This window comes from Archocentrus centrarchus, chromosome 24 (assembly GCF_007364275.1).
Source record: "Archocentrus centrarchus isolate MPI-CPG fArcCen1 chromosome 24, fArcCen1, whole genome shotgun sequence".
In the NCBI taxonomy this organism is placed as follows: Eukaryota; Metazoa; Chordata; class Actinopteri; order Cichliformes; family Cichlidae; genus Archocentrus; species Archocentrus centrarchus.
Genome location: NC_044369.1, coordinates 16,020,048 through 16,164,226, shown reverse-complemented (window position 1 = coordinate 16,164,226; position 144,179 = coordinate 16,020,048). Strand labels below are relative to the sequence as shown.

Below are 144,179 nucleotides of genomic sequence, written 5' to 3'. Positions count from 1 at the left end.
TGGAAAGCCAATAAAGATTCCAAAATGCTCTATCTTCAATTTAAAAAAAAAAAATCTTGGTAGAAGCAAAATAAAGGCACATTTTTATGTGCATTATAAGCATATAAATTATAATACTAATTGTTTTGATGTTTTGATTTCATGATTGCTTCCCTCTTTAGTCCTTGAAAACCTGTCATAAAACATGTGACGTATTAAGCCTCGACACTTTTTTTTTTTTTCCTACAGGTCAGCCTGCCAGACAAAAAGAGTCACTGACACTTGGCTTCTGATAGAACCATGTTATTTTTAAAGTCCTGTTTGTTGCACTATTAATATTCTCACTCTGTAGTCCACGGCAGGGTTCAAAGGCGCACGCCACAGCGTAGGAGATGACAAGTCTGCTGTGATGCTGAGCGAGCCAAAAAAGTGACAGCAATGTGGCCACTCTCTCTTGTTAACGAAATAAATAAATGTGCTCTGAAAAGCCAATAAGCGGCGGGCGGGATGCGGAGCCAAGGATCGCTGCGTCAAAAACAACTGCTCCAGCCATTAATCTCTCTAACTCTCTTAGCTCCCCTTCTCACTTTCTCTCTCTCTCGCGCCCTCCTCAGAGAGAATTACTGCCATAGATGTATAATTCACGGTGGTTTGGCTTTAGAAGGCAGCGGTTCTGTTGGAAAACACGGTGACAGCCAAGTTAGCGCACCCTCTCATTCAACTCAGCCACCTGTTCACTGGGGAGGGGGCAGAGAGGGACGCTTGATTTATATTTCATCTTTCCTCCCAGTCTAATGACTTTGTTGCACACTCCGCACTGGAAATTGTCTCATGCATTAAAGATGACAACTTAAAGGAATCTGAAAGCCCTGACATGATTGAGCACTTAGGCAGACACTTTTGGTTGTAGTTTAGATTGCTTATGTCAAGTTTAACTTGTCAGCTTTTTATTCCCAAGACCAGCTCATCATTTCAAGTCCAATCACTGTCACTAAGTTTAAAAGAAAGGCAAACCTTTGTGCATTTAAGTGTACTTAACTCTCTCTAGGTCTCGCTCCTAACAGCAGTTTTTATTCAAACATTATTTCCCTCTCAGTCAAGAAAACGTACATGTCTGTATATATTGTGCATTTGTGCACAGTGCGTGTATACAGTACTTGTGTCATTACAGTTCTACACATGCACGCCCATGTCAGCACCATTTATTAGCATGGCTTCATTTTTGGAGGTGAGGAGGAATAACAAGTTAGAGCTTTGGCAGCCGTTTGCTCTCGCCCATCTGCGCGGCCCCTGCATCAGTCTCAGGGTTTCCTCGCCGATGATGAGGGCTGTCAGGGGCTTTTTAACCTCCTAACTGCTGCTCCCCACCGGCCCTAATCACACATTAATGACATCAGGAGGACCCCGGGGCTGGCCACGTTGCTGCCTGCGCAGACAGAGTACTGATGAAGAGGGCAATTACTGACTAGCAAATAGCATAACCTCCACTGATCTGTACAGAGGTTATGGGCTATTAGCACACAGGTTACGCTCACATGATACAGCAGAGGCTTAAGGAAGGATCTGGGATCTGAGAGTAATTGGGAGATGAATGTGTGTCTGAATGCACGTGTGATAGAGAGAACAGGTTCTAATGTATTGAAAAGGAAGCTTCATACGTTTGAGTAAAAGTCTTCACCTGGAAATGTCTCCAAAGTCTTACTTTTGCCAGACAAGTGAGTGCTGATTCATTATTATGCACAAGAAGCCTATCTGTGAAGCACCTCTGAGTGGGAAAACTATCCATATTTCATTAAAAAGTCTTTGATTTCTCCCAGACACGCACATACTTGCCCCTTCTCTCTCTCTCCCCCTCTCCCTGCCACGCACACAAACACACACTTGTGCTGCGCTCTCAGTCCTGTCCGTTTCCTCGCTCGGAGATGAGTGAGAGTGTTTGTATGAAATATTAACAGGCCATTTGCTCCTCTGCTCCTCTGTTTGAGAGCTGGATGTTGGCCCTGCGTCTCTAGTTCCTCTTTGAGGCCATCTGCTGGGTACGGGCACCAGGGAGATTTCCAGGAGGGGGCCCTGTCACCCAGGCAGGCCAGCCCAGAAAACAGCACCGCCCTGGGGATTGATACACCCGACCTGCTGGGTGACAGAGCATCAAAGCTCTCCAACCTGCCAGATCAACGTACATGCCACAAGGGCCGCTGATATGTAAACGCTGCTACTTACCATCAGGCCCTCGGGGAGCCACCACAGTCTTTGTGGCACTTCTAAGAGCCTGTTTTCAGTGTAGTTTATGTGCTATTTATGTTAGCCTTTGTAGAGCGGCAGTTTGGTCACAGAGCCCTTGACAAAATGCCCAGGATCCCTTTGGAGAGGTTTTCTTTTTCCTTTAAAGGCTGCTTCACTTATTTAAAATTTTTATTCTTTACTAATTAAATTAAATTAATAAGTGAAAATTAAGAACTTATTTGAGAGTTGCAGTGGAGTTTTGGCAAGATTATGTAAGTAGTCACATAAAAGTATGCACAATTTATAATTCCATACAACAACCAGTTTTCCATTGACTACAAAACTAATCACAAAGGTGTGCCTGTGTGCTTTCCTCTTCTTTTGTGACCTCAGTTAAATACACTTTGGAGCCTGTATATACAATCTGTGCATGTAAGTGTGTGTTTGCTGAAATCTGATGTCCTTGTTTTGTGTAATGGATTTGTCAGTAGCAGAGAGAGAGGGGCTGGGCCAGAGTCGGTCTTATGAGGCCCATGGGTTAAGGAGGCTGCATTAGCCCACTGCTAACTGATTACCGATCAGACAGCTGGTACGCGCACGCACCCACATTCACACACATGCCAACATGCCTTCATATGTGCACACATTCACATGCACTTAAAACTGCAAGTAATTAAATGCCCCAGAAATTAAAAAGCACTAATGTAAATGCTCAGAAATAAACAGCTGATTTTACGAGGCTTTAAGAAGCACCCGTGTTTTTTTCTTGACACGTGGTGATGAAATAGATGTTCTGCTTGTAATGATTATGTACTTTATTTTAACAGGCATTAAGTGCAAATACGTCATGTATGAAACACCTTTGAGAAAATATGACAAAGTGTAAAAATTGTTTCTTAGTTTACAGAGATGGATTAGCATTAGCATAGGGTGTCATGATTATACTTATCTGCATTCCAGACCAACACTGGTTATCTCTCTGGCAAAAGAGTCTCACAAACACACACACACACACACATGCACCACCAGGACCTGTTTTAGCCATGTAGCGTGCACACACATCTAAACACTCACTCTGTCAGGCACACGCACACCATATTTTGGCCCCTCTCCGGTAGTGTGTGTGTATGTGTGTTCCAGGACACCGGTGCCATGAGTGTCCATGTGTGACGCTGGCAGCACCTGGGGCCTCACAATAAAAATACAGCCATCACCAGAAGTCTTATTCACAGACCAGCACCCCGTTACCTCTCAAACACAGAAGCGACCAGTATGATCCGCTGGCCCCGGTCTCTGAATTCACACAGCATTTAATTTCACTCATGAAACCTGCTCTGATTGCTTTTATATCAGGAAATATAACATGAAAAACTGACTCGTTTAAACATTTCATACATTTCTGATGCTGAGGCTTATATTTTCCCAACATTTGAACTGATGCAGTTTGTGAATAAATAGCAAAAATTTCAAATATTCTGTATCCAATGAAGATGACTTCCTTGTACTATGGACAGGAAGCTGCATTAAAAAGGCTGCAATGCCACAATAATAAAGCTACAAATGGCTCTGGGAAGTGTGACACAACAGAGAAGAATAGATGCGATAGTGTGTTAATGGATGATTTTAGTGTTGGATTACGCCCCGTGGGAGCAGCCATACTACATGCTCACAATAAGGCTCAAAGGCACTCACTCGCACACGCGCACACACAAATATTTTGTTGCTGACAAATTGTAGTTTAATATAGTTTAATATTTCATACCTGGACTGGATTTACTTTCAAAAGAGATTTAATTTCAAAAGCAACGAACAAATACAAAAACTGTGTGTGACAGTGTGTGTGTGTGTGTGTGTGTGTGTGTGTGTGTCAACAAGAGAGAACCTGCATGTAATGGTTAAATAAGGCAGATTGAGGTGTTAACATCATTATTGCACATTTCCTCCCATGAAATAAAGCATTGTTTCCTCAGTTGCCATCACGATGGGAATACCATAATCCCAGATTAAAAAGGATGGGTTAGCAGACACACTGTTACACACAATGAGCCTTTTGTGTTTGTGGTTGTGTGTATCTATCTGTGTAAAGCGTTTTTTTGTTTACTGTACAGCTTAAACACCTGCGAGAGCGAGAGAAATCTTCTCATGCATTCACTTTTGCAATGTGCAGCCCTCTATTCAGTGCCAAGGGCATCCTCAGGTGTGCATACATGTTGACAAAAACAGCAACAAAATTGTTATATGGCATTTTTATAAAATGATTCACAACAATAAAGACCTGCAAGTTTTCACATGTCCAGTTTGTGTGAACCAGCCTTCAACTCTACTGACAAATATGCAGAGACAGAGACTGAGCGTTCAGTATCGTCTGTTTGCTTCGTATTATTTAACCTATCTAGATCCATACGGGGTCTCCCAGGCCATGCTCAGGGGCTAAGGGCCCCTCTACAAACTCTCATAGTTCTTGATCAGTCATGCAAGAGAATCTGTGGGTCACACGGCAGGCTGGAAAAAAGCAGCTCACAAGTTGTTCACAGTGACAGATGTCCTCTGGAAGATTTCTCCATCTTTTTCTCCCACTCTATCCACCTCCATCACCCGTCCCTCCCACTCGAGACAGAGCAGTGAGAGGTGATCCCGGCATGCTTAACCTACTTCCCAAGACCTGGCTCTTGAAATGGGTGTGAGTTCATCAGTGTTTATGCATTAGGATAACCTCTGAATACTTGTATACTTTGACATCATGAGTTCTTTTGCTGTAACAGTATGAAGTATCGTGTATGTAATGAAAATTACTTGCAGCTTTACCCCTTACTGATCTCTGGGTTATAAAAAGCATTAATTATTCATGTTTTGATTTTTGTGTGTGTGTGTATGTGTGCTTCTCTTTATTTGAAGAAAGTAGGCTTAATAATGCACTACAGCAGGGCTTATCAATCTGAAATTTATAACTCAACAATAAATTTCACATTTCTTAGACTGAGAAATTAATCAATTAATATAAAAAAAATATTGGCAAATCAATCAGCAATTAAAATAATCATTGGTTGAGGCTCTAATTATGTTTGTCAATTCGACTACAGTTTTCCTGGCTGCATATGCACTATCTTTGAAATTACAGGCTTTTATAATTGTGACAAAACTGACCACAAAACCTTACATCAGACAGGCAAAACATGATATAGCACTTGCAAAAGGAATCAATTCTTTCAGCTCCTGTATGGTTAAAAAAAAAAAAGGCCTCAGCAACATGTTTCCTCAGCCTGTCATAACACTCATTAAACAACAAAAGCACAGACAAACAGAAAGAAAGACAATAACACTCAGGCTTAATTTGATCTTCTTTGCCGATCAGGCCATAAAACGTCATCCACATGGTATGGGATGTTGTCTTAAACTAGCCAGCATGGAACAGCTCATCTGCTGTGTTTCACATTGACAATCTCTATTACAAAAATCAGTGTTACTGTGTGTATTTTGACACTGAATTCCTTTGAACTGTTTTTTTAAAAAAAATCCCAGTAATGGAAATTAATTATTATTTTAATCATTTGTTGGTGGCATTAATGCCTTAAATGTTTTTGTGTTGGTGCAGTATTTACTACCAATTTAAAGTGGAGTGAGTGAACTGTAAATTGCATTTCGCTGCTGCAACACATGGTAAAATACAAAGATACAAAAGAACAGAAATGGCTCATTAATTTAAGGGAAGTGTCAGGAGTTAAAGTAGTGAGGTATAACCTTTTAAGGTTCAGAGTATAAACCTAAAATTGGCCCATATCCTCACAGACATGGTGTCCTGGCTCTCCTAAAGGTTGGACCTTGCAGTGACTAACTCTTCTGTGTCATTTGCACTGAGACAAAGATCAATCAGTCAGATGAAGGCAGGGAGTCTTCACATAAAGAGAAATTAAACAGTGGGAGGCAGCAGCGAAGGGAGGAGGGAGTCTCTTAAATATAGAGAAATTAAACAGATGAAGGGGATGGTGTCTTTAAATACCGCTCAGCCACTGTACGGCCTCCCTCATCCTTTAATGTAATGAGAAGAGGCGGAATAAAAGGCTTGGCCCTAGGATAAAAAGGTGATGCCGTTTTTATTCTTCTTTTTTTTTTTTTTCCCTGAGTGGTGAAAGCCTTATACTAATGTAGATTAGATGTTAAATCTGACACACAGAAGGGTGAAGCTTTGGTTAGAGTTTGTTCACCTCATTTCACTTGGCCCGGCCAAAGTTAGCAGAAGATTGTGTGATGTTCTGATCATGTGAAAGGATATCATGTAAAAGAAAAGTGATTTAAGTTTGAAGAGTCTATAAAAAGAACTAATGTGTCATAACCTAAGACTTAGCAAAAACAGGAATATGGAAAAATGGCAAATACAGACACACGCACACACACACACACACACACACACACACACACACACAGCCGCGCATAGTTCACTATTTATCACAATGTCTGCCTCCCCTGCACTGATATTGAAGATAAATACCATTTGTTGGTCAAGCAGGTCATTAGTGAGTGACAGAGAAGAAAAAAATCTGAAATCTCTGTGTGTGTTTCTCTGTGTCTGTGTGTAATTGTGTGTGTGTGTGTGTGTGTGTGTGTGTGTGTGTGTGTGTGTGTGTGTGTGTGTGTGTGTGTGTGTGTGTGTGTGTGTGTGTGTGTGTGCATTTTCTCTGTAATATTAATCCCTATGAAATCCAGATTTCTCAATCCAGAAGCTCAAGCTGACACTTTAAATAAAATCATTCTAATCCCACATGGTAAGAGAAATGAAAATGAGGAGATTAACATGGGGTGTGTGTTTGTGTGTGTGGAGAGGTGGTGGTGGTGGGGTGGAGGGCAGTAATATGGCATCCTCTTCCTCTGTTCTCACACTCACCTCTCATTCTCTCTTTTTCTCCCTCCCTTTTTCTCTGCCTCTCATCCTTGAACCCCTGTTGCTGCCTCAAATGAGAGTGTCGTCTCTCTCGTCATGTTCAGGGAGGGGAAGCTACAGAGGGCCTGTATGGCAGGTTTGAAACACTCAGACTTCAGTTCACCCATTGTGTATGTTTGCATGTGTGCTCAGATATCTGTATGCACACCCTGTCTGCTGGGGCAATACAATAATTCGACACTAGAAAGACCACTGATCTGATGAAATAGTAGCGAATGAGCTCAGTCACTGACTTAACTTCATGACTTAACTTCATTGAGTTATAAAGTATTAAAGAAAACAAGTAAATGAACAAGAAAACACAGTGAACACAGTGGTTATTCTGCCAAAAAGGTATAGACAAAAATTCTTGTGAGAATTCATGTGAAACAACGGCCCTCATTTATTCGTCTGTGAGTTGAAACGTTCTTACCTTTTCCTTTTCTTTACCTTTTCTCTATATAAGCAAACGTGTTTATCTCCAAGTGAAGTGGAGAAAGTGATAACCATTTTGCAATAGAGAAGCCTGTACCTCTAAGGCAAGAAAGTAGGAGAACGTCAGACTGAAGAAACTGAGACAATTGTGTCCAAAGAGGAAGCCAATAAAGGCCCAACTTTCCAAAGTGTTTCCACCTGAATTGCAAAGGTTTAAAAAAGAAACTCACTGTGGCTCAAGTAAGAAAAGAGAGGTTTGGACATCATAGTTGATATGAAAAAAGAATAACAGAAAAAGAAGAAAACAGGTGGAGGACAAGGAGCATGTTATCTGTCAACCTGAGCTGAGAAACTCATTGTAATACAAAAAAATTTATATTATCCAGCATCTGTGGGATAGTGCGAAGAAATCAGAAATTATAATTAGTAAGTGAAGACATCCAGCAGTGACAGAAATAGTTTTTAATGAAAGCTACAATACTTGAAGATATGATAATTTATTTATTAAACTGTAAATCTGACCATTTATGGTGTTTTGGAATGCTGTAAATAACAACCAAAAGACAATGATAATTATAATTCTTATTATTATCAGTTGTACTAATAATAATAATTACTTCTACTAATTAATAGACCAGGGCATGTTGCTAAACTGCTTTGACGGACGCTGGCAGCAGGGTGTCCTTGGTGCTTTGTGGTAGAAGAACCTCAAGGTCAATGGCAGAAGAACCTCAAGGTCAATGGCACACCACCAGATGGCATCTGGAGGAACCAGAGATGGTCATTGAATGGCACCACCAGGCAAGACAGCTGACATTGTGGGGCAACCTCCATTTCAGCCAAGTCTGTGGCACATCTGTGTACCACTTGGAATATGGCTTGGAGGTCCAGAGGGGCAGAATGATGGGGACACAGCACCGCCTGTCTTACCTATTGTGCAAAGTGTTATGTATGGAGAGGAAAGAAGCCCTGTGGTGACAGGATGAATGTGATGGCAGTAGGCCTAAGACACTGGAGGCTGCTAGCAAGATTCCTGCATACAGGTGGCTCAGATTTGAAGGCCGCAGCTCAAGTGTAGATACTGGCGACAGTAAGCTGAAGCAGTAGTGTGAGCATCCAGGCTGCACTATTTAGGGATAGCACAGCCTTCCCTGGAAAGAGAAGCCCCTAGAGGAAAAGAAAGCTTTCCTGGAACAACCTGGCAGGTTTACCACGACCAGCAGGTCTTCACTGTAGCGATAAGAAGAGCAAGATTAAACTAACTGTGACTACCTGGAATGTCCGAAATATGTTTGACAGCGACATATGTTCTGAGAGATCCACAGCCCTTATTGTGAAGGAACTGGATAGCTACCTCATCAACATCGCTGCTCTGTAAGAAACCAGGCTTCAAGGAAAGGGACAACTTCAAGTGGAAAACAACACTTTCTTCTGGAGTGGCAGAACAGATAAGAGGAAAGAAGCTGGAGTGGCCTTTGTTATCTCTAACAAGACCTGCATGCCAGAAGTCCTGTCAACAAAGGCCATGAGGGGTGCAGAATGCTCAACCGACCACTACATGGTGTACTCATGCCTCAGACTCAAGCTGGTTTTTCTAAGACAAAAGAAACCAGCAAAAACACCGGCCAAGAAACTGGATGTGAACAAGCTCAAGAACCAAGAAACACAGGACAGGCTTTCCTCAGCCATCACAGCCGTCCTGGATGAAAACAGTCAACAGCAACAACACTGAAAAACTCTGGAAGAGGCTGAAAGAAACCTACAACCTACTCTACAACTTAAGAAATTCTTGGTCACACAAGAAGAAAAAACCAAACTGTTTCAAGATAATGATGATGATGGTTATTCAGCCTGTACTTGTGGAGAAGCAGGAAGCATACAACAAATATATCCAAGCGAACTCGGCATCCACAGAAACAGCCTTCAGGAGAATCAAGGCCAAAGTGCAGTGAGAAATTAGAGAGACAAAGGAGAAGTAAGAGTAAGAAAGCAGTAAGAAAGCAGAAGAACTGCAAGAGATAGCTGACAAGAATGGCTCGCATAGACTATTCTATGGACTGAAGGCCATCTGTTGTCCAAGAAGCAATGCTGTGGCACCAGTGAAGAGTGCAGATGAAAGTCAGCTCCTTACCAACATGGAGAGCATTAAAGCAAGTAGGAATGAGAACTTCTACACTCTCCTCAACCAACAAGGTTCAGCTGACCCTAAGGTTTGCAACTTGATTCAGCCAGGAGAAACCAGAAAAGAATTCTCAGCACCAATCACAGAACTAGAACTGGAGAAGACACTGAGACTACAAGACATGGTAAAGCCCCTGGACAAGATGGCATCCCAGCAGACCTGTGGAAGAGGGGAGTTCAAAATCTGAAAAGAGAGCTACTCAGGCTGTGTGTCCCACAAAACTTCAAAGATGCGGTCATAGGAACCATCTACAAGAAGAAGGGCCTGAGAAGTGAGTGTGGTAACCACTGTGGTATCTCCCTGCTCTCAATAGCTGGAACAAATCTTGGCCAAAATCATCCTGAACCACATCCAGACAATCTCAGAAGACTGCTATTAGAGAGCCAATGCAGTTTCAGAGCAGGCCAATCAACCGCAGACATGATCCTCACTCTCCAACAGCTTCAAGAAAAGGCCAGTGAACAACACCAGCCTCTATATGTTGTATTTGTAGACTTCTCAAAGGCCTTTGACACTGTGGACAGGGAGACACTCTGGAAGGTTTTGGAGCTGTATGATATCCCAGAGAAAGTAGTGCAGATCATTAAGCACTTTCATGAAGGCATGTCAAGCAAGGTCTTGAGTGGTGGAGATACAATACCAATCAAACATTTGGACACAATCACCCATGGTAACTGTGTCCTTATTTTTGACAGGTACTGTATCAGCAAAGTTTTTTGCATCAAACATGGTGATGCTAACACAAGCAAGGTTGTGTGTTAGCTCTGACCCTCTTTATACTATACTTGGCAGCAGTGTCAAACTATGGGACCCAACTTCAGCAAAGGAGTGTATGTACATGAAGACAGAATCAGATGGCAAGCTGTTATGAAAATTATCAAAGTCCAGGAAACACACAGCACTCAGAACAAAGAATAATGAAGGTTTTATTATTTGCTAGGGAGCCTTTACATTTCAGGTAGACATGGTGCAAAAGGCTCGCTGGGGCGGTGTCTTGAGTCATTTTTTAATAGGTGCATTTCAAGCAAAAACAAGATAAGGAAGAGGTGCCTCTGCAGTTCTCACAGTGCTAACACTGCCTCCCTTATTTCACTTCCCAGCATCTAAGAGTGTTCAAGGTTAAGGTACATTCCTTCGGTGAGACTTATTGCCACACACTAATTAACTGTATAATGTTTAAGAGAAGCAAGGAGAATAAGACAGAGAGTTACACATTCTTTCAGACACAGCACATGACAAAGAGTTTCTACTTATAGTTAAACATGACAAAAGCATAATGATTATAAACATATACTTATTCAAACACAAGCTCTTCAGCCTTGCAAGACTTAGCAACTCCACAAGGACAAGGGAAAACGGTGTGAGGGAACTCCTTCATGCTGATGACTCTGCTCTGGTAGCAACAGATGCCCATGACATCCAAGAAATCACAGTTTCTTCACACAGTTTATAGACCAAATTTCTTATTCAGTCTTGATCTGGCGCACTCTCTTTTGTTCTTATTTTCAAAGTTACTTTACAAACTGAGAGTAAGTGAATGGGATGATGGCATAGTACAGGATTTCCAGAAGCAAGTTTGAAATGATTTTATCTTTGCGACATGGTTCAGTATCATTGCTGGAAGCAGCCATCAGAAGACAAATACACTGTGGTTATAAAGGGATTTAGTTCACAAACAGCTGAACAGGTGCACCAAATGAAGTGGCGAGCTCATTATTCTTGTTTTAGTACTACAGCTTTATTGTCATGTTCAATGTATTTTCTAAAGGCTATTTTTAAATCCATGCAGGCAAGTTTCTTTTTTTTTGTTTGTTTTGGTTTGGTTTTTTGGTCACCAAAGGAGCTCCAACAAACACTGTAAGCTATGGATTTAGCACCAGATGACAAGTTAGTAGTTAGTGGACATACAAAGATCATTTAGTCATAATACAATGTTTTTGGATCTTGGCATTGATGTGGATTTTACATCAACACAAACCACCCACCAAAACATTGTTCCAGAGCAACATGGGAATGGCGCTCCCAGATAGCAGTGCATTCCCTGAGCAAGGCAAAGAGCCCCCCCAAAATGCTCAGGAACAACTCAAGGATCAAGGCAAAGAGCCCAATGCATCAATCTGACATCCAAACTTCTGAGACCCCAATCCAGTCAAGTATCAGGAGGATGCACTGGAGGCTTCATCCTGAAACCCCAAGTGCTAAAAAGCTTCACCACCAGACACCACACAGAGCTCCCATGACTGTGCTTGATCAGACGTGTTTAGCAGGAGGCAATGAACCTACACACTACCGGGAATATTTAATGGTTGATTGATTTAGCAGTCAGATATTTTCATCAGGAAGTCACTGTCTGTTAATGTGACTGAGTTTACATGATTACAATATTTGATGTCAATCTTGTGCACACAACTAAAGAAAAAGTCAGTAAATATCAGATTGTTTATAACCGGTCTTCCCCTATTTCCATACATATTACTATAATCGGCAGAAATGGTTTGAAAAACTATGGAAATGCCAACAATAAAATAAAAAGTTCTTTTCCTTCATGTGACAAATGTGCAACACCTCCAACTGACCACAAACAGACATGAAAATCTAATGAAGACTACATAAAAATGCAATCACAAACATTCCCTCTCTGAGTAAATCGAATCTAGCATTGACAGGTAAGTTGGTATATGCACCCTGTAACCCAAAAAAGCCTTTCTAACTGTGCTCAGTTTGGGTGGTGAACTCTTCACAGTCACTGTTTTTATGGCTTAATCCGGCTCTCGTCCTGCTTCCCCATTACTTTATCTCTCCATCTCTGCCTCTCTCCGTCAACCTTCCTCCGCTCTCTCTCGCTCAGTCGCATCACCTCCATCTCAGCTTTTCATTTAAACATTTCCCTCTATGCTGTGTTTCTCTTCTCGCTTTTTTGTTAACCCTCTCCCACACACACTTTATCTCCATATGATTCATTTGCCCTCTCTCTATATCTCTGAACGTCCTCCCAATCTCTCCCTCCATCCACCCCCTCTATATCTATCTCTTAAGCACATCCTTTTTTCTCCTTTTCTCCTCCATCTCCACCACCATCCCTTCCTTTTAAAGGATAATCTTGATCTAAGTGGACAGCACTTCGCTCACTCTCGTTCCCTCTTGAGTGACCATCCGTTAATCTCAGGATTCTCGGTTGAATGCTGGTGTAAGAGGGAGGGGGAGAACAGATCAACTAGCCCAGAATGAAGGCCCTAAACTGGGTCAAGACAAGGCCAGTGCCTAACTCCTGTGGGGCTGATGGGACCATAGTGGGATGGAGAAAAGGCTCATGCCAGTCAAAGCTGGAGAGAGATCATGAGACCAGATGGACATCATCTTTTTATCCTTCTATCCATCTATTTTGTTCTCTCTCTTCAAGCTGCGTGGCCTCAACTTTCAGATGAAAAGACAGACAAATGTTAGTTTTTTTTCAAAAAAGAATTGGACTGTTTCTTTAGAGCACAGATAAAATGGTATCACTTGGCAAAACCAAAGATTTGTCTGGACACACAAAAGAGCCTCAAAAGGGGGGAGGGAAGTCAGTTAAAGGACACGACACTGGATGCTTACACACATAACACACACATGTGCAGAGGTTGTGCTGATTGTAGAAGATTCACTTGTCTCCTTTCTAGAGAGAAAAGAAACCCTTAGTCAGGTTACACGCCCATGAGCAGACACACACTTAGCTGTTTTTTCCCCTTTATCCTTTTTACAGGTCAGCGGGTGAATAAAGCCGTTGTCACTTTCCTCTGGGAAACGTCAGCGACAGGCGGATTGGCCACAATAAACTTCCGTACAGGAAGAGGAGATTCCTGCAAGGAAAAGGCCAGAAGGAACAGGAATGGCCCCAGGCATCACTTGTCCTCTGGCTTAGCTAAAGACACAGAAAACAGCAGTGTGGGCACTGGTGTGAATGTGTAATAAAACAAACCTTTGTAGCATTCATTCTTTCAAGCTGATCTCATCACAATGCATGCCACAACAAAAACTCAAACTAAAAGTGAATAAAAGACTACGGCTCCTCGTGCTGAAGTTTAGCAGGTGTAACACTTTCTGTTTTTACATATAGGTTTACTAATATCCTAACAATAGTTTAGATATTTCAAGTGTCTACTATGAACTGAGAAGTTGTATGCTTTTAAAAAAGTCACAGTTTGATAAGGATAAGGAATGACAAAAGCATCAAAGACTGAAAAAATGTGCTATAGCACATTTACAACTGTATGCTTGATAATACCAATCCCACAGGTTTTTTCTTTGCTGTGTAAGTTGAAAGTTGCACCTCAAGACCGACACGGTCCATCTCAGAACAATTATAGGTCAGGGGAGGAGAACTTATTCCTAGAGCTATTCATACCAACAGAACAAAAGAGATTGTGTCCTATTATGGGACTTTCCTCTGTCCTAACACTGGATCTGCACGGGCACAGGTGCCACTGCAACTCATTTATAGTCAGGTTAGGCCATGGTAAAGGCATGGAGCTGTGGTGTGTTATTTGTACACACGTGCACAGACGCAGTGCATGCAGACGAGTTAAAGAAGCTGCTTATGGGTGTATAAAAAAGAGATTACATTACTGTCTCTTCTAAGAACTGCCCAGAGCATCTGTAAGTCTGTTGGCTATAGTCTGCACAGTGTGGGGTCATGTGTGTGTGACTGTGAGATTGAGAGATTAAGAAACTTTCTGTACATGCACGGGTGGATGTTTGACTTTTTCTGGTTGCAACCCATGGTCCTGACAAGCGTGGATCAGTAAATATTCCCCCTTTGCTGTAGGTTACAGTAATGAACATAGTGCATGACTGCTCAAGCATGTGCATGTGTGCGTGTGTGCAATTGTGTGTGAGCGTAACAGTGAGATCTTTTATCTCTCTCACAATGATGCCACAAATAGGCACATGCCTCACTATTCTTGTCCTCTCAGGGCTCCTCTGGCGTTCTGGTGGATGTACCCAAGCATACAAGGGGTTAGGGAGAGCTTAGGACCTATGTGTGAACATGTGCACGTTTACATGCATGCAATACAAACCAGTTTCCAAAAAAGTCAGGCTGCTGTGCAAAATATAAATAAAACAGACAATGAGTTGAAAATCATTTAAGCCCCATATTCAACTAGAAGTAGTAGAGACACAAAAATTAAACATATCAAATGCTAAAAGTGAGAAATTTTCTTTGACAGATAAATAATTGTAGACAGAGGTTTACATGTACTCATCATGGGCATGAATGCCATGGATATTTGTGGATTTTAATGATTTCTTTGAACTGTTCTTTTTCCAGGGAGGAATGATTGTATATCTTTAATGATGGTTGTTTATTTTGGATTTTCTTTAAGCCACACTCGGTCAAAAGTATACAGACATCCACTTAAACCTTTAATAAGTGGTGCTCAAGGTTCCACAGTGTGACCAAGGCCTGTTAATGTCTCACTAGTGAATTATGGTTGACCACAACTGGTAGTTTCTCTTTGCCAGTATAAAAGCAATTTGTTTGACAGCACTCATTAGATTGACCAATACTGAGAACAATGGGAAAGTCCAAGGAACTCAGTGAAGATGTGAGAAGGATTTTTGTAGATTTACATAAGTTGGGAAGGTCTCTTGGAGTCATTTCTAAACAAGTGCAGATTCCAAGATCATCCGTTCAAACAATTGTATGTAAGTAGAAGTTACTCAGATGTGTCACCACTTTGCCAGGGTATGGAAGAAGGCCCAAACTGTCACCCTCAGAACAACCAAGGCTCAAGCCTGCCATGAACTGGAAACTGCCGGAACACGAGCGTCACTGTCTACAATGAAATGAGTTTCACATCGCCATGGACCAAGAAGTCTCTACTCCAAAAACAACACCTTCAAGCTCGACTGAAATTTGCAGCTTTCCACATGGACGAGCCAAACGCCTTCTGGTGAAAAGTTTGATGGTCAGACAAGACAAAGATTGAGCTATTTGGCCAGAATGACAAGAGGAATATTTGGAGTAGTGAAGGTGAGGCTTTCAAACCTAAGAACACTGTATAAACTGTCAAGCATGGTGGTGGCAGCATCATGCTCTGGGGCTGTTTTGCTGCCAGTTTCATTGCATGAAGTGGTTAGAATAATGAAGATGGAGGACTACCTCCAAATTCTTTAACTTCACCTCAAATCAACAGCTAAATTGTTGAAACCTTGACCCATTCTTGCTTCGCATAGGATTTCAACCATTCAGAGGTTCAGGAAACTTTTTGTCATATATTTTTATTCATAATGCAACCATACTGTTGGAAAAGATGCAAAATATGGTTTAGGATTATCATACTGAAACAAGCAAGGACATCTCTGCCAGCAGTGTTGCCTTACAGCAAAAAAGTTCTGAATTCAAACCCACCAGCCAGTTGGGGAAGTATTATGTGTTCTCCCAATGCTTGTGTGACTTCTCTCTGGGTAATCCAGCTACCCACAGCCCAAAGACATGCATGGGTTATCACCTATGGTGATTCTAAATTGAACGGCTGTTTGTCTCCTTGTGTTAACACCTTGATAGACTGGTGGCCTGTCCAGGGTGTACCCTGTGACAGCTGGGATTGGCTTCAGGCTCCTGCAACACTAAATTGGATGGATGGATGGATGGATGGATGGGTGGATGGATGGAAAATGTATTGTCTATATAGTAACATATATTTCTCTAAAACCTGTATACACTGTTTACGATTTACATTGACTTTATAGATGTGCAAGCTACCCAATGTCACATACACTAAAGCACCCCAATACCATCATAAATGCTGTTTTTGTTTTTTTAAATAAATTTTATGGTGTTTACAAACTGGATGGTTCCTCTTCTTTCTTAACCTGGAGGGTGTGTCATCCATGATTTACAAAAAGCAAATCAAAATAAAAAATTAACTGTAAGACTACAGGTCAGTTTCCCATTTAGTCCAAAAGGCCTCAAATCCACAGAGTCTGCATTTCTGACCTCCTCCCCATCTTTCCTTCTAAAAGATTATTTTTATACCCAGTTACTTTGCTGACCTGTTGCCAAGTTAGAAAGTAGTTGTTTGATCAGGTGTTATATTTAACATTACACAAGTTTTCCAGTCTTTTCTTGTCCCGGTTGCAACTTTTTTAAACATGCAGTGGCATCAAATTCAAAATGAGAACATATTCTTTGAATACAACATTTAATATGTTGCCATATGATGATTTAGTGTTTAAATCGTTCAAAAAATGCTGCACTTTTTAATTTAAAAAAAAAAAGTGCTGTACTTATGTTTTCCTGAACCTATTGTAATTGTGTTTTGTACTTCACTAAACTAAAAAAAAAAAAAATAGAAACACCTAAAACACCTTTCTCTCAGAAAATGGCATTTCAGATTAAAACACACTCTTGCATATCATTGGATTTATTGGCAACTCTGAGAATTTTCAGAAATTGAATTTTAGAGGAAGTAATCAGTGGGGTGGATTCATGCCAAGCAACACACAGCAGAGATTTTCTTTTCCAATGTGGGTTTTGTCTACAATAAGACCTTCAACTTGGATGCCAAGAATCAACCGCTGCATGGATTGTTTGCTTAGCTTCTCCCTCTGCAGCAGTAAAAATCAAGGGAACTATAATCAGTAGATAACTCAACACTTCATGCAGTCTTTGTTCACTTTTATGTGTCTGTTTGATATCTGCTCTATTATAAGCCTGTACACTTGGCTCCCCTGACCGGTCTGCAAAAATCCTCTCCTTCTTTCCAGAAACATTATACTTCCTCCAGAGAGGGTCATGAAAGGAAGGTGCACCTTCTCAGCCAAATTCGGCACACCCTGAGGTAAATGGAACAGAGGGAGCTGATTGGCCAAGAACACCTGTGCCAAGTAGGCACACGACAGGATGAGGGTGTTGGCATCCCCCGGTAAATGCTCACTTCCTGCTGTTTTGCTGTTCTGTCTTTCGCCTTCTCTCCTGCCCCCCCAAACTAATTCCACTCTTAAAGCAGGAAGTCATTGGAATGAAAAAAGGTGTTAAATGAAGATGAGGAGGGGGGTTGTGTATTTTTTCCAAGTAAACAGAGCCCTGCCCAAAAGTCCACAGCAACAGCTAAAATTCCTAAAGATAGACAAGTTGGACTGAAAAAGAGGGGGAACAATGACAGGGATGGAGTGAGGAGGACGAGGGCAGATGAGGGCATCAGGAGGGGTGGGGTTGGGGTGTGTGTGTGTGGGGGGGTGTCTTCTCTGGGGTCATGCTCAGAGGGCGTCGGGCAGCACGAGAGGCAGGATGTTATGGTTTATTCAGCCCAGGAGTGGGGGCGATGTGGACAAGGTGCGCCTTGCCCTCAGAACCAGCCTCAATGTGATTTATAGCAGCGCTGGCAGACGCCTCTGTCCACAGGGAAGTCTTTGAAAATGCCGTGTGCGTGTGTACACGTTTGCATTAACATGACTCTGTGTATATTCTTTACGCTGGTGTTACGCCTCTTATATTGTGTGTGTGTGTGTGTGTGTGTGTGTGTGTGTGTGTGTGTGTGTGTGTGTGTGTGTGTGTGTGTGTGTGTGTGTGTGTGTGTGTGTGTGTGTGTGTGAACTACTTGTAAATGAGCAGTTTTAGGCTGCTGGATTTTAACCTGTGGTTGGAGCATGTTCATGCATGGCCAATGGAGGATAGATGGTGAAGCTCCTCTGATTAATTACAAGCTACATGCATACATTAACACTTGGTCCTATAGGTAATGTACAGCAGTGTAGCTAATATAAAAACAAGGAGAGACAGTAATGTCATGATGAAATCCACACTAGTGGAAGAAGTAATGGGACACACACTTGATTTCAAAATATAGAAATGACTCCTATATTGTGCACTACAACTCAATATTATTACACCTTTTTACAACATTTTAATGCTGCAGCTAGTAAATGTGGATCTAATTGTAATATATTTATGCACAATGTCATATAAATAAGAATGGGGTGTCATACTCCATAAACTAGGTGAATTTAATTTGAAGTCAAATCTTAATTTGCAAAGTAACTACAGTGATCAGACACATAGACGGACACACAAATAACAATGTTTCCCTATTTGAGTTGTGTTTATTATGATTGACTGGCAACAAGTAAGCAGAAATCAGCACTCTTCTCAGAGGTGTGTGTGTGTGTGTGTGTGTGTGTGTGTGTGTGTGTGTGTGTGTGTGTGTGTGTGTGTGTGCGCGCACGCGCGTGTGTGTGTTTACAGGCCAATTATAACTCTTACCCTCCTGCTGACCTCTGCTAAGGCAGACTGATCTCTTCTGGTGTGAAAGGTCAGTGAGAGGTCACCAGCGAAAGGCCACTCTGCTGTGGAGGTCCTGCTGGGTAAAGCAGGCCAGACATCCACACTGGAGGTCAGAGGTTACACAGATACATAAAGCAGACAAGAGGGTGCCAACAGGTAGGAGGAGAAGTGTGAATGTCCACTGCTGTAACAGGAGAGCAGACTGTTGCAGAGAGCTAAACTTATAACCAGAGACTAATGTGTGGTGAGAGAGGCACTTTAAAGCTACTTAAGCCTGTCACTATGTACCATATAGATGCTTCTCTTCAAAGTATTTGGGGAAGTGCAGATAGACTGAAGCACAGGTAGCCTAAATGATCACTAATTTCTCTTAAATGCCTCAGTCAGGTGGCGAACGCTTAGTGTGTGTGTGTGTGTGTGTGTGTGTCAGGGTAGGTGTATGTGTGCCTGTTAACCAACCATATAGTCATAGAAGCTATTAAAACCTCATTAACCTGCGTTTTATTTGAAGCCCCCTGCCCTTGTCCTTCATAGCCCTAATGTATTTTCCGTGACTTTTTTCCCTTCAGATTTAATTTAGCTCCTCTTTGATTTTATGACTCGCCTCTGTTATTGTAGGATATCTTCTCCTTTCCTTGTAATTTTGTTTTATGACATGGAGTGAGTCGAGTACAATACGCCCCCCGGGGAGGACCACTTGCCTCCACGCCAACAAATATAATTACCGCTGATCAGAGGAGTGAAAACAGACCGCCGCTTATCTGCTATACCTCTTGCCTCTCTCTCTCACTCGCTCTCTCTCTCTCTTTTTAACAGCATATTCAAAGCATTGTGGCTGTGGAAATATAAAAAAAAAAGAAAAAAAACCCGCAAAGAACTGCGGACCTAGAGATGGTGTAGAGCTTGATGCCACACTACAGTGAAAAGCACAAAATGATGCTGCTTTATTTGTGGTCACAGAATCACAATGCTTTTAAAGAAAACACCCTCATGAGCATAATTAATTCGTGAAGAGTTGTTTTTAAATTCCCTGAAATGCCAAAAATAACAACAAACAAAAGTTTAAGGCAAATATAACTTATATGTATGTCCCTCCTAAAAATGTTGCGAGCATCTCCAGTCACATCTAAACGTTTACCAGAACGCGTCACTTGAATCCAGTCAATCAACTTGGACGCATGCCGGGTGCTGCCTACCAGTGGACGGCACAGACGCGCAGCCAGTGAAAATAAAAGAAGTCACTTAAAATGCGGCTCTGCATTCCAATTGTCACATTATTGAACGGAGATCGGTGTGGATTTAACCTCGCCTTGAAACGCACTGGCAGTAATAATAACTAGCTGTGACCGTGGCCTTGCAGTGGGATAAATCAGGCTAAGTCACCGCCAGAAGTAAACAGCTAAAGTCCTTTCATGTTTACCAAGTAAAGTCCTCTGCTCCATGTTGACAGGTGAGAGTTCATAGGAGCAAAGTTGGTCCCCTCCCGATGGAGCTGCTAGCCTGAGCGTGTAACCCCCAAGAAATGGTGAGTGTGCGTGCGTGTGTGTCTGTGAGAGAGAGTCTGTGTGTGTCAGACAGAGGGAGAGATAAACAGGGTGAGTTGCTGAAGGCGCTCTTTGACTTTGAGCGCATAAGCCCTTATTTCATGGTGCCATTGTTTGTTTTAAGGACGTCAGGCTTAATACAGTTCCAGGCGATTTCCCAGCATGTCTGTTCGCCCAAGCACCTCCAAGGCGCTGTGTGTGTGTGTGTGTGTGTGTGTGTGTGTGTGTGTGTGTGTGTGTGTGTGTGTGTGTGTGTGTGTGTGTGTGTGTGTGTGTGTGTGTGTGCGTGCGTGCGTGTGGAGCGCACCCTTCGTTCCTGTTGACTTTAGCCCAACTGCTGTCATAGCCGGTGATTTAAAAAGAAATGATACTCCCCAAGACTGAATTTACTAAGACTTAGTAAATTCTGTGCGTCGCTTTCTCCCAAATATATTACAAATATGAAAATAAATTCAATTTTTAGGCGGCCAACACAGATTACAATCTTTCGGGTTATACAGTATCTGTGGTTTTAATGAGTCTGACTGCAGCCATATTCACATCAACCTCACTGAGCAGGATTATTTTAATTGGCTATTATTTCCAGGCAGGCCTGACAAGGAGATTCGTGAAATGTTTGAGCAAACAAGTTTATATCTAACTGTTAAAAACTGTGTTCATATCCAGAAAGGTGTTGCAGTAGTGTGTTTTACCACCCAGACTGTATATCCGAGAGTCAGAGGATGTGTTTGTATACAAATGTAAATACTTTTACATATGAAATGCTCGTGTCCATGGCTTTTTATGTAATTGTTTATCATTGCTCAGTGTTTGGTTTAGGCATGCATCTCGTGTTTCCCTGTTAGTTTGTCTTTATGTAGTGTCATACATTTGCTTCTGCAGCAATGGCCAATACCCATTCATGCAAATAAAGCATATTTGAATTTGAGATGCATGGTGTGTGTGTGTGTGTGTGTGTGTGTGCGCGCGCGCGCGCGCGCTCATTCAGTGGACTGCCATAAAACAGGCCACAGAGTATGACCCCCTCATTCCGCCACCCCTTGCACGCACGCACGCGCACAAACACACGCCTCCATAATCGCCACTACTTGTAGCCTAGAAAGAGGGATGTGGGTCATGGAGGGGGGGCACACTGTGCCAGTTATCACAACCCGGTAGCAAAGAAGTGATTTCATTAATAAACATATGTAAATTGTTGTTATTTTACAACAGCGCTCAGCCCTTACGTACCTTTCTTATATTTCATATTCCTTTTTACCTTGACCACAAAAACAAGTGCACATTTTCCTCCTGCATCCTCATCTCCGCCATGAAAGCTGAATACATTAAGTCCTGGACAAGAGGCCTAACAAGGACTTCAGACTCCTACTCACTTATTGCACTCAAATCCTGAATCCTCCTCTCCTCTCCTCTGTCCTATCTCCTAAACCTTTTTATTCAGGGACCCGGAGACCTCTCCGGAACAAAACAGCTTTTAGCGCTACCATCTCGCTCTGCTTATGATTTCGCAAATCTCTCTCTCTCTCTCTCTCTCTCTCTCTCTCTCTCTCTCTCTCTCTCTCTCTCTCTCTCTCTCTCTCTCTCTCATTTCTCCAAAAACTGTCTCTCTGAAAAGAAATGAGCTGTTGTAGGAGCTCATCAAGTCATTATCTGATTAAGGTCATTTTATAACTGCTGCTGCTCAAGAGATTGCTTCTTCTGCCAAATAATATCCATTCTCTCAATAATTCATGCAACTTAAATTCAGGAAATCTCCACTGGCGTATGTCTGTTCACATTCCGCAGGCTATATAATAATAATAATAATAATAATAATAATAATAATAATAATAATAATAATAATAATAATAATAATAATAGACAATTGACCCGACGCTGATCTAAATTCATACTAAGGGAAAAATCCATTGCTTCTTCCCCGCTTCGACATACCATGCGCCCAGTGCGCGCAATTATTACCACTCAGAATGAGATAAAAATGTGGCTTTATAACACCTCTGGGAGAAATACTGTTTTTGCTGCCTCCCTCCTTCTGCATTTGGGCACAGCTCTAATAAATATGTCAGTAAATTCGGCCATCAGTGCGCAATGTCAGAGCGTATTATCAGTCTTGGGCATCGAGGTGTGTCGCACTCGATCCAAAAGAGGAGGGGGGCAGAGTGAGTTTGAAACAAATCCACGGGTTGATCCACCTGGAATGGGCCGCGATAAGAGCAGCCAGTGTTAAACCACACGTTTCCTCTACACCTCATCCGAGTCTTCCTTTTCCAAACACGCTTTCTTTAATGTCCCGGCCTGTTTTTCCAGCCTGTGTGCGCACCGACGGCACCCAGGGGAGCCGAGGCCAAATCAGCCACAGGCCAGCTAGGGAGCAAGGGGGGCCGGGACACCTGCTTTGGAAAAGCCACTCCAGACACCAAACTTTGCTGACTTCGTTGCAATTCGTTCGTCCTAAAAAACACTTGCTTGCGACATGGAAAAGAGACTCGCCTTTTCCTTTTTGGCGCCTGACAGAGGGGCATATGGAAAATAAGATTTCTCGTTAAGTACTTTAGGATCCTGTTTGTGTAGTGGAATAAAAAAAAAAAAGAAAGAAAGAAAAAAGAAAAACGTGCAACAAAATGAATCTAAAGTGCGAAGCTTGGAATATACGGCAATAGCTGATCTCATGAGCCAGTGTGCAAGAACTTTTTAGAACTGCGTTAAACACATGTGCTAAATATGATCTGGGTAAAATAGAGAAAAACTAAGTTTTTCTGTAGCTATAATAATAATAATAATAATAATAATAATAATAATAATAATAATAATAAATTTCTTCTGGCACGTAAGCTGAGCAGTATAGATGGGTGTGATCTGTACCCCCAAAAAGAATCGAATAAAAATAATTCCCCAATTTAAATATTAAATCCAGGAGCAATAAAATATTTTTTTAATACTAAGGAAAAAATGTGAATATCACCTGTTGTAACTGTTGAGGGTTAAAACATTTGTTTTGCCGCGCGCAAATAAAAAGTATCCAGTTTGTAAGAAAGCAGGAGGACTGAGAGAGAGCAGCAGTCCTCGTTTCATAAATAAGAAGCGTCGTGGAACGGATCAGGCGTCACTATCTGCAGGGTTGTGTTACAGGTGGGGAAAAAATAATGATATACTGAAAAACATTTGGTTTGTGAACATACAGGTAGATTCTTTTTCTGCTTCTGCTTCTTCTTCATTTTACCATCAGATCAGAATTTATCTTTATGCTACGCACGGGGATATTTTAGCTGTGGATCCGACAGACATTTCATGATGATATCTTAATTGAACATTTTACAAATTTATGTTTAGTTCGCTTTAGATATTGGCTTCTCTGGATAATCTGAATTCAAAAGCAGAGTTTTAAGCATGGTGTGCTGCTGTGCTCGTTCATTAATCAGACTTGGGTGCAACCAATGAGAAAACCGTGCGCGTAAAATATCTCTACATGCCATTTTTAACCTCCAATACTCAAGTGACCCACAACTGTTTGTCCCCTTGAGAATATACGGTCTAAACGTGTAGCGGTTTTTTGCAGAAAAAAAGTATATACCCATGACTGAACCAAAAATACGCCCAGCATCGTTCATTTGACACTTAAGGATCACATTACAAAGTCAATATTATTATATTATTATCATTTAAGATGGCTGAGCTTGAAAGAATGCGAAATCGAACATGATCGAAACTTGAAACAAGACAAGCGTTAAAAAAAACTAGATTGCAAAAGAGACTTTTAGTTTGAAATTTATTGCAAAAGGGAAGGGAGAAAGCTGTCTGGAGACATTTGCGTAAAAACGGTACAAAATTTACTCACTTTACAATGACTTTAATTTTTTTTTCTTAAATTGGTTGGCAGTCAATTTATTTTATTCATATTCTCAACATTTATTATTATAAAAGTATTCTTATTCCAGTTCTTCCCTGAAGCTGCTGACACTTTATTCGACATTTCCTGGGATTAAGAAGCACTTAAACGTTACCGTTTATTATAGAAACTTTCTGTTTTAAAGATTAATCATAGCAATAAATAAGATAACCATATATATAGTGTGTTTTTTCTCGCTGCTTAAGGAGTGTAATGTCAAAGTGTGTAACGATTCTTACTCGCGTAGTCGGTGATTTGTGAAGAAACATTAGTAAGAGTGGTATTTCCTCTTTTTTTCCCCCCTCTCTCTCTTTGGTTGCATGCTCAAGTCCCATTCTCTGGTCAAGTTCAGTGAGTTGTTCTCCGGACCCGACGGACGCTTCTTATTGGTAGGTTGCGACAGTTACATCACGCCGCTCATGACGCGCACGTCTTCCTGTTTCCTTCAGCCGCGTCTTAAAGTGAATCTTAGTGGCGGAGGAGCGCTCCAGCATCCAGTCCTCTGCATCCAGTGCGCCTCGGAGACACACATACACGCGGTCTCGCTCTCTCTCTCTAGCACTCTCTCTATGTCTCTCACTCTTTCACACAGCAGAGGATAGAGGGAGAGACCGACGCGCAAGAGCTCTTTTCATCTTCTATATTTTTTCCTATTTTGTTCCTTTCGCTCGTGTCGCTGACTTTATTCCAGCTCTTCCTTCTCTGAGAAATTGTTATATTCCAGCATACAGCAATCCGCGGTGCCCTGCGCGTGTTCTCTCTTTTTTTTTCCGTAGGAGTTCAGATTGTCCCCCTCTTCATCAAAAGGGTAAGTAACCTTGTCCTCGGATACCTCCCTCTCTTGTTCTTGTTCTGCCTCGCCTGCGCACGGTGGGCGGAAAAAATAAACAAATCAAACATCGTTAACGGGGAAATTTATGATGGTAATCAACTACTAATCATTTCGATACGACATTATTTGCTCTGTTTCGTACCCTCATCTTGATCTGTGGTGAGAGTTGCGCGAGCAGCCCGTGTTTGTCTCGAGGATGATTTGCGAACGGTAGCCCAGCCTTCCTCATCAAAGCACAGAGATCAAGTTGATTTCCAACTTTTAAAAAGTAAGTTTGGGAAGCGAGTTTTTTTGTTTGTTTGCTTGGTTTTTTTTTGTTTTGTTTTTTGTGACAGGAATCATGAATTATAGCATGGGCTGATTTTTAGGCTACTTGTTTGGCTCTCCTCCGCGCTTATTGTAAACTGTGAATTTACTATGACTTCATTTTCTCTTTGTCCCATTGGCTAAGTCTTATTTCAGCGCCTCATTCGGGCTTTTTTTTATTATTATTATTGATAATTCATAAAAAATAAAGAGAAAAAAGTCCCTTACAATCAGTTTTTGAGCTTGTCATTCCTTCTGGTTTCTAAGTGTAGTTTCTGTCTTGCGCGGTAGGTTTTTAGGACAGATGTGATAACGCGTTGTGTTTCAGTTGTGTGCGCAACTCTTTTGATATCTTAGTCTGTTCGTTGGCAACTAAACAGGCACGCAAACCACCAGATTCCAGTCTTACTTGAAGAAATGCTGCTTGACTTTTAGTTCAGCTCCTGAATGTTGACTTTGAAACTTTAACTGTATCCCTTGCTTCTTTTTTATTTTTTGAATTATGATTCTTACCATCTGAGAGGTTTAAATTGTCGATTTATGCGTGTATTGTTTATGAGTCTTTCAATGAGCTGTACCTTAAAGTTTGAGTGAATTTCTACATGTGAATGACAGATGCTTGAAGGTTTTTTTTTTCTTATAAAAGAATGAGAGTGCGCATGGGCAATAAGGGACAGGTGCGTGTTCTGCAAAGACAGGTGTTGGTGACTATTTCAAGCAAGTTTCCTGAGGCAGTCAAGTGCAGTGTTTTTACCCGTGTGGATGTATCAGGACTTGTCTGTATGTCTGGATATCATGAGCCCAAACCATTTATCAGATGTTTTATTTTAGAATGCTGGCCTTACAGTTTAACCCAATGTGGGTCCTTTTACAGTTTTATCATGCTGCAAATGTAATTTACGCCCACCCCCCAAGAAAAAAATCAGCAAATACCATGTGCAACATGTGCACCACACTGCACAGTTTGTAACAATGCCAACTGCATTGTTGTGTGTGCATGTGAGAGAGAGAGAAAGTGTGTGTGTGTGTGTGTGTGTGTGTGTGAGTGTGTGTGTGTGTGTGTGTGTGTGTGTGTGTGTGTGTGTGTGTGTGCGTGTGAATGTGTGAGACTCAGTGGCAAGACAGAAGTCTTTTTAAAAGTCTTTTCACGCTCACTGATAATGTAAAGATGATGAATTTCTTTTATTCCGAGCTGAATGGGGGGTATTCCTGAATCTCCCCAGCGAAATTTTCCCCACTGTTTGCTGCCACTTGCACTTTGAAATAAATGTCTTTGAATGACTTTTGTCTTGAATCCTAAACATAGGTCTGAATCCACCCGTGTGACACATCCACATTTACATTACATGCAACCTAAATCAGCATTTGAGTGTGTTTGCACACTGCAAAATTTAAGTTGCCTTATATTCATTGTGTCCCATCATTTTTGACTGAGCCATTGTCAGTCCTGAGAAAGACCGTGGTTTATCTCAGGAGAGTAACATTTAAAAAAAAAAAAAAAAATGTACCTCGACACTTTTATCCTAAGAAAACACTAAAACAATTCATAAATTACTAACCTTAAAATATTAAATTCTTTACACAGAGGCATAATCATTAAATTGTTTCTGATAATAACATTTGACATTGGATGCATCTGATATGGGTCTGACTGAGGCACTGCCACTGCTGCTTACATAGCATTATTGATGCAGCCCTGTACTGACAAAACGCTTTGCTTTCAGAAGGGCATTAGGGTTTTTGTAAGAGCGCTTTAAGTTGCTCCTTGCCAGAGTTGACCCGTGTGACCTATTCATTTGAGCAGAATTAACTGCCCTTGCCAGATGAAAAGACAAACAAAAAACACAGAAGTGAGCTCACGCTGGCACCAAAATCAATAGGCCTATTTTGTGTTTCTTTTTTGTGTCACTTTTCCCATTCAGTACGATATGATGGCCATATTGATTAGTGTGAATGCACGACTTTTATAATTGCGCAAAGAGTAAACATGGTTTTAAATATTTTGAAATTTGTTGCTGCATTTACTGAGAGCACTTAGGATTTAGTAAACTGTGTGCAATGATATGTAGAATGCGTACTGCCTCCTTCGGCGTGCCTTTTTAAAAAAAAAAATCTTTTCATTTAGATTATCTTAACCCTCTTTCTTTTTATTTGATTTTGTGAGCTCCTATGTTGGCTCTCACTGCACAATCATGGAAATGAGGACAAGTACTTAAGTAATTATCATAATTTTATGCAGCTTTGTGTTCCGTGGGAATTGGTTCAGTGTCGCGCAGCGTGTAACATGGGACAGGATAAAATGTAGGACTTTGCCCTGGAATGTCGAGCCAAGCCCTAATTCTGACTCCCTTCAGCCCTGTGTCCTTACTACCTAAATGTACTCATGAATGTTCCTGTATTTGAAGAAACTTAAGATGAGGTACCGCCTGCTGGCTTGAGATAAATATCTTCAATTTAGGCCCATAATATCGCCTAATTCAGTCCTCTAGAGGTTAACGGATTTTGATTGCTTCAGTATATGAAAAATGTTTAAGCTTCTTCTATTTGATCCAGCTTTGAGTTTTGCTTGAGGACAGGCCAAAATAAGGGAGTTAGATTCTGAAAATATTTTTCACTTTGTTGAGTCATGCATCTGTGATTTTTTTTTCCCCCCAGGTACTCAGAGGCTTTGATCCTAGAGGACTGGGTGTGTGGGATATGGCCCAATAGCAGCAGCCCGTGATGCCGGACCATGACAGCGACTCCCTCCTGAACAGACAGACCAAGCGAAGACGTGTGGACATTGGTGTTAAGCGGACCGTGGGCAGCACATCCTCCTCCACAGCAACAGCCACCGCAGCCACCACTGATAACATTGCCCGCGCCAAAGCAGCCATTTTTAGTGCCATGAACTCTTTGAGCTCCCACTCTCACCACGGATCAGACACCGACTCAATGGAGTGCTCTGTTGTGCAGCCACATGGTGGGCCTGGCGTTGTATCAGCCAGTGACAGTGAGTCCAAGTCCAATGTACTCCGAAAGCTACTGAAGAGGGCCAACTCATACGAGGACACCATGATGCCCTTCCCTGGCACCACCATTATCTCTCAGCTTCTCAAGAATAACATGGCCAAAAATGGAGGAGGGCCCGAGAGGGGAGAAAGAGGGGACAGGGGTGATAGAGGGGATTCTGGCTTCCCTGGATCAGGGCTCTCTAATGCAAGTTCTGATGCTCCCCAAGAGGATGCCTGCAGTAACTCTTCCCAGGACAGCACCCCTCAAGAGTGCTTGTCACCATTTGGCCGTCCTCCTGGCCTGGCCACCTTTGACATAGAACGTCTCAATGATGAACACCTGCGTGCCAAACGAGCCCGCGTAGAGAACATTATACGTGGCATGAGCCATTCCCCCAGTGTGGTAGTACCTGCTGCTACCCGTCATGAGCGTGACCATGAGATGGATGGAGAGCGGGAGCTAGAGCTAGACTGCCCACCTCCTCAGTCTCAACAGCAAGCCCCCAGTAGCCCACGGGGAGGCGAGGTGTGCAGCAGTAGTAGTCGAGAGAACAAGCGTAAACAGCGTTTGCCTCAGCAGCAACAGCAGAGCTTCACCCAGCTGGTGTGCCAGAGAAAGGAACAGAAACAGGAAGAGCGACGGCAGCTCAAACTGCAGCTCGAGGACATGCAGAAGCAACTACGGCAGCTGCAGGAGAAGTTCTTTCAGATATACGACTCAACTGATGACTCAGAACACAACGACCTCCACAATGACATAGGAAACATGTCAGAGGACAGCCCAGCCAGGTCTGATACCGGAGGTGACGACCGGGGTGGAGATGATTTGCGCTCTGACAATGAGATGTCTGACCTGGATCCAGGCCATTTCATAGACAGGGCGAGGGCATTGCTTCAGGAGCAAGCCCTGCTGGCTGACAGAGAGAAGCCAAGAAGAGAAGGGCTTAGTCGAAGCAAAGGACATGGAGGCCCAGGCTCATCCATGCATGCTGAAGGTAAACAGCTGGCAGAAACGCTGAAGCAGGAACTCAATTCCGCCATGACCCAGGTGGTGGACACAGTGGTTAAGGTGTTTGCAAAACCTCCACGCCCTACACCTCAGCAGGCCTTTCCTCCACTTTCCATACCTCCTGAAAGATTTCCTGCTGCTGTCAATGGAGACAACCCCAACTTTCACACCGCCAACCAGAGGCTGCAGTGCTTTGGCGATGTCATCATTCCCAATCCACTCGACTCCTTTACCAGCATGCCCGGGATCCCCGGTGCAACCAATGACCAAACTGAGGCACTGCCCTTAGTAGTGAGGAAAACACCCAGTGAGCACCACCACCAGGCCTCAGCTGTGGGTGCCCATGGTGGAAACCACCACCCTGCCCTTCACCCCTCCTCACTCTCTGCCTCCATGGGCTTCAGCCCCCCATCCTTTAGACACCCCTTTCCACTGCCTCTCATGGGCTACCCTTTCCAGAGTCCTCTAGGCGCACCCCCAGGTGGTTACACAGGCAAGGACCGTTCTTCACCAGACTCCATGGACCTGTCCAGGGAAAGCACTGGCTTGAGGACCAAGATGTCATCAGGTCATCACCTGGGGCACCACCATCGCTCTTGTTCACCAGCACACCCTGGCAGCACAGCTGAGGGGCTCTCCCTGTCCCTCATCAAGTCTGAGTGCAGTGACCTCCAGGACATGGCTGACATCTCACCCTACTCAGGCAGCAATGTATCCTTTAACAAATCAAGGTGGTGTGCGTGTGAGTGTGTGCGTGTTCTCGGTCTCAGCTGTGTTTGAAGCTTGAAAGGCAAAATAAATAAATGCTTTAACATTGTGTGGTCCTGACTTACAGAGGCATCAGACTAGCTCATCCCTCTGTAAGTCAGGGGAAAAAAGAAATCTGACTTCTGGTGGTAATTCCCCATAGATACAGGTTCGAAACGTTGCATCTGAGCCACAAAGAGTTAAAAATCAAATCTTTTTGAGTCTGTTTGAAACTAGCCTAAGAAACTGAGAAATTGTTGATGAATCACTTTTCCTCCCACTGCTGTTCTCCTCTCCATTGTACTGCATTGTTGTATTTATTTTTACACTCATACCTCTTCCTTCTCACAGCGCCCTACAGCTTTTTCTTCCATCTTCAAACCTAAGTGCTTTAAAAGCCTTCTTGTCACATATCGCTTACTCGCAAAGATTAGGCCCCCATGACATTAACCACCCCAATTCTCTTCATAAAAATGGCTTGAAAGAACAAGTGGGGGAATAGCTTCCTGGAACTTGGCACACAATGGTGTTATATAGCCTGCCTTATAGTTTAACCCGTGTGTGCCCCAATCATGCCCTGTGGATAAAGAGGCTATCCCCTATGGGAGGCTCAAATTGAATCCCCTGGGGACACGGGACTAATAGCTTAAACATTCAGAGCCTTCTCCGTTTCCTCTGTACCTTCTTAGTCCCTAAGTATTCAACACCCCTCAACTCTCATGAAAGTTTGATTTGTGTCACAGTAGCTGTTTTGTCTTCATATCATTAACATTCATTACGTGCTTAACTAATTAATCCTACAGCTCTTTACCTGTTGTGGATATTATTAGCGAGTGAATGTGTACACTTAACACTTTGGATCCCTTGTTTGTGCACACCTGAGTGCTGAGCCGTGTGTGTGTGTGTGTGTTTGTGTGTGTGTCTGTGTGTGTGTGTGTGTGTGTGTGTGTGTGTGTGTGCGTGCGTGTGTGTGTGTGTGCATGCGTGTCACAAAAGGTTTGCCTGAGGATTCAGGAAAGATGTATATTTATGATTGCTTGTGTTTTCTCTTGTGTTCCTCTTATCATCCATCGCTGTTGTAAAAAGCCCACAATCATTGTCGTTTCTTCTCCCTTTTTTTCATTTCATAAAGATCTGTCAACAGCCCGGGGGGCCCTTCGGCTGTTGCTTGGCAGCCAAATACTTCTTTTTTTGTTTTCCCTCCCTGCAACACCCCCCCCCATCTTTTCTTTGAAGCGGACGTTAACAGGTGTTTGCAGCGAGCTGTTTATCTTTCATTACCTCGCCTTGTCTTGTCTTCTGACCCAAGGGTGAACGCTTTCCAGAGATCCATAATCCTTTGCTTCTACGGGCTCCCGATGGAGGGATGAAAAGAGAGAGACATACAGAGACTGAGAGAAAGTGGAGAACAATCAAACCACATATGCCAGATGCTGTGGCTTTCATTGTAGCATTTATAAATTCAGGGCATTAACAGATGTACTCCTAAATGAAAAGAATAGACAGAACATGTCCACATGTGTTTGTTTGCTTCTTTCTTTTTTTTTTTTACCTTTTATTTCTCATTCCACAGTTTTCAAAAGTTTGCCATTTACGAGATATAGTTTTGCGCATTCTTTATTGTAATTAGTGCAACGTGTATGAATTTGTTTGTTTGAGTTTGCATCTGTTTTTTATAGCAGCTTCCATTAGTGTTGATTTTTTTTTTTTCCCTAAGCCTCAGAAGTCAGGGACAGCTTGTCAGACATTTTGCGAGGTGTGTTCAAGTTCACCAGGTCTCGGCAGTATTGTGGAGCAGATGGCTGCTATCAATTTCCTCATTTGTTCACAGTTCGACTCCAAATTTTCTTGTCCTTACACCTGGAATTAGGAAGTGGAGCAGCTATTTTCCTCTCATGACTTTGGGCTTTGGGGAAGTGTTGTGAGAATGATGATGTCTTGTCAGATGTGGCAGGCGAACAGTGAGCCAGCTGGTGTGAGTGCACCATCATGACAAAATAATAGCCTTGCACGCCACCCCTAAGTCCAATCACAATTACATTTGCAAGCTGTGAGCGAATTGGAAATAGAAATGTCTCATTAGGAAATATGAAGCTTCTTAATTGGTGGCTCAGTGGAGGTGATATGGTGATATAACCGGAGAGGTAAGACCTTAACATCTTTGTCTTAGAACAAATTTTAATTTCGACGATAAGGGGGGAAAGCGATGCTTATGCTAATTGAAAAAGCAAAAACAAATTAATCTAAGTGTAAGTGCACAGCTTCAAACAAATCCCACCTTGCCTTATTGCAAAAGAGCTCTCTTTTCCTTCTGTCTCTCCCTCTCCCTCGCTCTGTCTGAGGATCCCATTGTATCCCCTCCACTCGGAGCAGATGGTGTGGTGTGGAAAGTGAAGTACTGCTCTTTTGGCCGGGCCTGACAGAGTAACACCAGTCTGCCAGGGTTTCCCCCACAAGACCCTCGCTGCGTATACAACTAACTCTCCCTGCTCTCCCTCTCTCTTACTGAATCACACAAAGTAGACAGGGTCTTTAAGGAGCCAACCCAGCATGGTTCAGCATTTGCTGGCTTTGCTGTGTAACCCTGAGGCCAAGGGCAATCCAATCGAGCAGCTGATGCCTTCTTCCCGCTCTATAGTTACAGCTACATCTGGACACTTCACTGATTTTAATGACCACAGTCACCCCGGTACATCATAAATAATGTCAAGCAATGTATTTTGTCCACTCAAGTGTAAACAGTCTTCAGGAAAACTTAGAGCTGTATCTCCTGTGTGATTTAAATCCCTGCCTTGCTTGTGCTTGATGAAAACCCTTGCTGAAACAGCCCGGGGTTTTAACATGCTCCCCGCCCCCATCCCTGTTCCCTTTTCAATGTCTTATCCTCCAGATTGATATTATCAGTTGCATTATACGGCCGTTAATTCACCATGGAAATGGCTTGGGCCGTTCGGTGGCGCAGATGTGTTTCATTCTCCCCATCACTGGCTGAGTCCAAAGCCTCAGAGCCCCTCTTCTCCTTCTCCTCCTCCTTCTTTTGCTCCTCCAAGGGTTTGGCAGCATCAGAGAAGCTGGGGGGCAGGGGTGGAGCAGGGGGTGGAGGAGGGGGATGTAATTGAAGGCTGGAACCATGCTATCCCTCAAGGTGCCCCCCACCAACCCATCTCCATCCGCTCGCTGCTGCTCAATCCAGGCGATCCATTAGGAAGACAAGGAATCTGATGTGTATTTGAATATAGTCTCTGTGAGCGTGAGAAGGGTTTTTGTGCTGCTCGGGCCACTGTTTGGGACTATCTCCTAGACCTTGTTTTGTCACTGATATGAAGCCAACATCAGACAGTCATATTCAGGCTTGGCATGTGCTGTCGCCAAGCCATTAGGCCTTCTTGCCCGTCACTGGCGTTAACTGCTGTCTTTGTCTGTGATATGCAAATGTCTCCTTTTTTCTTCTTCCTTTTTTTTTTTTGGGTGGAGGTTAGCACAGGGTGTAGGCAAAGGCGTTTGCTTGCTTTGACTATGAAATGAGGCTCCTTATGTAAAAGCAAGAGCTGTAGTGCTGGCCAGCGTTTTATTTACCGTGACGCTCTCACACCTGATACGCACGATGCTAATTGCAAGCAAATGGTCCTGCTTTGGTGCACTTTCTTCAGCCCCCCCACCCCCACCCCCAGCAGCTCTGCACTCATGCCTAAAAGGAAATTCCAAATGATTATTTCTTGCCAAAATGACTGCAAATTATTACCAAATTCAAGTTTGTGACAATGTCTATGTTTGCTTGATTGATGTAGCACAAGCCCCCCCCACCCCAACAAACAACTGTTATTTTCCTTAATGCCAGATGTTTTCAGATCCAAGAAGGTCTCTCCCCAAATCATCTGAAGAAGGCCAAGCTCATGTTTTTCTACACCCGCTACCCGAGCTCTAATATGCTCAAGATGTTTTTCTCTGATGTCAAGGTGAGTCCAAAACATGATCATGATCATCATTCTTTCTTTGCCTTTGCAAACTTTCAAATGTAGCCACATACCCTCCAGTAGTTCCCTTTTCATTTGGAAACATGTTGCTGTGACGCTGTCTGTTTTTGCTATTTTAAACTCACGCTTCATGTGTAACAAGTGAAAAGACAGACTCTTGCTCCTCTTTCGTTCTGTCTTTTGCTCGAGTTTCTTCTCTACATATTTTGTCCAACGCACCTGCTTTAAAAGGGGAAGTTTGATTTGTTAATTGTGATATGCCAGCTTCAGCTGCCGTGAACAATGTACACTTGTCTCCCTTAAAATAAGGTCCCTTCCCTCACTAAGTTATTGGTTTTATGCAAAAGATGAAAGAAGAGGAAGTTGAATGGGTTTACATGAGGGAGCTGGAGAGCGTATAAGTATTCTAAAGATAAAGACCGAGATGAGTAATGGAGGGGTGGAGAGGGCAGAGGATGGAGCCTAGAGACGGAGGAGTGGTTTTCTGAGCAGGTGTAGGGAGGATGGTTTGATGGAGGAAGGGGCGAAGTAAACGAGTTTGTTTAGGGAAGATGGAAAGGATGAGCCGAAGCGCCGCTGGGAGTTTAACGAAGAATTTGGAAAACAAAGCACAAAGTTGCACAAAAAAAAAAAAAGAACGGCAACACAATGGCCGTTGTATTTGGCATGCTTGGGTTTGCCTGTGCTGTTGTTTTCCATGTGTGTGTGTGTGTGTGTGTGGGTGCACGCCTCTTTTTGGACAACACAGAGGAGTAAACACTGTGACAGATCCAGGCTATCTTATTCAAATCAGAAGATAACGGTTCCCTTTTCCCTCCCCATTCTTGTGTGCCATCACCACCAACTGTGATTCGCGGTTCACTTGACTTTCACCGAAATATTCTTTGGATATTTTTTTAAAAAAATGTTCACTTTAATTTAAAAAAATAACCCCAATGTTACAGCATCACACAGATTCCATTTTTTGTTTTATTTTTAAAAATATCATTTAATAGTAAAGGCTTTCAACCACTTTGCTTCAGTGACTAATCATTCCCATGGAGGTGGCCTCCTCATGAATGGCCTCATCAGATACTTAAACAAGGTCAAGATAATTAAGGGGATTATGAGTCACACTGGTCTGTTTTTGTTTCCAGAGGAGGACAATAGACTCAAGCTGCAAGTTAGAAGACATGTATGGGAATGACACTATCTAATTAGATTCACCCTGCGCAGCCTCTTAGCGAGTGGTTGTCTTCAGACAAAAGTCTAGAAGGCTAATCGGGTATTGACTAATCAGGTCTGGACTGTCAAGAACCCCGTGAATGTGGGAACAGGGCTGCCCTAACAAGTGGTTGATTAAGCTTCTTTTATGACAGTTTTTTCTTTTTAACTTTGAGGTGTTTTTTGGAAATGTTTTGACAGATGCGTCATGATGTCAGTGTCAGTATGGCAGAATATCATCTCACTGGCTTGAGATGATTGTTGTCGGTATTGTTATGATGATGGGTGAATAATGAAAAGATTAGATGAAGATATCCAGTCAATTAATAAAGTCAGCTAAAGTTATTGCCTTGTTTGGCTTTATAGTCTGTGAATTATAGGCTGTTTGGACTGCATTTTTATCATTTTGCGTTCATTGTTAAGCAACCACAACCTGACTCATGCACACTTTTATGTTATTTATTTATTTTGGTCCATCTCCCTGTGACTTTTAGCAACAAGCCTCGACATTTGGGCCAGTCATGTGCTGTGGTGCAGCAGAGGCCGGGATGGTTTTCTCTTTTCTATATGTCATTCCTTCTCCTTTCTTTTTTTTCGCTGATGGTGTGGCATGGTATGTGCGCCTCGGCGGGGCCGGGGAGAAAGAAAAGCCAGCGGCTGGATTTTGAGTCACCGCAGTAACAAAAGCCCGCTTTCCAGGGCCGCTTTTTGTGTGCAGTCAGCCAATAGGCAGCCAGAGATTATCTCCCACAATTCACTCCTGCGAAAACAGGAAACGTTGGAAAGCCCTGATGACTGTGAAGGGGCTTACGAGAGAGAGAGAGGGAGAACGAGAGAGCGAGAAAGAGAGAGAGGGAGGCCCGCACAGGCTTCTCTGTCTTTCTGCTCTCCTCTCCGGTTGTTCTGGATGTAGCTTAGCGCTCTGAGGTCATCTGTGTGCTTTTCTGCTCCATTGTTGACGACTATATCAGAGAAAGTGTTGGCGAGAGAGACAGTTTGGCTTTTCGTCCAAATGCCTTTCAGCTGAACATCTGAATAAACCAACTATAAAACCAAATTCCCTCTATATAATAATATGTTTAATGATGTGTGTGTGTGTGTGTGTGTGTGTGTGTGTGTGTGTGTGTGTGTGTGTGTGTGTGTGTGTGTGTGTGTGTGTGTGTGTGTGTGTGTTTGGGACTGACAGTCAAAGCACTGGAATACTTTTGGCAGGCTACTAATATAGTTTAGATTAAGGATACTTCAGTGTTTTCCTTTTCTGGTCTTAAGTATGCGTCTGTGCATGAGCAGAACGTGTGTGTGAGTGTGCGTGCGGTGCTTTCTATCTTGTGCTCTTAACACTAAGCGCTGACCTTTCACAGGCTCTTGAGTGTGAGTGTGAGAAACACGCTTTCACTGTCTCTCTCTCATCTGCCTCTCAGCCAAGTGAATACATGCGCGCGCACACACACACACCTTTATACATACTTATATGCTGTGTGTGTGAGTGTGAGACTCGCACATGCACACACAGACGTTTTCCTCACCGCGTCTCATGTCTGTGTTGGCTGACCCCTGCCAGCTCTGATTAAGGAGCTGCGGTGATGTGCTCCTTTGAACCGATTCCCTCCTTTTACACTGAACACACTCGTCCTTAGCTGCTATCAGGGGGTGTCTGTCCCCCACCAGCAACTTAATGAACCAAGACTGCTGGAAGCTGTAGGGGGACTTGCCAAAATTGAATCCCTGAGTGAATAGAGTGCAGTTAATGCGGATATAATATAATTTAGTATATTTACCTGCACTCCAGTAAATATTGTATCTCTTTTGTATGCCCTGTGCTACTGCATTCGTACAAGCCCTAATACATCTTCTCCCAAGCTGTCGGTTTAATAAAGTAATCTTTGTCCAAAGTGACAAATGTGTCCGTCACTCAGCTGTAGTGACACCTAAGGTCTCCTTCATGAGCGATGGCAACTCTTTCACTGACTTCAATCTCAGTATGTAGCGCTCAGTCTTGCACGCGCTCAAACGCATGCACGCACACATGCTCTCGTGGATTCGCAACACCAATTCACTAATTTACACCCAACAGGGCACGAGAAATGCTTTATGCTACACTGACAACTTAAGTGAAACAGTGTGTTTGTGCACCGTCACACTTCAACGGCCTGCCGCATTATGTGTGTTTAAGAATAGCCCTACGCAGCCTAGGTATTTGTAAGTGTCAGTAGTTTGTTTGTTTGACACTCTGATGTCACGACCCCAGCTTGCTGACTGCTCACGTTCCTACCCTCTACCCCCCACGCCGCCACCACCAGCGAAACGCCATTGTCCGACAGCACTGACCTGCACCCATCCTCCTCCCCTACCCCCCCCCTACCCCCCCCATTTATGCTCACCCTGCACTTTAGGACAGCCACCATGCTACCCCTCCTCTCCACACACACCCTCCTAAACCCCTGCCAAACAATGTCAAGCGGACTTATTCTTTTCCACTCCGCCATTATGTCATCCACTGATCATTCCAGAAAGGCACGGCCCACTCCTTTAGCCCTGTTCCACCTTGGTGCGACTATTTCGCCTCTTCTGATTCACCAACTTTTCGGCCCATTCGGTTCTGTCACCTTACCCTCCCATTTTCATGCTTCTGTTTGACTGCCAGTCCAGATCAAGTGTGTGTGTGTGTGTGTGTGTGTGTGTGTTTGTGCGTCTGTGCGTCTGTGTTGTCGAACAATGGCCAGAGTCTAATCTCCATGTCAAAACCGCTCTGCCTCCCCAGCGAGCAGTCCGCTCAGCGTTTAGTAGCGTTTTGTCCTCCCATTCTTCAAGCACCACAGAAAGAGCAGAGGGGAGGGAGGAGTGAAGGCCTGTGTGTGTGTGTGTGTGTGTGTGTGTGTGTGTGTGTGTGTGTGTGTGTGTGTGTGTGTGTGTGGTGTGTGTGTGTGTGTGTGTGTGTGTATGTGTGTGTGTGTGTGTGTACAAGGATGTGGGCGATGGTTTAGGGGTACAAGCTTTCCAAAATTTTGAGTGCAAGCAATTTCAGGGAGCCTGAGGAGTGAAGCAAAAGTGTTGTGTGTGTGTTTCTAGGAATTAAATCAGAACTGTGAGTGCAACGTTTTATGGTTAGGCAACTATCCTGAACCCCTGATGTCCTTATCTAGTGGTATGGATGTTTAGACAGTGTGTTTTCACTGATGAGGCCAGCCGGAAAAAGAGCCGGGACCGGCCGAGCTTCTTAATAGGTTTACCTCGCCTTATTGAATCCAGCCGAGCGGCACAGATCAGATAACCACAGCGCTTATCTCTGTCTTTCTCTCTCTTTTCCTTCTTTCTTTGCTCTTTTTCTTCTTCTTTCTTCCTGTGCGGGAGGTGCGGAAAGGGGAGGAGGATCAGAGTGTAATTGGTGAATGGGGTTAAGTACATGTTGGAGCCCCCCGCGGGCCAGGGCGCTTCAGATGATGACTTAATCGTTTTTCTGGTCAATTATGTGTTTGCGGTCTCACCCCCTCTGTTCCACCTCTCCCTTCACTCTCAGGGTTATGATAGGGGGGAGGTCTGCTCCCAGTGGGGAAGATGAACCACAGCCACACACACACTCTCTTCCACTCCCTCTTTTCTCGCCTTACCCCCCTCATGGCTTGCTGTCTTACTTAATATCTCTATTATCTTCCCTCACTCCACAGCCCGGGTTTCTTGCCACCTCAGATCACACTTCAGCTCTCATATATGAAAAGACACTTTCATCCTTACACTTCTTCTCCCCTCATGCTCAAATCCATCAGCTTAATTAGGTCTAGACAAAACAGCCATGTTTGCATGAAACATATTTGCAGAACCAATTTACTTCCTTTGAAAATGTCTTAGGAGTTCAAGTGAAACAGACTTCCTAAAATGTGCTAACCCTCCCTCATCTCTGATTCCAGTTTAACCGCTGCATAACCTCCCAGCTGATCAAGTGGTTCAGCAACTTCCGGGAGTTTTACTACATTCAGATGGAGAAGTTTGCCCGGCAGGCCATCAATGACGGAGTCACTGGAGCCGAGGAGTTGAGCGTCAGCCGAGACTGCGAGCTCTTCCGAGCCCTCAACATGCACTATAACAAGGCCAACGACTTCGAGGTAAACACCAGCCATGTTTCAGCAGTTCTGTGCATGCTAAACTGTGAAAACAGTACATGCTCAAGAGGAGGAGCTGAGTGCAAATGTAGCCCTTATGAGCAAAAAAAAAAAACTGCTGAATTTCACCTGATACCCTGTGATGTAGGTGGGTACTGTGACACCATGTCCTCTCTGACACTACTGCAACTGTCCTCAATGCTGAGTTCAAGTCTCTTATACATCCTGAGACACTGTACTGCAATATACAATATAAGGTAGCCTTCGCACCATCACGTGAACCCAGTTTTTATATTCGGGACGGGGCATTTTCTCAGGGTTTCACCAAATTTGAAGATTCGTGTTTTTCACTCCAGTCGTAAAGATGTGAGGAACTCTCATCTGATGAGGAAGAAGCCTCACTGACGCCTTACTCGTTTTACATTTCTCACAGTTAACATCCTCTCAGGGATGCATCTACGTGTGTGTCTGTAGGTTTGTTTTTGAAAAACAACACTTTACTTCCCCGTATTCATTTACCTGTCACTGTGGTGTGATGTTTATGTGTGTATCTTTCAGCGCATTGTAATCATAAATTCTCAGCAGCAGGCAACTTCACCTTTAATATGTTTTATTCTCTCACTTCTCCTTTTGCCGCCTTCTTGTGTGTGTGCGTGTGTGTGTGTGTGGGCGTGTGTGCGTGTGATGTTTCAGGATCACCCGTGCTCTCTTTCAGTGTCAGCTGACAAAAGACCTTTTAAAAGCTTGTGTTAAGATGGACCTGAAGTGAGTTGGATTTGTGTGTGTTTGTGTGCATGCACGCGCTCACGTGTGCGTATTTGTTATAGAAAGACCGAGTCTGTGTATGTGAGGGTTTTGTTGTTGCTGCATTTCCCAGTGTCCTGTTCACCTCGAAGGGTACAGCCGTCCCTTGGACCGGCCTGGCATGCTGGCAAAGCACTTCTCCAGTGTGTGTGTGTGTGTGTATGTGTGTATGTGTGTGTGTGTGTGTGTGTGTCACTTTCAGGGGGGAAAAATCTCACTGTTATCAAGGTTAAGCGTCCTACTGTTTTAGTGAGAGGAAGGGGAGAGAAAGAGGGGGAGAGGGGGGTAAGGGGGAAGAGGGAGATGGATAGATAGGGGATAGAGGGTGAGAGCTTGGAGACAAAGGAGAAAGCGATGAAGGGAGGGAGGGAAAAAGGGAATTGGGGGGAATGGAAAGGGGAGAAAGAAGGGTAGAAGGAGAGATGGGGGAAAGAGAGATGACGTGCAGGAGCGAAGTGCCCTTGCGAGCAGTGGGAGTTTTGCAAGCGCTCACATTTAAAGTGCCTCACTCTCTTTCTCTGTGTTTCCGTCTATCTCTCTCTGTCATTATTTGTCCACTGGGGCTCTTCTGTGTCCACCCAAACACACACACACACGCGCGCACACACACACACACACACACACACTCACACACACACACACACACACACACACACACACACAGACGCACACACTCACATACAGTTCCCCGCATCCATCTTCAACCCTCTTAAGGGAGGCTTTGAAAGACTGTGGCAGGCACTTGTATATATATATGAGGTTTTAATATGGCAAAAGGCCATCAGAGCAAAACAGAAAAAAAATAGTCCTTCTATTCAACCGCTCGAGATCAGTGCAGTGGTCCTTTACCTACATCCTTGCTCCGACAATGTGTAAGGACAATACTGTTAAAGGATTTTATTTTATATGTTTTTTGTTTGTTCTGATCATTAATGGTTTCCCCTCCGAAATCTATGCTTTCCATAGGACTGTTTCAGCTTTCATATCAAATTATGCTCTTCTTATGAGCAATCACCTGACACCCCTGACAGGAAATGGAAGTCCCTTTTGGGAAATGAGCTACCAAAAAAACACCCCACTCCAGAAACTTGCTGTTTTTTGTGTTAAGACCTCTTCTAGACATCTTTTAAAACATGCCAAAAATGCTCTATGCAGAATTATTTATGTTAATTATACTTTTTTTTTTTTCAATCTTCTTGATCTCTAATTATATTCATGAGTTTTATTTTTAAAAGTTTAGCACAGTGACTCAATATGTCCATGTACCAAACTTTAGGCGCACATATGCTGATTGTCAATACATGTGCACTGGAGGCTGCACATTAATACTATTAATGGCTTAACTAGTAATTCTTGGCTGAAGAGAGACTTTAAATTCCATGTGGGTTTGACTTTTATTTAGGAACATTTTTAAAATGTCACTATGTGAAGCCAGTATTGCAGAACAAGTATAAACCAGGTTTACACACACAGTTTACACTACAAACTGCACTGCAATTCACTGTAAAACAGATGAAATGACATTCTTGGATAGGTTTGCGTGACTCACATCATCTCTATGATGAGAGTTTGCAAATCCTAAAAGGCTATGCACGCAACATCCAGTGAATATCCCGTACTTGCCCAAACAGCGCTCACATGCCCCTCTGACAAAACCCCTTGTTTCTGAAGCATAAATTAGATGAGGCACCTTTAGACAAGACTATCATTCTTCTCCTGGCACCAGGAAGTTACTGTTGAAACAGGCTTAAGGGGAACAGCCTATTTGCATACATAAATGTAAAAATTTGCAAGAAGACAGACAGAGAGGAAAAGAGTGAGCGAGGCCAGGTGAATAAGTCTTCTGTTGGCCGAGGAGCTGCAGCGGTGGAGGAGGGTGGGAAGGTGTTTTGCATATTAAGGTTTTTTTTTTGCTGGGCAGGTGTCTGAGAGATACAGGAGCTGATTAGAGTTTAACACAAGGAAAATTTGCCCAGCCATGCAAATTTTAACCCCCCTGACAAACCAACCGCCTTGGTGAGCATGAAGACTCTGCGTGCAAGAGTGTTAGTGTGTGGCTTTCGGTGCGCATGTGTGGGTGTTATTAATGTGTGTGTGTGTGTGTGTCTGTGTGTGTGTGTGTGTGTGCACATGTGTGTGTGCACGTGTGTGTGTGTGTGTGCGCGCGCGCATGTGTGTGTGTGTGTGTGTGTCTGAGTGCGGGTGCGTGGGTTGTGTGTTTTTTGCTTTTTGATGTTTGTGTGGGAATGATGTGTTTGTGTGTGTTACATATGTGCGCGGCCACATTTGTTATGTTTTTTTCCGTCTTATGTGCACGCATGTGTGAGTGTATGAGTCTAAGTGTGTGTGTGTGTGTGTGTGTGTGTGTGTGTGTGTGTGTGTGTGTGTGTGTGTGTGTGTGTGAGTCATAGAGGTAATGTGGAGATGGAAATGTACTGGATGTGTATCAGGATGCCCCCAAGGCCCTTTTCTGTGGATCTCTCCCCTTTCTCCTCCACCTCCTCCTCCTCTTCCTCCCCTACCTGCCTGCACCACCACTTGAAACAGGAGCCTACGCAGATTCAGCAAGCGCACACACACACACACACACACACACTGAATTTTCCCTTTGCCAGATTCTGCATCATCAAAGTTCCATCCACCTTGGTGGCGTCTTTGGAATGAATATGTCCTCTGTTTCAGTGATCGCACACACACATTAACACACACACACACACACACACACACACACACACACACACACACACACACACACACACACACACACACGTCTGTGGCCTTTCTTGTTTGATGCTAATCTGCTCTGTCACTGTGCTGGCCTAAAACGCTCCCCATCTCCCTCCCAGCTTCTCTTTTGTCGCGATTGTTTCCCCTTTTCCTTTCATATCCCTCCTCCCTCATTCCCTCTCGTCGTTCTCTCTTCCTTCTGTTCCCTCCCTCTTTTCATTCTTTCATCCTTCTTTTTTGCATGTCTTCCGTTATCTCCCCCACCCCCCCACCCCACTCGCTTTTTCCCCCCATTAGGAAGTTTTAATGGCATAATTGTCACATTCCTTCTGGCACAATGAACACCAGCAGTAATTAAAGAGCTTGCCGTTAATTACCTAGACCCCAGCTCTACTTTCCTCTTTTCTCAATGCCCCCCCCCCCCCCCCTCCCCTCTCTTCTTCTCTTTCTTCTCCGCTTCTCGTTCGCTCTGTCCATCGCCATCAAAGTCTTCCGAAACACGCCCGGCCTCCCAAAGCCTTGACTTTGAGCGAGCAGCGCTTTCATGTGAGGACTCAAGTGAAAATTCTCACTTAGTATCCTTTTCTTTTTACTCTGCAGCCCCTCTGCCCGTCTTTGAACCTCCAATGACAACACACATCATCTTTCATAAGACAGGAATGTGTGTGACCTGGTAATGGGTTAGAGACAGAGGGGGGAGAGAGAGTATGAGGGTCTCATAAAGAGGCAGTTTTATGATGGCTCTGGGAAACTCTCAGATTTCCATAAGGCAGACTAGGCCAAGTTTTCTCTGTCAGTGACCACTCCTCCCACAGAGGACGCACACACGCACATACACACACACACAAAAACATACATACACACACCTGGGTGTTTAAAGAGGAAGTCCCTATGATCTCTATGCGAGAGGGAGGTACCAGCAAAGGTGGTGAGAAGCCCTCGTCTGCATACACACACCCAGGTATCATGTGTCCTCCCTTATCAGCTGCTCTTTCTCCTATTGCAAAGATGTTTCACTCCTTTTGTCTCTCTTCCTCTTTTGTCTGTCTATCCGTCTGTCATCTCTCTATTTGAATTGATAACGTCCTTCCATGGAGATTGACCATATTTGTTTCTTCAAGCAAAGAGGCAGAAAACTTTCTATAGCCTGACTTTCTCACTAAGTCCTCTGCATATTCCCTTATTGCATCCTCTTCTTCCTTTTTCCAACTTCTCCTCCCACTGTCTTTCCATCTCCCTCTGTCCCGTGCTCTCAGTGTCTCTCAAACTCTCCATCCATTACCAGAGCCACAGAGAGCTGAGAGCAGATGCTGTCTGTCCAACCGCCGTGCCCCGTAGCATTGTGTGCTTCACCTCTCCTTCCCCCCTCTCTCCCTCATTCCTCCTCTTCACGTCCCTCTCGGGGCTCCATTTGTTCTCCACCCAGAGAGGCTAATGTCTGTTTTCTCCTCCTCCTGCTGCTGCTGCTGCTGCTTATCCCCTCCCTGTCTTGCACTCCTTCATTCCTGGCCCCCTTTTTTTTTTTTTTTTTTTTTTGTGGTTCCTTCACCACATACAGCCCGATGTGTTTGTGTGTGTGTCGGTGGGCCAGAGGTGTGGCATTGACCGGGTTTGACCTGAGGGAATTTGAGGTGAAAAGGTCAGAGCCATTGTACTGGATGCACAGTGATGCAAACAAGTATAACATACATAAGTACCAAAAAACACACACTTTCACACAGGTGTAGTGCTTCTACTGAAACGGCTCTAGGGTTCTCTTTGAAAACCGATTGAAGACAAAAAAGAGGTAGAAGATGGAACACGAGAGATGAGAAGCTGGCGGTATAGATTTAGGTTCAGACCTGCCAAAAATACAACCAGTGCAATTTGCCAGTGGGTTTATGTCAACAGCACAACAGCACCCTCTTCTCCCCCCAACCTTATCTACCGTATCTACTTTGGTTTTCTTTCCTGCCTATGAAAATCTCCCTTCTCCGCATGTACATTACATCTCCAGAGCAATGTGTCACGCACAGCAGCAGTAAGTAAAATAATCCGCTCTTCTTGCACAGACATATTCATGCATATGTTTGCCTTTTTGCTTTTCACAGAGATGAGGAAAAGCCTTAAAGTTAAGGCAGGGATTGTGAGCTGAGGGTGGGAAATGTCTTGTGCTGTGCAGCCATATTTATTGTAAACATGGACTGACTCACAGATGGATGGTAGATTCAGTCTGAGATATGGAGCTTAGCAAGATTGAAAGATGTTATACCTCCGTTTTCCAGATGTTTCCCTGAGAATTTGGGATATTACACTCTGGAACACCTGAAAGCGACACCTTTACTCTTCTGTTGGATAATCCAGTCTTTCAATCCCTCAATTTCATTCTGCTTTCTACTGAGGAAGCACCGCTTATAACAAGCTATTAAGATACCACCAAAAGGATGAGAAGAAATTTGTTGGGGTTTTTTTGGTGCTAATTTTTCAAAGTGATACTTGCTCACTGTACCCAGGTGGTATCTGCTGGCAGGAGCAAATGCATCTACAAAATGGATCTTATAGAGTGTCGCTTCAAACTTGTCTCATGACTTTTTAATTTTCTTACAGAGAAGATTTAGAGAAAGAAAAGAATAGAGTGTGTGATCATCTGCTTCTCACTGAATAGCTTGGGGCTATTAAGGACCCCCGTTTGACACACCCTGACAGGTCTTTTCTTCACTCTGAAGGCTGTGTGTGTGTGTGTGTGTGTGTGTGTGGTGTGTGTGTGTGTGTGTGTGTGTGTGTGTGTGTGCATATGTGTGATTTAGAGATTTATTCTGTGTTCTGATTAAATGACCAGAGCTGTGTGTAGAGCCTGGGGCAAAGGGGGTAGCAAGGAATCACTTAAAGAACTACATGATCCCCTTGCTCCTTTTTCACCTGCTCACTCACATTCAAACACACACACACACACACACACACACACACACACCATCTTGTTGTGCTAGCTTGCTTTTTCCAACAGTACACCCACCTCATCCTCCTCTTCCTCTCTTCTTCTCCCCTCTGCTCCCTCCTTCTTTCGCTCCTCCTTCTGTCCCTGGTCACCTTGTGAGGGGCAGCCTGCTCTGTGGCACAGCTGCTGATTATGTCATTATTTCTGGACCATTTTGGTCTCCCTCTGTGTGTGTGTGTGTGTGTGTGTGTGTGTGTGTGTGTGTGTGTGTGTGTGTGTGTGTGTGTGTACACGTGTGCATGTGTGAGAGAGAGAGACTAATGAAGCGTGGCAAAGGGACGCATGCCAAAATGACCAGGGCGTGCATCAGAGCTGCAGATGTGTCAAAGCACCCCCCAATATCTTACACACACACACACACACACACACACTCACTGATGCCAGACGCTCCCTCCTTCAATCCAATCTGCAGTTTATTATTTTTCTTTCGTCTCCTGCCATCTTGCTCCTTCACTTGCCCTTCCATTCCATCTACTTCTATCCATCCATCTTCTATCCTCCCTCCTTCGCTGCACCTCCTTGCTCTCCATCCTTTATTGTTTGCCCACCCACCCAACACCCTCCTTCCTCCTACCCTTCTATTCTTCCTCTCCCTCCCTCCCCCTCTTCCCCTCCTCTCCAGATGTCCTGTTCCTATCTTCCAGACTCCCTTGCTCCTTTCTTTCCCTTCTGCCTCCTGTGCTCTCAGTCTCTCAAAGCTGAGCTGACTTCCTGACCTCAGGAGGCCCTGTTACAGCACTCCATGACCCCCCCCCCCCCCCCCCCCCCCCCCCCCCCCCCCCCCTCATTTAGATTGGCTTCTCTCAGCCGTGCAAGCTGAGTCAATGAATTTTTAAGTCTCTAGACAAGGCACGAACTATGATTTCAGGGCTCCCCCGCTGTTAGCAGTTATCCTTTGTACACACTGTGTTGTGTCTGTTACAGCCTTCAAACAATTCACAATTTCTAGAAACTGAAGAGAGGGGGCAGCAAGAGGAGAGGAAAGAAATATTAGAAGAGACCCTGATATGTTATGAATTCTCAGCCTCCATCTATGGGTGGAAGCTTCAGTTAGGAAAAGGTGGAGATGGGATAGGAGAGCGACTTCGTCAGTGTCTTTGACCCTGTCCTTGACTCCCCAGCAGAGGTGCACCTTGCGAAGAGCCCTTGTGACGCTAATGCTCATGTTCACATAGACATAGACACACCAGACTGCAAGATATACACACACGTATATGTATACACGACAGCCCCTCAAGGCTCCCTGTTCTCAAGGCTATCAGTGGAGTGAGGGTGGCTGATGTTTGCTCAGCTTTGAGGCCCGTTTCCCGTCCCAGCAGTCTCCTACAAACACTGGCTCAAACCTCACAAATTTAGATGTCAAAAATTTTATTGAATTTTGGAATAGGTTGTGAAAATGAAGGAACTTCAGTGAGAAACATTTTAACTAAGGATCTTCTGTGACTTTGCCCTTTCTCTTCCTGTTCAGTTGGATTCTTCAGCCATGGCACAGTCTTATCAGAGGGAGAGGGGGCTGGGGGCAAGCGTGGAGAGGGGTAGGAAGAGAGGGGACATGGGTTGTGTTTGCCCAAAATGACAGTGTGGACCAAGGGCTTATCGAGGCCTTTGTAGATTATTGATTGGAGCAGATATGTGAGGCGCAGGGGCCTATGTGTGAGCGTATGTTCGAGTTTCACAAAACTCTGGCTTGACTCACTCAAATGTCACAAGCTCACTCAGTGTAAGTTTGAACTCTTGTTTTGAAATGCCTTACTGCAAACATTAGAATACTTAAAATACAGGCAACTCAAAAATATTTAGTACACATCAGAGTCAGATGACTCCATCTGTGGCATTTAGTGTGTTACTTTAAATCTATAAATTCCATGTCTAATAAACACAAACGCAGTGACCAAAAAAGCATGAGAAGTGTTGGTATTCCCAGGCTGAGTTGGGGTTAGGAATTAACCTGGCTTGCAGCGGGGGCTTATGTTGTGTCCCTGCATTTCATCCTTCAAGGCAAAAGCTTGCTAGGGCACACACTCACACTTACACACACACAGGCATGGAGCCTTATCTTCCAGGGTCTTGTCTTGTTTGGCTAACACTGTGCAAATAGAAGGTGCAATACATCTCCTGACAGTTCCCAAAAGCAAAGGGGAGAAACACGTTGGTCAAACAAACAGGCAACCCTGAGTCACCGAGAGAGAAGAGATTTCTCAGGCTTTACCGAAACACATGCAAAGACACAGACACACACACATGCGCGCGCACTTGCACACAGAGTGTGTAACAGTAGCCTTTATTTGAGGGCTTGGGCCTCTGGCTACCTTTTTAAACGTTTGTCTAAGCAGTCTTAAGACGAGGGCTGCTGCTGGAGTGAATAGCTCCCAGCAAGCCATCCACAGGCTCCTATTGTCCTCCGTCATATTTTATTATCTCATCAAAAAGCAGGAAATCCGATTCCCTCTCTCTGAAAAAGAGCTTATCCTCCTGTCTCAAAGCAACCTGTCACGAGAGAGAGAGATGGACAGAATGGGGAGAGAGTTGTGGGGGAGAGGGGGCAGCCAGTGAAAAAGACTGATTTACCGCCTTACTGCTATCAACCCTACTTTCCTTTTTCTTCCACCCTGCCTTTCTCCTTGATTAGAAGGCACCCAACACCAACCACTATGTAAATGTCACGGACTTGCAGCTTTATCATCTTTGCCGATTCTTTCCACCCCTTTTCCTACTCCGTCTTCCTCTTTTCATCTTGTGTTACACAGGGTGAGAGCAGGAGTAATATCCATTTTCATGAAAGGTTTTTTTTTATTGTTTGTTCTTTGAATCCCTTGCCACTGTCTGCCACACGGCTTTGTCAGCTGAAATTCAAAATGAGCAAGACCAGAAAGTTTTCCCGTCCTTGTTTTCCTTGTCCACACTAAAGGCAGCACGTTTAGGCTTTTTTGCACTTTGGAAAATGGACCAAAAGTCAAAGAAAAAAGGTGCATTTTCATATTTAGCCTGCTTAGCGTAGATGCACTCTCAGTCACCTTGTTTGCCTTTTCCAGACGTCACTCCTCACACACGCGTGCGACTCCACATCCCTCCCTCGCTACCATTTCGCCATTTCTCTCCATCCTTCCCTCTGGCCTCCCTCTCTCTTTGTACATCTGTCCCTTTAATTTTGGGCTCTGCTGAGAAGTTGTTAAAAAGCCCTATGAAATATGTATGAAGGATTGTGAGCCACACGATTGGCCCCATTTACCGGACAGCCGAGCGAATGAACGGCCACACTGGATAATCCCCCACAATGCCTCTGGAACAAAGGCCCAACAGCTGACCCTAGAGAGACAGAGAAAGATGAGGAGGGGGCAGCGAGGCGGGGTGGGTAGAATGGGACAAGGGAGGGGGGTGCAAACAGTTTAGGCTCACTGCTGGTCAGGAGGCAACTCACTCACATACACAACTCACATGCACTCGCAAAACAAAGGCTTGTGGGACAGGAATAACTCCCTTGTTCTGTTGCTCCGCTCTCTCTCCTTAGACTCTTCTCAGCCCCTCCTTCTCTCGCCATCTCTCCCTCCCTCCCATTCTCACTCTCTCTCAGTCAAGAGGATCTGAAATACCAATACCCTTTTCTCCTTGACATTGCTTTCTCCTTGCAGTCAGCATTTTGCTGTCCTTTTATAGTCAAAACGTCAGGAGAAATTCCATGCAGGAATATTCTTAGTAATGCGGCACTCCCTGCATCTAGCACCAGGGTGCTACGCTGCCCGTTAGCGAGGTCTTGCGGGAAAAGTGTGCGCATGCGGGCACACACACTTACTGTAGCTGGCCTCAGAGCGGGGTCATTGTGCCAGTATTCCGTGAACAACATTGAGCCCAAACAATGAATTATATCGACTTCTATCCCTCCAGACGGGAATTCAATATTTGGGGAATTGGGTTATCTTTCGTTTTTTTCTCTCTTCTCTCTGTCAAACACACAGACACATAGTACACAAGCGCCTTATTCACGACTCACCTTTTCACTCGAGCAGTGGACATACACACACCAGAAACACAGGTATCTTAGCCTCCATTCATCACCCCGAGGGGGGATTGGTGGCTGTCCCATGTGTGTTTAAGTGTGTCTGTATGTGTGGTTGAAGAGGCCTGTCGGTGTGTGTAGGTACTTGTCCATCAGTGTGTGTGTGTGTGTGTGTGTGTGTGTGTGTGTGTGTGTGTGTGTGTGTGTGTGTGTGTGTGTGTGTTCCAGTGGCCACTAACCTTGCTGTGTCCTGACACTCCTGATGAGTATCTGCAGGACACTGGAGGAGAGGAGCGGAGTGCGCACTGTCAGGCATTTGGGCAGGCTGCTGCTGTATGTGTGTGAGACAATATGTGTTTGTGTGTGAGAGCAACGAGGGAGGCGGGCAGGGAGACAGTCAGCATTATCCAAGCAGGTGACCCCTGAAGGCTGCGTCGCCCTGGAGCTTTGAGTCGAGGAAAGAGACTCAGCCAAATACACCAGGGTACCTAGTGTGTGCGTGTGTGTGTGTGTGTGTGTGTGTGTGTGTGTGTGTGTGTGTGTGTGTGCAGCGAGCATTATGTAGAGCTCTGTCACCGTACAGGATGTGTCATCTCCTTGGCACAAGGAGGTGTGTCCACTGGTGTGTGTGCTCACACCAGCATAAGCGTGTGTGTGTGTGTGTGTGTGTGTGTGTGTCTGTGTGTGACAGAGTGTTGGCTTGGGGGAAGGTGTCACAGATCTTTGCCAGACTAATCATCTCCATGGTGTCGGTGAGCGGTGCTGTCAGGGACACTAAAGAGGCAGCGTGTCTCCCCGTTCCCAAAGCATTTAGTACTTCCTCTTTCGCCAGCACCTCTCTGTCGCTCTTCAGTCAGCTCTACTCTCTTGTCTGGTCGCAGATTTACAGTGGGACTCATAAACATGTCACGCCCGCCATGTTGCTGGGAGGGAAGTGGGAGGTGTGAGAAACCTGAGAATTCACAAGAAGTGACTTTTCTCAGGCCAACACCTCGACTGGTGTTTAAGGAAGTAGTGACTCAAGAGGCAGGAGATTTACGGTTTTACATCCACTGTGAAAATATGAACACGTTGTACAACTGGGGAGAAAACAGTGGCTGTTTGGGAAAGTGGGTTTGGGTTTTGGCAGTCAGTCAAGTTTCGTTCCTATTTTCCACGGTATTCAGTGGCTGAAACACTTTTAGGTTTGCATTACAACTAAGTGCCATAAAATCAAACCGCTAAAATGGTGTGTTTATGTTCAGTAATATGAAGGATGCAATTAAGAGGAAGTTTTGCAGTGAGACTTAAAATACCTAAGGACATCCTTCACAACTGTGTTTCACATGCAAAACAAAGTGAAGGACGACACAACACTGCCTGTTTACTCATCACATCTGTCCACATAATTACCCATTCCTTCCTCTCTGTGTTCATGAAGGTCCCCGATCGTTTCCTGGAGGTGGCAGAGATCACACTGAGAGAGTTCTTCAATGCCATCGTGGCCGGCAAAGACGTGGACCCGTCCTGGAAGAAGGCCATCTACAAGGTCATCTGCAAACTGGACAGCGAGGTCCCGGAGATCTTTAAGTCCCCAAACTGTCTCCAAGAGCTTCTACATGAGTAAATTTCACCTCCTCCTCTTCCTCCTTGCTCACCGCTTTGCGCTTTCTTTGTTTTTCTGATTTCATAGAATTTCAAAATTATATTATCATTTGTTTTGTTTTGTTTTTCCTTTTCTCCAACTTTACTTTTGATTTCCTTTTTTTTAATTATTTTTTTGAATGTATGAAAGTTATGGAGTAGCATTCCCAATCTAAAGCCCCTGTGGCAGTTCCTAAATGACCTAGCTATTGTGTTGTTGTTCTTATATTATGCTGGTTATTACATGTTTTGTTTTTCTATGATTCTGAATTGAAGAGGCTCTGATCTTATTGGGTGTTTTTATTTTCTGGACCGTGTGAACACTCTGTTTGGCCTGTTCTGTGATCAACACTAACAGCGCCCCCCGTGTGTGGAAAGAGTTCCCATTTACACTGCTAAGAACATAGGCTGAGTTCCCTGAAGACTTGACTTGTGGCACCCACGGAGGCCCCTCCAGTCCTGGGGGGTATCCATGTGAACTGCCCCCCCTCCACCTCCCAAGTGCAAAGTGGGTGCCTAATAGACTGTGCTATTGAAGATGTTCCTCACAGGACAGTCACATGCACACATGCACACAAAAGCAAGGCCTAGTGAGGTTGTTGACTGGACTAAAACTGGACTTTTGGTACTGGTCTATGAGACTTGGACCGGTTTCAAATAGCTACTGAGCTCTACCATTTTTTTTTTTTTTTTTTTTTTTGAAGTGTGTTTTCCCTGCAAATGGGGGCATTGTGTTTATTGGGTGTACATTATTATTTTGATTATTATTCTTATTGCTGTTGTTTATGATTATTTGTCACTACTGCTTGCTGAAGATTGGCACTTCAAGATTTGTTTGTCCCTTGATGCCATTGCTGAAAGAAATAAATTATTGCTATTAATATTATTCCAAAAGATTTTAGATTCTGAAGTATCCCCTCCGCACCACTCCCACCCTCATTTCCCATCCTCCTCCTTTCCTCACTTCTTTTAGTTTGTTCATCACTGAAGTGGACTTTGGTTTTGTTTTGTTTGTTTTGCTGTTTGGTTACTGGGGCAGCTTTGTTGGATTTGGATTTTATTCCAGGGAGATTAGAGTGGGCTTCTCTATTCACCTGCAGTGTGTAGTGACAAGCTCATCCTGCACAAGACCGGTCCAGTAATGATGCTAAAAATAACCAACAAAGAAAGGCTAAAAAAAATATGAAGTAAATAAGAAGTATTTGGAAGAAGTGCGTTTTTTTTTTTGTTTGTTTTATTATAGCTGTTCTATAACAGGCTACATTTTTTTCATAGCCGTTCCACCTTTGACAACTAAACTGCTCCCCCTTAAAGAGCACTTGTTCATCTATTAACACAATATTTTTCTATGTCGACATTCACAATTAGTAAGCATACATAATAACTGCAAGGTTTTTTTTGTTTTGTTTTTTGGATTTTTATAGCACTAAACAGCTCATGTGAAAGAAGTTAACATATTTACACTGCTGGCTCTTATTGTGGTTAGCCCATATATGGTGTAAATGGCATTATGAAGTTACTTTAATAACAGTTGATACTTGAATATATCAAAACCTGAAGTACAGTTTTGCTGAAAACATAGGTAACCGAACAGACGTGAATAGAAACGTCACGCAGAGGGGAGAAAAAAAGAATCTATCATTAATTCTGCTTCAAGTAGAACTTACCCCGATAACAATAACATACACACACACACACACACACACACACACACACACACACACACACACACACTGGCAATGCTCCTTCCCTCTATGTTCACCTGCTGCTGAGTGATTTAGCTTCTTTCTCAGTGCAACAATATGAGGTTAGAGGTGAGCACTCTCCCCCAGGGGTAGACGGAGAAGCTCTCAGCACTACAAAGACCAGGGACAAAGGCGCAGAGCAAGGAGCAACATGCACCTGAAGCCCTCTGCTCTGCCCTGCCATCCCACACGGCAGCTTTTAAGACCCAAAGTGTGATTCTGTTCAAGCCACTGTGCCCAGTTCGTTAAACGGCATTCCTTTCACTTTTACCTGAGGTTCTAATCCCAAAATTTTTTCACTTGAGCTGAACTTGTATATGTACTGTTTTGTTTTTGTTTGTACTTTCACCCATCCTCTCAGGCTATTAAGATTTTACGAAGCAGTTAGTAAGTATTAGCTGCTCTTTTTGTCGAGGAGGTAAGTTTGAAGCATTGAGTGAACTTTCACATTTTGTTTGGTGCGTGCGAGCTAGCTGGTGATCTCACCTTGCGACATTAGCTTATAGCGTGTCTGTGTGTGTGGCACAAAAGATCAAAAGGGGCAGGTTGCTTAACCTGCTGACTTGTCTAAGCAAGACAAAAGGCCTGACAAAAGAAGGCAGAGAAAGACAGAGAGCTACTCCCTTCATTATGTCCCCCTTTTCCTCCCCGGACAGTGTTCTCCTTCTTAAGATCTGGAGCCCTGAGAGAGCGAGCGGGACACATTTCTCACTGAAGGATGGGCCAGGCCCTGCAAGTCTCAGAGTCTCAAAGCACCAGCCAAGGGCTCTAAAGCACCACAGACAAAGGATAAAGAAAGGAAAGGACACTTTTATCTGATGCAAAGATTATTATCGTACCACGCCCTCCCCCTTTCCTGCAACTCCACCCTAAACTTAAAGAGTTCCTGCATCTAAAAAGATTAATTCAGGATAATGAAGACTTATGTGCAAAAAAAAAAAAAAAAAAAAAAAAAAAGAAAGAAAAAAGGATTAGCAAGACCTTCATGCCGTGGTGAAAATATTTTTGTCAAGTTTTCGTTTTCTGGGGTTGTTTAATTTTTAGGATAACATTATTGAAATGCATATATAGCCTTTTTTTAATAATTGTAAAGTATAAATCTATGGGAAAAATATATAGTGGAAGTTCTTTGAAAGGCACTGTTAGAAACTGTTTCATAAAAGAAATCTTGAGGGTATTTTTAGTGACAGTTTTGTTGAAATCTGTATTCTGAATGAGTTGTTGGTAGATTAGGAGCAATAGTAGTAGGTTTTTTGCAGGTTTTGTGACCAGTTTTCCTTTTAGTTTCTTTACCTTTTTTTTGTATTGTGCTGAATGGCTGTCTTCTGGAGATCAAAAAAATAATAATAATAATAAACTTGGAATACCTTTTCAGAGTATGAGATATTGTTGTTGCTGCTGTAAATACTGTCAGGATGAAACAAAGAATAGCTGTACAGATTTTCTTTTTTTTCTATTATCACTCAGAGTGCTTGAGAGGGGTGAGTGGTTGAAAAAGGAAAAAAAAAAAAGAGAGACTTCACCCACTCTCCGACTGGACTCATAACCACTCTTCTGAAAATCCACAGAGGAGTGTTTTTGCTTTTTTGCTTATTTTCCCCCCCTCTGCCATGCCTTTAACGGGAAACAGTTTCCCATCGGCAGTGCCCTCGAAGTTGCACCAGCATTCATTTCTTTAATTTTTCCAAAAAAGAACAATGCATCAGACTAGCGGTGGGGTAATGGTGATGTCACAGCGCGGCCCGTTGGCAGCCTGTGGACTCCGTCTCACCCCCCCCCAAAAAAAAAACAAGGGCAGATTTCCGCCAATGTAGCTCTAGATTTGACCCAAGAGACAAACAGGAACTCATTGTCATCAGAAGACTAGTGCCATCCGTGGATGGGGAACATTGTACAGTCACAGTTTAAAGGAAAAAAAAGACTGCAGACAGAAAAAAAAAGCGATTTATACCCTTTTTTACTGGGTTTAAAAAGTGGGGAAAGTTTGGAATTTTGTGGAATTTCTGTATGCTTTGCAGTGTGTGTGTGTGTGTGTGTGTGTGTGTGTGTGTGTGTGTGTGTGTGTGTGCGCGTGCGTGCACACTGTATATGACTGTGTGTGTGTGTGTGTGTCTGCGTGAGAGAAAAGACCGATTATGAGAACCTGTGAACCAGTGTGTGACACAATTCTCAACACTGTGGCCCCTCCCCCACCCCTGGGAGTACCATCCTGACATGTAAATGACTCTCATTAAGCGTTGGCAACATGTGTTTGGTGTGTGCGCGTGCGCACGCGTGTGTGTGTGTGTGTGTGTTGCGATAATTTCCTCTGATCTGTTTTCTGACCTGTTTGAAAGAGGTTTTTGTTTCTCGATGCTTTCAGTAGTAATTCCTTTTTTATTACTATCACATTGCTCCTCTTTTATTGTAAATATCAACGACGTGGACTTACAGTGATAAATACTGCCTTTGTATAACTTAGCAATATGTTATGTAAATAATGTTTTGTTGATGCTTTTTTTTTTTGTATGACATCATTATTCAATTCTAGTGCAGTAATTCCAACTGGGACAGCCATGTTTCAAATACAGTCTGAATAGTTACACAGGTTGTAAAAAGAAAAACTCATGACATGGCTGCTTTTTTCTGTTATCGGTGTCTATTTGTCTTGCAGTTTTTGTGTAATTTATTGGTTTAATTTATCCTAATTTATTTGATGTTGTTTTATTTTGTTTTTCAAACAGGGAAGGCTGTACTGCATTTGAATAAGTAGAACCAACTTACAAGATTTATTCTTTATCGAATTTACAAAAAAAATTTTTTTTAAATTGACAGAATTGATGAATGGAGATCTTGGCAGCTATGTGAAACTGGATGGTTGAAAAAAAATTATTAAAAAAAAGATTTGACGGGGCAGAGGGTGGACTTGAAAGCTGAAACTAGTTTGAAGCAGTTTTGTATTTTCTCTTGAGATTTTTTCCCTTGTATTGCTTTGGCCCAGCCCAAAACAACCAGTAGTCAAATTGCCTTTCGTGCCTTCACCCTCTATGAACTGAATGTATGTGCAGTATATATGCAAGCTTGTGCAAAATGAATAAAAAATTGAAATAAAAATGAGAAACAGAGTGAAAAACGTGAGCGGCTTGTGGTTTGTTTTTAATCGCTGTACACAAAGCGCATGCACAGATCCAGTGTGTGTGTGTGTGTGTGTGTGTGTGTGTGTGTGTGTGTGTGTGTGTGTAAAGCGTCAATAAAATATCTGAACTTATCTGAAAAGATACACTATAACAAACTGAATTTTGTAAATTTTTTGTAAATACCATTGAATACTCTAACAGCTGATGCTTTTTTGTGGGAAAAAAGAGAAAGCCACTTTTTCTGTTTGGCAAACAGAAAAAGTTTCAGTTCAAACCATCAGTTACTTTGCATTTAGACTGACAGGTGTGTGAAGCGGTTTCCACAGTTTTTGTGCCCAGTCCTGTAAGAACTAATTATCCTCAGGGTGGCTTTTAAAATTTTCAATACAGCAAAATTCCTGTAATCACACAATACAAGAATTGGAAACTGGGAAAAAAAGAACATCATTATTTTACAATAAAAAACTATGTGTGTGTGTGTGTGTGTGTGTGTGTATATATATATATACACACTGCCTTCATATATATATGTCAGTACTGTAATTTAATAGTATCCACTTGAAATTTCCCATCTTAGTTACCAACTGTTTCAGTTACCAGTAGATCTCTGATGACAGTGTAATTTATTCTGTCCTGTTTGGGTGAATCAGAGCTGCCCTGCTCATTGAGTGATCATTAATTAGGAGTTTGGCTGCACAGCTCCGTCCTCCCATCATAGTTTCTCTACAGGCTCAAGAGACAACTGCAGGTGCTGCCTCATCAGGCTAAATGCAACAATCGAGCACGGGCGCATATACACACACAATGAAGTATTCTCCTCATTAGAAGTGATTAAAAGAAATCCTCCACAAGGGTTGTAGGAAATAATTACACGATTTCTGTGTAAAGGGGAAAAAAGGGATTATAAATGTTTAGGAATCAGTGTGAGGAGAGAGCAAAGAGACGAACCTATGAAAACCATTTTCATTATTACTCTGTGGTTATTTTCTCTGTTACATTTCTCCTGAGAAATGACTGTGACAGTTCCCAATAGTTGAAACAGATGTTTGTACCAACCGGCTTAAAATCCAAAAGAAATAAAGACGAGATGCATCGACACCTTCAGTTCGAGAAGGTAGAACCAGCAACATTTTGGTCTTTTTATATGAAAATGTGTCATAATTTATGTTGATGATCTGTCAGTGGGGTAATCAGCTGACCGTGTAATCTTTACAGTTTCCAAGTTTAACCAATAAATCATGTGTGAATGTGTGCCTGTGGGTGTGTGTGTGTGTATGTGTGCCTGTGGGTGTGTGTGTGTGTGCTACTGATCCAAAAATAATGCTAATCTAATTTCAATAAAACATTTCTTTAAAAAACAGCAATGATTGCCCACAAAAAAACAAAGACACTGACTAAAAATGATTTTTAAAGAAAATGCATGACCTATCCTCATATATTTTCCATTTTGTCTGTTTGTTTTTTTTTTATGTTTGCTGGTGAGTTTGGGAGTCATTTAAGAAGAACACAGGACTATTTTAAAAAGGCACGGTTCATTCTCTCTGCATCATTTTGCCGTTTTCTTATCATGACCTCTGTTGTACTCTCCACCACGCCTGCCCGTTGCTGTTCCTTTTCTTCCTTTGTTCTTGCCTGACTGCTTTTCACTCTTTTTGCTTTGATGCTCATTTTTGGAGTTGCTTCTTTTGTGTCTTTCTTGCTTGCTTGCTTTTATTCTTTTCTCTCTCTCTCCCTCTCGTGTTCTTTTTCCCTCTCGTCCTCCGCCTGCCTCCCCTCGCTCGCCTTAACCGGAGGCTACAGCTCCTTAGGTTGGGCTGAGACAGCATCTTTGTACAACACCGACCGTCTGCTCTGTAATCAAATACCATCTGTCGCTACATCTGAAGACTCACTCTCTCGCTTCCTCCACCGCGCACACACAAGCACGCACGCAGGCACATGCACACACGCCACATCTGTGCTTCCTACTCTTGAATACTGTGTGTGTGTGTGTGTGTGTGTGTGTGTGTGTGTGTGTGTGTGTGTGTGTGTGTGTGTGTGTGTGTGCGTGTGTGCGCGCAGTGTTTATGTACAATGACCCGTGTACTTACAATCATTCCACCTGATTCATTCTTGGCCTGCAGAGAGGAAGTCACTAGAGTCACTTTCCCTGCTTCCTGTTTTTTCCACCGACCCTGCTGAGGGTTCAAAGGTCATTGTCTTCAGGTATCCATGTTTGTTCTGTGTCAGCAAGACCTTGGCTGCCGTATCACACGGGAGATAGTGGACTTTAGCTCCTCAGTCTTAGATCAACGCCCCACTATCTCAAAGGCTGCCAGCCTTTCCCAATGTTTGTCCAATGTTTGTCCCTGCTCCGGCACACAAAACGTTGACACGGTCCCCAAGGTCCCTCACCGAGTCCCTCCTCCCTCTGTGGTCACTTGTTATCACACACTCAGGTTCAAGAACATTTTCCATTTAGTGTTAAGAGCGGGCTTTTTTTTTTAAGTTGGAAAGGCTTTCTTTAAGCTTTCATCACACATTTAGTCTAAAAGTGTATTTTACAGCTCGATGGCGGCGAGGGATTTGCAGCAACAACAAACAGAAAAACGTTTGGTAAATATTACCACACACAAGAGCTGACGTAATTCCCCACACCGGGGAACCTTTGTGACGAAGAAACACAAGGACTTAGGATCTCATTTCGATTTCTTCTCTGTGCAATCCTCCTACTAATGACCAAAATGAGCTGTCCACTCTTTGAAACGTTTTGACACCTACTCCTGCAAAATAACCGTGGGCTCAAAGCCTGAACCTTAGAATAATGGAGTTTTTATACAGACAATGGAAACCTGCTTGTGTGCACTCTCCTATATTTGCTCATCTGTGCTTTTATTTGATTACTGGATCTATAATTAAACAGAAAAATGATTCGGGTTTAATCTAAAACCATGAAAACAGATTTCCACAGTGCACAGATTGATGGATTCATTCTGCATGTGTTGGTGATTTAACACTGGATTCCAGCTATTGGGGATGGAGCAACACACCGGTCTGCTCCAGAGCCACTGGCAGAATCTGGGATTAACTCTGGGTTGCCCACATTTGGCACCAATGATGGGGACACCTAGTGGTTAGTATGTGCAGTTTCGACTCACTGAGAGATGTCATTTATCTTGTCCTTATTTGTGCACTTCTGTTTGTTCGTTATTCACTTATTTCTTCAATTCCACCCGTATCTCTGTCCATTTTTCCAGCATGTGTGTATAAATTTGTTTTTTGTGGAGTTGGGAGATTCCAGTTGGGCAGCTCATTGTGGCCTCTTTTTCCTCCCAGCTTCTCTCTCTCTCACACACACACACACTCTCTCTCTGTCCCTCTCTCGCTCTCTCCCTGGAAGGCTTGAACGCAACTGGAGCCTCGGAGGCTCAAGAGAGGAGCCTGGGAAAGAAGGAACAAAGGGCCGTCCGTCTGCAGCTATCGCCACTCTGCACCTCCTCTTCTCTCTCTCCCCCTGTTCTTCCCTCCCTTGGTTCCCCTCTCTCCCCACTGGCCAGCGCCCCAAATTAAGACTTCAGACAAGAAAATGGGCTCAATAAAAAAGGGAGAGAAAGCAACAGAAAGAGAGAAAGAAGGAAGTCCGTAACAAGCCAAGAGGAGCAAAGCGACAAAGCCTCTGTTGTTGGATGGCAGGGCCGGCCCCACTGTCGCTCTGCGAGGAACTGTCACTGTGTCAACTTGGACCCCTCGTTGCGAGGAACACAAACACAAACCATAAAGAGCGTGCACGCAAAACATACAGCTGCAAACAGAAAACATGCTGCAGAGGACACTGCGCACGTGCTTCCATACCCACAAAAAAAGACTGCGTGAATATCGGGTATGTAAACTCAGAGACATGCACACAGAGAAAACATGCCAAGCACATACTGATCATCCAAATTAGTATAGACAGTATAGGTGAGAAGACAGCAACTGTGAATCCCCGCAGCACCCCTTCATTTTGGCTGCCAAGAAATGTCACAGGGGGCGAAGTGAGAAGGGAGGGACTTCCCTTCAAAACTGAAGGAAAGTGAATGTTTGTGAATGCGTGCACATGCGAGAACATGTGTTAAAAGTAGGCAACTGGAAAAAAAAAACCCAAAAGCTTACTGTATATATAAAATATATCTGCCCACTGAAGACACCCACTGAGGCCTTAAGGATGAGGTGAGTGCCCCAAGGGCAAACACCTGTTAACAGGTTTTATGAAAGACACACACAAACATCCAACCTTGGTCAATTTCTCAAATAAAGATGAAAGGATCCTTTTCACATTTTTTTTTAAATAATAAGCTCTTTATTCACTTCAAGAAGATAGGTTAATAGGGAATGTGTTTGTGTGTGTACATAACTGTGCACTGGGGGTAGAGATAGAGGCTGAACTGGTTTGGCTTCTTCCAAGCTTAACTGGGTCTAGTGGGTCCAAGACAGATGGCACTCGGGGCAAAGCCAGTCTGGGATCTCTCTCTCTCTCTCTCTCTCTCTCTCTCTCTCTCTCTCTCACTCGCTCACTCTCTCTATCACTCTCTCATACACACACAAACACACATCGCTTTTAATAGCCATTATTGGCATCCTTTGCCTCTTCCAGATCCCTGAAACAGAAATCACAGAGGCCCATTATATTTCCTTTTGACCCATTTGGCAAGATGATGGGAGCATCGAGTGCTGGATTAAATGGAAAGCAGTTTATAATCCAGTAATTCTAATGTTTTAATTACTTAGATGAACAGGAGGTGTTTGAGCAAAGGCTAATCTCTGAGACATAAGGGTGAGAGAGCGAGGGGGAGAGAGAGGGAGAGAGATTTGTCTTATTCTTTGTAATACACACATAGGCTTACTTGTGGAATATTAGCTGCGTATTAAAGTTTATCACCTGTTATCAACACAGATTAAAAGATTCACAGACTTTATAATTGACATTAAGGTGAGCCCCCCCCCAGGGCTGAGGTGCAAAACCATTATCAAGCTTACCTGATACAAAGCAAACCATTATCGCAGTGCATTCCTATACAGTTTACATTTGTGCAACTTGTATTTATTCCACGTGCAACATCTTCTAGTTTTGCGTTTCTAAACTAAATTCGATGAATTATCACAAGTGTTTTTATTTGAGATCTGCTGTATCTTGAGTGACACCCATAGCTGTAACCGATCCCACAATTGTCTTTGATAGCCACCCCTCCTGTCAATCAGGCAGCAGGACAAAGGCTTCTAAAGCAAGGCTGATGACCTCATGCCTGGGGTCTGCTCCATACCGAAGGGGTCTTAACACCGTTCAACTTGCCTTTTGTGTCTGGAGCCGTTTTTTCAGTACCGAGAATCGACTCGTAGTATCTCTTGGGGCTAAGGATGCACGCAAATACACACACGCACATACATGCGCCAACACACATCCCCTTGATCCACGGACTGGAGCGTTGAGCCAGGAGTGAGCCTTAAGACAAGGAGTGACAACCGGGACAGCTGCAAGGGTTGGAAGCCAATCTTATCCCCCCCACCACCACTACCACCACCACCACCACCCCCACCCCCAGCACTCCAAACCCCCACCACAACCACCACCACTACACACACATACACACACACCGTTCCACAACCACAGCTTCCAGCCAGCCAAACAAGCCATTGTTTCTGGCCAGGGCCTGTGGTATTTCATTTGTCATGAAATGGATACGGACACGGGATGACCATGAGGCTCTTTTTCCAAAAAAGAAACTGCTACTGCTACTGCTGCTGCTATGGCTGCTGAGTACAGATTGCAAACTCACCTCATCCTTAACCTTCTAGTGCAGTTTGCCCCAAGCACCCCGCTCTGAACTATTAATAAACCTGCTTTTTCCAAGGTAGAAAGGTAAGGAGGGGGTGGTCCGAATGGTATTGTTTTCCAAAGGAGCGTAAGAAGAAGAAAAACAGAAAGAGTTAGAGGGAGGTGCGAGGGAGGGAGGTTAGATTATGTGGCAATCTGTTTTTGTCATCCTTTATGATCTTCACTTTCTCAGGTTTCTGAGCAGACTTCAGGCAGGTTAGGCTTGTGAGCCAGGTAGATCATCAAGGTCCTGCTCAGCTGTTGTCAGTCACTGCTTAGAATGAGTTTGGTATTATGGGTATTATGACAGAGGAGCAATATCACTTTCCCCAAAATAATTGGCCAACCATTATACATTCACATGGCTGCTTGATGCTAAGCTGCTAACACATGCCACATCCCAGAGAAACTTTCAACACGTAGTTAAGTGCAAAAAGGAGGATCTGACAGCCAGACTCTTCCAGGCATGTATGAAATCAGTAAAGATGCTGTGATGTTCATCACCCTTGCAGTTCCTTCACCTTCAGGTCTCCAAGTCCAAAAGAGTTCATGGACATTAAAACAATACCCCTCTATCTCCGTCAAGGGCATTCCTTGGCACAACAATAGGACCATACCCTTCCATATTTTCCTTTCCTCCCCTCCCTCCTCATTCTCCAGCCCCTCCATCAAAGAGCATTCCAGCTCCAGAGCCCCCTAAGCCCTTCACTCTGGGCCTGTCCATGTGACACGGCACGCAGACAGTCATCTTTAAGAATTGATTCACTCTGGTATCCAAAGCCTAGGGAGCTTGGCTGCCAAGATACCCAGCATAGGCGCCACTCATGGGGTCCAGGTACACAACAGCTGCTCCCCAACAATAAAGGCAAAAAATGGAAGGCACTTAGGGGGAAGATGCAGTCCTAACCTCTATCCCAAGCCTGAACTGGTCACCTTGAGCCAGTTGTTGCCTGCCTGCCTTCCGAGACGACAAAGCCTGAGCACAGCTTTGAGATGAAGTAAGCGTAGGAGGGATGAATACTGAAAGGCACGTATAACTCACAAGAGAAAGAGAGAGAGAGACAGGGCAAAAGAAGGAAGGAAAAATATTTTTCTTTCCTTGGAAGAAGCGCAAAGTGACAGCTGTGCTACCAAGATTGCACAGTGACACATGGAACACCATAAATAAGACAATGGCATGTTGTTTTCTTCTGAGGCACGTCGTCTGGCTCAGAGGTCAAGTGAAGGAGATGCCAGCCCGTTCCAGAAACCTCACACACATTATGCACATGTAGGAGTAACCTCAGGAATATTGTGATACTACAAATATAGATCACAAATCATGCGGAAGGAGACAGGTGAGATATTACCTCACCTGAAGTGTTTCCATAAACTCCAGTGTACCAAAGCCTTGGGAAGTAGCATCACTCTTCCATCAGGTCCTGACCCACACATACTGTGATTTATGATCATACGATCTAGCACATCATGAATCATAAATAAGGGAGATTAGGTGAATAGACTCAGCCTGTGGATATAGCAATTCCACCCTTAGAAATGATGCACTGTAGCTGCGCAGTCTCGAGAACTAAAGCAGAAATTAAAGGATCCGTTTTCCTGTATGATAAGGAGCAGAGCAAAGGTGAAGACAGAGAAAGAGGAAGCTGAAGACAACAAAAGGAAGAGAGACAGACAAGGACAGAGGGGAACTTGGCACCATCAGTCTTCCTGTTGAAACGGAAAGGCAGAAGAGGAAAAGCAAGAGCGGTGGAGAGCTGGGGAGAGAGGGGGAATTTGCCAAAGCAGCTCGGGAGGGCCCTCATTACGATATTAAACAAGATTTAATAAGTGAGAGTGATTTGATGAGGTGATTATCCTGGCCCATTAATCAAGCAGGCTTCTAGCCTCGCTGTAATATGGCCCATCTTTCCGCATATACCAAAGCCTCTTTAGACGCTGAGCTCCTTACTGTACTAACGCCGCTTCAGAAACACCACCAGCCTGGCAAAAAAAAAAAAAAAAATGGCATATTACGTCTCGTCTCTCAAGCCTCTGGGTATTTTTGAGGCTCACTCATCCCTCCACCTCCCCGTCCGCTCTTCTGGTGCATCTGATAAATTGAACTCCTTAACATCTGGGTCAGAAAGTAAAGTCTTATCAGAGGAAGCTAAGAGTGATAACTGGCAGTGATAACGAAAAAGCATCTGTTGGCTTTAAGGCTTTTGGTTTGAGAACAGAAGGAAGTTGTACAGACTCCATTGGATTGTTGGGTTTTGTAAAGGGGTAGGTCCTTCAAGTGTGTGCATATGTGTGTATACGTGTGTGTGGATGGGCTGATTCATAGAATGCTTCTCGGGAAAATGAAGTAAAACGTCCATGTGAGAGCGAGCACAGTCCACTGTGGATTTGCAAGCAGCTCAAAGAAACTAATGTAACCTTGCAGAACTTGCAAAAAACAAGTTTGAGTGCGCTGCAGTTCTCCGAAGCCCAAGATGACAATTTCAAATTTGAGGATCGACATTCAAAAACCCAATGACACAAAAACAGAACAAGGAAACCTATTGTTAAATTTGAGGCTAAAAATCAGTCACTTTCTCAAAGCTATGGGCAAGGGACCAGAATCATCTGATTTCCAACGTTCTCAGTCCAGGCCGAAAACGTCTGATTACAGGCCGGTCCGTTTCATGTACGCACAACACCTGCATAGCAGCCCAGGCAAGTAGTAGCATGCAGGCTCACAGCCACACGCCAACACTTCTTTAGCATGTGGTTCACGGGCACGAAAACATTCCCAACAACAAACCATAGACATTTAAATCACCTTCACCCAGCTGAACATGGATATTTTAAAGAAGCTAACAAGGGCAAAGTAGCTAAAGCTAAAGCTGTCCTGAGCTTAGAGCCAGCCAGATGATTGAGAGAAGATCCTCGAAACTTCGTGCAGTTTGGGACAAATTTTATAATGAAAAAAAGTTTTTGCATCAAAGAAAAGTTGAATTTTATTTGTATATGTTGTCATAGTTCTTAGAAAGAAACTGGCCCAGAAAATTGCAATTGGTTCATGACTATAAATGAGGTGTCGTTACCTTAGTCAACTAAATGATGATAAAACAATTACACAGTTGAAATTATGTAAAAAAAAAATTTTTTTTAGATATTTTTTGCCTTTTCAGGGCTTTATTGACAGTTTCTTACAGTGAAGAGAGACAGGAAAGCGGGAGGAGAAATGGGGAAGACATGCAGTAAAGAGCAGCAGGTTGGAACTCAAGCCTGCGCCGACCGTACTGCCACGCGGCATACATGGTCGCCTGCTCACGCCCTGAGCCACCTCGGCGCAACTGACATAATGTAATTTTTGTCAGTGGGACTCTTTATTTTACTGAGGGTGTAAGTTCCTGTGGCTGTTATCCACTTCTTTAGCTGCGTCTAACATAACGTCTGTTAACTTAAGGTCAAAATCTCTTTCGGTGCCACAAATGGAAGGAAATTATGCATAAACAGAGAAAACTGCTTAAATGTACCAGATGAAGTCTGTTTAATACGTATGTGACATCCTGCTATTTGGACATCTGACTCATGCATTTAAAATATCTAAGCACTACCTTTATATTGCATTTCAGATATGTTTGTGTGCTACTGAGCAGCTGCCTCAAGTTGAAGCTGAGGGTGAATACAATTTACAGACTGCACCTAGGCCGTGAAGTACATCTGCACAGCACATTTAGCAGAGTTAAAATTCCACCTTTCTAAGCCTGGATGGCAGCATTTTAATATTCAGCTACATATGTGAGTAGGAATTAAAAAGAAAAAAAAAGCTTCGTATGCTTTGCACCAAATGAATGAAAGAGCTACTCAAAGAGAACTGGAACAAAAACAAACTTCCCAGTATTTTCAATAATTTTGGAACTGTCTGATTCTTTTTAAGCTGAAATGCTTAACAGTCTGTGATTTCACCTTCTCCAAATTGAAAATATAATGCCTTGCTTTTTCTGTTACACATGTCAATTGAAAATTTGGACTGTTAAATGCAGCTAAAACCTATCATTACACAACAACAATATGACTTCCTTGAATAACTTGTGTCTGTGGTGAAACTTTCTTAAAGCTTTAGGCATTCCCCAAATCCAAATATTTATAATAATTTATCATTTACAGTGTGCAAAGATACAGCTGGGGTAAATATAACCTCAAGAGTGGGAGGAAAATAGGTATTACAAAGACATCTAACCCCCCCCCCCCCCAAAAAAAAAAAAAAAAAAAACATTTTAAAAGCTCAAGTGGAAGAAGATTACATTAAAGCAGGCGTGGGACGGAGCTTTTTCTGGGAACTGCCTGAGAGTATTAATACTATAAGCACAGAAAATATAATACAAGAATGTTTTTATCAACATAATCCAGAGAGATGAGGCCAAACCAACCTGGAATATAATCCCAAGGAGAAGGTCCCCTGGTTATCTGTCATCAGGGACACACACCCATACACACATATGGAGACACACTAATACACAGTCTCTTTCCATGTCTCGCCATCATTTCAAATAAACGACTCATAATCTTAAAAGGATCTTGTCCTTTCAGCTTCATCTTTACTGCAATGTCTCTGCAAGGAGGGGTCAAGAGGTGATGCTATCAAAGTTAATATTGGCATTAATACAGCACGCATTGAAACAGCATTTTTTCCAACTATATAATTATATCTATAATTTCAATTTGTGTTTAGATTTAATGGATTTTAGTTTATACTTAAGTGTTTCTCCAACTCCAACTCCGTGAATTGCATGTGTGTGAAACACTCAGTTCAAATTCTAGTGCCCTGACTTCATAATAAAACAATTAGCAAATATTTTATGAGGACTGCCTGAGGGAAAGAAGAAGTAGGTGTTTTACTTGAAGGTCAGATCCAACATGAATTTGGTAGCTGACACTTGGAGGACTGTAAGACAATGTCGAACAACTTTCTCTGTCGCTCTGTCCCTCCATTCTGCATCCTCCCTCACTCTCTCTCTCCTGTATCTAAGCAGCATAATTTGAGTAAATGACAGGGGAACATCTGCTGTGCATAAGAGAGAGGCCAACACTTTAACATGCAGATGTCTCTCTCCATCTGCATTAATTCAATAATTACCGCAATGGAGGGAGGAGAAAAAATCTTTTTTATAGCTTAAGACAATGTTATCTGTGCCAGTTGGTACGGGGAGGGCAAATGGGGGTGGGGGTGGGGAGTGTGTGTATGAGTGCATGTGCTGCTGGAGGTTTGCGAGAGGAGGGGTAGATTATTACACCATTTAGCCAGAGCAAGCTGTCACATTGCAGAGAATCTCACTAATTCCATTGTGCCCTTGGTGAGTCACTGACAGACTCCAAGTGACTGATGATGCCTCAACGCCACCACTTGGCCACTGGACGACCAACCCGCTTCACTTAGGATGTAACCGCACATGTCTTACATTTAATGTGCGTGCGCAATGGGGGATGATTAACCCGAGTATTTTAATGCCCGCAGGGGTGTGACAGCGTATGCATGGGTATTTAGTGGCTTGGTGTTCATGGGATATAGTGCTCGGAGTTCCACGTACAGAGTTGAGATTTGGGTTTAATAAGACCAAAGAATCCTTTCCCTTATGCTCTCGGAGCTGTTAAATGCCATTTGGAAAACTCCCAGTGTCATAAGCCTTTGACTCAAGAGAGGCTTCTGTCTAGCTAGTCTATCATAACGGCCTTTTTAAGAGGAGTACTACTGAGATGGTGGTCTTTCCAGCAGGTTCTCCCATATTTGCAAAGGATTTCTGTTAGAGTGACTGTTCATCTCTTTGACCACAGCCCTTATTTTTCAGTTATTTAGTTTGGCCAGAAGCCCAGCAAGTCAGTTTCAAACTTCCATTTCACAATTATTGAGGTCGCAGTTTGACTATGAACATAGGAGGATTTAGAGATAGTTTTATAAGCCTTGTCTTGATCAATCTTTATCCCATTTTCTTTAGATATCTCTAGCAAGTTTCGTGGACTTGGTTTATTTACCTGATGTGCAGCGAGAATCGGCAGATTCCAATAATGTTCCTGATAATTAACAAAAAGAAAAATAAAAAAACAGGAAGTGCCAAAATGGACACAAATTACCAATAATGTGGCAAAGGGTCTAAATAATTTCATAAATGACAGGTTTGACTTTTGAGAAAAGATTGGTGGACAAAAAAAAAAGGCAATTTTATTAATTTATCTTTGAATCAACAAAACAATTGGGGGGAAAAAGTGGAAATGTCTGAACACTTAATGAATTTACGGCAAAGACTCAGGTCTAGAACTACTGACTTCATCCTTGTGACATTTAAAATATCAGGCAATCATATTCACTTGGATACCCTCAATTAAAATAAATAAAGGGCCACAGAGAGCATTAGCATATAATGGTTTCCATTCAAATAAACCTTATCACTTTATTGAAATGTTGGCTCCAATTTCTCATTTTGAAGAAAAGCACTTATAAAACATTCAGGAAGGCTCAAAAAATGAGAGCGATGAAGTGTGGAAATAAAACTGTGCACACTATAGCCAGGGACTTTTGTCTACAGCACATACCTGAGGACCATAACAGCAGGTTATAAAAGCCATTAATGCAGTCCATCAAACAGAATTGCTACACACCAACAATCATTTAATGCACCTGAATTCTCAAATAAAAGTCTGTGAGTGACTTACAGACACCCTCACACCGACAAACAAAAACCATTCAAGGATGTGTCACTGTACACATATGATAACACACATAAATAAACAGACATCCTAACATAATCCCACGAGCATGCATGCACTTGCTTCTACAGCCACGCAGCACCTTTATCCAAGCAGAGTGACACACACACATATCTGACTCTTACATGCCTGCTAAACATAGGGACAAAGGAAAATATCTGTATACTTGGCAGGCCAACTTCCTTTGATTGCAGCAGTGCTGCTGTAGGAAACAATGCACAGGCACTATTAATACACCAAGGAGAAAGAGAATTCCTCTTAGAGGAAAGCTCAAAGGAGCCATCGGCCAGGCTATTTACAGACTTACTGACTGATTGGATGACAGACTGCACTATACTTAACTGTAGTCTCTGCATCTTGTCTTACGTGACTCTTTTTTTCTGCAAGGACTGTTGATGATTACAGTGCAATGCACATTAGAGGAGGAGTGGTATATATTCTTCCATAACACTAAGCTTTATTTGTTTCTACCTCCTCTTTCGCTTGGTTTTATGACACATTCAGGGCACAGATATCAATTAGAAGCAAGTGCTTAGGAAATGTAACAGATCTCTTATGTACTTCCACTGCTGTGTCACATCGACACGCCTGTGACATTTGACTGGTGGTAAATAGCAGCCCGGCCACACTTATGATCGCCTCTCCTTTCTAAAAGTGCCCAGTTAAAGAGCATCAAATCCCCACTCGCTAAACCCACACAAGCCCAACCTTCATTAGCATAGCTAACAAACTCCCTGAAAGAGCAACAGTGGAGGGAGAGAACAATGGCAGTCTATTAAAGGGGAAGATGAGGGGGTGAGACGAGGCACAGCGGGGGGAAGCTATTGTTCTGGTCTTATTTAGCCCTTGCTGTCACCCTGCAACTGTTGTCACTTCTAAGTTTAGCTGGACGGCTGAAGAGGACAACGAAGAGAAGAAGGAGGAGGGAAGGAGTAAGAGGTAGGGGAGGAGGAGCAGGACAGGGATAGGACAGAGAAAGATGGAGAACAGAAAGAAGATAGGGAGGAACAGAAGGCATTTCTGAACCAAGCAGTTTATATGGACTCCCTACACATTTGGGAGCCCCTCAATAAGTAGAACTACCTTCAAGAGCTTTTTTTTGTTTTGCACTGCCGTTAGAAATGCTGCAGTAACACAAAAGCTACTTGGTATAGCCAAGTTCAAATTGCATACTGCCTCCAGCGCATATAGGCTCAATAAAACGTGGGCATCACTGTTGGATGCTTCTCCCTCCTTTATATCTGTTTGACATTAAAAGCTGAAGTTTAAACATCAAGTTGAGCTTGATTAGATGTTTGAACTAAGGAAGGCTCTCCCTAGAAAGAGTGTCTAAGGCCCCGTTTACAGGAGAATGTTTTCAGACGAAAACAGTAAAGTTTTGATGCATTTCGGCCTCCCATTTACACGAGAATGGCGTGAAAATGATACTTTTTGTTTTAAAAACGCTCCGGTGTCTGTTTCTGTGCAAACGGGTGAAAACGCTCCTTTTTGAAAATGGGGGCACTGGTACATGCGTGCTATGATTGCGGCTCCTACATCCACACTGCCAACTTGTGGCCTGGCAATGGGAACTGCAACGTTTTCCATGTCTTGCGTTTCCGTGTAAACGGAGATCGTTTCTGAAACATTTCCATCTGAACGCGCTACTTTTCGAAAACGAGAACGGCAAAATGACATCGTTTCCGCTCAAAACGTTGTCGTGTAAATGGGGCCTCAGGGTACAATTCATACAGGCTCACAAAAACTGGACAAAGAAGATAAACGTTACCTGATCTGACGAGTCTCGATTTCTGCTGCCACATTTGCATGGTTGTATCAGAATATGGATGTGGTGCAATGGAAGATTCACGTCATAGATGTGCAGCAACTGTACGATGCTATCACGGCAATGTGGACCAAAATCTCCGAGGAATGTTTCCATCAACTTGTTGAAGGTTTGTCACAAAGAATTAAAGCAGCTGAAACCAGAAATGCCTAAAATACATTTGACCCTTTAATTTTGGGAGAAACAGCCTGAATGAGGGATGGTGCTAATTTTCAGAAGGCCATGGTTCCTAAAATTTGATGAAATTGGGCTTGTTTAAATTGGAATTGTATCAAGTAGAAATGCAGCTGTCAAATTTCAAATATTATAATGCTATTTGTATTTGACCTTTGACCTATAGCCTGACGGTGGATTTGACCTCCCTAATAGCAGGAATGCAATGCTGCAAGGCTGCATTTTCTTAAAGCATAATAAGATATCCCATAAATAATATTTTTCATTTTCTTTTACCGTATTGTTCAAAGTACTGTGACTCATGCAGCTCCCACCAGTGAAATACATATAACCTTTGCATGTCCTCTACTGATGCCTTACATCAATAAATAATTGCATAAGTTTCGTTGGGCAAGAATCCATAATCAGACATGTAGCCAAGTGATGAAACCAATATATCTACATGTTATTATCTAATGCTTCCTATTAAGCTCTCTCTTTATTGACTTCTTCTGGTTTTCAAATTGTTAAAAATATAACGAAAGGTGAAGTACTGTCATGGAAAGTGATAAACATAAACAAATGAGATGACATAAGCTCAAACTAAACTCAATTATCTTAACATTGTACATACAGTTAAGGTCATAAGTTTTTGGAACATGACACATTTTCTGGTAATTTTGCTTCTGTAGTCCACCATAGTGGATTTTAAGATGGATGGATGGATGGATGGATGGATGGATGGATGGATGGATAATTTTTCCAATTACCTTTGAGCCTCTGAAAATGGGGGACTGCATATAAAAAGGACTGTAATTCCAACCCAGTTACAATTTTTTCACAGTCACTTTGGTGTAATTCTCACAGCAGTGTCATTCTCACCACTTTTCTAGCAGTTCTAAAAACAGTTAAAATATTTTTTTAACACAGACTCACCTGTGCAAAAAACATTAAAACAATCAAAACCCCTTTTCACACACAAAGTCAGCCAATCACTTCATCTCCATGATCAATGAAATAAAACCTGTCATCACTGTGTTAAGACACCAAATCATTTGTTACTTTTATCAAAACCTTACTGACTGTGGAAAGAGTACTGCAAAGATGTGGGCCGAATGTAGAGTAAAAAAAAAAAGTTCAGGCACAAAAATTGAATGTGAAGGATTTTCTTGAAACTTAAAAAATTGCTGAAATCGATATACTGGTCGCCACATAGATTGCATAGAGCCACCCTTATACAGTCACCTAAATGCTGGCGATGTCAGGCTGAGACAGGCACACTGATTCACATGCTATGGAAATGCCCTGATGTCCAAGACTTCTGGGATGCAATTTATAAATATGTCAAATTGATTATACAAAAAGAAATCCAGTTTTCTCCAAGAGTGTTCATTCTGGGGGACCCGTCCCTCCTTAAACATTTGCCATCCAACACTGCTGAATGGGTCCAGACTGCATTAATGCTGGGGCGCAAACTGATTATCTCTCAGTGGAAGGCCACCTCTGTCCCATCCATTACTCTATGGTATAATCAACTAGGCAGATTAGCTGCACTGGAGCGCCTTTCATACAGATTACTAAATAGAATGGAGCTTTTCCACCTTAAATGGGACCCATACCTACTTAGACTGCAGGGGCCAAATTAAGGATCGCGATGGTGGAGGCACAAAGCCCCAGTGGGGTTCGACTTGATGGCGATGAGTGGGATACGTAGTATGCCCCACATAAATAAAGGCTGGCCAAACTGTGCTACAAAATATCTTAATGTCAACAGCCCCCCCCCCCCCTCCTCCCTTTTTTTGTTTTTTTTTTTTTTTGTTTTTTTGGTTTTGTTTTGTTTTTTTGTTTTGTTTTGTTTGTTTTCTGTTTTCTGTCTACTGTTCAGTGTGTTCTCCATTACTCTCACTGTGCTGATGTAATTGCTGGTAGATGTTGCCTATACAGGGAATGGACTGTTGTAATGAAAATTCAATAAAATGTTAATCATAAAAAAAAAAAATTGCTGAAATCGAGAAAAGAAAAATGACACTTGTGAACCTACATGCATACGAAAACAGACGGAGAAAATATATACAATCTGAGAACAAAGCACCAGCAACTGTGTAGTCCAGTAAAGTCACGCTACCTACATTCAGCAGCCACTTTGTTAGATATGCCTGCTCATTAATGCAAATATCTAATTAATCAACATGTCAGCAGCTCAAAGCATTTGAGGTCAAGACACCCTGCTTAAGTTTAAACTGAGCATCACAATGGGGAAGAAGCTGGTCTGACTATTTCAGAAAATGCTGATCTATTGGAATTTTTCAGTAGCATCTCCTGCGTTTACAGAGTGGTCAGAAAAAGAGAAAATATTCAGTAAGCAGCAGTTCTCCTGGTGAAAATAAACGATGGTCAGACTTCTTCAAGCTGATAGGAAGCCAACAGTAATTTAAATACTTGTTAAAACAAGGTATGCAGAAGAGCATCAGCACATTGGACATTGATGCAGATGGGCTACAGCAGCAGAAGACCACATCGGGTGCCACTCCTGTCAGCTATGAACAGGAAACCGTGGCTACAATTCACACAGGCAAAATTGGAAAGATGCTGTACTCCAATGGCCTCCACAGTCACCAGATCTCAGTCCAGTAGAGCACCTTTGGGATGTGGTTGAAGGGGAAATGTGGATGAGCAGCCGACAAACCTGCAGCAACTGTTTGATGTTATCATGTCAATATGGAGCAAAATTTTCTTGATGTTTCTTGATGAATCTATGCCACAAACAAGTAATGTAGCTCTGAAGGCAAAAGCAGGCCTAACAAAGTACTAGCAATGTGTACCTAATAAAATTGTTTATTTTATAAATATATAGATATATATATTCCATGTCCCAATAGCCAGTCTCGATAGCTGGGGATCAGTCCGCCAGGGCCTCCACCCTTGGCCACCGCCCGACACACACTGCACCCGACCCTTACGACGCCTCCTGCGGGTGGTGGGCCTACAGGAGGGCGGGCCCTTGTAACCACTTCGGGCTGCACCCGGCCGAGCACCACAGGCCTAATGCCCAGCCACAAGACGCGCTCCCTCAAGCTCCCTCAAGCCTGGCTCCAGGGTGGGGCCCCAGTAACCCTATCCCGGGCAGGGTAAACTGTTCCCTCGTTGTTACAGACATAGGGGTCTTCTGAACCACTCTTTGTCTGGACCCTCACCCAGGACCAGTTTACCATGGGAGACCCTACCAGGGGGACAATCCCCCAGGTAACATAGCTCCTGGGATCACTGGGACACACAAACCCCTCCACCACGATAAGGTGGCGATTCACGGAGGGTTCGATTTGGGTTCGATTTGAAGGGTGGCTGGCCTCTCCCTTAGAGATAAGGTGAGGAGTGCGGCCATCCGGGAGGGGCTCAGAGTAGAGCCGCTGCTCCTCCACATCGAAAGGAGCCAGTTGAGGTGGCTCGGGCATCTGATTAGGATGCCTCCTGGCCGCCTCTTAGGTGAGGTGTTCCCCGTCATGTCCCACCGGGAGGAGGCCCCGTGGTAGACCCAGGACACACTGGGGAGATTATATCTCTCCGCTGGCCTGGGAATACCTTGGGGTCCCAACGGATGAGCTGGGGGAGGTGGCTGGGAAGAGGGGAGCGTGGGCTTCTCTGCTTAGGCTCCTGCCCCCACGACCCGGCCCCGGATAAGCAGAAGAGAATGGATGGATGGATATATATATATATATATATATATATATATATATATATATATATATATACATATATATACATATATATATACATATATATATACATATATATATATATATATATATATATATATATATATATATATATATATATATATATATATATATATATATATATATATATAGCCAGTCTCGATAGCTGGCTATATATATGTGGGCACACATATATATGTGTGTGTGTGTGTGTGTGTGTGTGTGTGTGTGTAGTATATGCTTGTGTGCAGTTACCAGTGCCATGACATGCACCAGTACATAAGAGTATGTATTTCTATTTGCTGCAACTAAAACGCTTGTGAGAACATGTGTTTATATATGCTTCCAACAGAAGGGCAATTCCACTGCTACCACTGACAGTGTGTGACTGGCCCTGCTCTTTCATACACATGTGAAAAAAGTTTGAAGTAATTTGATTAAAAACACTAATGCAATGCTGGACAGTATTCAGGAAAGTAAGAGATCTAGAGCTCAGACTGACAAAAGTACAAACTGTTCTGCTGAGTTATGAGATTCAGATGAGAAGTGCATCAAGACAGTAACAAATATCTTTAGAAGTGAAGTATGCATAGAAACTATAGAAGTGTGCAAAAACACAATGAGAAAGGCTAACGTGGGCGGGGAAATGCGTTGTTGGTTTAAGAACTGCACCAAAGCGATTGAGAAAAACTGCAATGCAGCACTTTTGTTAAACCTCTTGAATTAAAGTCTGCACTTTGATCTCATCATGATAGATTTAAAAGCCACTGTGGTGGTGTACAGAGGCAGAATTACAAGAAAATGCAAGCAAACTCATATACTGCAAGTGTAAAATGATCATAATTTATTAAATGATTAAAAATGAAATTATCTTGGGAATCACAGCCAATCAGTTATTTTAACTGTCACATTGAGATTGAGCACATTTAAATCATTTCAAGTGAAATCGTTTCAAAGGGTTTGTCCAACTAACCCAATTAAATTACATCTAATCTTTGCACCTGCGGTCTGTATATAAATACTTACGTATATATTAATCTGTTCAACTTCAGGCTCTTCCAAGCCCATGAACTCAAAGGTTATACCTCAAAGGAGAGATCTCATGGAGATACTAATATCTGTATTTAATTAGTATTGTACTAATTAAATACAGTACAAGCTACAAATTTTACATGGAAAACTGTCAGGAAAAACATCCACAGAGCATTTCTAACTTTGAGAGAGTAAAAAGAAATTGAAAATAAAACATGTGCATGCTGACACAAAAAAGACTGTTGCCCTCTCTACCTTTGGGAACATTCACTCAGGGAGTCAGACAACACCCATCTCCAAACCTGGACTTCATTTTGATCTAAAACAGGTGCCTTTAAAGTTTTGTGACCATATCTTGCACAGTTTTGATGTTAACGCATGCACGCACGCGCATATGCGCGCACGCACACACACACACACACACACACACACACACACACACACACGCACACACACACAGACTCACAAGGTATAAACAATAATGGTCTCACTGTAACAAGTGGTAAAAGAAGAGGAAGACAGAGACAGATTAGCCCAGCTGTCTGCTCATAAAGCAGTCGATGGGTGAGGCGCTAAGCTCTCCAGTGAAAGCAGAGCTTAGGTGGGTGACACAGGGCACTACACCCCAATCAGCCCACGGGGGGGCCTAAAGTGTAAGGCAAGAGCCAAAGCAAAGACACATGGATAAACAGTGGGAGATGAGGCTCCGCGCTCGCAAAGCTCACAGGGCTAAGACGGCAGAGTAGGCAAGCAGGCAAAGCATTCCCCCCCTACCCAGGAGTGGAGACAGTGGGGCTAAGGCTTAAGGCTTGGCTCTCTAACTGAATGACAAGGGACAAGCCAGGATGAAAGACATTGTCTTAGTCAAGTCAATGAGTTCGTCAGGAAGGCTGAGGAATCACTGTAAATTGCCTCAGCTCAACTCTGGGGAATATAGAGACAATTACATAGGGTCTTGGCATGTACCCACTCCTAAAACACAGCCTGGAATTATCAATTACTCTGTCCTCACTTCTCTCCACTACATGCAAACACACAACACTGTCCATCTCTCAAGTCATGCACTGCTGTTGACCTCTAGTTAGTACAGCAGTCTGGAAACAGCTTGCGATGACAAGGTCATGAGTATGAGGTGAAGAGGGCTCGGTCGCTGCCTCTCCAAATCCGAAAGTAGCAAAGGTCTTTAGCCACAATGGATTCCGCACACAACCCTCCTCCACGACCTCCACGACAGCAAAGAGGCATTAGCAGCTGCTGTTTTATGAGGTCCGCAATGTGACAATGCACTGCATATTTCCATTATTAGTATGGCCACAGTGCCTGTGTCTTGTAAGGGTGTAAAAACAGCCACAGAAGAGGTGAGAGGGGAAAACGAGGTCTGATGATGTGAAGATGAATTAAGAGATGGTAAAATTGTACATTTGTGGTTCAAGATTGGAAAATAAAGTACACAAATCAATACTGGTACTCTACACCATTACATGTTTTACCCAGTCCACATCTCCAAAGCAGGCAGCATGGTGGCGTGGTGGTTGGCACTGTTGCCTCACACCTAGAAGGTCTGGGTTTAAATCCTTTCTGTGTGGAGTTTGCATGTTCTCCCTGTGTCAGTGTGAGTTTTCTCTGGGTACTCTGGTTTCTTCCCACAGTCCAAAGGCATGCAGTTACTGGGGTTAGGTTGATTGGTTATTCTAAATTGCCCATGAATGTGAGTGGTTGTCTTTCTCTCTGTGCCCTGCAACAGGGTGTACAGTTGGGTTAGGCTCCAGTGGCCCAGTTTCCAGACCAAGAGGTCTGGATAACAGGCTTTTCTTTACTTTCTTTAGGTTTAAACCCAAGACTTCAATATCGTGCACAGTGGTACAGTGGCTAGTACTGCTGCCTCACAGCAAGAAGGTCCCTGATCCCTCCAACTTCCTCCCACAGTCCAAAGATATGAGTGGTAGGTTAACTGATAAATAAAGTGCTGTTTGAACAGTAAAAATGTGACTTGTAGTCTAAAGCGCTCCAAGTGGTCAGTAAGAGTAAAAAAGTGCAAATACATTAGCATTATAATTAGCATATAAATACTCAAGTTGAGGCCAAAAATGTATTTTACGAGGTCATAAAGACTTTCAGCCCTTGGCTGCCAAATTGAAATCAGTTTATCCAAGTTTGTTGTGAAATCCCATAAAACGCATTCGAGATCTCACATTGACAAGAGTGGGATAGATGGACGGTACAGACAGGCAGAGGAGACATAAGAAAATGCCCATCACAAAGTATCAGTAAAATATGTTAAAGTGAGCTCAATCAAATTCCTGTCAGAAGGATAAAAAGAAAACCTGAACTTGTTTTAGACCAAACAGGTCAGACCTGCTGTATCTATTTAATACCTCTGTCCTGCCTCTTCTTTTGATTTGTCCTAACAGGGTTTTCTTGAGAACTAAATCTACTTAGGATTTATTGTTTCTTATTGTTTCTCGTCATTGAAAATTATAATCCTTTCACCTAATCTCTTTCTACCTCCCTCTCTTTTAGATCATATTCATCAAGATCATCCCCGCTGACAGAGCAAGATATCAGCACAACGGGGAGGTCTAAAGAGATAGTGTACGGGAACAAGGGGGTTTCTTCCAAATCAAATCAGGTTCCTCTGATGTAATCAAGACGAGACGCCAGAGACTACGACATAATCTCCCAGGGACATGCTTCCCTTGCTTGCCACGTTATTAAAAAATGAGGAGGAACAAATCTTTAGATTGAAAGACTGGAAAAAATGGAATTATAATAAATCGGGGGAATCTGGGGCAAGGTTGGATAAAGCCTTCAGATACAGATGAGGGGCAAATCTTCACAGTGGTTTGTGCTTGTGTGTGTGTGTGTGTGTGTGTGTGTGTGTGTGTGTGTGTGTGTGTGTGTGTGTGTGTGTGTGTGTGTGTGTGTGTGTGAAAGAGAGAGAGAGAGTGCAAGTCAGCACGCGCACATGTACTGTAATGTGTGGGCACAGTTGATTATGAAATATTTCAATTTGCTCAAGATCAAGTCCCTGACCTGAGCCTGTCTACATTGGAGGAAAAAAAACAAACAAACAAACAGGAGTGCCAGTGTCCCATCAGATAATCTGTCTGTATCTAAGGTGACTTGTGGACTGTGATGCTTCCTGGATGGGTTCTCGATCATTTGAGGGCGCGCTTACAATGAAGAGCCACATGATGGCACAATGTGACAAATGTGGACACCAGCTAGAAACATGAAACCTCTCTATCTTAATCTGAGCAGTCCTGATCTCCAGGATGGATGATGTACCGCACTGCGCACAAAGTAATCAAACATTATTATAGGTAAATATTTAACTTTATTCGTTTATTTAGATATTTTTAAAAGATATTTAAAAAAAAAACAGCAGCCATAAGTGAGCATCAAGTGTCAATCCCTTCTTGGCTTTTACCACCAGATGGCCTGATTGAATTACAGTTTAAAAGGCCATAACGCTGGGGATGTACTGCAGGCCATTCACATGTGTCACACATCTTCTTGTGTATTCATTCTATAATGAAAAATGTAGCACAACAAAGAAATAAAGTTGGCATGCTGAAATAACTGAAAATAAAAACTGGTTATTGTTCCAGTACAATGATCAGCTACTGATGAATGGATGAAGCAACAGCTTTCTGCACAGTCAAATTCACAGAATGCACACCTTCAACAGATGACTGAACAACCAGTCGATGTTATTATATAGTTAGCCAATAATAAAGTCTCATAATTAGCTAACTACAAAAATTAAAACTTAAAAAAAATAACACTAACAATAATAAAAACTAATCGAGACGTTACAAACTTAATGGAGAGAAAACAAAAGTCCCTGTTTGTCGCACTCTTAGTTGGAGCTTGTTAGTGATACATTATTTCATCACATCTGGATTATTGTAATTCATTGTTCACTTGTCTTAGTAAAACCTCCCTGGAATGTCTGCAGGTTGTTCAGAGTCACTGTGAAGCTTCTGACTAAGTCTTCTAAATACATACATTTGGTTGCACCGGCTCTCCATCAACTTTAGAGTCTACTTTAAGATTCTTGTTTTGACTTTTAGAGCTCTGTATGGACAAGCACCAGCGTACATTAGAGAAACGTTACATCCATACATCCCCAGCAGGTCCCTGAGGTCCCGTGATCAGGGCCTGCCAGCTGTGCGGCTTCCAAGGCAACAGTGGCCCCCAGACTCTGGAGCTCTCTCCCACTGAGCTTAAGATCTGTGGACTCAGTGGTCTCTATCAAAAAGCAGCTAAAAACTCATCTTTTTAACTTGCTTTTGGGTAACTTTTTCTTTTAATGTTTTAGCATTTTTGTTGTAAAGCACTTGCGATATTTATCTTGAAAGGTGCTGCATAAATACATTTTTTTTACTTTACTTTTTACTTTTAGAAGGAGCAAACTCACTCTGAAAACTAAAAATAACAAGAAACCCTCCAAGACCACAAACCTTGTAATTATTGTAGGGTCTTTACCTTACAGTATAAAGCACCTTGAGGTGACTGTTGTGATTTGGCGCTAGATAAATTGAACTGAACTGAATTGAACTGAACTGAACCTCCGCAAAGGCATGTCACTCTCTGTGCAGTATTTACTTTTAAGGGAATAATATTGTATTTTTTGTATAAATTCACTCTTTTTCAATGTACGTTAATAAGTTTGTAGTGCTGTAAAAATAAATGCAAAGTGCAGACTTTGTTATTTGCCCTGTTTTATCAATTTCAACAATTTTGAGTATAATTTTTATTTGTATTATTTTTTATTTATGTGGATATAGTACATGTATCGCATTCATTTCATTGTTCATAAAATGTGTATATATGTTAAAAAAACACACAGCACACTTGTAAGAATCACAGTTTCTAAGTTATAAGGCTTAGAAACTGTGATTCTAAGCCTTAAATTAAGCTGACTTAATAAATTAAGTCAGCTTAATTTATTAAGCTGACTTCAAAGTCAGCTTAATAAATTATTAAGCTGACTTTGAAGACCTCGGTGGATGTAAGCCAAATTTTAATGGATCGCTAACATGACCCCACTCTACACCTCTGCAAAGCTTTATCAGAATTCATTCAAAACTTTTCAAGTTATCATGTTTACAGACAGAATGCAAATGCTATCAAAACATAACCTCCTTGGCGGAGGTAAGAAATGTAAAGCTAAATGAACATCCTAAAAGAACGTAAACATGGTCCAGACGGCCTGCTGAAATTCACACTGGAAAGGTGAATTAATAGACTTTGAATGTGGCATTCTTGTTGGTGCTGTCTGAGTATTTCACAATGGTCCAAAAAAGAGAAACTAGCCAGCAAATGGCAGTTCTTTGGGTGAAAATACCTTGTTGATGTCAAAGGTCAGAAGAGGGCAGATTGTTTCCAGCTGATAGGAAAGCAATTAACTAAACTAAAATAACCTCTCAATACAACCAAGTCATGCAGAAGAGCATCTCTGAATGCACAACACATAGAACTTTGAAGCAAATGAGCTACAGCGACAGAAGACCATACTGGGAGTCACTCCTGTCAGCTAGGAACAGGAAACTGAGGCTACGATTGGCAAAAGATCACCAAAATTAGACAATAGTTGAGTGGAAAAATTGCCTGGTTCTGCTGCAACATGGATGTTATGGTCAGAATTTGGTGAAAACAACATGACAGCATGGCTCTATCCTGCTTTGTAGCAACACCTCAGACTGCTGGTGGTGTAATGATGCGTGGGATGTTTTCTCAGCACAGTTTGGCTCCTTAATAACAACAGAGCACCACTTAAATGCCACAGCCTACCTGAGTGTTGTTGCTGACTATGTCCATCCCTTATGACCACAGTGTCCCCATTGTCTGGTGGCTGCTTCTAGCAGGATAATGCACCATGTCACAAAGCTCAATCATCTCAAACTGGTTTCCTGTGCATGATATTGAGTTTACTGTACTCAAACACCAGATCTCAATCCAACAAAACACCTGTGAGATCTATTGGGAACTATTAATAAGGACCAAAATCTGTGAGTAATGTTTTTAGCGCCTTGTTGAATTCCATGTAATGAAGAATTAAAGCGGCTGAAGGCAAAAGAGGGTCCAACCCTATATTAGCAAGGTGTGCCTAATAAAGTGGCCGGTGAGTGTACAGTGACACAACCTCAGTGAGACTGTTGGTGGTCAGGCCAACAACACTGTGCACATCAATACACAGCGTGTAATAACGAAATAATGTCCAGAGCAATAACACGTCACTGAAATATAACAAAGCGCCAGTGAGGATGTCTCAAAACGTGTCGGTGTATTTGACTCACATTATTTGTCGCCCAAACGCACCATTCACGGAGCTGAAGAGCTGAACATCAGTGTCGCAAAGTGTGGACGTGCTGCTGTGACTGCTGTCGGTTAGTATCAGAAACCTCCACCTTCTCTGTTCAGTCTAGCCAAAGTATTGCTACTGCTTTCTTATAATGTGTGGTCCAGCAACAGTTTCATTTTAATCACACTAATGACAGCAGGCTAAAGCCTCACAGCTCGCTAAGAATGCCAAACATTTCTGTCAATTGTTACTATTGTAACTCCGTGTCCACAAGGGGCGATGTTGCAGTTTTGTTTTGTTTTTGGAAACTTGGAAATTTAATTAATCAATTTTTTTTTTTTTTAAGTCCAGTTGTTAAATAAGTAAGCTTGTGCGGTCATGAGTGACTCTTGCTGAGGGGCTTAATACTTTAACAGCAGTGAAATCAGTGTGTGGCTCCTAAAACCTGTTGGCTGCTTGTTTGCTGAGTCCATTCTGTGCCTTTGGATGTCACAGTGAACTATTATTGGGCTGGTGACGCCCTAACACTTGAAGCTGGGATGCCACATCCCCCTTCTCTTCCAAGTCTTCGAGGCTCATCATTTTAAGAGAAGACAACCCGGACGAGAGGCGCAATGACGGGCAGCATCGAGGGAGTCGAGAGGTTCGATAGCCCGGGAAAGGGACGAGGGCTCCGCGTAACCAGACCATTTAAAGTTGGAGAGCTCCTGTTTTCCTGCCCTGCGTACTCCTACGTGCTGTCAGTGAAAGAGAGAGGCTGCTGCTGCGAGTTCTGCTTCACCAGGTCACCACGTTGTTAAATGCATCTTTTCCAGTGATGTCTAATGTCGTTAATCAGACTCTTCTGCAGCACCTCATTACATATAGCCTATTGCATGTGGTTAACAAACTCCTTCTTTAAGGATGTGTTGAGGCCAAGTTGGCTCATTCTCATAAAATGAGCACTCCATAAAAATCTATTTCGGTTCGGTTGTGCCTTTGGCTCATCTTTCTAAATGATGGTTCCTACAGACCCCCTTCTTTTGCATGTCTAAGTGCATTCTCTTGGAAAATTAGTCACTATGATTATCCTTTTTAAGGTACTTATTAATAGTGAGGAAGATTTGTAATTAATGCTCTACTGGTGATTTGTTCTGCCGGATCATAAAAATGTTTTCTATTTAAACACAAATACAGGTGACTGTTTTTTCCTGATGTCATTTCACATGCGATTTTAACCACATTAACTCCTAGTGGTGTGCATTGTTGGAGTTATTACTTAAAAAAAATGAATGTATTACAATTACTCATCACTTACTACCTATTTATTACATTGTAGTCACTGAACCACCAGTTAAGAATACTGTAACATTAAACCCAATACCCACATGTCAGGAAAAATTCCTCTCCTAATAAGGACACCTAAAAGAAGAGCTTTCGACTTTTCCCGTCACATTTTTGTTTTTGCACACAAATTTTTTTTTTTTGAAATAATGTGCATATCTCCTCAGAAGTTGTACAGTAGATCACTCTGTAATTTTTATCCTACCTTCAGCAAAAACTGAAGTCAGGACACTGTTGTGCAAGTGCATGAAAAAGATACATTTAACTAAAAAAATTGTGAGTGTGCCAGTGCACCTGCTGAGCTGTCAGCAGCCAATAAGAGCCAGAGGACAGAGCCAGCTTTCTTGAGGTTGCCAGTATTGGGAGAAAGATGGTAGAGTCACAGCTAGAAACGGTGTAGAATGGTCATTTTAATAGCAAGGGAATTTTGTTTTGGCCTTTTGATTATGAAAGGCCAAAACATTTACAGGCATCCTGTTTGCACAATAATAGTCAGAAATTGAGACACTGAGGCAATCACAAGAATGCATTATAGAAAGCCAGTATCTTTTATAACCCCTAAAATGCAGCTTTAATATTTGTGAGCTTTTATTTTGACAGTCTAGTACAATTTGGCAAACAGTATAAAGAATGTTGACTTCTAGTCTGAATTTAGTTTGAAAGTCAGGTAAACGTCCTGTAAAATTTGTGTTACAGGAAGTTTCTGTCACTTTAATATTTAAAACTGTAAAGTAGCAAGAGTCAAGGTAAGATACAGAGCCTGTTTCACACATTTGCATCTTTACAGTCTGCACAGCCCTCTCTAGCACTGGACCCTTGGTTTGTATTTTAAAAATTAAACATTTCTCCATGAAACATTTTAAAGTGAAAAACATATAGTCTGGCAATGAGATGATCACAGTTTCAGGGTTTTAACCTTCTCAATCTCAGAGATTTGTGCAATATTTTAGTAAAAAAAAAAAAGAAGAAATTGTTTAGAGAGGCTTTAAATTGGCTTTGATGCTAAGATAACGTGGCCATGGTCCTTGGTGGCACGCTCAGCTTTGCACAGTTCAGTGGTAAGTTGAACCCTCGAGAGATTTTAAAGAAGGTTAAAATGAAGCACTGAGTAACAGCTGCTCTTTGCAATAGGTAGTTTTTGTCTGCCATCTTTTCCTACTGCTTGCTCCAACCACCGAGCAGCTTATGTAAACCTGCTGTGACTGCAGACAGTAAGCGTCTCAGAATTATACTGGTGAACTTTTTGACTGCTTTACTTATTCAGTGTGTTAAAAAGACAGCTGGCCTGTCAGAGGCTCTGCTCTATTAATACCACAGAATGTTTTAAAGCCCTTCATTGCTATCAGTTACGACAGGCCACCAGCAACTGCTATTTCTTGTCTCCAATTTATGGAGTAAAATCTTTAAATGTCTATACTTGCACGCTTGACATAACTAAATACTATTACATTACTACATAGTAGTAGAAACGTAACCAGATGCATACATATGGATACACTGACAAGAATGTCAGTGTATCCATATAAACAGTTCTGGGGTGTGATGATTTAGATGGTCTTAGGGTGATTTCTTTTATATCTATAAGGTCATTTTTTTTATTTGTTTGTTTTTGTAATTTGTAGGAAACAGGGGTTGGCAAAATGTGGCAAATGCAAGAAAGCCTTCTACTGCAATGTGAAATGCCAGGTAAGAAATCGTTTGAGAAAGGAGTGAATCCTGTAAAGTTACAACTCTTTCTGTGAGGATTCTTTAATGGGGTGCATATGAGCCTTAGTGACTTTATTCACCATATCAATTCAAAAGCAAATGGATAAGTGAGAACAAGGAATTAGAAATGGTAAAATCATCCATCCATCTTCTTTCGCTTATCCAGTTCAGGGTTGTGGGGGCGCTGGAGCCTATCCCAGCTGCCTATCCCCGCTGCCACAGGGCGAGAGGTGGGGTACACCCTGGACAGGTCGCCAGTATGTCACAGGGCTAACATAGAGACAGACAACCATTCAACTCATATTCACACCTATGGCCAATTCAGGATCACCAATTAACCTAACCCCATTAACTGCATGTCTTTGGACTGTGGGAGGAAGCTGGAGTACCTAGAGACAACCCACACAGACACGGGGAGAACATGCAAACTCCACACAGGAAAGTCATAGCCAGCCAACAGTGCTAACCACTGCACCACCATGCTGCTAAAATCACAATAAATATAAACCACTGAGAATACTGCCCAGTATTGTGACAACAATACCCCATCAGCCTTTTTAGACTGAGGGGTCAAAAGTTTAAGTATCTGACTAGGATATGCCTCCTGGAGGAGCCCCTGGGGCAGACCCAAGACAAGCTAGATAGATCATATCTCTTGGCTGGCCTTGGAGCGCCTCAGTGTTCCCCCCCAAATAAGCTGGAGGAGGTGGATGGGGAGAGTGAGGTCTGGTCTCTCTGCTTCCGTGTGGCCTGGCCACGGATAAGCGGAAGAAAGCACTGGCAGCTGACAGTATTTCATTTGTATTATGCAATGGCACAATATTAAAAAAATCATCAGATACATATTAAAACTTGCAGTTGTAAAGGTGTATTCCAGTAATTATAGAGGCAGGCTACACCCTAGTTAGGTCTCATGTCCACCACTGGGCCAACACATTAAAATGAATGAGCACAAATTCTCACAGCCACACCTATGGCCAAAATAGATCCACCAGTTGGATTGTGGGGAGAAAGCTGCACAGGTATGGGGGAAACAGGCAAAATCTACACAGAGAGGCCTCTTTGAGGTAGTAGGTTCAAACCCAGAACCTTGTCTGTGTAGGTTCTCAGTCAGGTTCATAGTAGTTGCTGGAGCTTGAAAAAAGGGGCGACTGGACTTTTTTTGTTTCTTGAAGACATTTCACCTCTCATCCAAATCCTCTCAAACTAAATCCTTAGGTAAATCCTAAGCTGTCAATAATGGTTAATGGGCCACACCTATACTCATGGAAATAGGGTTTATTATGTAAACAACTTTGCTTTGCCTGGTAATAGAGCAGACTGTGTTTTTTGACAAGACAGTTGCAAAAATTGTGCGTGAGTTTTAAAAAAAATAGCCACCGTAGAGAGGATGAACGAGTGGTGATGCCTCCTCAAGCCAGCCTCTATATTTCTGCTTCACTACTACTAAAGCTGCAGGAGGCAAAACTCTATAAAAACAGATCCCAGAGGAGGTGTAGCAGTCTAGTTCTCTCTCTAAGACCAATCAAATTACAATTTATTTAGAAAGGTTATCATATCTTTCATCCTATGGCATTAAAATATGTCACCGACAGACAACATTTGTCATTATTCATGTGCCTTCTAATGTAGTCTCAGCAGACTCCTATCTTAACTGAACTTTGCACTACAAATCATTTATTCTATGCAGTTCTATATGCATGTGACATATAAAATATGTGTATACAACATGCTGTATTACAGAATGTGCAGGGTTCAATGTTGTTTATAAAATTGGGGACTTAGCAGATAACTGAGTGGACCATTGGAGGAGTAAAGAGGCAAAGGTAACATTAGATTAACAGAGTACCAGCATGTCACCATGCTACAGCTTAATGCTACAGCTGGTAGTGTCACTTAGGAGTTGCCAACTGTTAGGCCTTCTGTTGTAGTGGGACATAAACTGTCAATAGTTGACTGAATTGAATGTACTCAAATTTCACTTGGCCATAAAGTAAAGAGCTGCGTTTTTTGTGTACTATTATTATATTCACGTGCTCTTTAGAAAGGGGACTGGGCCATGCACAAGCTGGAGTGTTCAGCAATGATTGCTTTTGGAGAGAACTGGGGCCCGTCAGAGATATCCCGCCTGGTGGCTCGAATCCTTGCAAAGAAGGTTGGGCAGTTAGTAATACACCATCTCTTTCTGAAGCACCTCTACCACACGCTGGGGTTCATTAAGGTCATTTCTGCTAACTGTGCCTGTTTTCTGCAGAAAATTCAGAAAGAACGATGCCTTTCTGAGAAGATGTTGCTCATAGGAGAGATACAATCACGTGAGTACTTACTAATTTATAACACAGGAGGAAAAGGATACATCATTTCTTAATGGTGATTTGGCTGTGATTGCTCTTAATGGACTTTATGCACTTATCTTTCCACCTGCCCGGTGTCTGTGCAGAATATCTTTAAACACTCTACAATTTTACTTCAGTCCTACAGGTCCCCAGATAACCTCAAGGTATCTCAGAGAAACAGCCACATCTATATATATACTATAGATGTGGGTCAAGTGGTTTTCAGACTACGTAACAGCTGTATATGCTTGGATGTGAAACAGGAGCTCTTGGACACGAAGTGCAGACTGCATAAGTTTCTCTCAAGTCAAATGATCTTTGACTAAGTTAACAATAAGAAAACTTATGGCTTTTAGTTCAGTTCAAACAATAAAAACTACATTAAGCTAAATTCTGTGTCAATCCAAAGAAATCCTGTACAGTACAGTTCAGTACAAATAGAACATGACATTCATGCAGTACTATGCAAAGCTCTTCTTTGGATGTTGGTTGCCTTTTGTTCTGTTCTCTGTTAAGATGATCCCACACTGCTTCAATAATCTTGAGGTCCAGACTGAGGGGAGGCCAATCCATGACTGATAAGTGTTCCACTTTGTGTTTTTCCATCCAAACACACATTGCATTGGCAGTGTGATTGTGTGATTGGGGTTATTGTCATGCTGAAAAATGAACCCCTTTTTGGAATTTGACATATCTCAGCCTTTTCTCCCTGTTTCCCTTCCTTAAGAATGGCTTCTTGACAGCCACCCTTCCACTGAGACCATTTCTGACGAGGCTTCAGCAGTAGGTGGATCAACTGAAGGTCCAGATGCATCTCTCACATCCTGTGTCCGGTCTTTGCTGGATTTTTTCCCAGTTCATAAGGACATGACTTTCAGATACTGTTCATCTACTGTAATTTTTAGGCCTACCTCGTCTTTTGTCCTCCAATTTTTCAGTTCCCTCAGATTTTTTACCGACACACTGCACGCCATGCTGAGCCAAGTTTTCAGGCGATAGCTCTTTAAAAATCACATTGTTGGTGGAAAAACACCATTTTATACCTGTTAAACTGTTATCTTTGTTTTTGTTGTTATTGTTGTTTGTTTGTTTTTTTGTAGATCCAACTAAAGAAATTCTAACTAATGATGAATTTTTGTGACAGGCAACTAGTAACAAAGTGCCCCAAGATACAATTTAAAATGGGTTCATATTGGGTTATGTGTAGACACAGCACTGGTTAACCCCTTCAGTTAAGTGCATTTTCTTATGCTTGAATGATTCATGGGTCAGTGTTAAGTGGCTTTACAAACAAAAACATCCATTCATCCATTTTCTTCCACTTATCCAGTTCAGAGTCGCAGGGGGACTGGAGCCTATCCCAGCTGCCGTAGGGCAAACATTCCTATGAAAATGGTCACGTACAAAGACTGGACTGAAAATGAGTGAAAAAGCAGCCAATGTCCAAAGAAACACTTTCAAAAGTCTTCAGAAAGCCTGGAGAAACTCTGGCTCCTTCGAAGCAAAATGAAAAAGAAATGAGGGGTGGCTTGAGACCTTTGCACAGTATTTTATAAGACAAAATCTCACCATCAAGGTTTTTCACGGGTCTGTCACACACTGGGGTCTGTGTGGAGTGCAGTGGTGGACCCAAAATGGTGAAGACACAAAGCATAGGATTCAAGGGAAAGCAAGTTTTGATTCCTGAAGTCCATAAAAATCATAAGGGGCATAGAGAAGTAAAGATTACAGAGGACTGCATGCGGAGAATATAGCATATACATAGCGTAGGAACAGAAACAATAGTTGCATTCACAGATGATGTGACCAAGACAAACAGGAAGACAAGACTATTTATACACTGAGGCCACTGAGGAAATGAGAAACAGTTGTGGACCAAGACACACTAGTGAAGGCAGTCAGAACCCTCACAAAGCAGGAAGTAACACCGAAGCAAGGCATGAAAGAAAACTAACCTTCAAAGTAAGACAAGAAATAAATTAGAGAAATAATTCAGACATGAACAGAAGCACTTATCAAGAAGTCAGACTGGAGGAACCAAGACATTAACACAGAAAGGAGACATAGGGAGGAACAGACAAGGAAACACTGAGGGAACTGAACACATGAGAAAAAACAAACTCAAAACAGGAGCAAAATTAAAGAAAAGGAAAAAGGAAAAGGTGTACAAAAAGTGTTCCCATGAGCCAGCCCTAACTATAAGCTTAATCAAAATGGACAGGTTTCAGTGTAATCTTAAACTAGAGAGTGAGTCTGTCTCCCAAATCCAAACTTGGAGATGGTTCCACAGCAGAAGGCTAGACAGGCTCTGTCTTCTATTCTAATCTTAGAAACTCCAAGAGCCACAAGTAAGCCTGCGGTCTGAGAGGGAAATGCTCTACATTAGCTGCTACACACCTGCATCTCCAACCTAGCTTCTACTCAGTGGAGTGTTGTAATATTAGTGAGGAGAAGGGCATAACAACACAGTTTGTCTGTGTATGTGTGATACTTTGATCCTGGCAGGTAATGGTATATATATATATGGATGACATGGTGACATATATTTCTGCCATGCATAGGTCGTGTAATGAAGGAATGAAGGCTGTTTATTCCAGTCAGTTTACAGCTGGGAAAGATTAACACCATGGGAGTCAGAGGATGGCGACAACCAACTGCCAGTCATCTTCAGAGTAGCTGTAGTGGCAGTGGATCTTCAAAGTTAGGTATAAATCAGGTTCATTCTGTAATGTTTAATCATTCAAATGTTAGAACTCTCAGCCTCAGTGTCTACATATGTGGCCTAAAGAGATGAGAGATAGGCATAATAGTAATAGTGTTTTATGCTGAAAGGTAGCGTCAGTGTGACCTCCCAATGCTTCCAGATAAGAGATCCCACCAACAGCTGCAACTGAACTAAGGAAATCTTCGGGTCAAATAAGTACAGCACCATATCCTGGGTAATGAAAGAGTAAAACAATAAAATCTTTAACATGAAAACCAACTGTCTTCTTGTAACAGACACAGAGGATGAAGATAATGAGAAAAGAGAGATGACCGAGGCAGACGTTGCTGGATTGCATCGCTTTTACTCCAAACATTTGGATGTGCCCGACCACAAAGAACTACTCACACTCTTCTCCCAGGTACTTCACACTCCATGAAAACATCAGTGACAAAACGTTATTTTAGATCCCCCCCCCTACTTTTTGCCTTGTAAGGTAGGTAGGGGAGAGTGGAAAGAGTTGCAGTATGTTGCATTCCTCAGAAACATAAGTGATGGCACTCATAGTGTAAATGCTTAGTTATACCGTCTAATTATGATACACTGAAGAGCTTAAATCTAAAATGAATGCAAGTACTATGCTATGAAGTGGTAAAGATTTTCTGTAACTGCTCTTGTGGCAGCTGAGCTGAAACAGGTGTCAGAGAAAGTGTTCAGCTGCATATCCAAAGCAGAGGGTGGTCAGGATTCATTAATTATCCACAGTCATTCTCTACAGTCATTTGGATTACCTCTGCATCAGCATGTCGATCCATACAGGATTTTGCTTACTTCTGGGTGGCATGTATCATACTTGGTGTGTCCAGCTAGTGCCTGATGTCTTTGCTGATAGCTAAGCAAAGCCACCACATCAAATTAGACCACACAGTTATAGTCTAATTCTCATTATAACTCCTGCTCTTCTTTGTGTTTTATTCAACAGGTTGCCTGTAATGGTTTCACAATAGAGGATGACGAACTTTCCCACTTGGGTACTGCAATCTACCCAGAGTAAGAAGGAAATGTCACAGTTCGTGCATATGAGCACATTTTGAGAGAGGACACAAATGCTAGGGACAAGAGAGGTCGGAAAATCCAAAGGCATGGGCAAAAACTTATAACACAATAACATATAGCAAATATAGCTGCAAGTAGCGAGACCTGACAGTTGCTAGGAAGCAATTTGTGAGAATAGCTAGGAAGAGGTGTTAAGATCTGCCAGCAAGTTAGATGGTAAAACACACTCTTTTTAAATTACAGCTTGGCATCTGAGCAGTGTTGTCAATGACTTTGTTGAGTAAAATGCCCAAAAGATGAAGCTCTCATGGGTCTTAGTTTGTGTTTTTATTAAAGATTGAAACACAGTTGAAAATATACACTCGTACTGTAACATGTGTATGTGATACATGTTGAAGCTGGTCCATTGGAAATGACTGTTGAATGAGGAATTGTGTAAATGAGTCTGCTTGTTTGATACGGTGAGCCCGTCCATTCAGTCTGTGAGGAGCTGTGGTTAATGGGCTTCTCTGGTTTGTTCCATGTTTACAGACATTACAGTTGTCGTTATGTTACTTTGGTGGTAGCCTAGTTGAAGAAGATGGTGGGAGTTTCCAGCATAAGCTTAAATAAATGTGTCCATTCCCCCGACCTCTGACTCAATTGTGCTGATCAAAAACTGGATTATTGATTACTGTTATATGATATTATATTTATACTTAGTGTGTGTGTGTGTGTGTGTGTGTGTGTGTGTGTGTGTGTGTGTGTGTGTGTGTGTGTGTGTGTGTGTGTGTGTGTGTGTGTGTGTGTGTGTGTGTGTGTAAGAGAGTGTGAGATGCTGTGTTTGCTCGGCTACGATGTGACTTTAAGGGCTAAGTGAAGCTGAATTTGCCCGCTCTGTTCTATGCTGAGGTATTTCCAACATGCAGCCCTGGTAATAACATACGTCAGTGCCATGCAAGACCTCTCTGCAAGCACAGTTGTAGCATGGTTGTAATACCACTTAAAAAGGGATTGTGCAATTGGTAAGAGCAATATTAAATCTCTCTTCTCCCACTTTAACCAGTGTAAGAAATGGGTAAGTAAGTTACTTTTTTTCAAATCTCTTCCTTTCTTCTGGTATCTTTCTCTCTGTACAGCGTGGCACTGATAAACCACAGTTGTCTTCCCAGCGTCATAGTCACATTCAACGGGACATCGGCCGAAGTTCGGGCGGTTCAGGACATGAAACCAGGAGATGAAGTGAGGAAAAGAGACAGCTGCCATTAGAGGGGGTTGGGTCTTGATTCTTTTTTTTTTCTTTTAAGTGTGTGTGAAAGACTGGGCTGGGCTTCTTACGCCCACTTCTTCTTCTTACCGTGCTAATTATATCAGAGTGTTTTGTTGATGAATATCGACTGAACAGCTTTTGTATTGGTACAAATCTAATAATGTTTTATGTTCAAATTAAACTGTGTAATAACAACTTTATTATAATATTTTAAAAGTACAGCTAGAAAAATGGGGAAACAGCTAGCCTCGCAAAGGTAACAAGTTATAATAATAATACATTTATTTGTATAGTAATTCACCAACTGTACTCATCTTGTTTGTTTAATCTGGATAAAACGGATTAAACAAACAAGCAAATTGTAATTATTCCTGAAAACAAACACATGAAGAACCACATGAATGACACACCAGCCTAAAGCTTGTGAAGGGATGAGTAGAGAATTGCAGCAGTAATATAGTACCAGGTCAATGATGGCTGTCTCAAGAAAAGCAGGGGTTCTGGTTTGAAGGAGGGATGTGGCAGCTGATTTGAGTAGGGTTATTTTTAGCAAGACCTTTGGTTTGCATTTTAGGAGCTATGTGGCAGCAAAGAAGAGTCGAAGATGTCAGTGACAGAGTGCTTTATTTTGAATGTGTATGTGTTTGTGTGTTAATTTCCCTTTTAGGTGCTCATCAGCTACATAGACCTCCTCTATCCAACAGATGACCGCAATAACAGGCTGAGAGAGTCCTATTACTTTACCTGCGACTGCCAGGAATGTAAAAGCAAGTCCAAAGTAAGAGCTAGTAAAAAGTAGAATGCAGGCGAAATGAAATAATGTCACACAATTACCGTAGATTTGCACATCCATGATACATATGTCCCATTCCACCACATCCCAATTGTGCTCTGTTGGATTGAGATGTGGTGACCATACAGTGAACTCATCGTCATGTTCAAGAAACAAGTTTGAGATGATTTGTGACATTCCTGCTGGTCATAAAGGGTTGGCAACAATGCTCATGTAGGCTGTGGCATTTAATCAATGCTCAGTTGGGGGACCAAAAGTGTGCCAAGAAAATATCCGCCACACCATTATAACACCACCACCAGCCTGTAACATTGATACAAGGCAGGATGAGTCCATACTTTAATGCTTTCTAAGCCAAATTCTGGCCCTACCGTCCAGATGTTGCAGCAGAGGTTGAGACTCATCAGACCAGGCAGTGTTTTTCGACTTATCTGTTGTCCAGTTTTGGTGAACCTGTGTGAATTTCAATCTCGGTTTCCTGTTCTTAACTGACAGGATTGGCATCTGGTGTAATCTGGCTCAAGGTTTGATGAGCTGTGCTTTCAGAGAGGCTCATCTGCATACCTTGGTTGTAATGGTGGCTATTTGAGTTACTGTTGCAATCCTATCTGCTCAGTCTGTCTGGCCATTCATCCATGACCTCTGACATCAACAAGGCATTTTCACCCAGAGCACTGCTGCACTGCAGACCATTCTCTGTAAACCTTACAGATCATTATGCAGGAAAATCCCAGTAGTTTCCGAAATACTCAGACCAGCCTGTCAGGCATCAACAACCATGCCACATTTATATCACCTTTCTCTCCCATTCTGATGCACAGTTTGAACTCCAGCAGGGCATCTTGACTATGTCTATATGCCTAAATGCACTGAACTGCTGCCATGTGATTGGATCATATTTGCATTGACAAGCAGGTGAACAGGTGTACTTAACAAAGTGGCCAGAGAGTTTATAACTGAATAATTTGAAGACAATTCTTGAGGTAGATTTTTTTTTGACTCTCATGTTCTGTCTCCTGTCTTCATCTATAGGACAAGATAAAGTTAAAAGTTCGTAAGCGCAGTGATTCCATTGAGCCAGATGTCATCAACAACATGGTTCGCTACGCCAGGAAAACTATCAGAGAGTTCCGGGCAATCAAGCACATAAAGAATATCCTTTAATATATCAGGAGATATCATTTTTTCTTTAAAGGTTTATCATAAATTTTATATCGACCAAAAGGTGAAGAGTCTCTCCAAGAAATACTGATAACAAACAGAAACATATCAGCAGCAGTTCAGCATTTAATAAGCTTGTCTTTGACTCTGCTGAATTCCATGTTTGCCTGCTTTATTCTGGTTAGTGTCTCATAATTATTTACTTATAGATAAAATATCTGCTTGACATGTAATAGTGCACATTTTTACCAGGAGCAACACCATGACAAAGTCTGTCTGTTATCGTTGTGTTGCAGACACTTAACACTTAACCCTGTAAAACCGAGTATATCTTATTTGGTACATAAGTTTTTGTGGGTTTTTGAAACCACAGTGAACGATCAGTGAAAAACCTGAATAAATGAACAATCAGTTTTTAAGCAATATATTGTACAAAAATGCCTGATAAAATCCCAGCTCACCCCTACGGGCGGTCTTTTTGCCCTCCAAGCTCAGGTCCTCTACCAGAGGCCTGGGAACTTGAGGGTCCTGCACGGTATCTTAGCTGTTCCCAGTATCGCGCTCTTCTGGACAGAGATCTCGGATGTTGTTCCAGGAATCTGCTGGAGCCACTCTCCCAGTTTGGGGTTCACTGCCTCGAGTGTTCCGATTACCACGGGGTCCACTGTTACCTTCATCTTCCACATCCTTTCCAGCTCCTCTCTGAGCCCTTGGTATTTATCAAGCTTCTCGTGTTCCTTCTTCTTAGTATTGCAACATCTATCACCAAGACCTTCTTCCTTTGTTTGTTCACCACTACGATACCCGGTTGGTTAGCCATCACAACTTTGTCTGTCTATATCTGGTCATATGTGTGTGTGTGTGTGTGTGTGTGTGAGAAATTGGATTTTTGGGCAATTATTTCATGGTACAGGCTTACGGGTTAAGAGGAACTACAACAGAAGCAGATTTCAGTACTTTAGAAGATGTTGTTATGACTGTTTGAAATAAAGATAACATAAAGCCCATTTCAGTCTTTTGCTGTCAGCTTGTAGCCTTGACTCAGTGGCACCCCCTACTGAGTTGCTGGAGATGTGTGAGCAGAGCCTGGAGGAAATGGGAGCTGTCTTTGATGACTCCAATGTGTACATGCTCCACATGACATACCAAGCCATGGGGGTTTGCATGTACATGCAAGATGCAGATGGAGCTGTCAGATATGGCGAGAAGCTTCTCAGACCTTACAGGTACTAGAATTTTTTATTTATTTATTTATTTTTTTTGGGGGGGGGGGGTATGAATTATCCTAAAACAAAAAGGCCACAATAGTATTTTTTACTGTCACCTTACAGTGTCTAAAAATCAAAAATCTAAATTTTATATCTGCCTTAAGATAACAGTGAACCCTTGTCATATCAGTTCATTAAAATGCTATGTGGTATGTTGTAGTTTTTTCCATATTATAACTTTTCTAATCATTTGAGTAAAGCTGGTATATGATCTTGGTTCTATACAGCCAGCTGTATCCACCTTACTCCCTCAATGTGTCATCCATCTACCTGAAACTGGGCCGACTGTATTTGGGCCTACAGAGGCATTCAGCGGGCATCAGCGCTCTCAAGAAGGTGAGATGACCTATGAGCTTTTACACTGTTATAGCATCAGCCATTTGAAATCACAGCTATGTGTAAAAGTGAAAGTAAGTGCATTTTCACACTCACACTGTGAAGAGAGGAGCTGGAACTAAACAGCTTTGTAGCCTTAAGAAAACCACTTATCAGTGTGGTTAATTAGAAGGGATTTACTCTCATGATCTGGGGTCACTGGTCAGGTGTTGTGTGCCCAAAATGAGGTCAGCTGACTACCTGAATGACCAACTTTTCTTCCTTGATGGCACAAGCATATTCCAAGATGTCAGTGCGAGGATTCACCAGCCTCAGATTGTGAAAGAGTGGTTCAGGGAGCATGAGACATCATTTTCACGCATGGATTGGCCACCAGAGTCTGGACCTTGATCCTTTTGAGAATCTTTGGGATGTGCTTTAGAAGACTTAACGCAGTGGTCCGGCTCACCCATCATCAGTACAACATCTTAGTGAAAAAAAATGCAACTCTGGCTGTTATTTAACAATACATTTACTTGTGTGTCCACAGGCGATGGCTATAATGGAGGTGGCTCATGGGAAGGATCACTTTTACATTACAGAGTTGCGTAACCTGATCGCACAAAAATGAGGAGAACAGAGAAGTGTAACAATCCTTATTGACTGCATACACTCCTTATTTAGGCGCTTCTCAGAACTTTAGGCACTGTTTTATGCAAATAATTTATTATTGGATTTTTAGAGTATGGCTTCATTGTTACGTATGCAACAACCTATCAGTTAGATACTTTTGTGACAAGCATTTATTGTGGAATCTGCAAAGAAATCTGACTTTGTGAAATCATGTAAATAACTTTGATTTTGATTTGGCTTAAGACTACAGCTGGTCCCTGTAAATAGAGAGTTTAGTTGTTTACAGATGTATGTACACAGGAGGATTCATGCAAGCAAAATTCCTGTCCAATCAGGAGAGCTGCATAACCATAAATAAGATGAACATGCCACAGTGACAGTGGATGCATTAGCGTCTCATATTACTCCCTTCATCAGATTTCACTGTTTCACTGTGACCTCGATGCTGCACTCTTAAAGAAAATAAGGCTTTATTGCATAATGAGCAAGTACAACAGCTTCAAACATGTTTGGGGAGAGAAAACAAGACTTAACGCACTGAAAATGCATATACAAAACATATGTACACATTCTGAAATGTATTTGGAAGTTTTGCCAAAAGGGAAAAAAAAAAAAAGAAGAAGAAGAAAACTTAAGGGGAAAAATTAAATATTAACAAACAGTGGAATGCTGTGTGAGAAAATACTGTCAAAGAGACCAGGAGTGCAATTAAACACTTGCATGTCAAGAGACCACGAAGCTTATATTTATCAGAGAATATATATACACTGAATTATAAAAATGCATGCATAGTTTACTATGTTGCGGTATTTTAAGGGTACCAAGTCAAGGAAAGAAACTATATAAAAACACTTGTAGAAATCTTTTTTTCACATGCCCCTTATGAACAGTTATGCCGGACATGGCTGGCTTTGCATTACAATTCAGAGAAGCGGAGAAGCATATTTAATGCAATATGCAAGAAAATGTTTTTGTTATTTGCAATGTCTCTTTTATCTTTCACAAATAAACCAAGACATCAGGCCTACTGTCATATCTTTAGCATAAAACTAGATGATCTTATAACAAAAAAAAAAGTAGTTTTAAGATGAAAAAAGCCAAAAACCAAATCAGCCTCGCAGCTTCTCTCTGTAATTACATAATATTACAATAAGGCACAATGATAAATTACACACAGTACTTAATGCATATGCACAAAGTCTTTGTTGGGGTATGTGTGTGAACAGATATATTATTAATCATCACCAATTCAGACAAACACTTTCAGAGTTTTGAAATGTTTTAGAAGTATGCTCAGAAGAGCCACTGGATCACAAGGAGATTTGATACATGAAAAAAAAAAATGCTTTGTGTATGTATGTGCGTTTTCCTGAAAATGAGGGAGCTTAATAGAAATGTCTCAAATGGGGTGCCTTCACAAAGAAAAAAATTGGGATTTTTTTTTTTTACAAAAAACATTTCAAAAGATCAGAATGTTCACATGACACAAGGTGGCCACAGTCTTTATAGAAATAAATAAAAACATTTGTTACACTGTCGAAGTAAATACTTGCTGTATGTATCAATACAGGAATAAAGCATCATTTTAGAACAGTGAGTTAAGAATACTTTTGTTTGGCAAACTCTTTCAGAGTATAGCAGTAAAAATGCTGCCACCTACTGTTCATGCAGCATAATGCAATTTCTAATGATGGCTAAATAACAAATGAGAAATGTACGGGGGGGTGGAGAGGAAAAATGTGAATGTACACTGATTGGGAGAAATGGTTGTGAATTTCTATACACGCCCACACAAATCCATTTCTCCCTTGAGGTGAGTTTTGGGTTAGAACTGATATAAGTATGAATTGCCACACAGAAAACACAAATCTCTGTTTTTGCTTACCACCGGCCACCAGTGTACTGTTTAGTTTACAGCTCTTGTGCTAATTTAAAGTACTCCAGGTCAAACGTCACGAGTCCCGGTTCAAATGAGGCGGGAGTTCTTGAGAAACTGTATAAGAACCTGGTAGACAAACTTATACTGGGAGATGGTCTGCACCATTAGCATCCGCTGCTGCCTCAGCTCTGATAACATCGTGGGAACCTCCACGGGCTGAAGGGGAGAGAAGGAGAAAATTAAAAATTAAAAAAATAAATAAAGTGAGAGCCGCTCAAATGTTTTCAACTGAGCTGTAACTTTGTGCAGTATGTGCATTTCCATGCTAAATACAATCAAATTAAATAAACGAGGGATAAATCATGCTTGGATTTATCTGGTCCTCATACTTGAATGAGAAAACGTACGTATGTATTGCATAAAATAGCCTGATTTGCCAAGCAGAAAACCTACTTTTAAACTATTCATATATCTTGTGATGGCCAAAGCAAACAAGAGATTCAAAAACTGTTCTACACTTTGACTTATTATTAAATTTGCTCTCTTAAATGCAGCAACTTAAGAACACCACCCACGCACCTCATTGTGCTCCAAACACCTGATCATGAGCTCAGTAAGGATGACCACCCCGGTACGACCTACTCCGGCACTACAGTGCACCACCACGGGTGGATTGAGGCTCTTTGAGGTGTCCAGCATTGAGTTAGTGTGCCTCCTCACAGACTGGATCTCCTCCAGGTACGCTGCAGAAAAAAAGAAGACAAAAGAATTCTTTAAAAGAATGAGCTCTTAAGCCGGCTCTATTCTCACTTAAAACTGATTAAGCATATTTTAATAAATGACGGGGGGGCAATCCCACTCACAGAGAAATCCCGGTACATATTCAGGACAGCCCTGCTCAGGCCAGTCTGTGTACTGTAGGTGCCAGACCGTCCTCTCCTGGCCAGACAGCAGGTGTTTAACCTTCAGCCCCGTAGTAGCGTAGCACCCCGAGTCCGTGCGAAATTTGGTGGTCACCTTGAACTTGCCATGAGTGGCTGAGTTGTGTTTGGAGCCCAGTTTAGGCCAGTAGCGGTGACTCTTGGACCTGCCGCCCTCCTAGATGAAAGGATGAGAAGTGAGTCATAGCTGATGGGAAGGAAGAAGAGAAGCGGATGAGGAAAAACAGACGTCAACAGTGAGCTCTGACACTTATAAAAAAACCTAAAGTCGCTGTGACACACACACCATCTCATTCATTTCTCTCACAGACAGCAAACTGTTGACAACAACAAAAAAAAAAAATCCACATCTGCGTGTGTGTGTGTATACCTCCTCAGCAGTAACCATGGCGATAACGTTGACCCCCTGCTCCCAGACCATCTGCCAGAAGTCGGCACAGGTGTTGGCTAGTGGACCCTGGGTGGCAATGTAGTGCCATTCCTCCCCTCTGATCATGACCTGGGAAGACATACAGAATCAATTAGTGGATATTACAGTGAGTGCGGTGCATTTGTAAATCAGCCTTTCATGTACAAACAAACACATTTTGTTTACCAAGAAATTAAGCTGAATGAAGGAAAACAAGCACATAAGCAGTTATAGAAATGAACATATAGATTTCAACAGTGAGTCCCAACCAGGACTACAAGTACCCAAGAGGGTACTTCTGCAGAAGGATGGGGGTAAGTAGAAACATTAGCTCATGTAATATTATTTAATTATTAAATCACAATTTAATTTGAGAATTGATAGCACCTGAACAGGCTGCTGCAGAAACATTAGCAGATAACTAAAAGTGAGCAGTTGACATAGACGTCCAATATGTGAAAAAGAAAGTTTTCACAGGATTCCATGCAGTCCACGCACACACTGCTTCAGTAGGAATTAAGAGGGAAAGTAGCAGCCAGGTGCTGCTAATCAAATGCACCTGATTAACTGATCATTGGCACATGTAAGCGCCTCTATAAAAGCAGAAGTTTGGGCAGTTTGCTGGTCTGGAGCATTAAGGTGTGTTTTAATATAATATCACAATCTTTCCAGGAGTGAAAGTCCCAGCAAATTCACTCCAAGGTCAGAGTGTGCAATGCTCAGAGAAACATCAAAACACCCAAGAGCTACGTCTCAAACTCTACAGGCCTCAGTTAGCATGTTATATGTTAAAGTTCATGAGAGTACAATTAGAAAAGGTATGGCTTGTTTGGAAGGGCCACCAGGAAGAAAGCCTCTTCTCTCTAAAAAGAACATGTCGGCACTGCTTAGGTTTGCAAAGTCGTATCTGAACAGACCACAAAACTCCTGGACCATTGTCCTTTGGATAGATGAGACCAAAGTGGAGATGTTTGGCCATATTGTACTACTCCATGTTTGGTGAAAACCAAACACAGCATATCCGCACAAACACCTCATACTAACTGGACCTGAGCACCTTGCAGTCATTGAGTCCAGACTTCAACCTGAATGAAATGCTGTGGTGGGACCTTAAGAGAGCTGAGCATAAACAAATGCCCACAACCCTCAAAAAGAAGTCACAAAAATAGCGACTAGCTGTTAAATAGCATAATTGTAGATTAGTAAAACAGCAGTAAAAGTAATTGATGAACGTAGTCATGGGTAAACAGCTGAAACAGTTTGTCAAATGATGAATGGTAGAGTGATGCAAAAAAAAAAAAACAAAACAAAAGCGGAGTCCAGATCCAGTTTAAAATGAGTCTGTCTCACAGAGCTTTGGAGGCACAGAACAGGCTGAAACCAATGCATTAGAAGCAATGACTGTATATAAACTATAATTAAAATATAGTGCACATTCCTATCAGAAGTTCAGCTAATAATCTCATCCACTGGAGGGCAGTATAAACACCTGTTACTTTTATCCGCAGTGAGACCTCTTTTCTTTCATTTATAACTCTATTAACTCCTTATCTCTAGTTTTCTTCCATTTCCCTTTGCTGATAACCATAACGCCACAAATAGCACTTAAATACTTTCAATCTTCAGCACACTCCAACCACAGAAACTTCAGCACTATTGCATAAAGTGGTTGTCTCAGCTGATTTTTCAGGTCACCTCGTGACTGTAAACACTGTATTAAGAGACTGATGGGGAATACACAAGGTCTTTTTGTTCTACGGCAGCCACCTTAAATGACAGGGGAGTAAGAGGGTTACACCGTGATAGGCAGTGATTCAGTGCTCCGCGAGTGCATACACACGGTATGCAGACGCACGCGTACGCACAAGCTTCTGCACACATAGTGTTTGCAAGTAAGCATGAATAAAGAGCCAGTGAGAGCGACTCAGGTTGTTTAAGAGGGTTTGGAGTTTGGACAGCATTCTTTGGGAATTCCACAAGCTCTGGGAGCTTAAAGGCACAAACAGCCTTCAATAGCTGCCTTTCATCCTCTCCTCCAAGCCATTCCCTGCTTAGCAATGACCACAACAAAGAGTAGAACAAAACTGAAAGCATCAACTTTATACTCTCTTTTCGTTTAGGCCGTATGATGTGGGTGTTGCAAAGCACTTTGAGACTGTTTAAGAGCCATGTAGGTAAACTTTAGTATCATAAAACAACTTGGGATATATATTTTACTATTGAAGTATTTCTTCTTAACACCCAATTATTATACAGACTGCCTGGACAAATTCTGTAATTTTTGCTGTCAAATTAAAAAAAATAAATAAATAAAATTCTCATCTGTCTGGAACATTTGAATTTTCTCTCTAGCACAAATGGTAAAGGAGTTACAGTCATTTGTCAACATGGCTGCCGACAGGCTGCCAAGTCTGACTTGCAGAGCTGGTAAAATACGAGCCACCAGAAGCCAGTCACAGATATAAAACTGTATGAGGTAATATGTCTTATCATCGCTGTCCAATGAAAAACATGTGTTTCTAATTTTGGTTCGGATATTTTCATATAAAGTAAAGACATCTTGATTCATGAGTTTAGCTTTGTAAGTTTGGATTGTGTTTTTATTTGGACACCACTCTCCAAAAATGTACAAATTTAATGGGCAGACACACAAAAGTCAAAGTTTTTCTTTGGACATTGGCTGCTTTTTCACTCATTTTCAGTCCAGTCCTTGTGCCTGATCATTTTCACGGAAATGTTTTGTTTGTTAGCACACCTGACACTGACTTATGAATCATTCAAGCATAACAAAAAGACGCCTAACTCAAGGAATGAGCCAATGTTATGTTGACACATAACACACAAATTAGCAAAGAACCAATTTTAAATTGCAACTTTAGGCTTTTTGTTACTAGCAGCCAGTCACAAAAACACATTTGTTCCAATTTCTTTAGCTAAATTTATAAAAAATCCCGAAGACAACATAGTTTCAGTTTCAAAGACATTTTCACTTTCCATTTGAGTATTTTTCCACCAACAAGGAAATTCCCAAAAAGCTACTAGCCAAAACCTTGGCATATCTCTGCATACTGTGCAATGTGTCATTAAAAAATCTGAGAATGCTGAACAAGTAGAGAATAGTGGCCATAAAGAAGCCATTCCTAAGAAAGTGAAACAGGGAGAAAAATCAGAGGCATGCCAAATTACATGAGAACTGGACTGAAAATCAATTGCAACAGATCTTACAAGTGATTAATCCAATTTTGAATTTGTGTTTCAAATTGTTATCAAGGTCAGGAGAGAGGTACAACAATGAGTGTCTACAGCACTGTGTAAAACACGGTGGAGGCTCTGTCATGGTTTGGGGCTGCATTTCAGCCAGCGGTGTTGGAAATGTTGTCAAAATTGATGGAATTATGAATGAAAAAGAAAGTACCATTTTGATCTACCATGCAATACCATCTGGAAATTTGCAACAGGTTCCTTTTTCTGCATGAAAATGATCTCAAACACACTGCCAATGCAGTAAAAGCATACCTGGATAGAAAAACACACAAATGGAATCATCATGGATTAGCCTCCCCAGAGCCCGGACCTCAACATTATTAAAGCAGCGTGAAATCATCTTGACAGAGATGGAGAACTATTCCTGAAGACTACTTAAAGGAAAGAAAAAAAAAACGTTGCCTAAGAGAGCTCAGGTTGTGTTGAAGAACATAGCTCGGTTTTTGCCTTACACACTATATTTCCATGCATGTTTGCAGATGTTCCAATAAATTGCTCCACCACATATTTCCCATTTTCCTAGAAAACTGTAAACGAATGACGCGTGACTCAAGACTTTTACACAGTACTGTAAAAGCCTGGATCACACAGAGATAAGTACTGCTGGGCATACCTTGATATGCGAGGCATTTATGTAGCCCGTGTTGTTCTCCTTGTTGGGTACAAGCTCAACTCGATTCTCCTCGTAAGGAACGACATCACGGAAACGGTTGCGCTCTGCATTTTCGGGTAGAGTTGCTGTTGTGAGAATGCAGTCTGCCCTCTTCTTGGGCACCTGCTCATACTCGGTGAAGACCCGCTCTTCTTCTAGCTTCAACTCCAAGGTCTTACACTAGAGACAGAGAGGGAGAGGAAAAGAAAGAAAAAGTAGAGGTCAGAGGTCTCTCTTTCAGTCCCCTAAAGAAGGCACTTTTTCATTTACATTACAGCATAACAAAGGCATTTTAATCCAGCACTGTCTTTTTAACACACTCACATTTCTAAACTCTCATCAGTCTCCTCATGATACTGAATCAATATAGTCAGAGAAGCGCAGAATACACGGCAGCAGCGGTGTTAGTTTTCCTGGTGTTTATTAGGCCAGTCATGTCTGGGAGGCCAGGCTCGCTCTGTCTGTCTCTCTTTCTCTGTGGCCTGCTCACTCTCTCTCTCAGGTCACATTCTTAACATACCAGCGGGCCCAGAGGCGATAAGCACCGCCGTGCCACACGTTCCACAGCCCACTTAGGGTTTGCCCCCATTAGCTTAGCAACAGTTGGGACAAAGGCTGGGATTCACACCTCCACACTCAAAAGGGAGCAAACACACTGGGGACGTATTTGAGAAGTGGAATTCATTAAAATGATGTGATTAACAGAGACTGTGAGTTTTGTTGTGACAAGACAAACGTTTTTTGAGCTTTAAAGCTTTTAGATTTATTATGTTTAAGTAAGTTTAAATAAATAAAGAGAGCTTATCCAGAACTGTAACTCTGGTATGAAATTCTTGTTACAAGTTTGTTCTTTAAATACTTTTTTTTTAGTAATTGTGAGTTTAAAAAAAGAGTTTTAAAAGCCTTTTCTATCTTTAATATCATAAATTTGCAATGACATACATGTTGGTAGAGCCCAGAGGTTTTGGGCATAGTAGGGTCTGTAATAATAAATTAACAACCAAACAGAGGTTTAAAATGATTTCTACAATAACAGCATATTTTTTAAGTTGTCTGTCAATCAACAGGATATCCTAAGTGGGAAAAAAAAAGCTGTTAAGACTTTTGCCAATCTTGCAAAATATACAAAACAATACAAAGTTACAGTCATGAAATCCTTAAAACTCAAGCACAATAATGTATACTTTGTACCAAAATAAGCATCCTACCCTTTCGTCTGTAGCCGCCTTGGCGCCTTCCTCCCCTGGACTCTCGGGGACGGGCATTCGGGCGACGTAGAGGCCATTGAGTGCGGCCATCATCAGCGGCCTCTTCATGGAATCCACAGACATCTTCTGTCTCTCCAGCGTCTTCAAGAGAGAAGAAAATCCTGTTGTCATGCTTTCAGGCACCAGCAGCATTGCACGACTGACTGACCTGCCATTGCATGAGTACAGTGTGCACGCAGATGTGCATGAGCAGCAGTGGGTGGGGAGAATTTCACGTGCACGTGTACAAACTGGCCGTACCAATCCCCCTGTGGTCAGTCCAAAGGTGTGAAACAGCAAGCCCACTAAACAAAGCCTATTAAGAAAGAGTTCTTATCCATCTCACTGCCTTCATCCTCTTTTGTCCTGTGTAAATATTTTAATTGTTTCATCTCTGGTTGTTCCCACCTACATCTTCAGCTTCTTTTGGTTACTACACACTCCCTATCATCCTGACTCTCTTTCTTGCTCCCGAACACTGACCCACATTGCACAGTCTCTCCTTCCTCCAGGGATTACCTCTCCTAATCTCTGATGCTATTAAACCTCCAGGACAACACCGCCCAACCCTTTCCACCTCCTTGATCCCCCATGGGGCAGTCAAAACAACAGCTTGGGGGTCATAAGGAGTACCTCTCTATGTATAAGATAAAGCAGATGGCATAAAAGGGTATTAACAGCTTTGGAGAGAAGAAAGACGAAAACACTCTTTTAAGTTTTAAGAGCTAAAATCACACACGCATCTACATTCACAAACAGAGAGGTTTATTTCTAGGAGGTAATTATATATGACTGGACTGGTGCTGTGTCAGATGTTTGCATATTAACAGAAAGCCCACCTACACAAAAACACCCAACCCAAAGAATAATCTGAAGGATTTGTAAGGCTTTTAGCTGCCTGAGGGAATTCAGAGACTAGTGCTACCCTCTCAGGTCCTGAACCCCAGATTACTGCTAATCAGGAGCTTTGAAACTAGTGAGCAGACAACAGACTGTAACATTTAAAACTGTAACAGTATACTGGCTTCAGAGGTGTCAAGCTTTCACATTTTATAGGTACCATTTTTATTCCATATGGAAAGGAAAAAGTATTTCTGTTAATGTTATTAACAGAAATACAATGAAGTACCATATGGGGCATTTATTAATATGTAAAAATGTATGGGTCCTAAAATTTGAGTGTTAATATGTATGTACTAAAATGAGTGATTATCTTACCCTCTGAGCAAATTCCCTCTCCACTATGCTGTCTTCTAAGGAGAACATCTCTGACACTGGCCTCTCTTTGAGCGGCTCCTTCCTCACCCTCTCCTTCACACTGGTCAGGTCCGGTTCTGAAATGGATGGACCTAAAACTGCTCCATTCACCCCACTCTGATCTCCCCGGGTCAGTGTCCCACCACCCCCTGCACCACCACCACCACTAACCCCAGGCCCACTGACAGTCTGGCTCTGCTCAGTCTTTAGGGTGCAGGCATGGCCTTGGCATGGGTCCATTGGTCCCTGGTTGCCCTGTGGTCCTTGACTGTGGTTGGGGTGGTGGGTATGGTTGTGATTGTGGGTGTGAGTGTGAGTGTGAGTTCGAGCTTGAGCACTGCTCAGAGGTCTAGGAGGACCCGGGTACTCTGGAGGGGGTTTGTTGGGGAGTTTGGCCAGAGCAGCCTGGAGCTGTGCACTGATGCTAATGTCCTCGTTGAGACCTGGAATTTGAACGTCCAATTCGGGCCTCTCCTCCTCTTCCTCTTCCTCACTTTCACTGCTGTGTATGAGCATAGTAGCATTAGAAAGAGTCTTTTGATGCTGATAAGCCACAGGTGGTGCTACAGATGCATCAGGTGCATTCTGAGAAGGCTTCATGGGCAACTCTTTTGGCTGCTGAGGTGGAGGTGGAGGCTGAGGCTGAGGTGGAGGTGGAGGTTGTGGTTGAGGTTGTGACTGAGAGTTTTGAGGCTGGGGCTGAGGAATGGACTGAGGCTGAGATGGCATCACATGTTCTCTCAGAGTATTCCTCCGATGAAGAGGAGTATTCATTCCCTTCATCACAAGGCCCTCCATCCCTCCTCCTCTCATGCTGCTTATAACCTCCATGCTATGTCTCTTGCCCAGCGTGGACCGATGCTTAGCAGCTGCAGTTAATGGTTCACTGACCTCCTGCAGGGACTGGTGCACCACAGCTGAACTATCTGGTTGGAAGGTCTTGACTGACAGCTGCACCATGCGGGTAACCAGCTCTGGACTGCTGCCGCCAATGCGATGACGGTGGCTGGCCAGGTCTGGCGTGCTGGTGGCTGGGCGAAAGGAGCTTGAAGGGTAAGGTGGAGGAGGCCGTGACATGTGGTTCCTCAGCATGTTAGCTGTAGCTGCATAGCTTCCCGTATTAGTCCCCTGTTGTTTAGTATTTGCCAGCTCTGGTGTGCTGACTGTATGAGAGATGGAGCTTCCTCCACCTCCACTGCTGCCTCCACTTTCATTAACATGGGGTGAATGGCAGGGACCCTGGCTGCTGGCTGGTCCTCCCTGATGGGGGCCATGGGACACTGGCTTACTATAGGTGATCTGCAAGATCAACAGTCACAAAAAGATGCATTAAATCAGGAAGTCCAAATAAATAAATAATTTCAGAGCACACTAACCCTTACCTGTGGTGCATAAGCACCAGTGCTGGGTCCCGGACCATGATAAGGGCCCCTCTCTCTCATCTCTGGCTGGCTGTACACTAGAGGCTCAGGCTGGCGGTAGGCACAGGCGTTGCTGATGTTCAGACTCCGCAGTGACTGGCTGTGAAGGTCATGGTGAGCAGGGAGCATGCGCCGCTTCTGCCGCATGACAGCATCATACTCAGGCGTGGGCCGGTAGGATGGCGCAATGATGGCGCTGTGACGGTGGCTGGGGATGTAGTCAGGCCGCATGAGCTCGCTGCCAGGGATGCTGAGGTTGGAGGACATCGGCGAGGGTTGGACAAAATTCTGGGAACGATTGAGGGAGCTCAGGCTGGGGCTGCTGTACATGCTTCCATTTGGCACACTACCGTTTCGGTAGGTGAAGTCTACTGCGCAGCGATCCAGGCTGCTCTCTGACTTGTAGTAAGGGTCATCATGGAAGATGCTGTCTGTACAGCAAAAGAAGCATGGAAAACAGGATCACAAGAAAATCTAAGCTGCAAACATCTTTAAGCAATTTAGTGACACTAAATCCATTTAATGAAACAAAGATTTGATTCATCTTTGAAGCTCTGACTGTTCACATAGTTGGAACATCAGTATTTCGTATAAAAACTTAAAAAGAACACATGCTTTGCATAGCTTAAGCTTAAAAGAAAGAAAATCAAAAGAAAAGTACACAAATAAGAAGAGAGGCCAAATGTTCCTGTAATCTTGCCAGTGGTATGCTGAAGGTGGTACTGGGGTGTTCCAGTTTAACTTTCTAAGCTGTTATAAAACAAGATGAAATAAACACCCTTTGTGGCATCCTGAAAGTGGCAAAAATGATCATTGCTGGGGTTTTTTTTTGGTTTCACAGCTGCACCAACCACCAATGAAAAATATGTATTGTTATTCCTTCTCGGTGAGCAGAGCGCTCTCCCGTGTGAAACTATCCCAAGTTCACAAGGAGAAGGAAGACAAGTGCAATCTCTGTCCACACAATCGGAGTATGATGCCTGAGGTCACACTCCAGAATGATCTCACACCCACACGCAGCAGCACACCCAGAATGTTTTTCCACTTGCTCAGTTTTTTATTGTCAAGCTGACATGAGTGAAGCTCTTCGGATTATAAGGCAGGCTGAGTGTGTGAACACGTCAATGAAAGAGTGAAGCACAAATGAGGTCACCGCTCTGGACCCCAAACGTTGGGCTCTAATTTGCTGGGAGATTGTTAAAATACAAATGGGCTGTGAGTCACACGCCTGATGGGAAGGACACAATTAGCAGGACTCGAGTGTTTTGAGTTATTGTCAGGGAGGCAAAAATCTTAAATCACACTGTGGTTAAAGCAGTGAGATAAAGGAGTAGAAAAGCTACTCTAAAACTGTTTGCCTGTGTCTTACACCTACCTTGAGAGCTCTGTGTGTCCTGATAATGGTCTCCAAACTGGGAATGGACTGACTGGAAGTTACAGGACTGAGGCCGCGGCTAAATGAAGAAATTGCGAAACGGTTAAAGTGTGACAGTGTAAGATTTCCTAAGTCAAAGTAATACTTTTTTTTTTAACATTTCACATAAAACCACTACTTTACTTCTCTTTCTTAACACATCAACACAATTGGTGACTGTGACCAAGTCGGAATTATGCTAGAGCCATGGATATGTGATTGGACAAAGTTTGCGGTTCTCCCAACATTCATCTGAGCACTCCAGTGGACTGACTGAACATCTATTGTGCTGCATTTAGCCTCGCCATTGTCTGGCCAGCTGGGAGGGAGACGCAGAAATCACTGCCTTCACTGTCGCACCGGAAATCAGAGCAAGCAACACCCTTTCTAACTTTCCAACAACACCCACCACACCACCAACGCATGTTAAAACCAAGGCTCCGTGGCACAATTAAGAGCTTATAGGAAAGAAAGAGAAAACCAGAACCCTCCAAAAAAAAAAAAAAAAAAAAATTATATTTATTAATGGGTAAAAAGACGCACGCATTTCAGCAAAAAGCCATTGACAGCTTATTGCAGAAATGCATGCATCTTTTTTCCTTTACAAAATATTATAATAGTTATTCTGAGGGTGAGAGTGTTCTCTTTCTTTTCTATATTCCCTAAGACTGGGTACCCTATATGTCCTTGAAAGTTTTAGAGTCGAGGGCACCATTAATCTGTATTCTGGACAATTAAGAGCTTCCCTGAGCGGGAGAGCGGGGTCAGATCGCTAACTGAGGCCGTTTCTGTGCTCCTTCTCTGTCCTGCATTCTTGTCTCTTTCATACAGACCAGAGGCATGAACGAACAGCTACATCAAATCACTTCAAAGCAAACAAATGCTTCTCAATGTACCAGAGACAGGCGATGAGTCCAGGTAGGTCTCCTCCTGATTGGTGCAGGTGAGTGAGTAGGCCTACAGAGAAACAGATGTATTATGTGACAGCACTGCATTTTATTAAATACAGGCGGGATGATGATTCACATGCTACAAGGGCAGTGAATATTATACAGTCTGTTTTTTGCATAACCTTCAAATGGTTGTTGAAATAACCCTTTAAAAAATAAATGACACTGCTTGATATCTTAGTGTTTTAATGGCCTTCAGCTGTCCCCTCCATGTGGCCTTGAAACTCACTCTGCACAGATCTTGTTCTGTTTGTAGAATTTGTGTCTGGCCGTGAAAAGGCGAGCGATGTACTTGGCCATTTCCATATCCTCCTGCAGATACAAACAGAGAAAGAAAAAAAAAAAACACAGTGACATTTTAAAGTAACAGAACAGCTGTATTTATCTAAACGCAAGCCTGAATTCTCCCCAGTGTTTGTCACTCTGCAGGGACATCTGCGGACGTGTGCATACCCTTTCTGTGCGTTTAACCTCCCACTATAAACTTGCGAGTGTGCTGAGACCATCTGCAGACACAACACTCACCATGTGAAAAACGATGGTGTCGTCTCTGCTTGTTATCTCCACTGTGATGGCTGACTTGTTGTGTGCAATGGTACCGATGTCCTTCCACCTGTACAACACACAGATACAAACAAATGGAAAGAAAGAAAGAAAGAAAGAAAGAAAGAAAGAAAGAAAGAAAGAGCAATGAGGAACTGAATTTTCATCAATCTTCTTGCACATTCATGTATTTGTATTAGTACTGCTCCCTCATGAGAACAGAAAATTATGAGGATTCTTATTTTTAGAAAGAAACAACATACTTGTGGAGCATGATGGATCTGCCATTTCTGTGTTTAACAAACACTCCAATGAAAGACACACCGATGAATATATCATTGGTGTAATTGTCCTGTGGAAGAAAGTATTACATAAGAACTAATTCAAAATCTCACAATCAAAAAAACATTTTTTTTAATTATGTGGCTGAGAGTGATGCACTGTATCTACCTTAGCTGGAAAGCTCTCCTGGCCAAAGCCATCCAGTTTTTCCACCTCCTTGATGTATAGCAGTTCTGCTTCAGCGGCCTGCATTCGACTGGAAAACACAGACGAACACTAAGAACCTTATCGGCTCAGAGTCATTTTCCTCTGTCTTTACAGGCAGTATACAAATTAGATGACAGTACCAATGACTCTTGTGCTCCTCAGCAACTTTCTGGGTCCACTCTTCTAGCACCTCTTCTCCATTAGGCCAGTTCTAAGAGAAAATAAAGATAAAAAATATTATGCAGCAAATAAGAGAGATGAAGAAGGAAGCTATAAAAATGTCCGGTAATGGGGAATTAATGGCCAAAAGGTTGTGAGAAAACAAAACATTAAAACCCTTCTATTCTGCGGCAGCCTGTAGTCACTTGTATGACAATGAACATCATGTTGTTGGCAGTTTAAAAGAACGAAATAATGCTTCATAGTTTAATACTTTAATATTTGGTAGTCACTTCATATTAATCCCATACCATCCTCTAAATCAAATTCTTCTTTATTCTTTTGTTTTTTTGCCTGTCAGTCAGGTATGCAGAGGGAGGAGGTACACAGATGTGCCTTCAGGCAGCGCATACACAGAGAAACACACAAACACAGACTTTCCTGCCAACCCCCCACCCCACCCCACCCCCCACACAACACAGAAACAAATCTGATATTTGACCAGTGAAGGCTTGAGGACTCACCACTGGGAAGAGCACGTACTCCCTGAGGAAGTCCTGAGACAGGAACTGAGTGAAGTCTCCAAAGTCAGCTAAAAATCACAAACACAGATGTTCATATTTATTTACACAATGAACAGCCTTTACATTATCAACTGACTATGTATTTGTTATTGTGTTTAATAACAAATACATAGTCATAGCTGGGGTGGCACGGTGGTGCTAAACCCTGCACCACCACCCAGCAAAAAGGTACTGGGTTCAAATCCACCAGCCACCTGTGGCCTTTCAATGAGTTTGGATTTTTGCCCTGCGATTCTCCTCACGTGAGTTCTTTCGGGTTGCCCCAGCTTTCTCCCAGTGTCTAAACACGTTAGGTTAGCAGGAGATTTTAAATTGGCTGTAGGTGTAAATTTGAGCACAAATGCTTGTCTGTCTGCCCTGTCAGAGACTGGCAACCTGTCCAGTGTGCGCTTAGTAACAACTGGTAAACAATGGAAAAAGGTTGGTTTTAACCCAACTATCATCTTTCTATAGTCCATATCTTAGCCAAACCAACTTAACCAAAGTCTGAATGAAAAAATTAAATTAAAAAAAAATTCAAAATAACTGAACATTAACATTTGGTTTCATAAGAGTCCAGTACCCCAGGTGAAAGTCCTGTGTCTGTGCCATTGAACCACATCATCAGCTTCCTACCTCAAGACTAACTACTACAGTTGTTTTAAATGCTTTTTAAAGGTTTTTAGAATCTTAAAGGAAACATCTGCACAGCTGCAAAATTTCACCAGCAGATTTCATCCATGCAGATGTTCTGCAACCCAGGCAAAAACCACATAAAGCTACCTGCTGCACATTCTTCAGACAGTGGACTCCATGGTGTCCACAGCTGTTCCCTGACTGTAATCCTTGTTTTCTTTGGTGTAAATACTCATGAGTTTGTGTAGTGTACTGTACTATTAAAGATAACAAAAGCAAATATCTACAAGACGGCAACAATGCTGCCGGCACCATCTCTATAACATGCACAGTCCTCCTGATAGGGCTTGTACTAAGTACCTAAAAAGTGTTCTGCTGTTTGTCGAACAAAAGAAGGTCTAGCGCAGGATCCTTGCCTCCCGACAGATAAGAGCCTTCCTGATGCTGCTACAGCTAACCTTGGAGCAGCTGATAAGCTAACTTTCTGTTTACATTCCCCTGGGACACAGACAGCACCCAGGAACTGAAAGGATGGAGTGAGGGTGTGGGTGTGTGTGTGTGTGTGTGTGTGTGTGTGTGTGCATGTGTTACGACTGATACCATAGGAACTCAAGTGGACTGGGTTCTCCCTGTGGTATGCAGCCATATAAGGTAGTGAAGTCAAGATGACCTGAGAAAGTGTGAGTTTGTGCTCACTCTTTCTCTCTTGCACTGTCTGTCTCTCATTGGGAGACTTGTTCATGTTGTCTTACCTTGTACTGCCAGGCCAGCTAGTCTGATCCCCTGCTCTACAGAGCAGTGTAGACGTCCATCCAACACCTCCTTCTTTACCTGCAGGTAATACTGATACCTACAGAAACACAACAGGGATAAAAAGAAATAAGAACCATGTTAAGTTGAAATTAAAATGTGCAGTGCATTGGTTTCTGAGTAAATAACGCTCAACAGTGAGGATCTGGAAGTAAAAATCCAATTACTATTCTCCACAGAGATTTTGATTATGAGCCATTATGTTGTAACCATCCAAAATAGACTTATTACAAGCAATAACATTATGGAAAAAACTGTATGTGCTCCTGTAGAAACAACAAGTCTTTATAATATCAATTTTGTTTTAACAAAAACACATTTTATTTGCAATGTCACAGAGGACAAAAACTGCCCGCATTCATAAACTGAAACAGTAACTTCTCTGATTGGTGGAAGTCACTGTTACCATGGAAATAGTTAAACACGCGAACATCGTGTCACTTAGTGAGCACTACAATTCAAAAACGCCACACTTACCACACACACAAACACACACATACACGACACAAACTACAAAATACATTCAAAACGATTATTGTACAACACTATTATTAACAATAAACACTAAAATAATGAAAATTGGTCACTCTAAATCGCCCATAGGTGTGAAAGTGAACATGAGCGGTCGTCTGTCTCTCTGTGTTAGCCCTGCTGCAGACTGGGAGCCTGTCTGTCCTGGGGGAGTTGTGTACTCTGCCTCTTGACCTGTGACAGTTGGAATAGGCTCCCAAGCACAGTCACTAAGGTGCCGTTTACACGAGACCGTTTTCATTTTGAAACGGTGTCGTTTTGATGCGTTTCGGCCTTGCGTTTACACGACAACGGTGTCGTTTTGATGCGTTTCGCCCTTCTGTTTACACGACAACAGAGTGAAAACGATGTGTTTCAGAAACGGGGTCCAGAGTGGAGCGTTTCAGAAACGCACCGGCTTGCGTTTTCGTGTAAACACTTGAAACCGGGGTGATTTGAAAACGCTCGACTCGCACATGCGCACTATGGTTGCGACGGCCAGTTTTTCGCGCACGCGCAAACTGATAATCAGTACTCGCGGATTCACGAGTGCTTCTTATGCTTTTCCTGTGTTTTTACCGTTTTGTAATTCAGCGTTGTGTGCAGCAGCGATCCAACCTCATCATCTGTCCACACAAAACCTCTCACATTGGCCGTTTTGTAAGTAATGAACAATTTGCCGCACTACCTACTGTGTCACTCCACGCATGCGCGTCTTGCGTAAACAAACTTTGCAAAGAGAAAACCAACGCCAACTTGTGGCCTGGCATGGGAAATACATCGTTTCCATCGTTTCACATGTCCTCGTGTAAACGCGGATCGTTTCTGAAACGCCATCGTGTAAACGAAAGGCTGAAACGCATCAAAACGACACCGTTTCCAGTGAAAACGGCTTCGTGTAAACGGCACCTAACTAGGGTAAAATGTGTATTCCCCCACTGGGTGGCAAATGGTTCTGGAGGTTCATGGCTGTCAGTAGGTGAAATCGGTCACAAAGAGGGTGCTACACCAAAGACCCCCTGGTGATTTGCAGTCACCTGTAGTTTGCATGGAAGATGCAGGCTTGTCTGCAAACACTAGTTTGAACATCAAAAAGTGCAATGCAAACTGGAAACAGAGAATGTTCACCTTCAAAGTAAAAGCTGTGCCTCAGCACTGTACCCAGCACATCTCCAAATGTGCAGCTTTCATTTTGAAGGCAAACGGTCTCCATTTCTGATTTGGGTTGCACTTTTCACAGTTTCAATACTAACTGGAAAAAGCTGACAAGTGTTTGCAGTCATGTTGGCGAATTCCACAAAAACTACAGGCGACTGTGGCAAACTGCTGGTGACCAAAGCAATCACAAGAAGGTCTGCACCAACCAGCTGGAGATTACACAACAACTGGTGATTGAGAGATGGTTGCAGCCTGGGCTCTAGACCTGTGTGACTGGGGCCCTGTTGACCCTACTGTTGTGTAACTCACTAACTGTTGTGTAACTCATTAACTCACCTGCCATGTCCAAAATGGCAGGTGAGTTAATGTCACATGGTTAGCAGTCATATGACTGCAAAACATTCAAATAAGGATTTTCTGAAATATAAATGGAGAGGATGAATGGAAAATTCACTTCTGGAGCTGGAGCCCTTGAAAAAGTGGGTGATTAATCACATTTCCATCACAGTCATGTGTACTTTGCATTTACTCAATAAAAGGTGGTAGTTAATTATCGGTTTGTGGAAAACCATGTGGAAGCATCGAGAATCTAGGAAAAAATGAATTGAGACCATAAACTAATTTGGAAAATTTTACTGAGGTCACAGAACAAGTGGAAATTGGGGTCACTTTCTCGTAGATTTCTAAAGTCACTCCCTATGGTTTCATGTTAATTACTTAGCAACCTATGATCATCAACATGGTAAACATTATACCTGCTAAAAGGTGAGCATGCTCACATTTAACTCAAAGCCTTGCAAAGCTGCTAGAAAGCATGTAGACTATTATTTTTATATATCAGTGCATCTGTATGTATTTTTCTTTAGCTAAACTCCACAAAACACTAAGTGGGTGGCAGCATTGGCACTGTTGTTAGCTTTCAGAAACTCTTTTTGGTTAGTGGGTAATGTACCTTTTTTTTTTTTTTTTTCATAAAAGCCACACTGTCTTCAAACACCCCTTATATAAAATCGAGTTGGAAAACATGATGGGTTCCAGTTTGACACATTTATCCAAAGAAAGTAAGAGGAGCTGTGCTCAAGGCGCTGCACATTAGCAACTGAAAGATAGCCAACATCTGCTGAGACACCACAGAGGGATGTATTCTTCTGCTTCTGGTCTCTGCAGCTAAAAGTATGTGTCAAGACAGTATTGGCAACAGCATTAGCTACTCAAAACAATACCAGTAAGCCTGTTGCTGAAGTGAGGAATGAGTGAATCACCTCTATTTGAAATAGGAGTGAGTCATTTTTGACTTGAGTGGAATGCCAAATGTATACCAGCGGGGCTGCACAATATGATTTTCTAAAAAGCATGTTACACGGGGCTGACGCAACTAACTCTGGGTTTAATCTTTAGCAGGAGCAACGCAAGTTGGACAAAAGGCGAGCGATATAATTGCTGTGCAAATGTGAAGCAAACTAGGAGTCATTTCACTGTGGTTTTAGGCAGTGGTAGCTTTGCCAAGTGTAAGCTGATATGATGACACTGCTCAGAATGTTGAGCAGCTTTCACAAAATGTGGTAAAACTCCCAAAACCAAGAGGCTGAAATACACCGAGCTCCTAAAGTTTCTGTGCTCCTTTTGTCCACTTTTAGTCGTGGTCCAGCTGGATGTTTGTCTTTTGAAGAATGGAGTGGCCACACAAGAGGAAAGAGAGAACTGTCAGGGTGACCGGGCTCAGCTGCATAAAAACTCACACGCCGTTTCCTGTTGGCTGCCGTGGTGACCACAGGCTGAGTCTTTTCCAATGTAAGCTGTGAGACACCTTTTTTCACACACACACACACACACACACACACACACACACACACACACACACACACAGTCAGAAAGAGTATGCAGGTCCATGCCAGAGTAACCAAACATCTATGTGGAAACCACTGAGTTACATGCTTAGTCATTCACCCACTCTTCATCTCGACTACATGCTCAGAAATACACAGAGTTTTAGTTAATTTTCTTTCCCCAGCATTTGTAAAACTTGCTGCCATTCAGCTCCCTCCGTAATTTTTATCGACCCCCAGAGTTTCACTCTCATGCCCTCCATTATTCTCCTCACATCTTTCATGATTCATATTCTCTTTCACATTCTTTCCCCCACTTCTCCTTCTTTTTTGAGCTCCTCTCAGCATACTCCTGGGCCTATAATCTGACCCCGCCCTCCTCCCCTCACCCTGTCATTACACCCGTTGGCTAAGCTGCCATTCCGTTCCCGTGGCAACCCTCTAATTAGCCAACCCCAACCACAGAGGGCTGCAGCGAGAGGCGGAGTCTGATGCGGTCTAGAGGGGAGGAGCCAAGCGGGACACAAAACCCTTCAAATGATTGTGGACTTTGTTTTTAAAAACCCTCTGTGTTTTCCCAGCAATCACTGTATGGGGTCTGGAGAAACGTTGAGGTCGGCAGAGGTTGGTTCTCATTCCGAGGTTCAATGGTGACAGCATGATGGTGTTTATACATACGCAAAGCCAGCAGTGGTGAGGCGGACAGTAAACTGTTGAAATAACTCTGAACAAGTGGAAGCGTGACATTAAAAGTCCTCATGGGAGAGTCCACTTTACACAAAACGGCCACAAACACAGCCACATCTTATGGAACAGTGGTTTCTGTATTTTTGGCTTCTGGCCCTGAAATCAAGCATCTACAGGTTGGCAAAAACTGACAAAGAAAGCCAGAATCAGTTGCCCTTTGTGTAAAGATAAGCTGAGCTGATAACATCGCATCTGTATTAAAATGCATTAAAATCTAAAACAATTTCTAAACATCAGAATTAATAATTCATTAATAATTCTGAGTATACAGACGGGTCCATTTTTTGATTACACTGATTCTGCATAAATAATAAAACCCAATATTAGTCATGCAGTGCTTTTTCAATATTCAGAGTCTTGTGCTTGTGGTTATTTAAAAGAAGTGGTTATTCTAGAAAGCGCACATCTTTCCAGTGTTTTGACACCAACCACATTTAGACAGATGAGGCATCTCCAGCATTTTGTGGAAGCTCTTCACTTGAAGTGGCAAAGGCTTTTGGAGCATGTGTCATAGCATTTTTAAGCTGTTTTTTTTTTTTTGGGGGGGGGGGGGGGGGGGGGGGGGGTTGTTTTTTGGTTTTTTTTGCATTTTCCAGTTTTTAAAGATTGAAAACTACTGGTGCATTTATAAAAGTACGTTCCAGACAGCCAATTTTGGGGGGGTTCTGTGTATCCAATGGATATCTGAGGCAAGATGTCGGTCACTCTTTAAGAATGCAGATTAATTTTAAAAAGCTAATAAAAAGCTTAATTGTATTCAAAGGATAGCCAGTGGTTTTGAGATTTCATTTCCACTAATGCCTTTCTTTGTGCTCTACACAGACTGTTAACCTACAGAACCTGCTTAATGAGGAATTTGATTTTGTGCCATGCTTGAGTCAGAAGATTTTTTTTAAAGCATGACTGAAGCATCAGTGATTCAGAGGCAAGGAACAAGATTTTTGGTGCTGCAAGTTTTGTGGTACTTCTTATCTGTTTGTAGCTGGAGTTTTAATGACCAGTTATATTAAATAGTCTCTGGTACAAAGTTTTGAACTAAAACCTTAAACCACCTGCAGTAAAACCAGACAAAAAGTATTTTAAAAATTTTTTAAAAACATACATATATTATGATAGATTTATTTATTTTTTTTTAGGTTTCGTGCTTGTACTTGATACCGCTTGCTAGTAAAAAATGCTTCTTCCCTGACTGCCCTGGCACTGGATCCTGGAGGTTGCTGGCTGTTGCTGGGTAAAATCAGTTGCAAAGATGATGCTGCACTAAAAACCCCCTTGTGACTGCTTTGGTTGCTAGCAGATTGCCACAGTTGCCTGTAGTTTTTTTTTTTATGTTGGTCTGAAAATACTCTCTAACAAGTAGCCCAGCAGTAGTACTTAACGTCACAGTTTCACTACAGCTCAGAGAGTAGCTGGCCAGTGTTTGTAGACAAGTCTGTCACTTCCATGCAAACTAAGGGCAGCATATGCTAGCAACCAAAGCAATCACAAGGAGATTTTTTGCCAACCACGTCCAAAATGCTGGACAAGTTAATGTCACATGGTTAGCGCTTACATTTCTGCAAAACCTCAATAAATGCTAAATTACAAAATAATTTACACAAACCTCAACACAAAATTATTTTGGAATCAGGTTGTGATCCCACAGGCTTCTAAGGTTACCAAATAAGATTAAAATTTGGAGGCTTCAGCAAAGAGATGTAACACTACACTACATTTAAGGATATTGTTTTTTAAAGGGGGAGAATAAACCACTGGTTAAGGAGTAGAATCGATCCTAAAATAAGACAAACATCACATAAAAGCAATAGCAGCAGAAAACATTTGATGACGTTCATGACTTGTATACTTGCGCACAAAGAGGCCCTTATAGTAGCACGCAACTGGCATGTATGTCAGAATGACATCACAATGCTGTAACAGCAGGTGAGTATACATACACGGATATGAGGTAGAGCCTTCCTTACTAGGGCTTTTCCTGCAACTTCCACCAAGGCAGAGTGCTCTGCTGGCAGTCCAGGCAGCCTCGCAGGCACAAAGAGCTCTTTATACTGTATGCCCACGCATGTTCAAGCGCTGCTCAAGACATGCTGCCAGATGTCCAAGCGGTCTGGACAACAGGCCTGAGAGCATATGCGCATGTATGTATGCATGAATGTGTGTACACATGCTTCAGCCCCTCCTCCATCTCGACCACCTCTGGTTGAGGTGACCACCCCCTCAGCCCCCGGGATGGGTCCAGACGGTTTGTGTGGGAGGCAGGAGAATTTCACTTTGAAATGTGTTGAATCAGCAAGGGGCACAACAGAGCACAGCTGTGTGTGTGTGTGTGTGTATTAGTGATAACTAGCTGAACAAAGCTAGGATTTCAAGGCTATTGGTGCCATTAGCCTTAGGGGCTGTTGAGGCCAGCTGGCCTTGCTCCAGTCAACGGCTCGCCGTTTAGGTTCCTCATTTTCTCTTTCCAAGCCAGCTTTCCTCTCTTTAATATCAAAAACATACAAGAAACAGGAGGCTTTAACCTCACACTCTATGTAAGAGCATAAGATGTGTTTTTTTTGGTGAGCACAGATAATTAAAGTGCTGTAACCAGTGGCGGATCTAGGATTTTTCTGAGTAAGGGGCCATCAAGGGGCCACAGTATTCATAGAGGGGCCAAGTATTTGTGGTAGATGTGGTGATGTACAGACCAATAAAAATTAAAGCCATAGTTAAAGTTATGGTAAATCTTACCAGCATGGGGTGTAAGAATTCCATGAACTTATGTGCCATTTCACTAAATAACAATATCAGACATTCTCTGGAGCTTGAAAAAGGCGACTGGACTTCTTTTTGTTTCTTGAAGACGTTTTCAAGCTCCAGAGACTACTATGACCTGGATGACTGAGAATCTACACAGACAATATCAGACATTTCATACATTACAGCATTAACTGTTGTTGCTCTCCCTAAATGATTTCTGACCTGATGAAAAGGGACTGGAGGTGCTCTGCTCTTGACCAGCCTCTGGTCTACTGTGTTCTGCTGCTCTCTCCCTCCTCTCACCCTGCTCATTTTCAGCTGGCAAACTGCTGAATTCCCGCCTGAGACTGACCCTTTCTTTTCATATTCTTCTCTATCACTGCCAGACATTACAGTTAATGTTAACACACAAATGCAAATTACAAAGAAGTACATGAATTAGTATTACATGAATTATTGAAATGCTAACATTCATGTCCAAACACAAGTAGGGCCTCAGTTAACTTTACTCTTAACTAACTTTGCCTCTTAATTTAATGTTTATCAGACTTGCGCTGTGACAACTGTGAGTGAGAAGGGATTTATGACTTATCATTACCAACAAACTCCTCAAAATGTAGACTGGCATCGGTTGTCGGTTAAAAAACTTTCTTGCCAGATCGTTCAAATCTTTTTCTTCTGTAAGCTTTATTCACCCTGAGCATTCCTATTTGGCTCATTAGCGCTACAGGTGTTTCGGCATGGAATTGCATCCACCTATAATTTGATCCTCGTTCTCAGACAAAGGACAGATGAGTGACAGGACAGGGGCACTTCAGGGGGCCAATCAGATTTCAGATGGGGCCAATGCCCCTGTGGCCCCGCCCCTAGAACCGCCCCTGGCTGTAACATTTAAATAATAGGACCGTAGAGTACAGTGAAGAACGCTGTATCTAGAAGTATATGCAGCAGTGTATGCGGAGACCCCAGCTTCCCCTGCTCGGAGTAATTTTCAAAGCCGCACGGAGGGAGGAAGAGAGGGAAGAAGGAGATGACTCAATGGATGGGGAGAGAGCGAGATCCAGTATCAGCTTACATATCAGTCAAACACTGAACTTCAAAGATCTGACCACATGATACAGCTCACATTATTTTCTAAGAAGCGATAAAGTCAATGATTTGCTTTTCTTGTTTCTAGTTATTATTCTTGCTTCAAAGGCTGTCTTTTTAGTGTTTTTGTATTATTTAATTGCTGTTAAAATACACAGAAAATGTATCATATTTGACCTAAATAAAACTGAAAGAGAAAGAAATAGGATGAATTTTAAAATCATAACCTTTATTCAACTTTAGTTTAACTAGATACATTTTCTCAATAGTGATTTTGTGAAATAAACTAACTCAAAGCACCAACACCTAAAAGGCAAATCCACTCAGTCTCACTTGGTTTTCCCACACAAACAGACTTTACTCTGTGGACACATAAATATGTATACAGTCTAGCAATAAACACATGCAGGCAGACAGCTCATACCAGTCCTGCTGCCAAGCTTTTACTTTCTCTGTCCCCACTTGTTCTTCCTCTTTGCCTTTGTCATTCTTTCTGTAAATCCTGCCCTCCCACCCTTCATCAGACCAGGTGTGTGGAAGCAGTGACAGAGACGTGCTTCACTGGATCTGATCCTGATCAGCCTTCAGAGAATAAATTACGCATATTTTTTTTAAAAAAGGGAGCTGAGACTGTGATTATTCTCATACTGACTGAGCAAGTTCTCAAAGGAAAGTGAGGATTTAATTTAGTAAAAAAAAAAAAAAAAAAGAAAGAAAGAAAAAGAAAACACTGATAAGCAGTAATTGGTAATAAAAAATGTTTTGGACATTTGAGGAGATTGTTTTCAGCTCGATATATAGAAAAAAGGGTCTTTTGGAGAAGGCTGCCTCGTGGGCATGCGTATGCTCTTACAATGCGTTGTATTGTAACTTCTGACAGGGCTGCAGCTGGCTTCTGAGAGGATTCTTGGGGGAGTGTTTGAGGTGTGTGAGTGTGTGTGTGTGCATATGTTTTGTAAACGAGACACCACCCCCCCAATCCCCTTTACCCCCCACACTTATGCTGCGAGGAATGTGTGGTCCGCCTCCTACGCTGGACGGCCATGCCAACATTCCTGACTAACAGACTAAGAAAAAGAGGGAGAGAAAAGTGAAGGAGGACGCAGGAACACTGAGAAAGAGAGTAAGACTGTGGGACTAAAGACTTGGAAATCTGCTTTTGAGGAAAGAGTAAAAGGGTGACACCATGTTCAAGAGAGAGAGAGAGGAGGTTTGAGAAAAAGAGATGACTATTGTTTTCTAAATTGGCCCTAAGCCCCCATCATAACCCCCTCAACCCTATAACCCCTGTGTACACACACACAAACACACACCATAAAAGCCCGCAGGGGATTCCATGAATACCATCCCTTTACCAGAGCAGATCCTGGCTTCTGTATAATAAACCTGCAGACACACACACTCTAGACAATTTACTCTCCTCTGTTAGATCAGTCACAAATAAATGATTACTTCATCGCTTTCAAAAACAGGGTGAGTACAGGCATGCATGGCTCTCAGAACTACTATAAAAGGGATCACACATTTTCAAAAACACACACACACACACACACCTTAAAACTAACTCTAGTGTGAAAACGTCAAGCTGTGACCTGCAATCAACCTTTCCCACTTCCAAAGAAGCTGAAGCCACAAATTCACCAGCTCAGTGTGAGGCAGACCTGCACAGTTCGGCGAGTCAGTGTGTGTAAGAGTGTGTGAAGGAATATGAGACGGCAGACTGTCCGCTACACACTGACCCTTGTGTGCACTCCTCACAGCTACCCAACATTAACAGAGATTATTCACATATTCAGACAAACATGCACACACACACACACACACACTCAGACAAATACGCACAAACACACACACAGTATAAGGAAAAACTGGTTGCTACTGATATTCTGTCTGTGGCAAACTGTATGAAAAGATTAAGTCAGTCGTCAAACAGATGTTAAGGGACGTTTCTTTGAAGTTTCTGGAAGATACATATTCCATGTCTTCCTGGGAGTTGAGTGCACTTCAATCAAGATCCGTCTCATACCTTTATGCCAGTGAAAGTCAACTGGCGGCCCGCGGGCCACATCTGGCAAGCCAGGGATTTCCATCCGGCCCCCTCAAATATTACTGACATCAAGACTAACCTAGTGAGGAGGAAAAAAAATGAAGAGTTCAGATGCAAAAGCCACTAAACGCCACCTCCGTCAAAAATGAGATTTGATATTTATGGAATCCTTTCCACACGTACTATACGCCAATCAATCATGTCACGTCATAACCCGTTAAATTCCCATCCCTGACTAGTTTGAATTATCAAAAGCCTCAAAACGCCACTTCCCACTGCCTGTAAATGCCTCCATGTCCCTAAACCAATCAGAATGCAAGATCAGACCATGTGACTTCAAGCATTTTCTGGCTGCACTGAGCAGCCGGCTTTTGTTGGTGGTGATCAGATTGTAAACACAGCTTAAGGTGAGTCTAGCCTTGTGTTGTGTAGAAAAAACTGTTCAGCGATCAAACTTGTCTAACTAAAGGAAGTAAAAGTCGTAACAAGATTTCCATCGGGGAACCTGCAGAAGGATCATTACTGGCTACCGAGCGTACTTCCCGGCCTGTGCGGGGCTCCTGTCTCCTTTGCTGTGAGGGTCTCTCACACGGTTTGCTTGTGGGGGACCGGGTGGGTAGGTGGCTCGACGGCTGGGCATGTACCCGCATGCGGGTGGGGGCTGGCTGCAGCCCCCCCGTATGCGTCCCTTGGTTGTCACAAACCCCGCAGCCTAGTATCTACTATTCTGTTGTTGTTAAATGTTAATGTGCTGCCATATTGTGCCATTGCAGTTGTACTGTGTGATTCTACGTCGAACTCTTTATCACAGTCTGATATTTGCGCCTTTTGCCTTCATTCACACTGAGCAGAGGATGGACTGACGATTTAACTGGGTTTGCCACAAAACAAATTATTATTCCTGTAAAATGAAATTACTGAACTTTAACATAAGATCCAGATTTTTAAACAAGGTTCTTTTAAAAGAAAAATGTCCAGGCAGATTTAGAGGGTTTTACATCTGAACTCTTCATGTTTCTGTATTCTTTTTTTTTTTTTTAAAAATCACAACAAAAACGTTTTCTGAATAGTAAATTGTGCATAGATAAACTCATTGCTCTCATTTAACATTTTGTTTCCTATGCTCATTATATCTATAATGAGCACAACTGCACACAATTGTGACATTTCCACGACAACTGTCAACATAACAGAGAAGAACATGTAAGTGCAAGACTTGCACAACACATCATTAAATATAGTATTAATTTGAAAGGGAAATTGATAAATCAAATGATAATATATTACTTAGATACAATATTAATTTTACTTCACAAGAGCATCTGGCCCTCACACTGTCTGCTGAGAAAAATTCTGGCCCTTGGACAAATGTAGTTGATGACCCCTGCTCGATGCTATGAAGCTAAAGCCAGGAGAGGTTGCCTTAGCATTAAGGCCTCATTCACAGAGGCTTAGAGGTAGGTCAGCAACCCCCTGGTAACCTCCGGTCACTAGGTAAAAATGATTGTATTTCCCCTACTGGTTCAAGCCTCCCTGTGATTGCTTTGGTTGTTAGTCACAGTCACCCATAGACTGTATGGAAGACTTGCCGTTTACTCTCCAAGTTGTAGTGAAATTTGATAAAGTGCAATTGGAAAAAGTCAAAGTCAAAAGTACGCCTTTTGAAATGTGCTGTTGCACCGGTAAGGCATAACCTTTATTCTGAAGATGTTCATTCTCCAGATCCGGTTTGTGTCGCACTTTTCACAGTTTCAGTTCCATTTGGTGAAATAGGTCAAAGTCTTCTATTCAAAGTACTGGCAACCGCAGCATCATAATAGTGACCTAAGCAATCGCAAAGAAGTTTTCAGTGCAGCACCAGATGCACTTTGTGACCAGTTTCACACCATCAACCTACAGCAGCCAGCTGTGGTGACCTGTGGTTACCAGGGAGGCACTGAGAGTTTGCAACAAAAACATTTAGAACAGTTACAAAGGGTGGTTAGTCACTACTGTAATTCTGCATATAAAAGGTACAGCACATAGCATTCTGATTATGTGGCTTTCTCAGTGTCTTATGTAACTGTCTCACAGTTAGCATTTGGAGACTCTTTACCTGGTGGCTTCTTGCTCCAGCCGGGAAACATTGGGAACATAGAACATGACTCCAAAGAAGAGAAGTGGCTCATTGCCAAACTTGTCCAGCTGCTTCTTGAGGGGTTTCTCGAGCTCCACCCAACGTTTTTCCGGGGTCTGGGTCTTCCCTTGGAACCACAGTCCAAAGTAATGGGTCTAAATACAGGGGGTGAGGCAATAAAAGATGAACTGTGTAAGCCAAATGAATTACAATGGGCTAAATAAATTAATTTGCAATAGTGGAAGCAAAGTGTCAAAATTGATAATGAGGGGTGGGTGGCTGTAGGGGTGAGCTGAAATCAGAGATGCACCAACTGAAGAAGAAAATTATGGAGACAAGTTAAAAGGAGAAAAGTATTAGTGTCTTGTTATCTGGTGAAGTTATAACCATACTGGGAAAAAATGTTTCAGCGAGTAAAGATCCTGCAACTTACTGCAGTTTGAAGGAAATTGTAATGTTTAATCATTTCTTTTATTATGGAAATAATATTCTGTATCAAAGGAAGATGTGGTTCTTAGAAAGAAAACTGAAATTGGCAAAAATCTTGATGAGCACACAGGTGTAGTCTGAGTGATGTGTCCCTTCTATAGTGGAAGTCATAAATCTGTACACTAGCACACACGCATACAGACACACACTTCAGACCTCACATATAAGATTAAAGAGGAAAACAACAGATACACTCAGACACACACATAGTCCTGAGACAGCATGCATTCAAAGGGCAGACAGCAGCTACAGCTGAGGTGCTGCACCGCCCCATTTATAACACCACTGACACCTAACAAATGCCACAACTCTGTGTGAGTATACACTACGTCGCCCCTCTCTCTTTTGCACTGACAGCAGCTCCAGCAGGTGCAGACACACACTTGAGAGCACATGTTCGTCAAATTCAATGAGCCTTCAGACAAACACACACATGCATACAATCTTCATGTGATCTTTGAACAAACCAAACCACAATTAAGCACAATTCATCTCGTTTGTGTTCGAAGTTCTAAGAACAGGAAAGGAGAGAAATGAGAAAACAGAAGAAGTCCACCTGCTGGTAGACAGAAAGCACTGAGAATAATGGGAAATAGAAGAAGAAGATGAGACGGACCCGAGGGGTGGATGAGACAAGAGGACGAGCTGTATGACTTTCTTCTGCTGTGAAAGAAGGACAGACGTAGGCACACTTCATTAGAGACAAACAAAGACAGTGAAGGAGAGACACAGCAGAGGGCAGGGAGACATGCACAGGGTGTGGGGAGAGACGCGTGGCAGTCACACAAGCAAACTCAGTGTAAAAACAAATGTCTAGCACTCTAGCTCACTATTAATTACATCCTGAAGCTGACAACAGCTTATAACAATTCATAAGATTTGCAAGCTCAAGACAGATATTTCAGAAAACTATTACCTTCCATACTATCTAAAACTAACTTGCAGCAGTGTCACAACACTGACCTCCCGTAGCTCTAGCCTTTGGGCCACCGCCTCCAGACATTCCTGTCCCGTGCTCTCTACTGACAGCGTGCATTCAATCACATTGGTGTCCAGGAGGCGGATACGCGTCACAAAGTAGTTCTTGCTCAGGACATTGTAGCGCCGTGTGCGCCTTAGCTTCAGCCGGAAAGGCATGGCTGGTAGGAGTTCGAGGAGGGGTCACGGCTGAGTCAAAGGTCAAAAGTCACTTGAGAGCAAGCAAGCAGGGAGAGCGTTGGGCGGGCTCTATGACCTGGCTGCTGCCCTCCTCACTCTTGCACGACGCCAGCCACACCACCGGGTGGAGAGATGCAACCTGGCGAGGCGCTGGCCCATTCCCAAAGGTGTCCAGTAAGGAAGAGGAGGAGGAGGAGGAGGAGGAGGAGGAGGAGAACAAATGGGTGCTGCAAAGAGAAATAGGACAGGAGGATCAGTCAAAAATACAACTAACATAAAAAAAATAACTATGAAGATTTTTATGGATACATTTCCTTTCCCAAGAATGGAGACAGCATTCTAAACAGTAAATATTTTTTTCAATCAAACCCTGCCACACTATATTTCCCTGCATTGTCATCCCTCCTACCTTCCATAAACAAATAGAAGCTAAAGCAGGCTGATCTACCAGTGCTTTAAAAAAAAAAAGGAGCAGTGATGGTGCTACAGCACTGGCAGGGGCAGAAATGGTACAACACCAGTCAGACAGCTTTATCCTATAGTCCGGGCAGCTGCGCTCTCTCGACTCCCATGAGGCCCAGCGTCGGGCAAAGCCGGGAGACAGAGGCAGAGATGTAAGGCTATGGATGAACAGACATCAAACACCCGAGCACAGACATCCATCTGAAACCCGGCAGCTGGCTTTGAGGAACTAATGGAGCTTCTAAAGTCTCATATCTGCCTGTGTGGGAGGCCCTTCCTTTCCTTTTTATCTCCGCTCTCTCTGCTCGACAGCAGCACAGTGCCAGACATTGTGGAGTACAGTGCAGCGGTGTGTGTAAGATCACACGCCTGCAGTGGTGGCACATATGTTGCCACAGAAGCGCTTTTTTTGCCAGCTACTGACAAAGAACCAAACAAGAAAAAGGATTTTTGATGTTAATAAGAAACACAAATGTGAACTCATGAGGTAAACAAGGAGACACACGAGGGGAAGTTTGCAAGGTTGAGCTCTGTGTTTGAGAAACACTTTGAACACAACTGGGGTATTCATCAGTTCATACCTTTCATGTTTATAATGAGGAAAGTTCTTTTAAGAAATGCAGGACAGAGATACAGGCAAGTATATAATATATTCACTCCCGCAGCATGTATATACTACAAACCACTACAAACTCATACTTCAAAATATAAGCTTTAAACTGAGCTGTTAGCCACCAATCACTAAGGAATTTCAAATAATCCTGCTAATATCAATGGGATTAAATTCAAATAGCTAAAAGTAGTGTCATTTTATGGGTGGTGGCTACTTTATAGCCTCGTTAGACAGGAACTAATTCACAAAAGCAAAAAAAAAAAAAAAAAAGGCTCCACACCTTCAAAGCAGGGAAAAACAAGTTCTCCTCAAAACACTGACAAACAAAGGTACAAGAACTTGAGAACAAAAAGAGACAGCGAGGAAAATTATGCAAAAACAAATCAAAACACAGGCATGAATGTAAGGGAAAAGAGAAAAGTATGACAAGGCAATGTTCCAGTGATTAGAGAGGAGAAAGCAGAGAGGACCGAGGGAGAAGGAGGCGGAGTAAAGATGGAGTGGATGTGTTGCTTCTTGTCCTGGGCTCTGGCAATGTGCTGCTGATAGTCAGCTTGGACCCTGGCCCAGATTCCTCTCTCCCCTGACTGGAAAAACAGAGCACACCTGATACAAGTATGCACCACAAGGAAGGAAAGTGTGTGTGTGTGTGTGTGTGTGTGTGTGTGTGTGTGTGTGTGTGTGTGTGTGTGTGTGTGTGTGTGTGTGTGTGTGTGTGTGCGTATGTTTATAATACCTTGTGGGGCCGATTTTCCTGACATATACTACGTTGTGGGGACCAATTGCTCCTTGTGGGGACTGGAGCCTTGTCCCCACAAGGGGAACCCTGTTTTTGGGTCAGGGGTCAGAGTTAGGGCTAAGGTATGAATTGAGTTTAGGTTAGGGTTAGGGTTAGGTATGTGATGGTTAGGGTTAGGAAAAGGGTAAAGGTAAGGTTTAGGCTGTAGAAATGAATGGAAGTCAATGGAAATTCCCCACAAAGATAGCAAAACACACTTGTGTGTGTGTTTATGTGTGTGTGTGTGTGTGTGTGTGTGTGTGTGTGTGTGTGTGTGTGTGTGTGTGTGTGTGTGTGTGTGAGAGAGCAGGAGAAAAAGACACAGGGGAGGAAGGCTTGAATGAAAGAGGGCAAGAAGCTACAGAGTCGGGTTGTTTGCTACAATTTTAATTACACTTGCTTCACGCTCGTCTTTTATAACAGCCTTGCCCCTTTAGGAGCCGTAACACATTCCTTACTCCTGAGTCCTTCTGAGACAGTGCACAGTGATATGGCATCATCTTATTCATGTGTTTCTTGTTTTGTTTTTTTTTAATTGTCCATTTACGCTAACACTTACACACAGAGCGAGAAAGCCACAGCGAGTGAATAACTGGGGTACACCGGGTGAGTAAATCAGCTTTGCTTTGGAATATATGGCCACGCTGACCCCAGCCATCACATGACCCTGAACCACAGACCCTCCGACCCTCCCCACTGGCTCCGGCTTAGTGGAAGTGACATCACGGGCTGACAGTAAGACCTTCCCAAAATGACTCAAGAATTGTTCCCGAGCGCCCAGGCTTGCAAGATCACTGTCAACAAGTACACAGATAAACACACAAAGTCACAAATAAAGACACATACTTTCACTGTGTAGTGTACAAACATAGACAAGCATGAACAGGGCACACCACAAACACATACACAAGCTCACACACACCCACCAGGTTCTTCAGAGGTTAGCCAAAGGACCAGACAGCAGTTGGTGCAACTCTAAACTAGTAATCAGTGGCTTGGTTAGGAGTGTGTGGTAGAGTAAAGCCAGACAGAAAGACAGACAATAGTTTGGGCTCTAACCCACTCCTTGATAAAAAAAAAAAAAAAAAAAAATACGCTGCTTCAGTTCTGCTACTGCAATACAGCGACATTTTCTCCCGACCGTCATGTTTATTTCCAGCGTGCAAAAACACCATATACATTTATGAATTTGCACATTGTAATTTTGTGGCACACACGAAACGAGAGGGAAAACCAGGGAAAGAGGGTTGTTTTTCTTTTTGAGCGTGGTGAGCTTTTTCTAAATATATAAAACCATTTCCATCTTTTGTTATGTTTTTTTTTTTTTTTTTCATTTCCCCACAACTGATAGGGCACGGGGCAAAAAAAAAAAAAAAAAAAAAATGGAAACAAGTAGCTTTTTTTCCCGTGTGTGTGTGTGCTTAAACCACAAACCACATTACCACTCTGAGAATATGGGGGTTTTCAGATCTTTTGAAAGACGCGTTGTGGGATGACATTTTTACACACGTATTTACATCAATCACGTTGAAAACAATCATGCAGGACTGAGCTGAAAACAGCAAGCTAGAAGAAAATTTGACCTTTCAGACTTGAATACTTTAAACTGAACGCTACAACAAACAGCCGTCGATGTTTTCTCTGTCAGCCTGGAGTCAGATAAAGCTTTAATCAAGCATTTTTGTGCTTGTGCATCAAAGTGTTGTGAGATAGGGACAATATTCACATATTTGCATCTAATCTTATGAGGATAGGTCAGAAGCCTCTAATAAAAATTAGGGTGCACTATGATCAAATAGCAGTTTGTTCATGATCGAAGGAGGACTCTGGATCTAATAATCCAGAATGCTGAAAATTATTTATGATTGAGTATGACAGCATTGGCGAGGTATGCACTCTACTGAGTGCCTTCTAGTTTGGATGTAATTCTCGTTTACTTGTTACCTGAAAGACCTATGTGGAATAGTAACAGCTCCACGTGGGTGTTACAGTACAGGAAGATTGAAATGCAATGAAATATAATAAAAATTAGTTTTGTCATTTCAGCCTTGGCTTAAGAATTGTGATACTCCTATCCAATATGTATTCATGGATACTGGGCAGCATTATCACAAGTGGGATTATGATTTTGTTCATAAATTTTATGGAAAATATTTCTAGGCGCAGCCAAGAGGTGGAGAGTGTTGTGTTCTGTGGTCTCAGGATCTCATCTCTGCTTTTTGCAGATGATAGGGTTCAGCTGGCAATGACCTCCAGCCTGTATTGTTTGTAGTTGAGCATGATGCACATGGGAATCAGCACCTCCAAGTCTGGGGTCAGGATTCTCACTCAGAAAGGGGTGGCAGACCTACTCTGGCCTATGAAGGAGTTTAGGTATCTTGTGGTCTTGCTTCTGAGTGAGGCAAGAAAGAAGAAAGAGGTTGACAGACAGATGCAGGGTCAGCACTAATGTGGATGCCGTACCAGTCTGTTGTGGTGAAGAGAGCTGAGCATAAAAGCAAAGCTGGCCAAGGTGCCTCTGCTTAGACTGCTGCCTTCGCAACCCTGGACTGGATGGATGGATGGATGGATGGATGTGTAGATTACTAAATCTTTGTAGCTTCAATTATTCCCCAATATTCCCTCTTTTCCACTCCGGCAATGGTGTGTACGGAAAAGCAAGGAGATATGCCCGCCACTGATAGGTTCCTCAGCATTGTGTGAACTTGTTTGACAAAGGCTTCAATGAAATGACTGTTTCGTTGTGTAAAGTGCTGCGCTTCAGCTTTAAACAGCAATGACTGATTGATTACACTGAACACATTAATACTACTTCACGTTATCTGACATGCCTTTACGACACAAGGAGATGACAGTCATCCTGGAGGATAATGAGAACGGGCTCACCTTTTCTCAGATATGTAACAAGCAGTTTGCTAAACCCCTTCCCCTATGAGTAATGTCTAATTACAGCTTAGCACCTACCTAGGCAAGGCATGTCAAACTTTGGATTTGTTGTTTGCACACTGGTCTATGGTGAGAATGATGTTCAGCATTTAAAAACACACACATATGATTATGCCCAAAAACAGAAAAAAGAAGTGGACTGTTGCATTAACTAACCAGCTTTAATTAAGTGAGTTAACTAAATTTGTTTGTGGAGTTTCTCTGTTTACAGTGTTTAAAACTGGTTCAGGATTTTACAATCAGAGTTTAGTGTGTGTGTGTGTGTGTCCCACGACTCCTGTCCTGCTCTGCTTTGGACTGAGACCAGTTACAAAGAATTTCCACTGGGATCTTTTTTCCCTGTTATCATTGTCAACTAGGTAATGTATCATGTTGGAACAGAAAGCTTGACAGGTGCAAAAACAGCTACTAAGGTGGGTGGGATTTGGAAACCAGCCAGTTGGTGCTACGGGATAGAGGCTGACAAAAGATGGATATAAAATGAGTTTATTCAAAAATGTTGACATGGATTTCCCCTGCTGGGGAGTTTCTACAGAAAACCAGTAGATGTTCCTTCACTTAAATTGCCTCTAATTCAACTCGTTTATGTTCTGCAGAAACCTCAGCTGGCCTGCAATGTTTTTCTGCCAGTCACGTCTCTACCCGGTCAGGGCTGGGGTCTGGGGCCACCTAAAAATGAACCCAACCAAAACATGCTGTGACAAACAGCTCTGTCAGCCAGGAAGCATTCACAGTAAAAGAAACAAGTGTTGATTGCAGCTGCTACCCTGGAAAAAAAAGAAAGAAAAACACATCATTTTGATATGTCACAAAGACAACTGATGCTCAGAAGCAGAGCTGCTAATGTGCGTGCCCCCTCTCTACTCTGGTTCATGCCAGCCCCTCTGTCACGTTGCTCCATTCACATCCACACAATAGTGGGAACAAAACAGCACTTTGTCACCTACTGCTAAGACCATTAGATGCAGGCCGCCGAGAGCCGAGGAAGCAAGTGTAGCGTGCGTAACTCAATCAATCTCATCTCTGTTGCTTGTCTCTGTCTGAAATACCAACGCTACCCCCCCACCACTCCCAACCACCCTCCTGTTATACACGAGCACTGTAGGCAAAACAAATGGGTGCTTCACAGCTCGTAAATACACTTCCTCCAGCACCATCGTCTTACTATTTGGCCTATAACCTAAACCAAATAGTTGGGAGAGCAAATCAGGAATCCTGTGCTCAGGATTCATGTTTTGACAATTAAAGTATGTAGTTTTGATAAATAAAGATACATAGGGCTGCCAATTGTTTTCATTATCAATTAATTTTTAAATTAAAAACACTATAAAGGAAACTTGGGCTGCTTATGTTAATGATTTTCATATTTCATAGAAGGCTAAAACAAACAAACACTTCCAGGGTTGAGAGACTAAACTGACAAATAGTTTGAGTGCCGGTCCTATCAGACAGTTAGCAGTCACAACAAAGACCTACTTGACCTAAATTGTTTTTATATGTGAAGTTGCTGTATTGCTCTATCTGGTAACCCAGCGAACTGTTACTCCAAGCACAGTTAAATCAAAAAAATTTGAAAATACTGCCAGATTTTGTCTGATATTTATAAAATCTTCTTAGGACTTTGATCCTCTTGTGGCCCACTGGCTTACAGTTGAGTTCCAAAAGTGAAATGTTTTGAGGAAACACAGCTCTAAGTCCACACACACACACACACACACACACACACACACACACACACACACACACACACACACACACACACACACACACACTCCTGGAAACATTCAGTCAAAGTCTGTCTGAGTATCAGCAGCTCCTGAGAGCTGACCCTGGACTAAGCATTATCCTACTGTGTGTGTCAGTGTGCTTTTCTCAATCAGCATTTCTCCGATCTGCTTCATGCTTGATTTCTGTATCACTGGGTTTGAAATGGATTTGATGAGCAGTTTGTGAGGCATTCAGGGAATAGCTGATTTGTAGCCATTAACACCCCTATAACACCACTGTATAGATACTGACTGCAACTTACCTATAGCAGGGGTCCCCAACCACTGGGCTGGGGACCAGCACCAGGCTGTGGATCATTTGGTACCCGGCCGCACAGAAAGAATAAAAATATATATATTTTTTTTTAGGTTGGTGGCACAGTGACATAGTAGTTTGCATGACATGTTTCAAACATTAGCAGGGGTTTTGGAAGCAACTGAACCTGGGCCCTCATTCTCCCGGCTGGTGGACAATCACCTGTCTCAGCTTTCAAAAGAGTTTGGGCGTTACTTCCCAACCACAAAAGACCCTCAAACTAGGAAGGAGTGGATCTGCAACCCATTTGTGAACAAGCCAAGTGAACCGACTTTGCACTGACAGCACCTGAAACAAGATTACGGACTAGACCGGATAAGGAATCTGCTTCGGGTTTCACTGTCGCCGATCACCCCCACATGGGACTGTCTAGTTGCAGGGAAACAAGCTCAGGGCTTCCACTGAGACTGCAGTATGGTGAGTTGTATTATATTATACGAATCACAATTTAATAATAATATGAATGAAAGTGCATAATATAAAATAATAATTGTATTTACATCATGTATGTAATAATTAAACTATATATGATGCACTTTATTGTGTTTTGTTATGGGCGTGACCTCCCATCACACACACATCCCTGTTCACTGCTGCTGCTCGCTTAGTGTGTGGAAGCAAAATGCACCAAAGTAGCCCATGGTGCTGTGACATCACTAACACCTACATAAACCAATTTAATAATATCTAAAATTTGCAGAAAATGGGCAGCGGTTAGCACTGCTGCCTCACAGTTAGAATAACATCTAGAAGATCTGGGTTCGATTCCACCTTGGCCCAGGCCTCTCCCTTTCTCTGTGTGGAGCTTGCATGCTCTCCCCGTGCCTGTGTGGGTTTCCTCCCACAGTCCAAAGACATGCACTTACTGGGGTCAGGTTAATTGGCCACTCTAAATTGCCCATAGGTATGAATGTGAGTGTGAAAGGTTGTCTGTCTCTCTGTGTTAGTCCTGCAACAGGCTGGCAACCTGTTCAGGGTGTACCCTGCCTTTCGCCCTATGACAGCTGGGAAAGCCCCCCACCCCCCCACCCCCCGCAACCCTGAACAGGATAAGAGAATGGATGGATGGATCTGCAGAAAATAATGCTTGCCTGTTTTGCAACCACCCTGTATGAATCAGAAAGTTCTCAAGATGAGTTTTCCGATGTTTAGAAATTCTCCGCTGCATCCTTACAGTTTTGTGTTTTTGTGTTAATGCTGCTTTCCCAACAACTAAATGCCTGTATGTGAGGCATTTAACATGCATGTCTAGACACTGTAGCAACAGGTAATGACCTGGTTTACTCTGTGCCTCTAACCTACATGACTTTCCAGATGCATATCTGCCACACGTGGCACCAAACACCACCACAGTGATAATAAATCCAAAGCCTGTCCCATTATCTGTTTCATCATTGCAGTGGTGATATTAAGACAAGCGTGCAATTGTCCCATTCTGAAAAGGCACTTTACTCAGTCTTTTAATGTGGAGAGAGACGCGTGCAGTATTGGTCTGATTGACCTTTGCTTTACAGAAATGAAACACAAACTTTGTCATCTTTTGATATTTGAACAAACTACAGAGATTATTCTCCAGACATGTCTAAGTGACACTGCCACACTGGACCAAATCCCTTTTTGTTATTTGACACTTGGGCCATGTGTGTTTTTGGCTGACCCAGAGGATGTGTGTGTGTGTGTGCACTCACTTTCATGCCTAAAAAAAAAAAAAAAAAAAAATGAACACACCCCCCAGCACATATGTGCTTCCACTTTTTCTTTCCCGCACACAGGCTCTACTCACTCACCCTGCACAGACACAAACATACTGTCAATCTCACACAAACACTAGCAGCTGCAAGCAGATGGTGGAGGCAGGCCACCAGACAGTATTTCTAACAAGCGCATCTGCTTTATCACTTCCAACCCTGCTTCGTTTTTTTTTTTTTTTTTTTTTTTTAAACTCCTCCAGCTCCATCTCGGTGACAAACACACCGGCTAAAAACACGCACGCACGGCACATTCTCTCTCACTTGAGAACACAGGAACAGCGACAAACGCACAGGGCAAAGTGTTCACACGGCGGTGCCATGCAGACAGTGAAGCAGCCGCATCCGTGGCTTTACACAATCACACGCGCGCAGAGTCCCATCTGCAGTTTTATCTCGCTTCAATCTGGACTTAAATGGATGAAGATAATTGTTACAGTAAGTGAGGGCAGACTCTCCCCAATTACACTGTTTACATAACTGCTGCTATCAGCTATCAGCAGTTCTGACAAGATTCCTGCACTGGAAACCCTGCAAACCTTAAAACTGAGGCCTCAAACTCTAGATTGAAGGATTTGTACACACTCTGGTGTGTGTTTTGCAAATTCTTTGATCCCAAGCAAAAACATGTCTATTTAAAAAAAAATTTTTTTGAACCAGCAAATTTTGTCTGGTGTATCTTTTTAATCAGCAGATTAAATTACTTAATCTAACATGCCATTTTCTTCAGCTGCAACTCATTACCCTAAACAAGAGAAGGAGACATGCCAGTGTGCTCTAACAACTGTCACATTGCCTGCTTTTTCTTAGCAGACTAAAACAGACTAAAAACTCCACTTGCACTACATAAAGTTGTCAAAATATCATCATTTACCTGAACTACAATCCAAATGTGATGCCATAATGCGCATATTTAGATTTTGTCAACCAGACATACCATAGAAACAGAGGAGAAGTGTAGGAAAACTATAGAAATTACAGAAGCAGTAGTGCTGCACTGAAGTTGACAGTCACAGATAGGGAATGGCCAGTGTTTCAGGCTGGCACAGAAATCTAAACACTGTCACTAAAGCATGAAAAGGAGGAGGATTAAAGCAGGATCCTTTACACTGTCCACATGCTGGTTTTCCAAACCAGCAATGACACTCCTCTGCCGACTCATCCTGCAGCAGGGAAACCAGAGAATTGATGTCATGCAGACAGACTTGGAGATATGACTGAGAGGCCCAGAGGCAGAGAGAGTTGCATTGTGTGTATACATGTGCCTTCCAAATGCACAAAGTGATTCCCAGCACCTGAATGAGAGGATTTAGATAAGCAAGGATATGGAAAATGGAGCAGAAAGGACAGAAGAGCAGCAACAGTGGCGATTATCGGGCTCTTATCGTGTTGGTACAGTTGGTGAGGATGGCGAGAAAGGAAGGAGTGAGCAAACATGGGCAGTGCAACTGATAGCAGGCGGCTCCCAGCCTCAACAACAAAAACACAGGACCATCAATCGTCAGCCGCAGAGTCTGCAGCAGCCAAACCACGATGCTCTTCACATTTTCCATGACCCCCTCCTCACAACTCCTCCTGGGAACCACATCACACTCACACAACCATACACATAAATACGACTCCACACATACACACACACACACACACACACACACAAGCTCAATCACCCAAAAACCACTTAGTATTTTCTCATGACTGAGCCCCCAGGGGCAAACAGGGACGTCAGTAGCACTGAGTTTACAGGCCTATGAAAGCAGCAACACTTTGGTTTAGCTTGTGTTGACATCCGGCTGTATCTAAGACCCATAATGGCCTCAAAGTCACATTTTAAACTTGAGATCACATGGAAAATTTCTCCCCTTGATGCTCAAACTTCCTCATAAACCACCCTAAAATGTTGGCACTCTGTGAACATTCAGTGCTGTAAGCGGGCCACATCACAGGAAGAATCACATGTTTTTAAGCGGGGGTCTGACCTGTTAAGTGTGGGCGGCAGAGCCAGCAGTGACTGACATCTAGTAAGAAACACCTGGTGGAGTGTGGGAGAGTTGGACAGGTCGCAGCACGCTCTCTGCTCTGTTGTTGTCTGCTGGGCCCAGAGAGAACAGAGCACTCACACAGAGCACAAATCTGACAAAAGCATCTTTGCATGACTGAATACACTCACCACTCACAACAGATACTCCTACAGTCAGATTTTATATTATTACTTTACATTGGCCTCACGTTTGTTAACTTCTTATAGGCATTTTATCAATAGCTGCTTTCTTGCTAAATAAGTGATTTATGTTTTAGGAATATTCATTCATGAGTGTCTCTGCTCCTTTGTAGAAGTTTAGTATAGTTACTGATCCCAACCCAGAATAGCTGATAGGTTAATCTTTAATACTTCTTTAGAGCTAGCTTGGTGGTACAAACACACAGCAACCTCCAGGGCTTAAAAAAAAAAAAAAAGAGGCCACATGGAAGTGCCAAAAACTGCAGTTCCTCAAGTGGCCACTTGAGGCAGGCTTTAAAAGCCAGTGAATCCCCACAGACTCACATGTTATAATGTCCAACTTTACAGCAGAAATAAACAAGTTTACGGCCTGGTAGAAAAAAACGGTTTTGGGCTCTATAGCACATTTCCTCCTTCGTGACGACTTCACAGGGGAGAGTTTTTTTTTTATAGCTCATGCATTTAAACTTTTTTGGGGCTCCAAGTTAGGGGTATGGTAGTTTTGATTGACAGGTGTGGCATACCATACCGTCCGTCTTAATGCTTATATACGTTTTTATGTGTTATAAAAGTGTAATATCAGATCTCTATATTAAAGATATAGCAACACCATGCCTTTATGTGACCTAGCACATACAGCAACAGCACAAGACCAGGTATGTCTGAGAGCCAGTGCAGCGTGTCAGCCTCCGGTGACAATTTAGTATCTAAGAGGGAGCTAATTCAACAACTTCCAACGAAGCAAAGTACTTTGCAAAACATGCAAGAAAACTGCTCCTGCTGAAGGTGGAAACACCAGCAAACCTGTTTCACCATTTGAGGCAAAACCATACCGTCAAGTACAAGCAGGCTACAAAGGACGAGATGCTAGCAGCTGGTGACGTGTGACCCAAATGTAAACGAATGATTCAAGGGAGCCTCGCTAGCTGCGCGCCATATGACAGGAAGAAAATATTTTTCAGTTTACTATGTGACAGTATTGCGCAGGCTCCTAAAGAGTTACGAGGTTAAGTTACTTAAGTTATTGTTAAACTAAAGTGTTAAGCAGTTATGTACTTTTACAGGGAAAACACTAACTTGGCTACTTTTGTGCTTACATTTGACTTATGCTGTGTCACTGCTATAATGCAGTTTATTAGTGCTATTATTTGCTTTGCACTAATTAAGTGCCTGCAAGCTGCAATCACCAATAAAACATTGTAACCTACTGTCCTCTGCTAATTTGAGTCATGCAACCATCTTTGTGGTGTTTGTGCCTTTTAGAGCATTATTATTTGGTATCTGGCAACTAACAGGCCTTCTATGAAGTCTGAGCTCCAGTTTAATGAGTAAAACGGCAGTACTTTGCTTGTTTACACTAATTAGCAGGTAACTGTGCTACACACACATACATGCTATCCTGCTAACTAAACTTGCTAACTTAATGCTCCACCTTATTATCCAAATATGTTCACTTCTTACACCAAAAGAAAAAAAAAACATGGTGGCAGCTAAAATACCAACACTCAGGTTTCATAACAGGACTTCAGAGGCCAAAGGGTGACATAGCAGTGGTTACATCCATCTTTTAAATACAGTCTGTGTGCACTACTGAAGTTAATGCATAAAACAACCACTAAACAGCAATTCTGCCAATGTAAAAAGTATATTTAAAGATAGAGGATTGACATTTAATGTGATATAGAGTAAACAAAAAAAAGAGGGACTATCATTTACACACTGTTACTTGGATGATTAATCAATTTCTCAACTGATGCACATGAAATATAATACAGTGTCATTAGTTTTAGCTGTGAGACTTTTGGTCGCACAGTGTGAGACTCTACAATGACTAGCCAAAGAAGTAATCAGCAGATTAGCACCTATTTTCATTGCAGATTAGTTTCATCTGTATTTAAGTCAGCGCCTTGGACATGTAATAACTTAATAACAAAAAAAGAGGTCATGGCCTTCTTTACCCTTTCCATTTTCTACTGCAGTGGTGCTGTGGTGTAAAATAACAAGGGAACCACAAGCTGACTTTGAAAGAATTCTGTGCATTTCTTCCACTTTGGTTAGACTGCTATAACAATAACTACAATAACTTCTGCTGCTGCCTATTTTTTTTCTCCCTCTCTCTTCCTGTGCTACAGCATGAGCACTTGACCAAAATTGCAGGTATGTTTGCACCACACAGTAATCAAATGGCCTCTAGACTCAAATGACCACTGGCTACACAAACAATAGCCACTTTTCCTTTTACATCCAGGCTCACATTAAGCAGTAAACACCTATTATGATCCTACCACGCTGACCTTCAACAAAGCACGCCTTTGGGAATTAACATTTCAGCAAGTTTCCTTGAATAAAAGCAGGCTAGAGAGTGACAAAAATGGCACTGAAAGACAAATTAGATTTGTGACTCTCCACTCCAAAACAGGCCTCACCAGAAGGTGAAGATAAGCATGGATGAGGCTGCTACTCTGCCTGTTAGTCCTTTAAAATTCTCCACCAGTGTTTTAAAAGTGCTGTGTACACCCAAGCCACTCGCTCGGGCACCATGTAATTTACGCAGCATGCCTTTGAGCTTATAAAGACAGCCAGATGTGTGTGTGTGTGTGTGTGTGTGTATACACCCTACGCCTCCAGCAGCTATGTTGTGTTGCCTTTACTCCCCTTTTACAGTAATGGTGGTTGTCCAAGGTGCATGTTCGAACACATTTTTTACGCAAACATGTACACACAATTTGCAGCCAGGGTGTGAGGACATCAGTCCATCACCAGGTTGTAGACGAAGGCTGCTCATACACAAACACACCATGCATGCACAAATGAGGAGGAGACAAAGTTCCAGGTGTTGTGCAGTCCACATGGCGTGAGCCCACTCCCCCAAACCCAAACTGAATCTTACAGAGGGCTCCATTAGGTCTCCAAAGCCCAGTTCAGTCAAGTCATTTCATGATTACCTCATTAACTCCGGGGAATCTTTCAGCGGTGAACCGCTCCGCACTGTTTTCCAGTTGCGCGCAGGTTCTCTAACTTTCCAGTTTTCTCTGGAATCACGCAGACTTATTAGATGGCGAAGCAGATTTGGGACTCTGTATGTGAGGTGATCTATGTTTATGTGCAGGAGAAGGGTGGGTGGGTGGCGGGGTTGACATTAAATTTTTTGGGATCTCCTCTGTGCCCTACGTGGCCAAGTCATTTGGCCTACATCTCAGCACTCCTTCTGCAGACTTTACAGGAGTTTTTAAATCTACTTCCAGATCTGCTGGAAACCATATAGAGCAGAACTAAACTCTATTTAACTGAGGTGGATTTTTTTTTTTATCTGCAAAAAAACTCACCCGTTATCCTGCGCTACATGCCGAATTCTGCGCCCAGCTGGAGAAACTCTTCTTTGTTTGACGGGGTCGGAGCTCACAGCAAACAGATAATCCTCATGTACTCATTTAAATAACTTTAAAAAAAAAAATCCGGCGTGGACAAGAAAAATCTCGACTGCGTCTTCTCACATCAAATGAGCGCAACCTTTCCAAAAAGAAAAAAGAAAAAGTCCTAGAGGCAGCCGCATACCACGTCCTGAAACTGCTTCACCTCAGAGTTTGTTTGTTTTTTAGGAAACACAAACAGCGACAAAAAAAGTCACAGAAGTTGTTCAACTTGGTTACAACGACGTGGTCTTCTCTCTGTGGGACTCTTCGTGTGTTTATAGTAGTGGTCCCTCTAGTCCAATGGAGGCGTTCAAGACAGGCGGGGAGAGGAGCTTGTGCTGTGTTCAAACGCTCCAGACTGTATCGGAAAATTAGGTTTACATTGAACAACCAAAAAGGTTCGTGATCACAAAATACTCCGGAAGAAAAACTGCGTCGCTAAAATTAATCAGCTATGTTAAGTGCGTCTATTAGTACGTATGCTCAAGTGTTGTACTTAGAAACAGTAAGGTAGAAATTAGGCAGGCCCGCTTCTTCTTTCCTTGAGCATGTAGAATTATGCCGCTTAATATAATATATGAGAGCTTTAACTGTTATACAGTTGGTTTTAAAAAAGTTTCTTTATTGTCAATACCACATATGTAGAGGATATACAGAGAACTGAACTGAACATACATCTAAATCTGAATTTGTACAGTATAATAGAAGTGCAAAAGAGTATAGAACGTACTAAAATTAAGAAATAAGTTTAAATAAATGTAAAAATAATAATTACAAAAATTGTCAGCGACATGAGGCACTTAACATATAAAGTCTTTGACGTAGTAGTGCAAATATGTGACGTGCAAACAGAAGTAGCTTATATTGAGTAGAGGATTTTGCGTTGTGACAGGAAAAATAAAGTTTGCACATACAGGCAGACTATAAAAAGCAGGAGACAAATAGTTTGTGAGACTGAATGTGCAACTTTTTTCTGCTGCACTATTTTCTCTGCTTATTCGCAACAGAGTCCCAAAAGAGCTGAGAGGTCGCAGCCTTGGAAAGGACCTGAACGCAGCAGAGGGCCCGACGCCTCTGGAGCGCCGTCCCCTCTGCTCTGACATCAGACCGGAGGAATCTGAGGAATGCCGGGCTCCTGGGAGAAGTCCTCTTCGTTTAATGGTTTTCCAGGGGCCACAGAGGTGACTAAATGTCGAACAAAAGAGGTCCCCACACATATTTATGTTCTCTTTTGTCTGGGGATGAGTTACAGCTCTGGTGGAGCGATAACGAACATTTTTACAATGTATGTCGACTATATTCAAATTTCATCAAGTATAGACAACTGTATTGGCCCAAGACTGTCAGACTTACAAGAAAACCATAATGCACAGCGTGATGACTGCCTACATAGTGAGCTGCACGTAACGTTTAAGATTTTAGCAGGCAAAATGCATCTTATTTAATATGCCTCACCCACTTGCTTCATGCTGTTACGAGCCCGAGTGACCATTTCAAAGCAAACGCCGTAAATATCACTGCTGATGATCAGTCTCTGCATCCTACAAGCACACCAGCGCGGTAGCGTTTAATGATACCACAGGAGAGGAAAAATACAAAAAAAAAAAAAATAGAGTCATTATCAACAGCATTACACATTTATTAACGAGGTATTCAGCTGAGTTTCTCTTTGGGAGGACTTGACGTTCAGTAAGACTGCTGACAGTCCAAAATATTGTTTACACACAATAGAAGCAAAATTCTTGGCTTTCTTTTTTTATTCATATTATTTGCTCTAAACTGAAATGAAGGCTTATTTGTAGGGCACCCAGTTTGCAAACATGAGCAGTAATTCAACTACTAGCAGAAGTCAGTTTATTTGTGACCAAATTGCATCCTCTTGTGGCTCAAACGCAGCATCAACAGCAACAATCACCACAGAACCAGCATCTCGGTTAATAGCAGTTATATCATTAAGCCACCTAAAGAATTTGAAATAAATGAAAAAGGGTAAAGCAGGAAAATCAAAAATAGATATCTATATATTATATTAAGGGCATGACTATATGTGATACATTATTGGAGCAATCCTGGTATTGTTTTGGCCTGAAATATTAAAATAGATCCTCTTTAATCTTAAACCCAGCCTTTGGAAATCTCAGTAAACTAAATTCACTTATTGTGTTACACCTGTTATATTAATGTGGCATTTTATGTTCTCTAAAATAACCAACTTCTATCAGCTTGCAGCAACTGCAGTTTTGCAGGACAGCTAACTTTGAATATGCAGCATAACAGAAAACTTGCACTGAAAGATTGTATAGGAAATTCTGTTATTGGGAGATGTGACAGTTTGTCTGCAGGTCTCAGTTTGGGATTTCAGATTCTGAAGCACCACTTTCACTCTCACTCAGGTCACTAGAAAGAGCACATTAGGATATTTGCTAATTTACTGGTAGCAAACACTGTGAGTACAAAGCTTTCCAAACTGCACAGGCACAAATAAGATAAAAAATAATAATAATAACAAATACAAGTCCTTAAGACACACAGAGAGATGTTAATAAAGTATATGAAGAATTAATAACAATGTAGTATGGAATATATATTCCAAAATAAAACCAAAAAGAAACAAATTTTTCTGCTTCAGCTGAATTTTCCCAAACAAGAAAAGCTCTACTGTCGCTGTTTCTCTGTCATGTGTTAAAAATGTCACTCTG

General features: G+C 42.5%; 3 protein-coding genes across 7 annotated transcripts; 2 read left to right on the top strand and 1 right to left on the bottom strand.

Moving 5' to 3' along the window:
- The first annotated feature begins 24,892 nt into the window (after window positions 1-24,892).
- Window positions 24,893-55,233, top strand: prox1a (prospero homeobox 1a). 3 transcript variants are annotated; one of them, XM_030721250.1, is made up of 6 exons: window positions 24,893-25,234; window positions 28,220-28,690; window positions 28,742-30,277; window positions 34,162-34,269; window positions 39,396-39,590; window positions 51,507-55,233. In XM_030721250.1, exons 2-6 carry the CDS (start codon window positions 28,286-28,288, stop codon window positions 51,690-51,692), a joined length of 2,430 nt encoding a protein of 809 aa, XP_030577110.1. In that variant the 5' UTR covers window positions 24,893-25,234; window positions 28,220-28,285; the 3' UTR covers window positions 51,693-55,233. The 3 variants fall into 3 exon arrangements, with proteins under 3 accessions (XP_030577110.1, XP_030577108.1, XP_030577109.1); XM_030721248.1 differs by having other exon boundaries at window positions 28,220-30,277; XM_030721249.1 differs by lacking the exon at window positions 24,893-25,234 and adding an exon at window positions 25,252-25,526 and having other exon boundaries at window positions 28,220-30,277.
- A 27,516-nt stretch (window positions 55,234-82,749) lies between these two features.
- On the top strand, window positions 82,750-97,078 carry smyd2b (SET and MYND domain containing 2b). Of its 2 annotated transcripts, XM_030721108.1 has the most exons (12): window positions 82,750-82,946; window positions 85,108-85,171; window positions 87,237-87,347; window positions 87,447-87,507; window positions 90,529-90,653; window positions 91,215-91,282; window positions 92,407-92,509; window positions 93,205-93,315; window positions 94,363-94,483; window positions 95,543-95,717; window positions 95,987-96,095; window positions 96,625-97,078. In XM_030721108.1, the coding sequence occupies exons 1-12, from the start codon at window positions 82,777-82,779 to the stop codon at window positions 96,703-96,705; spliced, it is 1,299 nt and encodes a 432-aa protein (XP_030576968.1). In that variant the 5' UTR covers window positions 82,750-82,776; the 3' UTR covers window positions 96,706-97,078. The 2 variants fall into 2 exon arrangements, with proteins under 2 accessions (XP_030576968.1, XP_030576969.1); XM_030721109.1 differs by lacking the exon at window positions 87,237-87,347.
- Window positions 97,079-97,160: 82 nt separating this feature from the next.
- On the bottom strand, window positions 97,161-141,765 carry LOC115774062 (tyrosine-protein phosphatase non-receptor type 14). 2 transcript variants are annotated; one of them, XM_030721107.1, is made up of 21 exons: window positions 141,394-141,765; window positions 137,826-137,935; window positions 127,026-127,447; window positions 125,553-125,728; window positions 113,284-113,381; window positions 111,857-111,924; window positions 111,314-111,384; window positions 111,135-111,222; window positions 110,948-111,036; window positions 110,667-110,754; window positions 110,371-110,453; window positions 110,088-110,148; window positions 109,153-109,231; window positions 107,739-108,208; window positions 106,318-107,655; window positions 105,061-105,201; window positions 103,814-104,032; window positions 99,898-100,026; window positions 99,450-99,684; window positions 99,166-99,329; window positions 97,161-98,802 (listed from the first exon to the last, which is right to left on the bottom strand). In XM_030721107.1, the coding sequence occupies exons 3-21, from the start codon at window positions 127,197-127,199 to the stop codon at window positions 98,674-98,676; spliced, it is 3,900 nt and encodes a 1,299-aa protein (XP_030576967.1). In that variant the 5' UTR covers window positions 127,200-127,447; window positions 137,826-137,935; window positions 141,394-141,765; the 3' UTR covers window positions 97,161-98,673. The 2 variants fall into 2 exon arrangements, with proteins under 2 accessions (XP_030576967.1, XP_030576966.1); XM_030721106.1 differs by lacking the exon at window positions 137,826-137,935.
- Window positions 141,766-144,179: the final 2,414 nt, after the last annotated feature.

Excerpts from the sequence above, each read along its gene's own strand:
- prox1a (XM_030721248.1), top strand. The coding sequence starts at position 28,286 with ATGCCGGACCATGACAGCGACTCCCTCCTGAACAGACAGACCAAGCGA. Across the intron at positions 30,278-34,161 it reads CACCCTACTCAGGCAGCAAT|ATCCAAGAAGGTCTCTCCCC; the intron begins GTATCCTTTAAC and ends AGATGTTTTCAG. Across the intron at positions 34,270-39,395 it reads TGTTTTTCTCTGATGTCAAG|TTTAACCGCTGCATAACCTC; the intron begins GTGAGTCCAAAA and ends CTCTGATTCCAG.
- smyd2b (XM_030721108.1), top strand. The coding sequence starts at position 82,777 with ATGACGGGCAGCATCGAGGGAGTCGAGAGGTTCGATAGCCCGGGAAAG. Across the intron at positions 85,172-87,236 it reads ACTGCAATGTGAAATGCCAG|AAAGGGGACTGGGCCATGCA; the intron begins GTAAGAAATCGT and ends CGTGCTCTTTAG. Across the intron at positions 87,348-87,446 it reads CTCGAATCCTTGCAAAGAAG|AAAATTCAGAAAGAACGATG; the intron begins GTTGGGCAGTTA and ends TGTTTTCTGCAG.
- LOC115774062 (XM_030721107.1), bottom strand. The coding sequence starts at position 127,199 with ATGCCTTTCCGGCTGAAGCTAAGGCGCACACGGCGCTACAATGTCCTG. Across the intron at positions 111,925-113,283 it reads AGCTGGCCTGGCAGTACAAG|CTGACTTTGGAGACTTCACT; the intron begins GTAAGACAACAT and ends TGTGATTTTTAG. Across the intron at positions 111,385-111,856 it reads AGTACGTGCTCTTCCCAGTG|AACTGGCCTAATGGAGAAGA; the intron begins GTGAGTCCTCAA and ends ATTTTCTCTTAG.